This window comes from Siphateles boraxobius, unplaced genomic scaffold (genome assembly GCF_051911475.1).
Source record: "Siphateles boraxobius isolate OS27281-9 unplaced genomic scaffold, OSU_SipBor_1 77, whole genome shotgun sequence".
Classification (NCBI taxonomy): Eukaryota; Metazoa; Chordata; class Actinopteri; order Cypriniformes; family Leuciscidae; genus Siphateles; species Siphateles boraxobius.
In genome coordinates this window covers 21,187,364-21,295,282 of record NW_027509205.1, presented here as the reverse complement: position 1 = coordinate 21,295,282, position 107,919 = coordinate 21,187,364, and the positions used below count along the sequence as shown (strand labels likewise).

General features: G+C 35.8%; 5 protein-coding genes across 7 annotated transcripts; 3 read left to right on the top strand and 2 right to left on the bottom strand.

Moving 5' to 3' along the window:
* Nucleotides 1-6,207: 6,207 nt before the first annotated feature.
* Nucleotides 6,208-13,599, bottom strand: LOC143725558 (uncharacterized). Its single transcript, XM_077218045.1, has 5 exons — nucleotides 13,421-13,599; nucleotides 10,160-10,474; nucleotides 9,108-9,256; nucleotides 7,012-7,057; nucleotides 6,208-6,881 (listed from the first exon to the last, which is right to left on the bottom strand). The coding sequence occupies exons 2-5, from the start codon at nucleotides 10,377-10,379 to the stop codon at nucleotides 6,790-6,792; spliced, it is 507 nt and encodes a 168-aa protein (XP_077074160.1). The 5' UTR covers nucleotides 10,380-10,474; nucleotides 13,421-13,599; the 3' UTR covers nucleotides 6,208-6,789.
* A 7,005-nt stretch (nucleotides 13,600-20,604) lies between these two features.
* On the top strand, nucleotides 20,605-28,126 carry LOC143725546 (CD48 antigen-like). The gene is made up of 5 exons (XM_077218026.1): nucleotides 20,605-20,708; nucleotides 22,992-23,312; nucleotides 27,138-27,197; nucleotides 27,379-27,630; nucleotides 27,757-28,126. The coding sequence occupies exons 1-5, from the start codon at nucleotides 20,663-20,665 to the stop codon at nucleotides 27,894-27,896; spliced, it is 819 nt and encodes a 272-aa protein (XP_077074141.1). The 5' UTR covers nucleotides 20,605-20,662; the 3' UTR covers nucleotides 27,897-28,126.
* A 162-nt stretch (nucleotides 28,127-28,288) lies between these two features.
* itchb (itchy E3 ubiquitin protein ligase b) lies at nucleotides 28,289-61,434 on the top strand. 2 transcript variants are annotated; one of them, XR_013198240.1, is made up of 25 exons: nucleotides 28,289-28,883; nucleotides 33,632-33,722; nucleotides 35,016-35,157; nucleotides 35,459-35,583; nucleotides 36,643-36,777; nucleotides 36,866-36,911; nucleotides 37,663-37,838; nucleotides 38,632-38,827; nucleotides 39,352-39,447; nucleotides 40,166-40,340; nucleotides 43,437-43,506; nucleotides 43,898-43,982; nucleotides 44,413-44,541; nucleotides 48,778-48,850; nucleotides 49,028-49,099; nucleotides 49,252-49,340; nucleotides 51,819-51,978; nucleotides 52,122-52,255; nucleotides 53,394-53,534; nucleotides 55,541-55,661; nucleotides 56,960-57,064; nucleotides 57,154-57,250; nucleotides 58,259-58,331; nucleotides 59,271-60,312; nucleotides 60,459-61,434. XR_013198240.1 is itself a non-coding variant. In XM_077217973.1 (24 exons), exons 2-24 carry the CDS (start codon nucleotides 33,653-33,655, stop codon nucleotides 59,368-59,370), a joined length of 2,610 nt encoding a protein of 869 aa, XP_077074088.1. In that variant the 5' UTR covers nucleotides 28,289-28,883; nucleotides 33,632-33,652; the 3' UTR covers nucleotides 59,371-61,434. The 2 variants fall into 2 exon arrangements, 1 of the variants encoding a protein (XP_077074088.1); XM_077217973.1 differs by having other exon boundaries at nucleotides 59,271-61,434.
* Nucleotides 61,435-63,189: 1,755 nt separating this feature from the next.
* Nucleotides 63,190-93,643, bottom strand: znf341 (zinc finger protein 341). Of its 2 annotated transcripts, none has more exons than XM_077217975.1 (16): nucleotides 93,583-93,643; nucleotides 91,875-91,982; nucleotides 90,721-90,902; nucleotides 87,670-87,819; nucleotides 85,624-85,830; nucleotides 84,222-84,396; nucleotides 83,579-83,672; nucleotides 83,253-83,458; nucleotides 78,866-79,041; nucleotides 76,155-76,363; nucleotides 72,446-72,542; nucleotides 70,244-70,376; nucleotides 69,075-69,186; nucleotides 68,920-68,990; nucleotides 65,071-65,271; nucleotides 63,190-64,112 (listed from the first exon to the last, which is right to left on the bottom strand). In XM_077217975.1, the coding sequence occupies exons 1-16, from the start codon at nucleotides 93,611-93,613 to the stop codon at nucleotides 63,874-63,876; spliced, it is 2,391 nt and encodes a 796-aa protein (XP_077074090.1). In that variant the 5' UTR covers nucleotides 93,614-93,643; the 3' UTR covers nucleotides 63,190-63,873. The 2 variants fall into 2 exon arrangements, with proteins under 2 accessions (XP_077074090.1, XP_077074091.1); XM_077217976.1 differs by having other exon boundaries at nucleotides 83,579-83,669; nucleotides 93,583-93,641.
* An 895-nt stretch (nucleotides 93,644-94,538) lies between these two features.
* Nucleotides 94,539-103,190, top strand: e2f1 (E2F transcription factor 1). The gene is made up of 7 exons (XM_077218016.1): nucleotides 94,539-95,748; nucleotides 96,232-96,334; nucleotides 97,426-97,645; nucleotides 98,360-98,512; nucleotides 99,418-99,532; nucleotides 101,460-101,676; nucleotides 102,376-103,190. Exons 1-7 carry the CDS (start codon nucleotides 95,503-95,505, stop codon nucleotides 102,618-102,620), a joined length of 1,299 nt encoding a protein of 432 aa, XP_077074131.1. The 5' UTR covers nucleotides 94,539-95,502; the 3' UTR covers nucleotides 102,621-103,190.
* The last annotated feature ends 4,729 nt before the right edge of the window (nucleotides 103,191-107,919 follow it).

Below are 107,919 nucleotides of genomic sequence, written 5' to 3'. Positions count from 1 at the left end.
AATAAACGAGAGAGAATGTAATGTAGGCTATTGTTAAATTAATTAATCTAAAATGTAGGATGAGGGCGATAAGTGCATTGTCAAAAAAGCTGCTTGGACAGCAGAGTTAAAAAGAATATCTAGTGTAAATACAATAATGTAGACATTTATTAATGTTAGTGATTAGTTAAATCAACACAAATTAGGATACATTGGTAAAAAAAAATGTATAACCGATGAAACCACATGGTACGTACCCTATATAGCTAATTAACATTTATATCCCTGTCTCTCGACTCTTTAACATTAACTTTTTGATACAATATTCTGGGACCAATGCGAACCGAACCAACCGAAACCATTACGAATCTTTTGTTTCGAATCAGTTGTCCGGAGCGCGTATCAAACTGCCAAAGTCACGTGGTTTCAGTGAAAGAGTATCATTACGTCATTGTTTCGAAATTTCAATGGTTCACCGCTGGGGGGCGATGATCTCTGTGAACCTGCTGTGAACCCATGAATCATGATGAGTCACTGAGATCGCCCCCCAGCGGACGATGTCGGCAACCTCCCCGTCTCTCTCTTGAAACCATATGGACGTAGTGTCCGTGACGTCACCCGTAGGTTTCTGAAGAGTGCTTTTGAAGCCTAAAGTAAAGGGAGCATTTATTCGATCTAGACTTAAATGGTTAGAAAAAGGGGAAAAAAATACAAAATATTTTTTTGGCCTTGAAAAAAGAAACAGTGATTTTGCCTCAGTCTCAAAACTAATGATTAACAACAAAATAGTAGATAATTCTTTAGATATTTCAGAATATGTTTCTCAGTTTTTTAGTAATTTGTATTCTTCCACAATGGCTACTTCCAATATTGATGTTTTTTTAAATAACTTTATGAGTGATACCAAAAAAATAGATCAGAACTTCCAAAATGTGTGTGATAAAGAAATAGTTATTGAGGAGTTGAGAGAGTGCATTAACTTGCTAAAAAATAACAAATCTCCAGGCAATGACGGGCTAACAGGAGAGTTTTATAAGACATTTTCTAAAGAACTTTCACCCTTTTTATTATTAGTATTTATAGAAGCTATAGAAAAAGGTGAATTGCCTGCTTCATTAAAACAAGGGGTTATGATTCCCAAACCTAGCAAGGCAAGTTACTTATTGAAAATTGGAGGCCTATTAGTTTGCTTAATAATGACAGTAAGTTGTTTGCAATGATTTTTGCTAGAAGAATGAAACCAGGTTTAGATCAAATAATTGATATGGAACAGTCTGGTTTTATGCAAGGCCGTCATATTAGGAATAATATTAGACTAATCTTAGATATGGTAGACTATAATAATTTTATTGAAGATGATAGTTTTATTTTATTTATTGATTTTTATAAAGCATTTGATACTGTAAATCATGATTTTATTTTCAAAGTTATTAAATTGTTAGGTTTTGGAGATGTATTTTCGAAAGCAGTCAAAACATTGTACAATGGCTGTAATAGTTCTGTCAAACTTGCATTTGGTACTTCACAAAGGTTTGATATTCATCGTGGCATCAGGCAAGGATGCCCCCTCTCTCCTTCTTTATTTTTGTTGGTCAACCAGGTTTTGGCAATGCATGTAAAAAGAAATAAGTATAATGGTATCACAGCTTTAGGATTAGAATTTAAACTTAGCCAGTTTGCTGATGACACTGCAATTTTTTTGAAAAACAAATTCGAGGTACCAAAAATAATTCGATGTATTGAGGCATTCACTGCTGTATCTGGCCTTAAAATGAATTGTGATAAATCTGTATTGTTTCCCCTTAAAGATTGCTCCTCTACAGAAATAGAGAACATCCCAGTTAAACACCAATTAACATATCTAGGTATAGTAATTTGTAAAAATGAAAAACAAAGGAGTCAGTTAAATTTTGAACCAATTATTGAGAGAACAAAAAATAAATTTAATTGGGGGTTAATGAGGGATATATCAATAATTGGGAGGGTATTATTGTCAAAGGCGGAAGGTATATCTAGATCAGTATATACATCTTTATCATTAGATGTGCCTCCTAAGGTGATTAAGGAATTAGATAAGATACTTTATGACTTCATATGGAGAAAAAAAACACATTATTTAAAAAAGGAGGTAATATGTAACACCAAAGAACAAGGGGGACTTGAGGTTTTAGATTATAATACACTTAATGACACTTTTAAAATTAAATGGTTGATAGAGTTTTTGAAGAATAGAGAAAGTCTTTGGAACGTATTTCCAAATTATATATTTAATACTCTTGGAGGCATAGATTTTTTGTTGAAATGTAATTTTTCTGCTGACAAAATTCCTGTAAAATTGGCCAGTTTTCACAGACAAGCCCTGCTAGCATGGAAATTGGTATTTAAACACAATTTTTCACCACACAACTATTTCATATGGAATAATAAAGACATACTTTTTAAAAACAAATCACTAGTCTATCACACTTGGTTCAATGAAGGGATTATATTAGTAAGACAATTGGTTAATTCCAACGGATATTTGTTATCATATACTGAATTTCTACAAAAATTTAAATTACCAGTTAAACCAAGAGAGTTTGCTATTGTTCTTGACGCGATTCCAAAGAGTGTGATTTTACTCTTAAAAAACGCTGATTCAGTGGAAATCAACATGGACAATATTTGTGGTAAAATTTTCATTGATAATGTTGATGTTTTACAACAAAAATGTAGCAATATGATTATAAGGAAGGCTCTTGGTTCTGTGTCTTTTCCTGCAGCAAGATTCTTTTGGTCTTCTTTATTTGGTGATATCTCTTGGGTTAAAGCATGGAAATTACCAAATAAGTTTTGTGTCAATAACAAAATTAAGGAAGTGTCTTACAAAATACTTCACAGAATTTATCCTGCTAAACATGTTTTGGAAAGATTTAATCTTAATATTTCGTATACTTGTGAATTTTGTGCACTAGAGAAAGAAACAATTTTGCATCTGTTTTTTCACTGTATTTATTCAAGATTATTTTGGAAAGATTTAGAAACCTTTATTAATAGAAAACTGAAGTGTATGATGGAAATTTGTGTTTTTGATGTGTTTTTTTATACTCAGAAAGACAATTTGGAATGTAAAGAACAGCATATTATACAGTTATTTATTTTATTAGGAAAATACCATATACATAAAAAGAAGTGGGCTCAAGGTAAACCAAATTTTCCACATTTTATAAATGACTTTAAATTATATGTACATCTTTTGGAACAAACTAAAAACAAAAAAGCAATGAAAACATGCAATGCTTTGAAAACACTGGATTTTATGTAAAAAAATAATAATATTATTTTTTATTATTTATTATTATTATTATTTATTTTTTTCTTCTTTTTTTTTTGGCAGTTAATGTAATGTTGTGAATATGTGATACCTCTGTTCTTGTGGCATTGAATAATAATAAAAAAAATAAAAAACTTGGGGATTTACGATTACTCCAGAGCACTCGTAGATCTACGATGATTTTCAAGTGCTACTTAAGTTATGATGCTTTTGGGAAACATACCGTAATATTTTTACGATCTTCTTAGGCGTACGATGCTTTAGGGAAACGCAGCCCATGAGTAATCGTAAATCCCCAAGTGCATCGTAAGAAGTTATGAGGTCCTTTATTCAAGTGCAATGTAATTATAGGGTTTTGATTGTACACTTTATTATACGTTTTTTGTTTAATGAATGTATAAATATAATTAAAAAGGGAAGTTTTTTTTAATCTAATAATTTTAATCAAAAATAAATGAATGAATAAAAATAAGAAATAAAATATGTAATCTTTGTGGATGTAATGTGGGAAATATGCTTCATAGACTGGGGAAAATAAAATAAATATCTGTGACTTGCTGACGCGCATTTATTTCAGACATTATGTCAGGGCCTTCCCTGTAGGTGCGTTATATAAACGTGTCTTGATTGCTAATCCACATCTGATGACGATTATTAGGTTAAATGTTCAGGATACGATTCCATAAAAAGTTTTATTTTAGCACTTCGCAAACGAACAGCGACTCTTAAAGTGACAATTCACCCAACAATGAAAATTAGCCCATGATTTACTCACCCTGAAGTCATCCTAGGTGTATATGACATTCTTCTCTCAGACGAATACAATCAGAGTATTCGATTGTAAATGACGATAGTAAATTCGATTGTAAATGACGATAGTAAATTCGATTGTAAATGACGAATGACGAAACGCGATCATTGTGCGTCAATTGTTATATAATTAATTCTGCAGTCTTATTATTCTTTCTTTAATGTTCATTATAGTTACTCCAAGTAACACCCTTAATTTACAAGTGTAATATGGGGTTTAGAGTGTTATTTCGCGATTAAAGAGTACCAGTTTATTCTATATTGAATGTGTTAGTTTCCATCAATGCGCTAATGGCGTCATCTTGTGGCAAACCGAGAATGGCTATTCTATTTATTTGCCTTTACCTGTATTAAAGGCTCCAAATTGTTGTTAAATTCATATCTATAAAGATGATTATCATACAACTACTACACAAACAAACATGTTCATGTGAAATGTTGTCTCATGCAATTTGATTTTATGAGACAACATTTCACATTAACATGTTCGTGTAGTAAAAGTAAATTTGAAGTTCTACTTAATCTTGGAGTTTGGCGACTTTAAAACGTATAGGGTTTAGTGAATAAAGGTAAAACAGGCTGGTTCCTTCACATTTGAAAAAAAAAATCCACTTTCAGTTGTTGTTTAGAAGTAATATTTTGAAGATGATATTAAAATAAGACTATAAAATTGCTTTTTGTTTAGAAATTATGTTTTTTTTAAAGTTGTTATTAATTTCATGAAATTTAATTTCAAATGTGTACTCAAGCTAAAAACTTTGATAATACAAATTGAAGAACTAAGTTGGTAGTACATTTCTACAGTACACACACACACACACACACACACACACACACACACACACACACACACACACACACACACACACACACACACACACACACACACACGGTGTAATGATGTAACATACAGATTTAATTTAACAGATTTCAATGATTTGTTTACCTTTATAAACAAGTCAACAAACTCCAAGATTAAGTAGAACTTAAAAGTTCTGTGTACTACCTCAAAAAACAAACTTGTTCATGTGAAATGTTGTCTCATGCAATTTGATTTCATGAACATCATATTAACTGAAATATTTATTCGTCTTTTCATTTCTCGTTATTCCATTCGAAATAAGAAATGTAATGATCAAAAAGCACACACACCGTGTACCTCATCTTTCAGCCTAATTCATGAAGTATTTTAATCACCATGAGCACATTTTCTTTCATGTTTAAACAAACAAAATATTAACAATTTATTTCTTTCTTCATTCTCACAAAGAATTGGGAAGAGGAAGAGAGTGGAGATTGCTCAACTGAGGTAAAAAACAAAACAATATAATGGTTTATTTTAGTATGATATAAGATTGCCATATTGTTGAATAAAATGCATCACTTTCAGGATGAGTGGAGGACGTGGAAACAGCATTTGAGTAGGAAATATGAGTGAAATGTGCAAAACAATGCTTGAAAATAACAGAATTGAAACAGATCTGGCTCTTTTTTAATCACCTATTCTATCTGGCCTTTACAATGTTGTCAATGAATTGCACCTGAAAGCTGGAAGAAAAAACATGTTCTTTGCATGGCATTATGGTTTGGAAGGTCATTACCAAATGTTCACTCCAGTCATAACAGTGTACTCCATTATACACATCGGGTAGTGTGGCTGTTTTGGCCAAATTACTAAATTCAGACCAATTATTTTCCCCTCTTTTATAAAGACTGCATGTAAGCATATCCTAACATAAATCATAATGTATTGATCTGATTGAAGATCTGCTGTAGAAGCTTTTGTTCATCTCTGATACATCAAACCTGCAATCTCAGTATGGTAAAATCTGTATAACTGTACTTCTTAAAACGATTAAAAATACTGATTATTAGCATCAATACCAGCATACAAGTTCAAATACGAATTCAATCTGTATTACTTCGTCATATATACTTTTAAATATAAACAAATTCGTACAGCATCAATAAATGTGGTCATATTAAACTGTACATACAATAAATGAATGTGTATTATTAGACTATTATTATAATGTGTATTATTTATGATATATTTCAGTGATGTGAAGTTTAACCAGTCAGAAAACACCAGTCAACGCTGTGGAAAAGTGTTAAAAAAGATATATTTATTCTGGAAATATAGTGATGGACATTGAGTCTCTCATCATACAGCATCATCTGATCAACAGACAACATATATGACCACAGCATATTGACTGATCAATTCATATTGCACACAAAACCGGAAAGCACTTGTGACAATATCTAGCTACAGTGCGTCTGACGCTACGAGGCACTTGGGTTTAAAAAGACACAGTTGTTCAAAAAAAAGAAAGAAAGAAAGAAAAAATAGTATCTGACAGCAGCTTCATTGGCTACATTCATTTAAGCTTGAGGACTGTATGCGATTGAAATATGATCTAAATAAAGGAGATCATGGCATACAAATTTTTAGTAGTCTACCAATATCAGGCAAATTTCTGAACCAATTTTGGTACCATTGCAAAACCCCCTTTTTTTACATTTAAAAATTAAATAGGTTATTTTTAATGCTATGGATGACAATAAATATTTAATTTATAGATTAAAGCTTTAGTATGTAGCCTTCAAATACTGTTCAGTTAAGTTGAACAACATGAGGGTGAGTTAATACTGACAGAATTTTCATTTTTGGGTGAACTATCCCTTTAAGACACAAGAGCTTCTGCATTTTCTCCACAGCCGTTCATGGCGACGGCTACACAACCACCACAATTGTTTTTTTGTTGAGACTCTGGATCTGTATAGAAAACAATAAAACTGTCATTAGTGAGGAACAACATGGCAAAAGTGAAATATCCTCTATGGAAAAAGTCATGTGATGCAACAAAAGCCCTGAAAAGACAACAGAGAAGTGAAGAGCTTCATACCTGGAGACAGCAGGAGTTTCTTCTTCTTCTTCTTCTTCTTACTCTTCTGAAAGTCAACACAAAAACACAATGTAAATAAAACAAAAGGTGCCGTTTACAGTTGCAACTGTATAAAAACCATGCAGGAACATCTGCTATTTGCACTGTAGATCTAAAGTGGAATAATTCCATCCACTGTCTAAACATGTTAAATCATCTAAATCAAAACCATGTATGTTAGTCAAATCACCTTTATTTTTTATTATGTTGTAAGTATAGACATTTTTTCAAAGCAGCTTTACAATATAAAACAGGAGTTAGGGCTGGTTCACAGGACGCATTGTCTAGAGATGCGTTTTTTTAAAAGTTGAATTTAACTTCAGCGCTGTGTTTTTAGTTTGTTTTAGTTTCAGAATTATTTACGCAAATAATAACTAAGCTAATGAAAGCGTAGGAGCCATAAGTCTGTAATTTTGTCTGTACTATTGTCTGTACCCCCCGTGTGGTAAGGGGAAAGAATTGCACCCCTTTTGGGGACTTCCTGAAGGTAGCCATCTTAAACAGGAAGTGATGTGGCAAGGGAGACAGTTTTTTGACCTACATTACACCACACTGCTTGTTGTGGAGGCTAGAGTTTTGTCTAAGTTTTCACCTTTTTGTTACAATAAAGTTCAAGTCATGGAAAAACAGATGTAGCGTCAAACATACTTTCCCTCACGGAAGTGGCTCGAGGAGGAAAGGAAGCCACTACAGAAAGAATCATAGATCCTCTTTTTAATTATTAATTCATCATTGTCATTAGGATATGCATCAAAAACTTTCAATCTGGCCATATTAAGCCTCTTATAAAAAAATAAAAAAAGATGCTTAAAAAGCTCTAAGAAAGTCAGCACCAGTGCTAGTCAAATTCCACGGTTCTCTATAACAATATTAGTACCATAGCAAAAACTATTGTACCTGCTTTAAAATTATTTTTCATTTAACTATAGTAGTCAACATTTGAAGTGGATCAAAACCTTTCAAAGTTATACATGAATTTGGAAGTGCCATTCTTGTCTTGGATCAAAAAAATTAATCAAAGTTGTCCTACTTCAAATGTTGAATACTGTATTTGAAAATGAATTTTTAATGCTATTAATAGTTACAAATAAATACATTAAAACTATAGCCTTCAAATACTGTTCTGGGGTGTGTTTCCCGTACAATGACGTAACCACTGGTGGACGAAGTACACATACCACGTACTTGAGTTAAAGTAAAGATACTCAAGGTAAAATATTACTCAAGTAAAAGTCGAATTGCTGCCTTTAAACATTCACTTGCGTAAAAGTACAAAAGTATTTGCCTTCAAATGTACTTAAGTATCCATACTATGATTTATTTATGGCTATAATGTCCTATTATAATTTGTCACAAGACTCTTGCTTAACTCCGTCTACGTGAAGACTAATGTCACTCTTGGCACACCAATCTATTAACAAAATTGCATTAGTTAGTCAGATATAGATATTTATTTAGATGTGTATATTTTTACTGTATACATTTTTCTCAAGCGTCTATGATCATAATTATTAACATCCTAAAGTTATGATATATTCACATAAACCTGGACAACGCCATTAAATAATACACACACGCTGCTCTCTGCCCCGCTTAAAATCATTGGCAAAGCGATTTGTTTAGAACTATTGAGAGCTATACGAATCACATGACCGCGCGGCGGCGAGATCACTATGATTTTTATTGTTGTTAATATTTCATAAAGTATGTAACGTAAGATTTAAGGAGTTTTATCAGTAAGTGTGACGAAGCATTTTCTGTGACAGCTCCAACTCTCTGTGCAAATATCTGTGCAAGCGCTCGATAAAGAGCGTCAAAGATGTTATTCAACAACTGTACTGCGCATGTGTTGAACTCGACCAACTGCGGATTAACATACTCTGAAAGCTGTGCGGACACGAATGTGCGTGAGACGCGTCCAGATGTGGAAATTGAAGTATACCCGGGCCTTTAGTGATACAGAAGTGCTCAGGAGGACAACTAAACTGTCCTGGGTTTAGCAGCAACTTTACTAGAACATATCCATTGATAAAAGAATAAATGTAAGTAATACTTGCCCTCCTGAGTTTCCAGAAGCAAACGCCCCCCGAGACGACAATAATCAGAGAAATGACTATAACTATAACTATCCATCGTAGTTCAGAGGAGCGGAGAGGTTTTGGGCTGGAGGAGGAGTGTGGAGGAGCTGTGGAGGAAACTGATGCTTCTGGAAGATACAGCAGGAACAGAGACAATTAGAGGATTATAAACTGCAAGTGAAACGGCTTCTATCAACTTTAAACATTACTGACCAATCCTACTTTAGCAAATGTTACAATCTGCCAAACTATCAGACAAGCTTTTCTTTTCTAATCAAAGCCAAATGAGGATTTGGGGCAATCCAAGGGCAAATTGGATTCAAGGGCAAATTATCGAAGAAATAGTGCAATACAAACAATATTTTTTCTCCTTTTTCCAAATCTGTAAATTAGGGATGCACCGATATTTTTTCCAAAACCAATCCGATACCCATAATACTGAATATCGTCCAACACAGATCAGATACCGATTTTTTTTTTTTTGATCATCATGTAGAATATCTATACTTGTGTGTGTGGAACTGATGATTAATCTTTTATGTGTTAAACACAATACACTAAATATCCACTATTATTATATTTCTCAGTAAAAGCACATACTCCATTTGTGCTGTAACAACGATTCGAGACACATATAATGGATAATAATGTGAGGTATAAGTTTAGCAAACCGTGACTAAATTAGATACTTTTTTTATTGTACACATTTTTAAAATCGTGTGAAATTACACACAGTATTAGACTTGAATCAGTTGTGTCTGACCGGCAAAAATCCCTACTTCATGCTGTGGATCAAACAATGTGACACACCTGAGTCTTTACATCAGTAACAACGCCTAAATTGTTATAACTTACAATCTTTTTCAGGATTTCGTGAGAAGCATTTGCCCGTTTCAAGTAAATGTAAAGTAAGAATTTTAGTGAGTTAATAAGACTTAATAAGCACAGTTATGACCATTAATATGGTCTCTCTCATAATCTTGATTTTGGTACATTACAGGCAAACAGATTTATAAAAGTAATATACTCACGGTTTACAACAAGTGTAGCATTCACATAAAACACTTTATTATCAGTGATGACTTGTGCTGTATAGAGGCCTGAGCTGGAGCTGTTCACTTTCACAAGAGTCAAGGACAGATTTCCTCCTTTAACTTGCACATGTTCAGATGATTCACAGATGGGAACAGTGTCAGGGGAACAGTACTGTGCAAGCAGAAGTTTTCCCTGGTGTTCTCCAAACATTATCATCACTTCATCGACTCTCTCCAGTCCAGTTTTGAAGGGTATGGAAACATTTTGTCCCTCCGTTGCCTCCAACTTGGACCCAGCAACGTGCACAGCGCCTGTTTGGAAAGAAAGATACAAAGGAATAAATAACTTTACTTTGTTTTCCAGGCTTTTGTCTTATGTATCCCAACAGCTTCTAAGGTAGAAGTACCATCATTGGTTTCCATTGGTATTCTTTTTTTTTTTAAATAACATGATTCACATGTGATATTTTGACATATAATTTTTCTATAGTAATACTGCATGTTTGAGACTACAAAATTCATAGATACTAAAGTGAATTGTTTTGTTCTTGCCGATAAAATGATTGCAAATCAGGATCACTGTTAAGTCCTTCCGCCTAGGATAGAGATGTAACAAAATAACTAAAAATTATTTAGCTTGTTTGAGCTCCCGTATCTTGTCCCACTACTCTTCAGTCCACAATTTTTACAAAGCAACTACAAAGGCTTCTTTGGAAAAAGTAAAATAGATTCATACAAAAAGTAATTTTAAGCGAAGCAATATAGCTCAAAAGACGGCTAAAGCCAAAATAACAAGTTCATACAGTGGTTTATCAAATCAAAGTTAATCAAAAAGAAAATGGCAACCAAACCACGGTCCTTAAACCCAAATCAGGAAATCGCAGGCAAATGATGCAATACAGAATAAGCCCCTTACAAACTGATAACACAACATCACATAATGCTCACCACAACACAAACAAAATGTCAACGAGTGTGTACATCTCCAGTTGTTTTTAAATGTAGACCAACATGCAAGAAGGTTACAGTGGTAACAGTACAGTACACTTTATAAACTTATCTGTGGGAGAAGGTGTGTCTGGAGAACTAATATATTGTAAAAATAAAAATATTTTATTTACATCATGTCTTTGACTTGTATTCATTATGTAGACTATTTAAACCAAGAAATAATCAGAAACTGCTGCAGTTGTATACCATTTTATTTTTATTTAAACTTTATTAGACTGTAGATAAAAATAAAAAATTATGAAGATATTTTTTAAATGAAGATATTTTTTAAATGAAAAGTTATTTTTTAAGGGAAGAAAGAAAAGGAAAGAAAACAACTCAAAGAACTATGAAGTAAGAATGTATCATAATGCCTTTGAACTATGTGCAAATAATATTTTGTTTTACTGAAAGGCTTCAAGAAAAGCCGGTTGCCCCTTTCATTAAATTAATTTACAATATGCACACATTCGTTCTCAATATGACAGCGTGCCATCTGTGTTACTGTTCTTATGCAAATGTAGGGTCACTTTAGTACTGTATAACGTTAACGTTACAGTATCACCTTAGTAAAAAAAATGCATCGATGCTCACTCACTAACGTTACGTTCCCTTAACAGAGATTCTGAAGCATGAAACAAAATCACACGAGCCTATTCAATGATAGTTTAACTCTGACGGGACGAGAGTGGCACACAACACCGGTAATGTCGGATTTTATCGGTAACGTTACTACGGTCTTAGTTAGCACTTATTTAGCACCGTTTAATAACGGGTTTCGTTTCCATTCCCTATTATGTCCACAGAATTGCCCACCTACCTGTAGTAGCGATAAAGATCCAGACTATGGGGAACATCTTTTGTAAAGGAAAATTTTCAAATCATAAGGCCCAAAGAATACTTAAGTGTGGAAGCAAACGCTAGCGATAGAGTGCCTTCACTGTAACGTTACAGCTTTAATGGCGCATGTCTCACAGCCACTCCCTCTACAAGATGGAGCTAAAAGGTCCTGAACCTAGCCATGATTCCGATTGGTCCGCGCAGCCGCTTTTTCGTCATTGCACGACGACATGACCAATCAGGGTTTGTTTTGTTCAACAACGTCAGCCAATATCTGATTCGGTTGACAAACGGAGGACGGCCAAAAAAACAAAACACACCCACGCCAACAATAGGTTTCAGTTATTTTTAAAGCAACAACCAAATATTCATTACGAATTCTGCAAGACAAACTAATTTTATAGGTAAGTCTAAATTTAGTGATGGCAATTTCATAACACTTCAAACCTTTACGAATCTTTTGTCCCGAATCAATAGGCTTGTTCGACTTGAACCGGCGCTGCACAGACCGATCGGTTGATGACATCAAAGTACCGCGAGAGCGATTAGAGAGCAGACGGCTCCTTATGCTTTTGAATCGCTCTCGCGGTACTTTGATGTCATCAACCGATCGGTCTGCGCAGCGCCGGTTCAAGTCGAACAAGCCTATTGGTTCGGAGCGTGTATCAAACTGCCAGAGTCACGTGATTTCCGTGAACGAAGCTTCATGATGTCATAACTGTTTCGAAACATTTCAATGGTTCGCCGCTGGGGCGATGATCTCCGTCAACCCATGAATCACGAGTCAATGAACAAGTGTGGGTTTTACCTGATCTCTGATCAGTTTTATACATTTGCAGACTTTTAATTAGACATTAGTATATTTAAAAAGAATAATGGTAGTTAATGGTCTCTTATTGGACTTTTTAACCGAACCATTCAAAACAAACCCTGACAATTGATAAAAGAACATAGACACGTGATAATATTTTTAGATGATTAAATACTTGCATTTGATATGTTTTACTTTAAATTTTTAAAAAATTGCAATAGGTTTGTACGAGGGGTTTTATGCATGTTTTGTTTGGTGTTTTGTTGCATTTACACTGTTCTGACCGCTAGGGGTAGCTACCAGTGGAGACCATAGGTGGAGACTGGTCGGATTGAAGCCTGAAGCTACGACACAATAGACGACAGCACATTTGCTTCAACTGTTTCAGTTTCACGAAGCCTCGATCTGCCCGCCACTATCTAAATTCCGAGTTATAAAATAAATGCTATTTTATATCACATTAAAACGTCATTATATGTTGTATAGGCTAAATGTATTAAACAACGCAATGTGTTAACAGTTAAATATACAGTATGTTAGTCTAACATATACAGTCATATCTAGGTTAGATCTAATTAACAGATTCATACTCTAAGATGTGAATATATTTTACTTACTTGTGACAGCGAGGAAGGTTGGAAAAACCAGCTCATCGTTTCTGTTCTTGCGAAATGGCGCACTGGTCGTGTTGCTTTATAAAGGCTTAGTCCAAACCCCCACATAACGAAACAGCCTGAGCACCTCCCCCTCCTACTGGCGAATTGGCTGCTACTCGGGGAACTTAGTTTCATTTCTTTTTTTTCTGCTTGGTTAACTGCTTTGTGAGGGGAGGAGGTGTGAGTGTGTTATTTTTTCACAGTCTGTGGTTTGGTACTGGCTGCAGAACTTGCAGAAGGTCGCTTTGTGGGTGACGTGACTAACAAGATATGTGCACCAGTGTTACACATATTAGCAATGCAACCAAATGAAAGAACGGAACTGAACTTTCACACGCAATTACACTCAAATTCCAGTGTTTTTTGTAAGTTGTAGATACTTCGCATCGTATATTCAGTTGAACAGCATTAAAGAGGGCAAATGTTGTCATTCAACTGAACTGTGTAGGCTATATAGCCTGTGTAACATGGTCAGAATTACGATTTAAAATGAGTCAGAGCTAGGAATGTACAGTCATATATGGTAAAGATTCATTATTTATGGGGAGTAGACCAAATAACGACAGACAGAAAGGTCAGATTGTTAAAGAACTGATGGAAAGGACAAACTTTGCTTAAATGACGGAAACTACACGAAGGGTGTAAATGTCTATACACCATACTGAAGAAAACACAAATGATAATATATAAGAAAACCCAAGCAGAAATGATGAAAATAAAAAGGGAAGGAGAGAGTATTGGAGATCATGCATGTTGTGAAGAAATTGGTACTTAAGTTAAGGAAATGTGGAGCATGAAAATGCAATAAGTGACAAAGAGAAAGCAGAAATGTTCTAAAAATAGTTTAAAAAAATAAAGTCTTCAGATAACTTGACAAAGTACAATAAGGAAATGAGGGAGTGTCAGTGATAGCCTGAACAGGCAACATAAAGTATGGAGCCAGAACAGTCTCATTAATAATTAACGCAAAAACATGATTCACACAAGTGTAGACAATTTCACATGCACAATTAAAGAAATGAGAAGCACCCAAGGATAGAAGATCGCTGAAGAACGCATATTGTGAAACCGCCTTTGTTATGTCACTGTTTCGAGATTACAATGGTTGGCTGTTGGGGGGCGATTATCTCTGTGAACACATGAATCATGCATAGGATATTCACTGTGAAACATTGAACAACTGTCTATGGGTTTTAACATTTGTGGACGTTTTATTTAGACATTTGTATAGTTAAATTAATAATAGTAGTTAGTCTCTTATTGGTCTGTTAAGCTGAGCCATCCATGAAACAAGCCCTGACAATTTATAAAATAACCTATCATACAGACACTCGATATTTAATCTTATTAGATTATTAGTTAGTTGCATTTGACAGATTTTACTTTCAATAAAGCATTTGCTATATGTTTGTGAAAGGTGTTTTTATGCATGTTCGACCCGAGTTTTTGTTGCATTACACTATTCTGGCCAGCAGGGGTCGACAGCGTGTGGCGTTTCGAACAGTTCGATACAGTGAATCATTTTGCAAAGCAATTGGTTCAATTGATTCGAAGCTTTGAAAAGCTTTCTTTCTCTCCTCACTAATTTGAAACCAAAATGCGTTTATAAAGAACCCTAAACTGTAACACAAAGAACTAGTGATGGCCAAATGAAGCACTTCGAAGCATTAATGCTTTCTGATACAATTGTGTCGAAAATGGTTCATTACTCGAAGCTTCATTCAGATAGAAATTGCAGCACCATCTCCTGGTGAAGTAAATGTAATGCAACAAAGCTGACAACCATAAAATGCAAGTAGGCTTAGCCTACATGTTAACGCCCCGTTTATTACAAAGCTGAAACAGTGTTAGTGCTGTGAAACTCATTTATGTAGGTGAATTTTACAGATACTGATGAATTTCATGTGTTCACCTTGATAATAAAACATTAAGCATGATGTGTGTGTGTGTGTGTGTGTGTGTGTGTGTGTGTAATTATTTCTTTAGACAAGGACAGAAGATCACACCAGCTTAAAAAAAGTTGGAAACCATCACAGAAATTCTAATGGTTTCTATTAAAATACCAATAGGAACCATTGGCGTTTACCATTTAAACCACTACAGAATTCTTTTTTGTAGTGTGTTTGGGACATATTCAATTAGGATTTAATGCCCCCACCAATACAACCCAACACATATCAGTAGAGACCCACAGAGACCACTATAATTCCCATTACAACCAATAAAATTCCCATGAAAACCATTAAATCCAATAGAATTTCTGTCATGGTTTCTATAGTTTTTTTAGCAGGGGAGTATCATGTGTGAAAGCTTTATCTTGTTTAGCTGTGGGAAGCCGAACTCTGTAACTTGTTAACTGGTGGGACTGATATTTTTGTATCTTGAAAAGGATGTGCTTGTGTAACTAGTTGTACTTGTATAATGTAGCAGAGGGTTTTTGAAGTTTCTGTCTTTGATGCACGTTTTTATGTAACAATGTTCATATGTTCTCTAATTAATAATAAATAAATTAAAAAAAAACTTTTGGCAGAGGTTGTGCTTTGGGTAATGATACAAGCTCCGAAGCAGTGGTTCATTGCAAGGACCATTCGAGTTTGAAGCAAGCTTCGGAGCGTCGGTGTCAGACGTAACATCACTACAAAGAATCATTTCAGCATATAAATGGTTCTTCAGGACATTGTTTTCAAATAGAACTGTTACTACCTGTAAAGAAACTTTAAAGAAACATCTTGCACACTGGCACCTTGAAATGAATTCAGGTGAGGTTTACACTCGAGGTAGAGATTACGCCAGCTCTAGTTTGGATCTGATTGACCCCTACGGATGGGTCTTCTTGGCCTTGGGAGAGAGAAGTGTTTATAATTAATTCATGTATTTATGGACTGTTTGATTGTATGACGGGCAACGGGTGAGGCAGGGAAGTCTGGGAGGAAAGTGAATGGAGAAACATGCCTAATATGTGTTCACTGTGTGATGTTTAGGCTGGTGTGCTGCTTTTAGTGTAAAACACACAGTAGCACCTTACTTTGTGAATTTACAACAACATATCTGAGTTACTTTTTGAAAATAGTAACTCAAGTTTGACTACTTTGTTTTCCCATTATTGACAGACATGGGCATGCATTTTCTCATCTCACTTGCAAAAAAACAGATTCAGTATTCCTCAAAATGAATAAAATCAGTTAAATGCAAAATCAGAAATGCAAACCTCCAATAATTAAATAGACCTATGTTTAAATAAAACAAGTATTTTTATGCATTTAATCTTACTTGATTGACCACTTTATTGTACTTCCTGCTGACCTTCAATGATTCTGTTAAACCATATGCAAAAGACTTTAGATTTTTTGTTTTTATTGGTGAAGTGTTAAACTTTCTTCACCTGCATCCTATTCTTCTGTTACCCAGAACAGCAGCAGCTGAAAGGTTGCGCTCTCTATTGTACAGGAGTGAATTTGCATTTCCTTCAGCCTTATTATTTCAATTTTGGTGTGAAAGGGCCTTTACATGCTTAAAACGAGAACTTTTATGTTATTTAAGAAGAAAAAAAACAGGCCCAGTCTAGGTGAGAAAAAGTAACGCAAAAGTAACACATAACGCATTACTTTTCTTAAAAAGTAACTGTAACGCAACTAGTTACTTTTTAAGGGAGTAATCCAATATTGTAATGCATTGCTTTTAAAAGTAACCCATGAAACCCTCTGTGTGCATATGTATTGATGTGGTAAATTGCAGGTTGTCCCGTGTTTCTTTTCCCCTTCTCCATATCTACACCTGTGCCCATGTTATCTTTTTTATTTGAAATAGTGTAATTCCCTTTGATTAAAAGGCTGATTAAAAGAGATTTAACACAACAGCATAGGCCTAGAACAGTCATGGAAATTGATAAAAGCTTTAAGGGGACATCGGATGACCCTTTTAAAGAGATGTAAAATAATGTCCCCAGAGTGTGTATGTGAAGTTTTAGCTCAAAATACCCCACAGATCAATTTTTATAGCATGTTAAAATGGTCACTTTTAGGGTGTGAGCAAAGGACGTTTTTGTGTGTGTCCCTTTAAATGCAAATGAGTTGCTGCTCCCCACCTCTTGCAACAACAAAACAGAACAATCTCACGCAATAAAGTGTCAGAAACTAAGCTATCTGTGTTCAGTTCAAACTAGAGTCAGACAATAATGCCACAGAGCAAGATAATATATGCTGCATAGAGATAGAACAGGTATAGTTTAATTATGGTTATGTTGTCATCTTACTTTTATCCACTATCAGTGGATAGGTGTTGTGGACATTAGTCCACTACTGCCCCTGTCTCACACGGTGTTCCCCAGGGTTCGGTTCTTGGGCCTCTTCTCTTCACATTTACATGCTTCATCTATGGTAAAATTATCCATCATCATGGCTTTAACTTCCATTGCAATGCATATGACAACCAACTTTACATCAGTTCTCAATGCAATGCTCCTTTCCCCTCTTAACTCCATATTAGCTTAAATTGAGGATATTAATTCTTGGATGACCAGTAACCTAGAGATTGGCATGGTTAATTTCATGTATAGCTGGTATGATTTGCATTGAGAGATGATCTAATGGAAAGTGCCCCATGCCAATAGATATGATGAAGGGAATTTGATGATGTGGGATTTTTTAATTCCAAAGGCCAAGGGAACATTATCAGGATGCAAAGTATCCTGGATCCATGAAATAACTGAACTTTAAAAATAAAAATCTGCCTGTCTCGGGTAATTTTTTTATTACTCTTTTTAGTAAACTTTAGCATGGGTGCGTTCACTTATGCTGTGAAAGCCGTATCCCTCTCCATACGGAGCCGATAAAGTCCCTTCAGTCCCTTTATTAGACAAAAATATCATATACATATATTATACTTTACCATCGCTCGAGAACAGGATTTCTCTTCTTTTCCCAAATCTTATTCTTATGTCTACACAGCCTGATTTTACAGTTATATATTTTGAAATTGCTTATGCCACCTGCATTAGACAATAGATACATGCTTATTTAAATTATGTATGGTACATGATAATACATAATGTTCCATTTGAACTAAGATTAAAATTTTAACCCATAATGAAAATGTGCATGAGTTTCAGATGTATTTACAGGTTTCAATATTCATACTACGTTTACATATGACTCAGTAAAGCCCTGACATTCGGTTCTATTTATTTAATGAATCATAATGCGATCGTGATTAATGAATCAATTCAGCGCGCTATTATTTAGATTAGATTATGTTTATTTATCCTCTTGGAAAATTGTTCTGCCCCTACAGCACGTCAGATACATTTATACAAAGACAATTTTACATGACACAATACAAAGTACACAGAATTTCCCACACCCCAACCACCCCCCTCTCTCATCCCACCACTCCACTACACGTACACAGCATCAGGACAGAAGACTCAAAGAAACCTATTTAAAGTGCTGTCCTGCAGGTAACTTCTTGTTCATCAGAGTGATGCTAGTTGGAATAAATGACTTACTGGCTCGATTTGTCTGGAAATAAGGTAGCCTAAACCTTCTCTGTGATGGCAACATCTCATATGCCCGGTGTAAGGGATGTGACGTATCTTTAGTAATAGCTAAACCTTTCTTCAACACCCTTCTTTCACCGGTGGTAGCCATACTGTCTAGTTTGTGCCCCGCGACCCTGCTGGCCAGGTTGACTATCTTGCTCAATCTGTTTTTGTTGGTCACTGACAAAGAGAAATACCATGCAACGCAACAGAAAAGTAGCATGCTCTCCACAGATGAGTGATAAAAAAGTAACATCATGTCTCTGTCCACTCTAAACTGTCTCAGTCTCCGCATAAAGTAAAGTCTCTGCAGCCCCTTCTTATATATGGTGTCGGTATTACTATTCCATTGCAACTTATTGTCTATTATTGTGCCTAAGTACTTGTGCTCTGCCACAATTGCCACCTCCTCTCCGTCTATAAACAAGCACTGGTGTGGCTGGCTCCCAGTTCTATAATCTATTATTATTTCCTTTGTTTTCTTTATGAGCCTATGTTTCAGACATAAACCACTGGTCGATGACCATAATGTTTGTATAAACTGTAGATAATAACTGGTAAAATTAACCGTAATGATACTTACACTTAAATATTTTCTTCTCAGCCATGTTAAAGGGACAGTTCACACAAAAATAAAAATTCTGTCAGTATTTACCAAATTAATAAAAAACACAATATATTGACCCGCGTCGTGTTTTCTATCATGTGCCGAGCACGTTTGCAATGAGGTAAGATGCACGCCAACGCAGCAGAGTTCGATAGAATCAAGTTGAGTGTGAATCCAGACCAACGTTGCGGGGGGCGCCGGGAACAATCACGCTCGGCCGCGGACCGCAGCAAACGAGCCCCGCGTAAAATCCCCCTAAGCGGACTCGAGTACAGTTATCGTTTGCGCACCCGAGTTCGGAAGACAGCTTCCACATCATCCAAACGAACCGAACTCTGACGTCATTCGAAAACTGGTGCGCACCAAAAGTGCGAGCACGCGCAATTAAAGTCCACATGAAGTGCGCTATTTGGGTCCGGTGTTGTGCCGAATTTCGACCCCCTACCAAATTATTACCCCGCTTGTTGAAGTCAGTACCTGATTGCCTAATCCTAACCCCACCCCTAATCCTAACCCCTCCCCCACAACTAATCCTAAACCTACCAATGCTAGGGGGGGTAATAATTTGGCGGGGGTCAAAATTCGGCACAAACGCCGGCAAATTGAGCTCGCTGGCGGATGACACACTTTCAGACACTGGCAGCCTATAACAAACTGGCTGCGTGTTTTCTTTTCAGCTTTTCTTAGCTGACAGACGCACCAGAAACCTAACTAAATGCATAAAAGCTTTAAAAAAGTGAAATTTTCATCTGATGTCCCCTTTAAGTTCTATAGAGAAAATGCAGTTTTCTAGTTCTAAAATATGAGTTATAAACGACAAAGAGGGAAAACTAATTTGTCTAAAATGAGGGAACCCTGTGTAGACTCTGTGTTTTACTTTTAGGTGACTTTTGTAAAGATGTCAGGATTTCAAATAAATATTATTTTGGTACAAATTGGTGAAACTGATTTCATGGTCACTTCCTGATGAAACTGAGAAGATGTCACATGTTCATACAGCATGAGTGAGCTCCATATACAACATCAAGAGATGCCACAAACTTACGATCGTTTCTGGTAAATGTTCATCATGTGGATTTTCATTGTGTTTGTCATCAGTGTTAAAGGTAAAACCTCGTTGTTTTTTTCTTTCATTAAATTAGTTCATTATGCTCTCTGGTTGCTCTCTTGCTGAAACACATTCAGTAGTTGGTTGTCTTTACACTTATTTTGTACCTTTTTGAAGCTTTCTATTCTTGAAATTTGATGTTGCTGCTAATATTTTTGGCTCCTTTATGACCTTTATGTTTTTCTTTCACTTTTGGGCATATGAAATATCAAAAACAAACAAGTTTCACAGTAAATGTGTTTAATAAAACTAGCTGTTCACATCAAAATGACTGTCCCACAGTTTCATAGCGTAAATCTAAAAAAGCTCCCTTAATCATGAAGGTTAGTGTGTAACTGTAAAGTAAATATTATAAGGGTATGTTGTGCTTCTCTTTTTCAAATAATTTTATATTCAATTGTAGTTTGAATGAATGGCTGAAGTTTGAAATCTTTGTGGAAAAATTAGTAGGTCGACCTCTAGGTGTTCCATGTAAATGAAAGTGGAAAAAAAAAATAGTTTGCGTCACATTTAACGGAAGGATGATTCTCTAAGTACTGGCAGCAGTAATGAATATTTCCTTTGTGGTTCAGAGGAAATCTCACCTACAATGAAAACAATCAAGGAAGTGAAATCATCTGCAAGACAGAAGTAGAACAAACAATCACTAAAACACTGCAATCTTTTAATCCTTATATGGGACACACACTTAAGTTTGCCTGTACATATATTGTGTGTGTGTGTGTGTGTGTGTGTGTGTGTGTGTGTGTGTGTGTGTGTGTGTGTGTGTGTGTGTGTGTGTGTGTGTGTGTGTGTGTGTGTGTGTGTGTGTGTGTGTGTGTGTGTGTGTGTGTGTGTGTGGAAATTGCATCTGGAGTGTTTGGTCATACTTTAAAGTTGCTTTTAAGTGTATTTTATCCTGCTTTTACAGTTTTTCCCCTAGCAAGTCATGAGGCGATAATATAGTTTTTCTTGGCAGAGACTGTCTTAGAAATTTGACTGGTATTGGTAAGGATACATCTCAAAATCTATTATAGTTTATGACAGCTAGCGATGTTCCATATTTGTAAGTAACTTTGGATAAAAGTATAATTGATTAAATGTAATGTTTTAATATATTAAAGCTGAGAATGCAATCTTGAGAGAGGGGAACTTGTTAAATAAGATTATGATGTATTAACAACTACTTGAGAAAAGGTGAGAATTTGTGGTTTTCACACACTTTTCTGCACACTGATACAAATAACATAAAAGCATTTAAGTACAAATAAACAGATGTATCCTCCAGTTTCAAATACTCACTGTAAAAAAAAAATCACGATGTTTTTATTCTGTAAATAATACAGTAAAAATGTTAACATACCAGACAACTCATACACTTTACAGTATAAAACTGCAATTTACAAACAAGAAATCTGTAATTTAAACCGGCAAAACCAACAACCCACACTACTACTAAAATCTATTTTATACCTTTAACATTCTGACAACCACCATAAGTATGGCAAAAAAGGAAGCCACATGAAGAATCATGTAGAAGTTCATCACAAGTAGCATTTCCACAAGCTGATTTACACTATAGAAGGTGCACAGAGTTTTCACGTATACACAAAACACCATCATGGCAACACAAACACTAAAATAATGCAATAAACATTCATTAAACAACAGAAGATGTAACATAAACTTCTAAAAGCATATCTTCCAAAACATTTAACAGTATTTTACTATAAAAATAACATGAAATGTCTGGTTAGATCTGTTTTCCCCTGTAGGCTATATAGAATGGGAACTTACTGTTAACAACAGTTTTTTTATGGTGTTTTTAGAATATTTTACAGTTAAAATTACACATATTTTTTCAAATGACTTGCTATTTCAACTAGTAATGTCTGCACCTGCAGCATAAAGTTGTCAGAAGTGATGTAGGGCTGTAGCCCCATTGTAATTGTGAGTTTTATTATTATTATTCCCCCTAAATGGGAGTCTAAGGCAGCCCTATCAAGGGAACAATTTGGTACACTTGTAGTGATGTTCATGAACAGTAATCTGGCCAATTTTGGAGTCTCTAGGACCAACTCTATAGCGCCACCACCAGTTCAAAAATTTACTTTTCTAAAGATTAGAACGTTTTAACCCGTTGTTCCAGAATTTTTTTTATTTAGTTCACCCGATTTCTCTCTTCATGCTAATCATTTAGTATTTGTCTTGCTTTCTGAAGAATAATAAACAAATGATTACAAACCCAATCCAACAGCATATGTTGTAATGTTGTATGTAATGCAATTTCATATTGTTTCAGGTCTGGTGAATGGTGAGGGGGGCGAGGTAAAGATAGTGATGGAGGGAGACTTTCTGACTCTACATACAGAAGCTCCACCAAAGAAAGACACTGAGACAGTGTGGTTTTTTGAAAGAGGTCATCTTACCAGCCGTATAGCACAGATGAATAAGGGAACAATTACATATTTTGAACAGAGACTTTCTGGCAGATTGCATCTAGATCAAGAGAGTGGATCACTGACCATTTGGAATATCAGTACCAGTGATTCTGGACTTTATAAAGTATCTCTCACCATGAAGTTACTTATCTATGAGATGAAGTTCAAAGTTAATGTGTATGGTAAGTTGCAGCTGCTGCACATTATTATACATTACATTATTATCTTTTGTTGTAGATAAAGGAAGTCACTTAGGTTAGTTCACCCAAAAATGAAAATTCTGTCATTAATTACTCCCCATCATGTCGTTCCAAACCCGTGAGACTTTCGTTCATCTACGCAACACAAATGAAGATCTTTTTGATGAAATCTGAGAACTTTCTGTCCCTCCATTGACAGCTATGCAACTACCACTTTGATGCTCAAAGTTTATAAAGACATCGTAAAACTAATCATGAATTAAGCGGTTTAATCCAAATGTTTTTGAAGAGACTTGATCAATTTATATGATGAACAGATTTAATTTAGGCTTTTATTCACATATAAACTTTCTTCAACTCACATATCAGTTATGCTAAACAGAATCTCAAGCATGTTCGCTTGACGTGCAAGAACCAGTGAGGTTCATTCTCATGTTACGCATCACGTTTGAGTTTCAGCAAGAACCAATGAGGTTCATTCTCGTGTTACGCATCACGTTTAAGCTTCAAAAAGAGCCAATGAGGTTCATTCTCGTGTTACGCAGCACGTTTGAGCTTCTGCAAGAACCAATGAGGTTCATTCTCGTGTTACGCAGCACGTTTGAGCTTCAGCAAGAACCAATGAGGTTCATTCTCGTGTTACGCAGCACGTTTGAGCTTCTGCAAGAACCAATGAGGTTCATTCTCGTGTTACGTAGCATGATTGAGCTTCTGCAAGAACCAATGAGGTTCATTCTCGTGTTACGCAGCACGTTTGAGCTTCTGCAAGAACCAATGAGGTTCATTCTCGTGTTACGTAGCATGATTGAGCTTCTGCAAGAAACAATGAGGTTCATTCTCGTGTTACGCAGCACGTTTGAGCTTCAGCAAGAACCAATGAGGTTCATTCTCGTGTTACGCAGCACGTTTGAGCTTCTGCAAGAACCAATGAGGTTCATTCTCGTGTTACGTAGCATGATTGAGCTTCTGCAAGAACCAATGAGGTTCATTCTCGTGTTACGCAGCACGTTTGAGCTTCTGCAAGAACCAATGAGGTTCATTCTCGTGTTACGCAGCACGTTTGAGCTTCAGCAAGAACCAATGAGGTTCATTCTCGTGTTACGCAGCACGATTGAGCTTCTGCAAGAACCAATGAGGTTCATTCTCGTGTTACGCAGCACGTTTGAGCTTCTGCAAGAACCAATGAGATTCATTCTCGTGTTACGCGTCACGTTTGAGCTTCTGCAAGAACCAATGAGGTTCATTCTCGTGTTACGCAGCACGTTTGAGCTTCTGCAAGAACCAATGAGGTTCATTCTCGTGTTACGCAGCACGATTGAGCTTCTGCAAGAACCAATGAGGTTCATTCTCATGTTACGCAGCACGTTTGAGCTTCAGCAAGAACCAATGAGGTTCATTCTCGTGTTACGCGTCACGTTTGAGCTTCTGCAAGAACCAATGAGGTTCATTCTCGTGTTACGCAGCCCGTTTGAACTTCAGCAAGAACCAATGAGGTTCATTCTCATGTTACGCAGCACGTTTGAGCTTCAGCAAGAACCAATGAGGTTCATTCTCGTGTTACGCGTCACGTTTGAGCTTCTGCAAGAACCAATGAGGTTCATTCTCGTGTTACGCAGCACGATTGAGCTTCTGCAAGAACCAATGAGGTTCATTCTCGTGTTACGCGTCACGTTTGAGCTTCTGCAAGAACCAATGAGGTTCATTCTCGTGTTACGCAGCACGTTTGAGCTTCTGCAAGAACCAATGAGGTTCATTCTCATGTTACGCAGCACGTTTGAGCTTCAGCAAGAACCAATGAGGTTCATTCTCGTGTTACGCGTCACGTTTGAGCTTCTGCAAGAACCAATGAGGTTCATTCTCGTGTTACGCAGCACGATTGAGCTTCTGCAAGAACCAATGAGGTTCATTCTCGTGTTACGCGTCACGTTTGAGCTTCTGCAAGAACCAATGAGGTTCATTCTCGTTTTACGCAGCACGTTTGAGCTTCTGCAAGAACCAATGAGGTTCGCAGCACGTTTGAGCTTCAGCAAGAACTAAGGAGGTTCATTCTCGTGTTACGCAGCACGTTTAAACTTCAGCAAGAACCAATGAGGTTCGCAGCACGATTGAGCTTCAGCAAGAACCAATGAGGTTTATTCTCGTGTTACGCAGCACGTTTGAGCTTCAGCAAGAACCAATGAGGTTCATTCTCGTGTTACGCATCACGTTTAAGCTTCAAAAAGAGCCAATGAGGTTCATTCTCGTGTTACGGAGCACGATTGAGCTTCTGCAAGAACCAATGAGGTTCATTCTCGTGTTATGCAGCACGTTTGAGCTTCTGCAAGAACCAATGAGGTTCATTCTCATGTTACGCAGCACGTTTGAGCTTCTGCAAGAACCAATGAGGTTCATTCTCGTGTTATGCAGCACGATTGAGCTTCTGCAAGAACCAATGAGGTTCATTCTCGTGTTATGCAGCCCGTTTGAGCTTCTGCAAGAACCACTGAGGTTCATTCTCGTGTTATGCAGCACGTTTGAGCTTCTGCAAGAACCACTGAGGTTCATTCTCGTGTTATGCAGCACGATTGAGCTTCTGCAAGAACCAATGAGGTTCATTCTCGTGTTATGCAGCCCGTTTGAGCTTCTGCAAGAACCAATGAGGTTCATTCTCGTGTTACGCAGCACGTTTGAGCTTCTGCAAGAACCAATGAGGTTCATTCTCGTGTTATGCAGCACGTTTGAGCTTCTGCAAGAACCAATGAGGTTCATTCTCATGTTACGCAGCACGATTGAGCTTCTGCAAGAACCAATGAGGTTCATTCTCGTGTTATGCAGCCCGTTTGAGCTTCTGCAAGAACCACTGAGGTTCATTCTCGTGTTATGCAGCACGTTTGAGCTTCTGCAAGAACCAATGAGGTTCATTCTCGTGTTACGCAGCACGTTTGAGCTTCTGCAAGAACCAATGAGGTTCATTCTCGTGTTATGCAGCACGTTTGAGCTTCTGCAAGAACCAATGAGGTTCATTCTCATGTTACGCAGCACGTTTGAGCTTCAGCAAGAACCAATGAGGTTCATTCTCGTGTTACGCAGCACGTTTGAGCTTCTGCAAGAACCAATGAGGTTCATTCTCGTGTTATGCAGCACGTTTGAGCTTCTGCAAGAACCAATGAGGTTCATTCTCGTGTTACGCAGCACGTTTGAGCTTCTGCAAGAACCAATGAGGTTCATTCTCGTGTTATGCAGCACGATTGAGCTTCTGCAAGAACCAATGAGGTTCATTCTCGTGTTATGCAGCACGTTTGAGCTTCTGCAAGAACCACTGAGGTTCATTCTCATGTTACGCAGCACGTTTGAGCTTCAGCAAGAACCAATAAGGTTCATTCTCGTGTTATGCAGCACGTTTTTTGCTGTCAAGTAGGTTTGGTTGAGCTTCTGTTTATGTTCACTGATCAATGTTAATAAGTGAATAAAAGTCTAAATAAAATCTGTTCATCATATAAAGTGATTGTGTCTCTTCAGGAATTTTGGACTAAACCGCTCAATTGATATGGATTAGTTTTACGATCTCTTTATGAACTTTTTGAAGCATCAAAGTGGTAGTTGCATAGCTGTCAACGGAGGGACAGAAAGCTCTCATATTTCATAAAAAATATCTTAATTTATGTTCCTAAGATAAATAATATTCTTACGGGTTTGGAACAACATGAGGGCGAGTAAATAATGACAGAATTTTCATTTTTGGCTGAACTACCCCTTTAATGAACGAATCTCATATGGTTTCTGCAAAATGGGCTTATTAAAAGATGCACGTTTCCTCTTGTCCTAAAGCACCGGTCTCAGTACCTGCTATTAAGTGCAACTCACTGGTTATTGTCGCCCAATCTTCAGGTGAGTCTTTTAAATCAGTTCATTCAGTTGCCATCTTAGTTGTCTTTTAGGTCCCTCTCCTGACCTCTAAATCATAGGCGAAAGGGGCAGGTATTTGTTTGGTTGTCATTAAAGCCATAAGTACTAACAGAATAAAGACCTCCTGAAAATTGAAATGTAACCTATACAAATAATCTACCAGGTACTCGAGCATCAGAGGAAATATGCTCTGTGCTCTGCTCTGTGAGAAATGATCGAGACGTGTCCATCTCATGGTATAAAGGGAGTGAAATGATGAACCAGACCAGCAATCCTGATCTCAACATCATCCTCAGTTTACCATTAGAGCTTCATTATAATGATTCAGAGATCTACAGCTGCATGACTGCAAATCCAGTGAGCAACAAGAGCGTCCGTCTTCACACGAAAGAGATCTGCCAACAACAACATGAAGGTACGAAAACTCATTTACCACAAAACACTCTTCCTGTCTGTGACCTCTGTGCAGCTTCTGTTTTTCCACAAACAAAGACATATGATGAGACAGAAGGTGTTTATGAATAAGTCTCTTCTGTTTCAGATTCTCTGGATCATTGTGGCGTCACTGAGGCTTCGATTCGACTGGTTCTGTATGGTCTGGTGGGAATAGGCACTGTTTTCTTTCTGTTTGATTATGTGAGGATCTGTTCAGCTCAGAGAAGATCTCCTGCTTCTGTGTGATGATGATACTTTCATGAGAATTTGGTGGGTGTGAACTAGATATAGATTGTAAACAGGTGAAGAGTTGAGGTGTAAAAAGCACCTAATTTATTCCTCAGTTTTTACTTTGGATGGTATCTGCTAAAATGATATGCAAGCGTAGGCCTATGCTAAGTGTGACCTTGCTTTGCAAGTATAGGTTACATAGAATGCACACAAACTTTTATGTACATACTAACCTAAATATATTTGTGTATGAATAAATTGATTTATATGTTTGACTGTTAAAATAATTAATAATGTATTAAAATTTTGGATAAAACTTTAACAGCCTACTTTTTGTCTAGTCTTTGAGAATAAAAACGCCATTTAAAATATAATAGCAGACAGCACGAAGATCATGGATTTTTTAATCATGAACGATTGATTTACATGAAAAAAAATACTGTGTTTCACTAATTCAAAGTGTATTAAAGTTTCCCCAATTGATTTATTCAGGTAGGCTAAAGATTGTCCATAACGCAGCTTAAACAATGTTACTTTTCTAATCAGTGACCAATGAACCAATCGCTGTGGTTTATGATTACTAGATGAGGCACTTATTAAAACAGTATTACAAATAGAAATCCTAAGCGAATTTTCATATTTTTGACATATTTAAATCTGTACAATGAGTAGATTTGAAAGATTATACTCGTTCCCATACAAACATCTGCAGTGAACACAAAAGCTAACCTGAGATTTGAATGAGGCTCAATAGAGAATCGGTTCTCCGGTCCATCGAGCGCCGCCTGGTGAAATAACGATGTAACGGAATAAACGGACTTTTGATCGATTGGAAGGGCGGGTTTCAGTAAAGCGTCTTTGATGACGTTTTGCCGTGAAGATGGCGGAAGTTCATTCCTGATCTGAGCCGCCGGAGTCGCTTGGTACGGATTCTGTAATAAACTATTTCAGGACGGATCGGTTCGGCTTCACGTCTCACATCTGACCCAGAGACAGATTCGGGTAAGAAACGGTCATCTGATCGAGGCCGTGTCGTAGTTTACCGCCTGTGTTTGTGCTTATCGGTGTACATTGCGTTACAGTGACACTGAGTCGTGTTGACAGGTTAACTAATCACTTTGACTGTTTCAATCCCAAATAAATAGCTCGTGTTAGACAATGAGAGTCAGAGGGAATCAACAGCGTGCCTGGATATGTATCTGTGGGTTTGTTGTTTACGGTCATGATCGGGTCATGTATGATGAACACATGTGGCATGTTTAATACCCTCATGTCAGATGTTCGGCTTCGAGTTTGTTGTTGGTTTTGGTTTCAGCTGATTTGATGATTTAAATATTTCCTAGCTAAACAGGTTTGACCTGAAGCTGCTCACCTGTCCTCCATTATTATTAGCAAAATACCGCGGTATCTACCTAGTTACTACCGTTTTTTAATTGTCATTAGCCACTGTCATCCAAAACAAAATGGTAATACTATGTACTTTAATATATGCCATGGCATGGTATTAATATGACCATGGTAATTATGTCAAAGTGCTTCCTAGATCAGGAGTTTTCAATCTTTTATATGTCACTGACCCCCAAAATAGGATCATCCTAAAATCCAAAAGGCAGCTACATTTTTTTGTGTATGAAAACAATAACACAGTGAAAAATGCACAGTATCAATGTATAATATATATATATATATATATATATATATATATATATATATATATATATATATATATATATATATATTTATATTTGATTACATTATTTCATTTTTTTACTTGTAGATGTAAGTTAGATGTATTTTTTTATTCTAATAAAATGTTTTATTGAATTTCTTAGCCTATTTAAATCAAAATGTATTTATTTTAATCAATTTCTTTAGTTTGTTACATTTTTTTCTTAATTAATTTTATTAATTACTTATTTATTTGTACACCACTTTTCCTATTTTTATTTATTTTAATCAAGTTTAATTTATTTAAATGTTTCTTTATTAATTTAAAGTTAGATGTATTTTATTAATTTATATTTCATCAATTTTTTTTATAAAATGTTTTAATTTAATTTGATTTATTTTTACATTTAAATTTACACTGCATTTGTTATTTTTATTTATTTATTCAAATCTAATGTATTCAATTATGTTATTTAAATAAATAAATAATAATTAGTTAATGCATTATAACTAACATGAATTAACAATAAGTAATAGTCTTACAGCATTTATTAACCTTTGTTAGTGTTTTTGTATGTTAATGCATTTTAATGTTCACAGTGCATTTATGTTCACAGATACAACTGTTAATCTTACAAACGTCACGTGTTATAGTAAAATGTTGAGATTAACATTTAACTAAGATTAATAAATGCTGTAGAAGTATTTTTCATTGTTAACTAATACAGTTTTTTTTCTTTATTTATTTCTATAGCACAAAAAAACACAACAAGAGTTGACCAATTTGCTTTACAGAGTAAAAGTCTAGTTAACTGATGTCAAAAAATGGAACCTTATTGTAAAGTATTACCGGAAAATTAGGCTTTATTACCTGATTAATACAGCGAACAATCGACAGATTAATGTTTGCCAAAATAATCATTAGTTGCAAACCTAGATTTGATTATAAAATGCAGTCACAGCCATGTAAATTAAAGTACCGTGATATCACCATCTGACAGTGTCTTTTTGGCTTAAAAACTGCATTGCTATGCGGTTGCTAGGGTGTTGTGCATGGTTGCTAGGTGGCAAATCTCTGATATATGATATCTCTCGGGATCTTCTGTGTGGTTTTTTTGTTGTCACAAACAAACCCTCCTCCTGACAGGTAGCCCCGCCCCCAAACCCACGCTATTGGTCGAGTCAGAAGTTGACATGTCGAGTCACTCAAAGCGTCAGAGTGTTTGACTCTTCAGGAACAAATGATTAACATCTAGTGACTGAACATTACAGACAGTGTTGGTGTTGAGAAGACGACACACTTCACCTTTAACAGGAAATATCAGTGTGGGTTTTCCAGTGCAGATTCTCAATATAAAGGACTATAAAGGATCATGTCTGTCTTAATCTCTAACCTGGAGATTTAAAAACGTGCGTGTGTGTTTCCTCTGGGTTCGGCGCGTCTGCTGTTATTGAGGCTCGACACACGATCAGTGATGAATAATTAACCCAGAGATCAGCTGAAGTGAAAGTTTATTCAGATCTTGTGTGAGACACACGTGAGCGTCTCGGTTTGATCTCGGATGAAGCTCTGTGATGTAACCCGAGGAGAAGCAGCGCCGGTAATCTGGGATCTCTTTACAACACAGAAAGAAAACTTTCATTGCTAGTGTATGAAAGCACAATCTCATTTTTTTTTAACTTCTCCAAAGATATTGCAGTGATTGTGGATTTTATTTCATCATTGTGAAATATGGTGAGCTTGATTCGTTTCAGTTCCTTTGTCATGTTTGGATATGCCATATATTCCTTGGTAAAAATTACATAATTATTTTTTACCGTCATCCAATGACCTAGTTTACTTACTCTTACTGTTTTATTAAATATTTTAATCTATCTGGTGATAATAATGATGGTTCCTCTAAATAATTAAGCCTTTTTAAATAATTTCTGAATAAGTCTATTGAAAATTGTCAAAAATCTGACATATCTTTAATATTTTTTTATATATATACTCAATGTTAGTCTGTTTAAAAAAAAAGAAAATAAATAAATACTTTTATCCATCAATGATGCATTAAATTGACCGTGACGATATTTATAACTTAAATGCTGTTCTTTTTAACTTTGATCAAACAATCATAAAAACAAATGTTTCAGCTAAAAAATATTATCAACACAACTATATTTTATCAATGATAATAATCATAAATGTTTCTTGAGCAGCAAATCTGCATATTATACTGATTTCTGAAGGATCATGTGACACTGAAGACTGGAGTAATGATGCTGAAAATTCAGCTTTGATCACAGAAATAAATTACATTTTTCAATATATTCACATAGGAATATTTCACAATTTTCACTGTGTTTGTGATCAAAGATATGCAGCCTTGGTGAGCAGAAGAGACTTTATCTTCACCTCATCTACCCGAAAATGAAGAGATGTTAAAGTGTCTTTGAAGTTTTATTTTATTTTGCATGACGATACAGTTTTTTCTTTCTCATGTCACAAGCTTTATATGCAACTTTGCTGCATAACGGATGCATAAAAGCGACAAACTAATGCAATTAAATGGTAACAATCATAAAAAAACATTTGGGTCGGACTTGCATAACATTTTTTCATTGTTTTAAGGAACGCTTGAGGAACTAATGTTAGCATCCTCTCAGTCTCGACTGCAAATATACTGCTGTTCTCCACTAATGCGGCATCTAGTCAACCGTTTAATTACTGTATAATGATAAGTAAACACGTACTGTATAACAAATTGTCTGTTTTAAATCCGCTTCTGAAGTGCAGCACAGCCTTTTGTGTCAAAACAAACTCCATTAGGCGTCAGTGATGTTTTATTTGGCCTCTAGAGGGCGCTCTCGTACTGTATAATGATATGAAAACATGTACGGTAATGTACTGTATAACATACCGTCTGTTTTAAATCCGCTTCTGAAGTGCAGCACAGACTTGTGTGTCAAAACAAACTCCACGAGGCGTCAGTGATGGTTTATTTGGCCTCTAGAGGGCGCTCTCGTACTGTATAATGATATGAAAACATGTACGGTAATGAACTGTATAACATACCGTCTGTTTTAAATCCGCATCTGAAGTGCAGTGCAGCCTCGTGTGTCAAAACAAACTGAACGAGGCGTCAGTGATGTTTTATTTGGCCTCTAGAGGGCGCTCTCGTACTGTATAATGATATGAAAACATGTACGGTAATGTACTGTATAACATACCGTCTGTTTTAAATCCGCTTCTGAAGTGCAGCACAGACTTGTGTGTCAAAACAAACTCCACGAGGCGTCAGTGATGGTTTATTTGGCCTCTAGAGGGCGCTCTCGTACTGTATAATGATATGAAAACATGTACGGTAATGTACTGTATAACATACCGTCTGTTTTAAATCCGCTTCTGAAGTGCAGCACAGACTTGTGTGTCAAAACAAACTCCACGAGGCGTCAGTGATGGTTTATTTGGCCTCTAGTGGGCGCTCTCGTACTGTATAATAATAATTATCGGTTATCGTTATCGATTAATCGGCAAAACCAATCAATCGGTTGACCTGTAGTTTTTTGTGAGATTCATGGCATCAGATCTATGAAAGACACTTAAGGCCCATTCACAACAAGGACGATAACTATAAAGATAGCGATAAAGGTATAGTTCTAAAAATCATTATCAATATTAAAAAAAATAGCTATATAATAGCACAGCTATAACCACAACGGCACAGAGAAACGATATCCTCGGAATCACTTTCAGAATGATTTTATCCAGCTGATGAACGATAAAAATATTGACAGCCAATCAGAATCAATCCTGCTGTAACGAGCTCGAGCATTTAAAGCGACAGACAAGCACACGCGTAGAAGAAACAGAACGATATCTTCTGCTGGTGTGGACGCTGATATAGTTATCTTTAAAGTTATCGTTCTTGGTGTGAACGGGCTTTACACAGTAAATTGCAGAACTTGCTTTGTCTGATGCTTTATATATAGTAGGTTTATCACATTTGAAAGATGCACAAGTGTGTGCGTTCCTCGTCCAGAATAAGCTGCGGTGCATTATTATTAATATCTGTGTGTTGTGTTGTTACTCACAGGTCTCAGCGTAGCTCTATGTCATGGCCTGCAGTGTCACTAAAGCAGGTCCTACTAATGGCTTCCCGATGAAAGCACAGCTGCAGATCATGGGTACGTTTGCATGTGTTTCCACCTGTCATTATCTGATACGGCCTCATCAGCTGACTTCAGTCCCAACACTTTAATATATGCTAATATTGCACTTCTAACAGTGGTGAACAGGTCCCAGTCTCTACTATCTCTAATAAAAGCCCAAAAAATATCTTTTGTTGTTGCTTGAATTCATTGGTGATCTCCAAACTAAGGAAACTATCTTCAGGAAATGTGCTTGTTTTTTCTGCATGACTGTTATAATAAGTTAATATAAGCAATACCAAAAATGTTAATACTTATTTTCTGTATAATATAGAAAGTTATTAAACTTCTTGATAGTTTCTTTCTGTGGTTTTGCTGAATTGCATAAAACAATAAACTACTGAACAATATTAATGGGAGGATTTTTGGCAGACTGTGACCGAACAAGAAAACATCTAAAGTAACTGCCAAGTAAAAACATTTTATTTTGGAGATGTTGTTTCTTTTTAATGCCAAATATGTTTGTTTCAGTTAGCACACAAATGTGTTGACCTCTTGCTCATATAGTGATCATAATATCTCATGCTTCTGAATATTACCCGTAATTTTACAATTTGTCTTTTAAATTATATTACTAGTATTACTATTATTAGTTTTTTTTTAAATTATCAATTTATTAGATATATTTATTATTTAAAAAAGATTAAAAAATGTTTCATTCTAAAAAATAAAAAAAGGATTTTAAAAAAGTTTTATTACAATTAAAAGTTCTATAAGCAGTTTTATTTACATGCATGTTTTATTAAACATTATGTGCTTAAAAACATTTTTGATCAAATGGTCTGATAATAAGTAATTTATCACATTTTCTCTGAAGTCTACGTCACTTTATAATATGCAAATTTGTGGATGTTTTTTGCACATTATTTTTAATATGGACACCGAACCTGTAATTTTACATTAAGCCTTTAAAATATATTACTGGAAATTATCAGGAGTTTTTTTTATTTCAATTTTAATTTTTTTTTATTTGACTTAAAAAAACATTATGTAAATAATTAAAACAAGATTTATTATAAAATAAAAAGTAAAAAAAAAAGGGCTATAAACATGTCTATTTACATATTTGTGCATATTTAATGTACATTATTTTTAAACCAATAGTTCCGATACAATGTATTTTCAAGATTTGAGCCGGTTCCCCTTGAGTGCCTCCTCAATAACAGCAGCTTTTCTAATGTTTAGGGTCACCTGTATTTGCAGACATTTGCAGAATTCCGTCATAAATCATGCCGTGTTATTTTGACCATGTGTTCTTCCTGTTTGCAGTGATCTCTGCCAAACTCAAGGACAACAAGAAGAACTGGTTCGGGCCGAATCCGTACGTGGAGGTGTCTGTGGACGGCCAGTCCAAAAAGACGGAGAAATGCACCAACACAAACTCGCCCAAGTGGAAGCAGTCGCTCACTGTGTGAGTGTGCTTTAATTTCAGTACCAGCACTAACAAGTGTGTGTGTGTGTGTGTGTGTGTGTGTGTGCAAACACAGGCTTCACCAGCACTTTGTCATGTGCCTCAATTCTCTATTAAATGCTTTTATCCTCCTGACGTTAAGTGATTGTTGTCAGTACTGACTGCATTATAAGTGCTGTTTGTCAAGTCAAGCGGTTGTGTGATCAGAACTGTAGCACTAAGTATTAAAGTTGAGTTTCTGTAAACTTGTGTTTCTGTAGTTTTCCAGGTTTATAATTTCTGTGTTGTGTTTATCCATCAGGATTGTCACTCCGTTCAGCAAGCTGATCTTCCGTGTTTGGAGTCACCAGACGCTGAAGTCTGACGTTCTGCTGGGAGCGGCCACACTAGACGTCAGCGAGACGCTCAAGTCACATGACATGAAGAGTGAGTTTCTATTTTTATAATTATATATATACACACACACACACACAGCTTTGTTTTTGTGATTTGTGAGGACATTCCATAGGCGTAATGGTTTTTATACTGGACAAACTGTATATTCTATCCCCTTACACTGCCCCTATCCCTAAAGCTACCCACACACACACACACACACACACCCACACACTGCATTTTTACATTTTTAATAAAACACTGCTTAGTATGCTTTTAAAGCCATTTGAAATATGAGGACTCATGAAATGTCCTCATAAATCACGTTCAAGTTGTAATACCAGTGTAATACCCATGTCATTATACACATTTGTGTCCTCACAAATCACAAAAACAAACACACACACACACACACACACACACACATAAACATTTGAAGTGGATCAAAAAAGTTGATCAAAGTTTCAAAGTTGTCCTAAGACAAGAACGGGTATTGTTCAAAATTCATGTATAATTTTGATGAAAGGTTTCGATCCACCTCAAATGTTGACTTCTATATATATATATATATATATATATATATATATATATAAAGTTTTATATATGTTATATTTATGTTAAGTTAATGTGTAGTCTGTTCATGTGTAATGTTAAAAAAAATAGATTATAAAAAAATTGATTTTATTTATCGTATAGAATTGAAAAAATTGCATAAATTATAATATTATATATAATTTAATAGAAATGTTTTATGTATATATGTATTATTATTTTTATAATTAAAATAATACAAATATAAATAATCTTTAAAGTCATTCAATCATTTAAATTTAAAATGTAGATGTATTTTTTTAATGTAAGCAATATATAAAAATCCTATTTAAATTAAATAATATAATATAAACATTAAAAACTAAACATTCTAATAAAAATATTGATACAAATCTAAATCTAAATTTGTACAACTTTGTATAATCTAAATTATTATAAATTGCATGATATATAATATATATTCTATAAATATTTAGAATAGATCATTCAATAATGTTGTTAGATATAAATATATTTTAATGTAAGTAATGTTTAAGTGATTTTTGTTGTTTTGTCCAGTCTGCGAGGTTGTGCAGACGCTGCAGTTGTGCGCAGACCAAGATCAGACGGATAACATTGGGGATCTGTCCGTGTGTTTGGACGGTCTGCAAGTGGATCCCGATCTTTTCCAATCAGCCGAGGCCAACAACCAGAGTCAGTCACACTATTCCTTTCAATAACAATGCTTTTTTTATATTTTACACAGAAAAGATCACAAATAGCTAATGTTATTTTTTTCCAGATACTTTAAATGGCGAGTTAGAGCTTAACGAAGACTCAAGCAGAAGGTACAGTATCTTCACATCATTCAATAATTAACAGTAGTGTAAATGAAGAAATTATTGTCTACACAGTGTTTCCTTTGTTGTTATTGTGCTGATGGCAGATTGATTGTACCATTAATGATCAAAGGAACCTGTGATTAGTTGAGGAATGTCCCATCTGTAATCATATTGCGTACATTAATTCAATATTCAACAATATTATTGATCTTTCTGTATTGACACATTATATGAGAACTGAACTGAGCTGGACGATGACATCACAGTTGTCTCCAGAGCGGCTAGATATGTAAATTAACTAAATTAATAGCTTTTTTACAACAAAAATTAACCATCACTGAACTTGACTTTGACGCTATTTTCTTCTAGACACAAATTTTGTTGCACTATTTTCCTGTTATCACTGTAAAAAGCGCTATATAGACCTTATGCGCCAGAGAAACAAGCGCGCAGCATCTTTACAATATTGTCATTGAACTTCGCTGTCGAGGAGTAATTAGCTGGTGAAGTGGATTTACTTATTGTAAAGTTGGGGAGGATTGTAATGTTTAAGCAGATGTCTCAACAAATGTCAGTAGGCCGGGAAGATTTTAAAGCGAGCCATTCATTCATAAATATGTAAGAACGCTGTGAAAATACAGACCGGAAGACAAAAGATAAGGAGTGCAGTGCTGAAAAGGGGCGGGGCTACATAAGGTCTATAAATAAGGCTGACTTGGTTTTGGATTCTCAAACGTGTGTGTTTCTCTGTGTGCAGTAGCAGAGATGTGTCCCCAACGGTCTCGGATGGTCAGGATCGGCCGTCTGCTCCTAACGGTCGTGTGAATGGATTGGACTCTCCGTCAGGGTCAGCAAGAGGGTCACGAGCCCCGAGACCCCCACGACCCTCGCGACCTCCCCCGCCGACCCCACGCAGACCCACGTCTTCCCCAGGTGAGACCGTCTGCACATCCCAAATCGCCCCCTATACCCACAAATAGGGCGTTATTTGAGGGGACAGCCATTTGTAGTGGAGTCCGAAACTATAGATCATATATAGATCAGTTATGTGATCATATATGGTCAGATATAAAATCAGATGAAAAACAAATATTTTCTTCATATTTTGACTGATTTACACTGAAAACAAGAGTGATCTTTTTATAATCACTGATGATGTTGGTCAGTTCAGTATGACTATAGAAGAACAGTGGTACATTCAGTAAGAGTAGAATATTTAAATTTTCCCTATAAAAATTAGGTTTTTGCGCGTTACTGTTTTTAATAAACATTACATTTACCTACATCTCATTCAAGCTCAGTGCTTTACTGTCAAATTTCCAATAAACAAACAGGTAATATTATTAGTACTTCACTTAACAATATTAATTTTATGATTAAATTAAATTTATGATTAAAAATACTCCCAGCGCTACCAAATCAGGCGCCTCCATCTGTACAACTTATTGGCACTGGTGTTTCTTGAGCTCTGATTGAAAAATAAAAAGTCAGAAAGGTCCAAAATATTATCCAGACTGATTTATTGGTGTGTTTTTGTTTTGTTTTGTTTTTTGGCCAGTATTAACTGATTAATTAATCTTTTTAATCAATCATATTTTTAGTGTGTGTTATTGAAAAATCAACCCTAACTCTAACTATTGTAAAATGTTTATTTTTTTTTATTGACTTATTATTTTTGGAAGATTGCATTAATTAAAATAGTGGTGAAATCCCCTCCTCTTTGCAGCTTCCTCTACTGGTTCAATTCCTGACGGCAGCGATTCGTCTCGTTCAGACACTCCAGTTCGTAATCCCTCTGGGGGAGGAGCCTCAGAGTCTAGCCCCGCCCCCACAGTGGATCAGCCTGGTAGGACGGCTCTCGGTGTAGTTCCCGCTCCCAGCAGGATTCCCAGCATCGTCAACACCGGACCTCTGCCGCCAGGGTATGAACTTCATATAACCCAGAAACTAATTGATAGTATCAGCATGAGTCGTAACTGCACATACTTGGTTAATAAACAGACGTGTTTGTTGTTGGTTCCGTCTTACGTCAAGTTACCTTTATTTCTAAAGCGATTTTTACAATACAGATTGTTTCAAATCAGCTTTACAGTGATAACTGGAAAATAATACAACAAAGTTTATTTCTAGAAGAAAATAGCGTGACAGTCCAGCTTAAGTAAGTTCTGTGATGGTTCATTTTTTTTGTAAAAAAGTTAATTAATTTCTAATTAATTTAGTTCATTTATATATATATATATATATATATATATATATATATATATATATATATATATATATATATATATACAGCCGCTCTGGAGAAAACTGTCACTTCCTAAATAACTTAATTTTGATCAATATTTCAAGAAACATGACATAATATCTTAAGAAAGGAAGAACATCTTTTTTTGCTGTGTTTTTCCATTTTATTCGACCACTAACTGAAGAGTGTGTGTGTTTGCAGTTGGGAGCAGCGTGTCGATCAGAACGGGCGTCTGTATTTTGTCGACCATGTGGAAAAGAGAACGACTTGGGAAAGACCGGAGCCTCTGCCCACAGGGTAGGCAAACTGAATTATGAGACACGCCCTTAAAAGAATGCAGTATGCATACTTGACGCATACTTTTGACATATCTAAACTGAAACGTACAGTCAGAGTTTGGCTATTTCAGGTGGAGATGCTTAATAGTTCAGGGTCTGGACAGTTAATAAAAGTGTTATGTTTGGACACAAGATCTCATATATTTTGCATATTTTCTGATAATTTTATTTGAATAGATACATGAAAAACAACTGCCAAATGCTACCTAGGTGAATCTTATAAAGCCAAGGTCAAATTTCACAACAAAAGAAATTATATTTTGTTTAAGAAAATGCAGCGTATATTTTAGGATCACCTTTTTCCACGGTGATTTAGGGATGTGTAAAACTACATATTTGCCTAAAAAACAAGTCGATTAAACAAACGTATCCGCCTGTAATTAGGCTGCTTTCACCTGACCCGCATTTCCTTGGGTGTGTTCACATAAAACACGTTCTTGGCTAGACGAGCAATTAATATATTATATTTAAAGTCGTTTAAAAGATCAATGCATAAACATTTTTGGATGTCATTCAATAATTTGGATTTTAGGATTTAAAGATAATAGCAACACAAAGGAGTCGCAAAAGAAAAGCCACGATCTCCACTATCGCTCAAGTGGAGACGGTGGGACGGTTAGGAGCATGTTCTGAGAGGAGTGTAGATGACGGGATTAACATGTCCTTCTCTCTTGTAGCTGGGAGCGGCGCGTGGATCAGATGGGCCGGGTGTATTTTGTGGACCACATTACCAGAACCACCACGTGGCAGCGGCCCACGATGGAGACGGTGCGAAACTACGAGCAGTGGCAGCACCAGCGCAGTCAACTACAGGGAGCCATGCAGCAGTTCAACCAAAGGTTCATCGTCGGGGTGAGGAACTCAAACACACAAATACATCTGATATATGAAGAAGATTAAAACACTTAGGCCCTGTTTACACCTGGTGTTAAGATGCGTTTTGGTCGATCGGACCACAAGTAGACGAGAGAGACACATTTCTGTTTACACCTGGTGTTTTAATCCGTCTCTTTTGTCCACTTTTAACCACTTCTGTCCTGATTTCTTCGAGGGGAGGGTCTATGGACGGGTAAATATATGGGCTTTCCCAGATCTTTTGATCTAATCGACCAAATAAGCTCACGCAATTTACATATGAAAGTGAAAGGACATGACAGAAAAATACAAAGAGCAGCAGCTTTAGTTTCTGCTCTGATAAACGCAAGACCAGCCGAACACTGTGAGTGTGTGTTAGAAATCAGGAATGGTGAGAGAACATTGTGTTTGATACGTTTTTCATCTTCAAACCAAACTTGGGTCTCCAGCCGACAAAGTTTAAATCCCGTCTGGCTAGCGCTCTTCCCATAATGTTCAGGCAATAGGTTAGCAGACGTCTTTTAATGCTGTTCAAATGCATTTGACCACATTATTTTCTACACTATGAAAGCAATCCGGTCAAATTTGTTTTGAAGTGGTCAAAAGTGGACAAGCTCAAAACGTTTTAGACCTTGTTTACACCTGTATTTAGTGTTGTCCACTTGTGATTTGATCGACTAAAATGCATCTTAATACCAGGAGTAAACAGAGGCTTACTTATATTATTGGGAAGTTATCTTATAAAGTTATGACATTGAAAGTTATTAATATGGCGACTTTTGATATACACTATGTGGACAAAAGTATTGGGACAAGTGTTTCAAGCAGACCCATTGCTACTGGTGTATTAAATCAAGCCCCTATTTTCAAACTGTTTTCAAACATTTGTGAAAAAAATGGGTCGTCCTGAAAGGTTCAGGGAATTCAAGCATGTTACTGTGATAGTATCCCACCCTTACAATAAGTCAGTTCATGGAATTTCACCTCTACTAAATATTCTGCGTTCCACTGTTAAAAGGGGAACTTGGCAACTATTTCAACTTAATAAAACTGTTTAGAAATCATTTGGATGGTGTAATAACCTGTTCTGGTGAGAATGGTGACTTTCCCCGTTCCCCCCAGCGTTCCCAGGCGGAAAACCAACCTTGCAACATGAGGATTAACGTCCCGGTAAGATGGAAATAGGAAGTCTCGTGAGAAGCGAGAACGAGCGAGAAACAGAAAATGCTTTACGGCGATTCGACATAAACACACACGCCGCCCTCAATGTGTATGATTTATTACCCACCTCGGTAGACATACTCCACACGGTAAAGTTGGCCGGCTCTGATAATAACAAATGCACATGAGCAGCGGTGGAAAGGGGGAGGAGGGGCCGCAAGTGAGTTTTTTTACGACAGTGTTGTGAAATATACGCCCCGCAGCTGTAGGGGGAGCTCGCTGAGAAAACATGCGACAAAAAAAGTGAAAATCAGCGAAGAAATGGCTAGAGTTTCCGTGTTCCCCTTTAAGAACAGCAGTAACTCCGCCACGAAGCGGTAGACGTCATAAAGTCACAGCGAACTGGTCACCGAGTGCTGAAGCTCTTGGTGCGTAAAAGTCACAGACGATCTGCTGATTCCAGAGCTGAAGAGTTGAAAAAATTCCACTCTCATTAATATCGGCACAAAAACGGCACGCTTCACGGAGTGGGATTCCAAGGCTGAGCAGCTGGATGCTAAGTGCAATGGCAAGCGTCTGATGTGGTGTAAAGCTGGAGCAGAGGACACATGTTCTCTGGAGTGACGAATCACGCTTCTCTGTCTGGTAATCTGATGGACGAGTCTGGGTTTGGCGGTTGCCAGGAGAACGGTACTTGCCTGACTGCATTGTGCCAAGTGTAAAGTTTGGTGGAGGGGGGATTATGGTGTGGGGTTGTTTTTCAGGGGTTGGGCTTGGCCCCTTACTTCCAGTGAAGGGAAATCTTAATGCTTCAGTACACTTTGACATTTTGGATAATGCTATGGCACCAACTTTTTTGGAACTTTTTGGGAAAGTCCCTTTTTTTTATTCCAGCATGGCCATGCTCCAGTGCATAAGTCAAAGTCCATAAAGACACGGTTGAATGAGTTTGGTGTGGAGAAACTTGAGTTGCCCGCACTGAGCCCTGATTTCAACCACATCGAACACCTTTGGGATGAACTGGAATGGGGATTGCTAGACACGGCCTTCACGTCCAACATCAGTGCCTGACCTCACACATAATTCAATAATTCTATAATTCAATGTTAGGATGCATAGTTTAGATCAGCCGGAACCCGGGAACACTTCCCATAAACCCTGATGTACTTTGTACATCATAAGAAGGATGGCATCTACGCTAATATTAGTCTCTCTGTTTATCCCGAGGTTTACCGCAGTCCGCCGGATCCAGGCCGTATCCGGATATGATGAAGGACTTGCGCCTGGACACGACGACAACGCAGTCCTGAAGTGTCACTAGTCTCTCCCTTGTGAAGGCCTCCTTCTCTTTACCTCAGTTCTGATAAAACGTTGTCGGGATAATTCCGGTTCGGAAGCGATTAAACAATTTACAGAGCCACCAGGCACTGTTTTATGCAAATGAGCGGCCGGATCGCATTAAAGGTTTTCTGTTAGAACGGTGTCGCGTTAACAGCCCCTAAGTTAATTACTAATGATCGTTGTGACGGAAGTGAATCAATCAAAACTAACTTTAGCTGGACAATAACTTTATTCTAGAGCTGCTGTAAAGCCAAAACAATCTCTATTACTTTTATTTCCTATTATCACTGTAAAGCTGCTTTGCAACAGTCCATATTGTTAAAAGCGCTATATAAATGAAGGTGACTTGACTCGACACATGCTCTACTGGATGAATGACCAAAAAGTCCCACAGAAACACACCAAAATCTTGTGCAAGGCCTTCCCAGAAGCTGTTAAAGGGGACCAACTCTATATCAATGTTTATATATTCAGAATGTGATATCATTACAGTCTCTGTTGATGTAAAGATCTGGTGTCTCAATGCTTTTGTCCATATAGTGTATGTATTATACAGTTAGCCATAATGTTTTCCTTTGTGTTATTCTGTAGCTGCAGGATCAGGCGACAGCCACCCAGAATAAGGAGTTTGACCCGCTGGGACCTCTGCCACACGGATGGGGTAAGAAAGACAAACCTTTATTTCATCACCAGGAGAAACTGCTGTGAAAACTGTTTCTCCTCTGTAATATGCTGGAGTAGCAGCCACTTTTTATTGTTCTGGTAACCTTATTATCTGCACCTGCAAAGTGGCACTAAAATTAGCACTAAATCCTTCAGTGTCCCAATTTAACAAATGAGAACCGATTGCTCCGTGCAAAAACCAGCTGGAGAAAATAGCTCAGATGCTGAAAATAGCTTTGAGTGATTTGTTTGAGGGAAAAGTTTGCAGAGGTTTAATCACATCTTTGCTCCATTATTTCTTACTGTCCTCCTGGTATCTTCTTTTCTCTCTCTCTCTCTCTCTCTCTCTCTCTCTCTCTCTCTCTCTCTCTCTCTCTTTTTTTTCTCAGAGAAGAGAACAGACTCTACTGGCAGAGTTTATTTCGTTCATCACCCGACCAGAGCGACGCAGTGGGAGGATCCGCGCACTCAAGGGTCAGATCCTCTTTCTCTCTGTCCTCCGAACGGTTAATACTCACTAATGAATAGTTGAAGCCTCATATAAAGCAATAAGCCACAAGTTGCATGCATGGTGTTTAAAATCCTCTAAAAGGCCAAACTACAGAGAGACACAATAAAGCACCCTGGACATTAATGACCTTCAATGTAACATAACTCATTTGACAAATCGTACATCACCTGCTTTGGTGCAGAGCTCAAAAACATGACTCTTGTTGATATGTGAGTTAATGTTCCACAAAATGTGGACGTTGTCCTGTAGTTTCCGTCTGCTGTGTGAATATGTTCCAAATCATACGTTGTCTCAGTTTATGATCTTAATTTTATTCTTATTTGTTAGTGAAGTATTGATGTATACAAGTAATTATTGACCAGCTCGTCATGTCTGTGTTTCTGTGTTGTGCAGTTTGCTTAATGAGAAGGCATTGCCTGAAGGTTGGGAGATGAGGTTTACGGTCGATGGCATCCCTTACTACGTAGATCACAACCGGAGAACCACCACTTACATCGACCCGCGGACTGGAAAGTCCTCCCTGTAAGTGCAAATGTCCATCAAACACTCAGTGATTGACAAACCTGCATAGATGCTCATGAAATCATTATGTTGAAATCAGGACTGTCAAAGTTAACGCATGCGATTTAATTCAAAATCCTTAAAGGTTGTATCGGTGATTTCAGGCCCAAAAATAAATATCTAATCTTTCCTAACGATCCGCTAGCTGCCCGCCCCATAAGCATGCCGTCAAAAAACCTTGTCTCTGTAGGCAGCCTAGGCTCTGAGATCTGCACACAAAAACAAATGGGACAACCACCACTCAAAAACAAAATAAAGTGTTCCAACCAATCACTGACAGGGTGTTGTGAGGTTTTGCGCTCGTGCACGGCTGGACGCGAAATCGGAGCAACACCCGCCCCTGTCAGCGATTGGTTGGAACACTGTTTATTTTGGTTTTGAGTGGTGGTTGTACCCATTTGTTTATGTGTGCAGATCTCAGAGCCAAATTTCCAGAAATGAATTTCCAGTTAGCAAATTCATTCAAACATTCAGTCCAAAACAGAGAGAACAGTGACTCGTGACCAGAAACACGAGCTCTGTCATATCCTGTGATTGTTTCTGAAGCGCGAGCCCTCACGCATCGCACCCATACAGACTGAACTGAACGTCAAAACCGCTGTATGGCCAAATGATACGCTAGCTACTTTTTTTCGGCTGTATAAAGCAATTTTTATCTTATTTATTTAATTATATTAAAAAAGATATATCTTTTTTTTATTAACTGAGTGTTTACTTGTCTTAAATAATGCTTGAAATGTATATTAGATAGGCTAGTTGCATTGTTAAACCATTGCCAGAAGTTCCTTGTGTAATAGTTCTTTAGCCTGTTGATTTTTGTTCATGATATTCAGCTACAATTAAATGTTCTGCAATAAGACTAATAATAAATGTGGATATCTACGTTTTTTTTTTTTTAACCTTACTGGAATTGATAAGAATCGTTAAAATTAAAATGATACCCAGCCCTAATCATGTTTAACAATTTGAATCTATTGACAGCCCTAGTATCAGTCATAAATGTAATGTATGACCTTGAGGCTGGCCTGAGTGATTCATATTGCATGTTCATTTGATTTAGCTTGGAGATGCACAATGATCTCTTTCAGGCAGGACCGTGTGTTCATCAGACCTCAGATGCGTAACAGGAAAAACGGGTTTGTGTGTGTGAAACTGAATTCGATTGTAATCTTCCGTGATGAGTCAGCTCAGAGAGTGCTAACACGCCTCTCGCTGTCGAGCTGGAGAATGTGTGTATTGATTTACATAAGTGTTTTTAAGGTACAAAGCGATCCTCTATGTCATAGGAATGTGACACATGCTTTTGATGACAAAATATTCTCAAAAAAACAAACAGCGTTACCCGTCGCGAGCGTCAGAATAAAGGCTCAGCATTTAGATAAGACTGTTATTAGGACTTTATCAGCATGTGAATGAGTGTTTCAGCTGTTCTGGGTTCAGTTCGAGAACTATGGAAGTAAAATAATGTCAAATGTTTTTGAAATAAAAAGCCTGTTGAATTGCACTACTTGAAAAAAAATAGGCATTGCATTAACCATGATTGCATTTTAATGCATTGTATTTTTAGGGCTTGCATTTTTATGGGCTGAAATTCAACATGGTTGAATATTTAAGCTGTGAATATTTCAATTAAAAACATTTCAAACACATTTTCATTATAAAAATTCAATAATCCATATTCACCATTCATATTCCATTTCCAAAATATTCAAACTGTTTAAAAATACAACCAATAATATTCAACAGGCAATTTTCGGTCCATTTCATTTCGCTTTGCAAATTCGCTTCCACAAATTCAGTGGTTCAAATTCGACAGTAAATTCAACATTGACGTCCAGGAACTGCAGGAAAAGCAGTAGATTGCCAAGCACACTCTCCATCTGCTGTTAGTCGACCTCACCAGCAGGGGGTGCAAAAGCGTGTGTTTATGTTTCATTCAAGAACTTCATTGTTACTTTCCCTGTGTATTCTACATGTCATCAGCTTTCTCTACCATGAACAGGATTATAATCGGTTTCCCTCAAGTCAATACCTCATACTCAAGGATTCCCTTTCCGTTGGGACAAAACGCTTAACACATACAGTGATATGAAAGACCAATCTTGCACCTTATTGAGGATGTAGGCTGTAGACTACTATATAGGCTACAGGCAAGAAGATGGACTCAGATTATAAACTTTACGCGCAAAGTTTCATGGTGAGCGTTTCGTGATATACTGGCATAAAATCAACACTTGATCAATTAATACTAACACTTTCTATTCTATTCTATTCTATTCTATTCTATTCTATTCTCTCTCTCTCTCTCTCTCTCTCTCTCTCTCTCTATATATATATATATATATATATATATATATATATATAGAAAGTCCAAGTCCTAAAATGCCTACGTGTATTGCATTAGCTTAAACTGGGGTCATAGCACTTGCATATTGTTGTCCTCCTATTGTTAGTTTAACTGTACATCACTTTGGATAAAAGCGTCTGCTAAATGACTAAATGTAAAATTTGCTTGACATTGGACATTCGCACATTTAGGGACCGTCTCTAAAGTTGCATACAACACTGGCATGTACGTTTCTAACTTCAATAGCAAACTTAAATTTATTTGAATAAATATCAAAAATCCAAAGGGTGCACATTATGCCTGACACTACATGAACACTTTACAGTTGGTTTTATGACTGTAAGTCATTCTATTCAAATGCTATTGAAGTTATAAACGTGTATACCAAAGTCGTATACACTTTAGAGACGGTCCCTAAATGTGTGAATGTCCAACATCAAGCCATCTTTATGCCAGTCTATCACTGGGAAACGCTCAGCTGTGCGCGTTATTCTGAGTCCTTCTGCTTGCCTGTGAGTTTGGACTTTTACATCACTAGTCCATTAAGCTACGTTAAGCGTTGTACAGGTCCAGAAGGGGAAACCTGAAGTATTGAGGGAAACCCTAATAGCCTGCATGCAGCACATCGCCACAATGTAAAGTTAAGGCAACTAAACAACCAAGAGAAATATATGTCAAACTCAAAAATGTAACATTGGATCTGTATATCCGCATCGGGGAATAACATTATGATCTCGTTCACGGTAGAGAAATATGCATGTAGGCTACACAGGAAAAGTAACCGTGAAGGCACCAAATTTAACAAAAACAGCCGTCACATTGCTGTAAATGAGTTTTATGAATGAATGAATTGCTCTAATTTTTCTGGTCTTCGTCAACAACACGCACTTGCACCCCCTGCTGGTGAGATCGATTAACAGCAGATGGAGATTATGATCGGCAATCTACTGCTTTTCCTGCAGTTCCTGGACGTCAATGTTGAATTTACTGTCGAATTTGAACCACTGAATTTGTGGAAGCGAATTTGCAAAGCGAAATTAAATGGACCGAAAATTGCCTGTTGAATATTATTGTTTGTATTTTTAAACAGTTTGAATATTTTGGAAATGAAATATGAATGGTGAATATGGAGTATTGAATTTTTAATAATGAAAATGTGTTTGAAATGTTTTTAATTGAAATATTCACAGCTTAAATATTCAACCATGTTGAATTTCAGCCCATAAAAATGCAAGCCCTAAAAATACAATGCATTAAAATGCAATCATGGTTAATGCAATGCCTATTTTTTTTTCAAGTAGTGCAATTCAACAGGCTTTTTATTTCAAAAACATTTGACATTATTTTACTTCCATAGAGAACGTTTATGAAGAAACCAGGCAGGTTTAGCAGGCAAAGCAATTTTACTCATTTTAGTCATATTTTGACATTGAATTGGTGATAGAGACTGCAAAACACTTCTGTGAATGTGTATCTTTTCACTTTTTAATAAATAAAGATCTTGACAATTTTAAAGTGACAATACATTTAAGACGATTCATTTTTTTCTGAATGCTTGTTTACTATTATTTGTGATTAGTTTAACTTGACTTCATTGCATGTTTATTTTTTTGTGCATACCAGTGGGGACTACAGAATAAAAACATGAAAGTTTTTTTGTGTCTAAAGAATCACAACCGTTCTAATAAAAATGTCTTTTTTTGCATTACTGCTATAGATTTAGTATTATGTTGACTTTACAGAGCAATACTTGTATGCGGATTAAAACCAGGACCAAAATATAAAGCAGTTTTAACAGACTTTTATCCTTGAATCTCTTTGTATAATGAGCTATTTCACTCTTTCCACAGTGAGAACGGTCCTCAAATCACATACGTACGAGACTTCAAAGCCAAAGTTCAGTACTTCAAATTCTGGTGTCAGGTGAGGGTTTCCTTTAATCCTGCATATTTCATCCAAATGTGTTGTTATGGATGGATAAATACTACATTTTTAATTCGCTAACATCTGAAGATGTTCAGAATAATATTTATGATAATGCTAAATTTATATTTTAACTTGTTTAGTTCTATTTTAATCACCTTTTTTTTTTTTTCATAGCAATTAGCGATGCCACAGCACATAAAGATCAACGTCAGCCGCAAAACGCTGTTTGAAGACTCGTTCCAGCAGGTACTGCAGTATATACCATGGCTAGGGTGTTTTTTTAAACCGGATCCCAGTTTTAAACGGATCTCTGATCCAGGAACAGGTTTAAGTTTCTTTAAACGCTTAGCATGAGCGTCTCTGATGTGAAGTGACGTTGTTCTGGTGTCTCCCGTTAGATCATGAGTTTCAGCGCTCAAGACCTGCGCCGCAGACTGTGGATCATCTTCCCCGGGGAGGAGGGGCTCGATTATGGAGGCGTGGCAAGGCAGGTTTCATATTTCACTCTCTCTAGAGAAAAAATACCTAATCAAACCATTCTGTGCCGCCCTGCAGAACTTATTTTTGACACATATTTGGGATATTTTAGTTTAAGACTATGTCTACAATGAAAGTATACACAAAATGTTTATATTTTGTGTATGTGTGTGTGTTTATTTATATATATATATATATATATATATATATATATACACTTCCGTTCAAAAGTTTGGAGTCGGTAAGATTTTTAATGTTTTTAAAAGAAGTCTCTTCAGCTCAAGGCTGCATTTATTTGATTAAAAATACAAAACAAACCCAGTAATATTGTGAAATATTATTTCAATTTAAATCAGCTGTTTTCTATGTGAATATATATATAGTAAAGTGTAATTTATTCCTGTGATCAAAGCTGACTTTTCAGCATCATTACTCCAGTCTTCAGTGTCACATGATCCTTCAGAAATCATTCTAATATGATTTGATGCTCAAGAAACATTTATGATTATTATCACAGTTGAAAACCGTTGTGCTGCTTCATATTTTTGTGCAAACCGTGATTTTTTTTTTTTTCAGGATTCTTTGAAAGTTTAACAGAAAAGCATTTAAAGAAATATTTTGCATTATTTTAAATTTCTTAACTGTCACTTTTGATCAATTTAATGTAACCTTTCTGAAGAAAAGTATTAATTTCTTTCAAAAAAGATCTTATTGACCCCAACCTTTTGAACGGTATAGTATATATATATACATATATATATATAATGTATATGTATGTATGTGTCAAGTCACCTTTATTTATACAACGCTTTTTACAATACAGATTGTTTCAAAGCAGCTTTATAGTGATAACAGGAATATAATGCAACAAAAATAGCGTCATAGTCCAGCTTAAGCAAGTTCGGTGATGGTTAATTTTTGTTTAAAAAAGTTATTAATTTAGTTAATTTGTATATATCCAGCCGCTCTGGAGAAAACTGTGATGTCATCGTTCAGGTCAGTTCAGTTCTCATATAATGGTGTCAATGCAGGAGATCAATAATATTGTTAAATATTAAATGTCCCCAACTAAGCAAGCCAAAAGCTAAAGGCGACATATATATATATATATATATAAAATGATTAGTTCCAGTCCTTCTTACCTGCTTCTTTCAGGTCAGTCTATGCTCATAATAAAAAATCCGTTTGAAATGTCCTATTAACAGTTAAGGGGTTTTCCTGTGCCTGACACTGAGCGCTAGTCAAAGCATTTCTCTGTTGGGTCTTGCTTCAGTGTTCACAATCACAAGTTTCAGTCCTTTAAAAAGTCTTTAAAATAATAAAAGTCTTCTCTGCTGACTGACTCTCATAAAGACAGTCTTTGCCGCCATCTAATGGTGTAATAATGAAACTTCTGTTGCTGTTCATGGTAAGGGATATTTTTTTGCAGAGGAAAGAAACCTTTTAGTGATTTTACTTCATGAAATTCTTTGATGAACAGAAAGTTGAAAAGAACAGCATTTATTTGAAATAGAATCATAGAATCTCTTTTGATCAATTTAATGCATCCTTGCTGAATAAACATATTAATTTCTTTCAAACAATCTTACTTACCCCAAAACTTTCGAATTGTGGTGTATAATGTTACAAAATATTGCAGAAATAAACCTTTCTATTCATCTAAGAATCCTGAAATAAATTATACACAACTGTTTTCTACATTGATAATAATCATAAATATCTTGAGCAGCAAATCATCATATTAGACTGATTTCTGAAGGATCATGTGACACTGAAGACTGGAGTATGATGCTGAAAATTCAGCTTTGATCACAGGAATAAAATACATTTTAAAATGCATTCAAATTGAAAACAGCTGTTTTACATTGAAATAATATTTCACAATATTACTGGGTTTGTTTTGTATTTTTAATCAAATAAATACAGCCCTGGTGAGCAAAAGAGACTTCTTTTAAAAACATTAAAAGTTTTACGATCCCATTTTTTTTAACGTTAGAGTGTATGTGTGTGTGTGTGTGTATTTATATATATATATATATATATATATATATATATGTATATATATATGTATATATCCTATATATATATATATATATAGGTGAAACTCGAAAAATTTGAATATTGTGCAAAAGTTGGCTTACAGCTTATGAAAATTCAAAATCTCAGAAAATTAGATGAAATTTTATTTATTTCAGTTTTTTTTATTTATTTAGTTTATTTACAGAAATGTCGGCCCTCTGAAAAGTGTAATCATGCATATGTATATAGTTATATATACTAAATATATTAGTTTCACCTTTTAATTTGAATTACTGAAATACATGAACTGTTGCACGATATTCAAATTTTTCGAGTTTCACCTGTGTGTTTATATATATATATACATATATATATTTTATATATATATAGTGATTTAGTTTGAAAGCATCACTCGTGTGTAGACCTCTTGTAATACCTTAAAGTAAAGCTTGTTGTGTGTTTGGTGCAGGGAATGGTTCTTCCTGTTGTCTCACGAGGTGTTGAACCCCATGTACTGCCTGTTCGAGTACGCTGGCAAAGACAATTACTGCCTCCAGATAAACCCTGCGTCCTACATCAACCCTGACCACCTCAAATACTTCAAGTTCATTGGACGCTTCATCGCCATGGTAATCTTGTTTTGCCATATTTGGTCATTGTCAGATTCTATTCCAAGAAGTGGTGAAATTATTCTTTGTTAATAATTTTAACTGTGTTTGGAAAAATCTCTATGGTGCCAGTTTAACATGTTATTTTTTTCTGATTCCTGTAGGCCTTGTTTCATGGGAAATTCATCGACACGGGCTTCTCGTTGCCGTTCTACAAGCGCATCTTGAACAAGCCCTGGGCTCTGAAAGACTTGGAGTCCATTGACCCGGAGTTTTACAACTCCCTCATCTGGATCAAGTCAGTTTACTTTCTTTACTGTACTCATGAATACTCATTAAGAATAAGCATAATGCATTAAAGTATGTGTGTGCTATCATGGTACTTCAATATATATCATAGTTCTGACTGATTACCATATTAAAGTTCGATTGATATTTACATAGTACTCTAAGGTACTTTAAAGAAGACTATAATGCTTTTAGGTATTCTGTTTTTTAAATGTATACACATTCATATAAATATAAGTTCTTAGATTATTTACTTTATTCAATTCAATTCACATTTATTTGTATAGCGCTTTTCACATCATTTCAAAGCAGCTTTATAGAAAAGTCCACGTTACAATTTCGAGTGATCTGTTATTAGAGGAAACTATGTATTTCAGAAATGTACTGTGACCCTGGATCACAAAACCAGTCTTAAGTCGCACGGGTATATTTGTGGGAATAGCCAACAATACATTGTATGGGTCAAAATTATCAATTTTTCTTTTATGCCAAAAGTCATTAGGATATTAAGTAAAGATCATGATCCATGAAGATATTTTGTAAATTTCCTTCTGTAAATGTATAAAACATTTATTTTTGTGAGTGAATGTAGCACAATCGCGAACATAAAAGCACAACTTTAAAGGCGATTTTCGCAATGTTTCGATTTTTTGCACCCACAGATTCCAGATTTTCAAATAGTTGTATCTCTTACCAAATATTGTCCTATCCTAACAAACCATACATCAATGGAAAGCTTATTTATTCAGATTTCATGTGATGTATAAATCTCAATTTCAAAAAAATGACCCATATGACTGGTTTTGTCATCCAGGGTCACATTTATACAAAATCACAGTTAGCTAAAAATTTATTAATTTAAACAAATTAATAATTTAAGCCAGAAACAATGAACTCGTTTTTTTTAAAAGTCACTTTAGACTATATACTCACAATAAATACCATCCATTCAAATGATCACCAGAAATGATTGTATATGGATACATTTTGTTAGTGCCATGAGCTATTATGACTTTCTGAGTCTTTTCTGTGTATGTATGGTGTGTTTATAAACCCCACAGACGTTTCTCATGTCTGAAACGCAGCTTAGCGTAACGTGATTTCAGTCGCGAACGCCTCTCAAAGTGTGTGTGTGTGTGTTGTGTCAGGGATAATAACATCGAGGAGTGTGGTCTGGAGATGTTTTTCTCGGTGGATAAGGAGATCCTGGGTGAGGTTTCCACTCACGAGCTGAAGCCGGACGGCGGGAACGTCCAGGTCACAGAGGAGAACAAGGAGGAGTACATCAGGTGCCAGTCTCTCAATCTCTCAACTACACACTCTTGCTGCTTATCAGAGCCAAACCCCACACACACACACACACACACACACACACACACACAAAGCCCTCTAGATGCTTTCAGCGCCTTTCACCCGGAGCGTGATTAAGTGACGCGAATTTTCAGGCAAACCAAAAATTATAATTTTGGATATTTTTTTACTAGTAAGTGCAGGACACTATAATTAATTTATGTAAGTGAGGAGAGCAAAATAAAGTTAACTGTGACATATTATACATAAACATTCTTCATACAGTGACTACCAGTAACATTTATACAAATTTGGGATCAAAAGTTATTCAGACACTTTGACCGGCTCATGTTTTGCTGGAGTGATTTTTCTTTAATTGCTAATGCACCTTTTTACACCACAGACTGAACAACATGAAGAATTGCTTGCTAATTGGTTGACCTAAACTGGTATTATCTGATTGTGTAGTTAAATTTAACAGATATTCAACATAATTCATGTGTGAGAAAGTCTAACAGAAGGATGGACAAAACCAGTGAAACATCAACTGATTTAATAACTCATATTTTATCACCATTTTCTAAACTATAGCGAATAAACTGTGATAATGTGAGAAATGTTGAAGGTGTCTGAATAAATGTTGGTTTGACTGTATGTCTCGACGACGATAAATCTGAGAAGAGATTTATTCTTACGTGTTCTTTATACAGATTATCATTTCTATTCGTTTTTCACTAAATTATCCAATCTGATCTATTTCTTCACTGTTATTTACAACAGGATCTGCATTTTCATGGGTTTAAATAATACATTTTTCTTGAGACAGTTAAAATAAACAACTTTGTGCATCAAAACCACTCCTTTCCTGAAAAAAAAAGAACTTGATTTTCAAAAGTCAACAAATTTATGACATTTGCGTCAAGTTTCCGAGCAACATGTCATGTATTTAAGCCATTAAATAAACTTTATGAACTACTCAAAAAGCATTTTGAACATCTCCGCATGTTTTATAATTTCCCAGAAATAAAACCTAGTTCACCCCTTATGCATGTTATAACATCCGTCAAAAACATAGGCTGAATGTAGGTTGAAATATTAGAGCTAAAAACATGGACATAACTCAGTCATGAGCATCACTCACTTCACTGAATACTTGCTGGCTAAGTAATAAATAATTATTACCTTATGATCCACTGTATTCAAATCCACATCTGTTAAAAAATAATTTGCACAGTAGTATTTACGAGAAGCAGCGGTTCAGGGAGTCACGCATTTCCTGTTAAACCAACACGACTGGATGTTTTCACTATGTCATCGCTTTCTGATAAGAGGGAGAAAATGGCGTACAGAATACATAATTGATGCTCATAAGCATAGATACGAGAACCTCACAGGTGATTTTCATAAAATGTAGTTATGTAGTTATCTAAGATAATCTCTGCGGTTTAAAAAGGTCCATCAGGCTCATATTTTGGCTCGTCAGAGTCCAGATTTGAGCCATATTGAGAATATTTGGTCTCACATTAAACTCAGACGAACTGGGCGACATTTTTCAACTACTCAAGAACTGTTTGAAGCCATGAACATTGAGTGGAACAACACTGACTCTTCTGTAAAATACTGTCTGCAAGTTAGGGAAGGCTATTCAATGCTTTATCTTTATCTGCAGTATTTATGCAATTCTTGCTAATTTCCTGACCAATGATTTGTGATTAAAATGGTTAGGATCATCAAAAAACTACTAAATATTTTGCTATTTTTGGTTTTTCCCATTTATTTTGCCCAGTAAAGTGTGTCTGTATAAATGTATTATATATTATTTGCCCGTAAAGTTTCAAAACCAGGTTCTGTATTTGTAAGATGGTGTCTTTGGAGGTAGATACCTATGTAGACCGGGATTGGAGACCAGGATTGGGATTGGGCCGACGCTGCTGGGTCTTAACACCTCTGCAGGTGTTGTTCAGTGTTTGCTGGTAGTAAATGTCCTGTTGTTTGCTCTGTTCAGGCTGGTGGCGGAGTGGCGGCTGTCTCGCGGTGTCGAGGAACAAACTCAAGCTTTCTTTGAAGGATTTAATGAGGTTCTCCCGCAGCAGTACCTGCAGTATTTCGATGCCAAAGAGTTGGAGGTGAGAGACGCTGATTTAAAATCCCATAAATCACACATGGCTAAAAAAATAAAGCTTAAAGAGTACCCATAGAGAGCCTAAGTCCCGCCCCTCCGCTTCCGGCTCATGGGACCTTATTTCGGGAAAAATATGTATGGCAGTCAATGGCGAGAGACAACTTATCTTTTTATTCCGTCTGAACTGTGCCCTGAATTACACATATGATGTTTGTCAATTTATAAGATAATTATGAAAGTCACAGTTTGTCATAAAACAGAAGAGTAACATTTAGTTTGATGTGAAAATCGCTCAATGAACTACATCTCTCGTCTCGCACTGCGCATGTCACCAAGCTCGTGTGTGTGCAGTCTGGTACAAAACACACAGGCATGACGGCGTAACGTTACGATTATAACGTTAGACTGTAGAAGAAATGAAAGATGTTAGCTTCATTCATTGAGAGAAAAGGTATGTAGTCTTTGTAATTATGTATTTTCACAGTCTTATACCTCAACAGTTTTACATCAAACTGCGACTTTCTTCGCTTTAAAATGTATCTTTTAAATTGACAAACATCATATGTGTAATTCAGGGCACAATTCAAACGGGATCCAAATATTTGTTGTCTCTCGCCATTGACTACCATACAATATTTTTCCGAAATAAGGTCCCATGGTCTACCGGAAGGGGAGGGATTAGGCTCTCTATTGTGGCCTTTTTCAAAGTCTTGATTTTGTTTTTCTCTACTAGAATAAGCTTTCATGCTTCAATGTTCATAAAAAAATTTTTTCTCATATTCCCCATTGTTGCAGCTCCTCTCTTCCCAGTCTGTCAGTAACGCTCTGTTTAGTTCCTGTCTCCATGAAGCCCCTCCTTCTGAAAATAGCACTGTGCTCTGATTGGTCGGCTGGATCACTGTGTTGTGATTGGTCGAGCACTTCGAGTGTGTTTGGGAAATGTCCCGCCCCTTTCCATAACCGCCAGTTTCAACACACTACTAACTAACTCAACCAGGCCCCGCCCCTTTATTCTGCGTATCAATTATTATAATGAGGAATATTGTGTCGTGTTCGTTCCCGGAAGAAAACTTGTTTGAGGGAGTTCAGAAACACTGACACTGATATAGAGAATAACTGGACTTTTTCATGCTCAAACAGAAACATTACACACTAAAGAAAGATGAACATGTGACTTTAAGCATATCTGAACGTCATGGAATTAGATAACAAAATGCATTACATACATTAGAATATATTTAAGTGTTCAAATAGTTTTCTGCTGCATGCATTCAGTATTTAACAGTGTTTTTTGTGTCGTAGGTGATGTTGTGTGGAATGCAAGAAATCGACTTGAATGACTGGCAGAGAAACAGCATTTACAGACACTACACCACCTCCAGTAAACAGATCCTGTGGTTCTGGCAGGTACTGACACTACGATCTCCTTCAAGTATTTTAAATTAGTCATCTTTTAGATTGCAAAAAGTTTTAAGACACTCTGTCTTTCTCTGCAGTTAATGAAAGAGATGGATAATGAGAAGCGCATGAGACTGTTGCAGTTCGTGACCGGTACCTGTCGTCTGCCCGTCGGAGGATTCGCAGACCTGATGGGTGAGTTATTATTCACATAAAAACATGAAGATAGCATGCACTATGCATTTAACTTCCATAATGTCATTTAAGTCAAGACACTACAGGTGATAAAGGTAATAAAAAAAAAAGTTTTAACAGACATAACTCTATTTTCCCCAGTAATTAATTATAGTACATAAAGAGAGTTGTTATTTATGTTTAAATATGCAAATAATACAAATATGCACTAACTTGCATACATTTTCAGAACATAAATATGAAAACTGGATAAAGACATGTTCAAAATTTTTGTTTCATTTTGTTGACAGATATTTACTGAGGGGATTTTGGATATCTCTCTCTCTTTTTTTAATCACTCCATAAATCTTAAAATACTGTCATGTTTTTAGGAATAACATATTATATAAAACCAGTGTGAATGGTATATGAACAAGCCTTCAGAATATATACAGGAATAAAACTGTAAATGTTGGTGTTTATAAGTTTTGCTGAAGTGGAGAAAAAAACTTTAAAGATATGTATTGTATTTGAAATCTACTGACACAAATAGATAAAGTGCAATAAAATAAAAACTTAAATGTGTATTTTGGATGTTTTTGTCTTCCCACTCGTCTGAAATAAAACACAAGCAAATTAGCCAAAAAAAATCTCAAAACTGACCAATGCATAATAAAAAAACAGTGGTTTTGCCTGTATTGTCTTTCCTTAAACAGAATAATCACTGGGAAATAATGTAGGATGGGACTTTATCCAACCAAGATTTGATTGGATCATACATGTTAGGCTGTTATGATATCATTGGTTTAATATTAGCCTTGCTTATGTCAGCAGAGAAGAAACTTTTGATGAATGATTATGGTGAAAAACATTTATTAGGAATGTGATTAGCATCAGTTCTATGTATTTTGCAATAGATCACAGAAAGCGGCTCTTGGTCCTGTTCCTTTACTCTAAAAAAGATATGTTTTAGCATAGAGATGAGTTTGAGTTTCGAGAGAGTGATGTTTGTGATGTGTTTGGTCACAGGGAGTAACGGAGCGCAGAAGTTCTGCATCGAGAAGGTCGGGAAAGAGAACTGGCTTCCCCGAAGCCACACATGGTACAGAAACTCACTTCATACACACATTATATTCATCTGAAAAGAGCTGTTCATATTTCTCTTGATGTGATCCGGTATTGAATAGGTTTAGTGTTTATTTCTGTGTATTTAAGCTTAAGCTGTGTAAGTACAGCGTGCCAGTGTGTGTCAGAGGAGGCTTTTTTTAAAGTAGTAGTTTAATAGTTGCATCTGTGTCAAGTGTCTATATACATCATTTTTTAATGTTTTGGAACATTGATAAAATAGCATTATTTATATTAACAATAATTAATAATATGATAAAATAATAATTATTATTGTGGTTGTTATTGTTATTATTGGAATAATATTTTTGTAATTATTTATAATTTTATATATATATCCAATCCATATATATCATAGTGCTTTATTATGATGTATATGGTAACACTTTACAATAAGTTTCCATTAGTTAACTTTAATTAATATATTAATTATTTTTAACGTTATTTAATGAAAAATCAAGTGTTTACTGTTAGTTCATGTTAGCTTAGGTCCATTAAATAATATAAATTATATTAATATATTAAAATAATAACGGATACAACTTTTGATTTTAATAATGTATAAAAATTCAAAAATGCCTCAGTGTTTTTCATTGTTAGATCATGTTAACTAATGCATTTACTTTTTTATTAATTCAATTATTAAATGTAATTAGTTGTAAATCTTAAAGCATTTTTTATTTACTATATTTTTTTAATTAATAAATTGATAACTTATTCCTTATTGTTTTTTAGTGACACTCCTAACACCCTTCATATACTTGTGGGATTCTTCACACATTTGCAATATGTATTAATACTTGTATACTGCATATAATAATAATAATTATATAGCAATAATTATTCAGATTGTGATGCAGCATATTCAGTAGGCATTGAAGTGTTGATGTCAGACCTGTAATAAATGTTCCTTCAGTTTCAATCGTCTGGATCTCCCACCGTACCGAAGCTACGAGCAGCTGAAGGAGAAGCTGATGTTCGCCATCGAGGAGACGGAAGGTTTCGGACAGGAGTGAGACACACACACACATACACACACACACTAGTTTAACTGAGAAGACAGACCATGACTCGATGGTCCGGCACACCGGTGCATTATGGGAAATTGGGGGTTTCTGCACTCACCTGTCACTTGGTATTCATTTTTATATTCCCCATGAGACGAAGAGGGCTTTATGCAAGCGTGTAATAACGTGACTTTAATGTTTCTACATGTGATTAATCCAGCAAGACTTTTCTCTACGACTCCAGGAGAAAGACCAGAACGATCGTAATGATTCACGAGAGCTCTGTGAATGTGTGTTTTATGTTTGCAACCCTACGACGGGTCTCCTCCTCGTGCCTTTTTTCCTCACTGTCATCCAAAAAACAGCTGGGTTGTTAAAGTGTAGCTCTGTGAAACCGCTCGAGCGCCAGTCCAGATCTTGACCGCTTTGTTGCACGACTGACCAAAATATTCATTCATTTCAAACTGTCAAGAAATGTCCGTTTTCATCCCAAAATCAAAATAAAATTTTTTGATATTTTGCATTGGGTCTTTGAAAAAAAAAAAAAATTCATGACAAATTTTCACAAATTCTCATTGTAATATGGAATAAAATATGTTCCATGCGTTCTTGTTACGGCAAAGTGAAAAGTGTATACTTTCAATTGTAAGTATACATTGTGCTCTAATGAATTTAACTTGTGCTGATCTAAATAAAAAAGAAAGTAAATATTTTACCAAATTAATACATCATTTAAATAATTCAATAACAACAGAATGTTTTTTACAGAAATGTTGTGAGTCAAATGTTTGATTCCCATGAAAAATTTAAATAATGGTGCAATGCCAAAAATATGAATGATCCTATTCATTCATTCTCTCTCTCTCTCTCTCTCTCTCTCTCTCTCTCTCTCTCTCTCTCTCTCTCTCTCTCTCTCTCTCTCTCTCTCTCTCTATATATATATATATGCATGTTTGTGTGTACATTAAAACATCTATTAATACAGAAACAACGAAAGATATAAATAACTGGCTTAACCAGCTTTTGGGGGTGAAAATACTAACGTGCCTAAGACTTTTGCACCGTGTGTATATGTGTATGTGTGTTTGTATTAATAGATGTTTTATTATTCACACACACACACACACACACACATATATATAGACATTTTTTAAATCTGTATCTTGATTTTGTGGTGAAATATGGCCTTGACATTTCTAAAAATGATACAATTTACTGAAAGTTCCTGTTTTAGAATTAGAGCCTGAAGTTCTTGTACTTGGTCTCTGGTGCGTTTAATTTCACGCTCTGGTTCTTTGGCACAGATTCACATTACTGAATTATTTCTCTGAAATTGTGTCGTTCTTGATGCGAAACAGACGTGGCTCTGGCCTCGAATCCCTGAAGCGATAATGTGAGTTAATTTTGGGACTAAAATTGTGAGAGGGCAGTATTTATTAGAGGTACACGTGTCTGATTGACAGCGAGTATCGAGCGCTCTAGTTCTATAGGGCGACTGCTTTTTAACGCGTCTTTTTAAGTATTCTGGAAGCTCTTTGGCTGTTCAGATTGTCGTTTATTTCATGTTTCATGAATTATTTGAAGTGATACTAGTCTAAAACCACTGGAGCACAAAAGCCCCACTTATAGCGTGCAGCTGTGGTTCAGTGCATTGCATTATGGGTAATAATATCAAGGCTCGTATCGATGACTGTCTTTTTGAATTTAAGAAAATGAATCAACATGAAATATTTATTTCAATAGCTATTTTTATCCAAATTACCCTGTTTGAATGAGTATTTAACTAGTGAAATCCCCAGGACAATGGTTTGTTATTAAGTGACAAGGCTTTCATTTTGACTTTTATTTCCAACTGATCCATTTAAACCAAACCACTTTGACTCTGTATATGAACTAAATCCTGTACATGTGTGAATACTCTCCTCTCTGTTCTGATAATTCAAATGATTTTAGTATTAAAGTAGAAGCAACTGCTTTCACGGTTGTTTCAGAGTTTATTTACTAGAGTTGATTTGTATGTATAGTCATATGTGAAAAGATGTTCAGCAGCTGAATAAATAAATCTATGGGAAATGTCTTGTTGTTGGTGTTTTTTTGTTTGTTTGTTTTAGACCTGAACTCTGTTCATAATGCAAGGAAATGAGTTTCAGCAACAAATCCACATGGGATGAGATGTTACTTTCAAGGGGTCATGACATGAGAAATCAAATTTGCCTTGATCTTTTGAAATATAAAAGGTCTTTGTATCATTAAAACATCTGCAAGTTTTAGAGCTTAAAACATAATCCTCATTATAAACCAAGCTCCAAAAACAAGCTTCTTCTTTTTTTTTTATAAAAGAGCATCTGTGCACATCACACATTTGCAGATGACTGTCTCCAACACAATATTGACCAATAGTAATACAGCATTGCACCATAGGCCCCGCCCACTGATCTTCACTATGGCCCCGTCCCAAATGGCGCACTTCATGCGGACTTTCGGTCTCGTGAACTTAAATTGCGCGTGCTCGCTGAGTCTACGAGTCCGTAGGCCGTCCCATTTAGCATTTTAACGCTCTGAAGTGTGCTCAGCAGCGCCCCCTTTGTACCCTTGAAGCGGTGCAGGCTCCACACTCTTTAACTACCCAGGAATCCTTGCGAAATGCCAAACAGAAAACGGATGGGAGGAGACTTCCCTCACGGACTGTTAACATGGCTTTATGATATAGGCGTACATTTTACCAGTTGTTACTTACAGTTTATACGAACATTATCGACCAGTGGTTGATATCTCAAACATAATAATAGCGTGTTAAATAGTACGATCGCATTATGATTCATTACATAAATAGAACCGAATGTAATGGCTTTACTGAGTCATATAAACGTAGTATGAATATTGAAACCTATAAATTTGTCTTAAACTCATTTACATTTTAATTTTGTGTTAAAATTGAACATTATGTATTATTATGTACAACTGTATTGATCATTTGCATAACCATGACATCTATTCTAATGCCCAGGTGGCATATACACTTATAGAACTGTAAAAGCAGGCTGTGTAGTTCACATGGACATAAGATTTGGGAAAATAAAATAAATCCTGTTCCCGATGCTACAGACTGTAATTTTTTTTAATGATAGTTGTGATATTTTTCTAATAAAGGGACTGATGAGATGACCTTTAAGTTTATTCAGCTTCGACGTCTGAGCTGAGACCTCCTTCCTGTTTCCGGCGTGACGATCGAGTCTGTCCCAAAAATACCTCTCAATGCGCCCTCGCGGACTCGCGCTAAGGGCCCTATAGGTCTGCACTACATTACGTCACCGAAGCGTGGACTCTGAGGAAGTCCACAAGTCTGGAGTGTGCCATTTGGGACAGGGCCTATCGTAACGGTTGACGACAAAAAAAAACGGTCGCTTTGACGCATTCATATAAACAGCTCATTAACGTCTCTGTGTAGAGATACTTCAGATACTTCCTAACGTCAGAAACGAGTGAATGCTTTATTTTTAATCGTCAGAGGATTAAATTGTAGTTTTGGTTGTCTTTGTCTCGGTTTAGTATTATTTATATACTATTATAGTAGTTATTAATTTGTAATTATTAATTAGAATTGATATTGAAATTGAATTAATTTTAGTTATGTGCTGTTTGTTTATTTTATTAAAAAAAACGGACTGTAATAAAATAAAATTGAATTACCAAAAAATATTTGTAATAGTTATAGTTAACAATAACAACAGCATTTTGTCAAGTTTTAGGTCAATATCTCATAAATTGCCTGATTTATGGACAAGCAATAAAACAAGACATGATAACCATACTGCAAACATGCAGAAATTCAGCTCAATATTTTATTTCTGTATCAGGTTACAGTCTGAGTTCATCTCAACAAATGCGAGAAAAAATAAATTAGCTAACAAGAATGTTTTAATATAAAACATATCAAATTTTAAAGATCAGCAACAGGGGTTTTGTAACATTGACAATGATAGAAAACATAATTTATACTTTTAAAGACGCTTGTGAAGTCGTGTTGCACTCGTTTCATTGAGAATACTATCTCAGCAGCCGTTTATGAACACTATTTATCCATATTACACATTTAACATAAGAATTAAATAACTTACGGTGTACACTACAGTCTGCGTGCCCACAGCATCCCAGACATTAATATTTTAACGATTTAAAAAAAAATGAATTCATAAAAAATTCATGAAAGTTTTCATTTGTGAAGATTATCTTGTAAGTATAATTCACTTTTGTTGATCGCAGAGCTTTTTAAATATTTTTTTAAATATAATAATCCTAAAAATAAAACGATAATCCAAAAGCCAATTAAAAAAATTCGATTGGGTTTTTTGTCGAGGAAACCAGGGTGATGCGAATTTCCAGGTTGGCCTGCAAATTAACATCATCCCTGCACCACTCTATTCGTAAACAACATGACGCAAGTTTGCGAATACTCGTAAATACAGGTGCAAAATACATCTCAGCTTCGACTCTTCTTCATCTCGATGTTCATCAGTCCACCGTCTGGAAGCACATGGGTTCAGAGAGCAGTCTGACGGCTCGGTCGTCTTCCTGCATGTGATCCAGTCTCGTCTCATTATTCCTCTCTTCCTCCTCTTCTTCTCTCGTCTGTTTCTCCTCTCCATCCATTCCCATAATTCCCTCCTGCTGCGTCTCGTTATCATCATCATCATCTCCGTCCTCCTCGCTTTCTCCGTGTTCATCAGGCTCCATGGCAGAAGATCCGTCACCTGAATGTTTCATAAAAAGTTGTACAGTCAAACAAAAAATTATTCAGACACCAGATATCATTTTTGTTATTTTTTTACTAGTGGGTGCAAAACATTATAGTTCATATTATGTGAGGATAGCAAATAAAGTAAACTCTGACATATTATACCCAAAAATTCTTCATGCAGCGACTACCAGTAAAATTGATAAGAATTTGGGACAAAAAATTCAGACACTTTTTTTTCCTGATCATGTTTTGCAGAAGTGTTTTTTCTTTAATTGCTAATGCACCTTTTTTACAGCACAGACTGAACAACATGAAGCATCGCTTGCTAATTGTTTGAGCTAAACTGGTATTATCTAATTGTGTAGTTAAATTTAACAGCTGACAGATATTCAACATAATTCATCAGTGAGACTAACAGAAGGATGGACAAAACCAGTGAAATAACCGATTTGATAACTCTGCGTTATTGTCATATTTTATCACCATTTTCTAAACTATAGCGAATAAACTGTGATAATGTGAGAAATGTTGAAGGTGTCTGAATAAATTTTGGTTTGACTGTATAATATATATATATATATATAAAATGTAGTATATTTCTATTGGATCATTTAACAACATCTCTGATATACTGCTGTATGTGTGAGCGGGAGAGTATAAATGATTTGTGCAGTCTGTCAGTGAACCAAAAGTATGAAATATACGTTATAGATCTCATTATTTTAGGTTCTACTTTGAGCAGATATACTGTAAGGCCAGGATGATAAATGCGTTTTTCTGAATGATACGAGGGTCGTTTAGGATAGTCGTGAAATGGAAATTGTGGTGTTTAATGTAGAGTGAAGGTGTGTGAATTTTATAGCAAAGAAAATGTGAGAAATGGTGTCCGAATACATTTTGGTTTGACTGTATATATTTAAAAACTCATATAGATAAAAAATATTAATGTGTGTGTGTGTGTGTGTGTGTACCCTCGCTGCTGTTGTCCCGTCCCTGCGCGGCCGCCGCCAGCGGACACTTGTGATCTCTGTAGTATTTCTGGCGTGTGAAGCCCTTGTTACAGGCGGAGCAGCGGAAACGGTAGTTGTCTGTGTGTGAGCGCTGATGCTCCAGCATATGAGCTCGACGACTGAACGACTTCTGACAGAACTGACACTTATACGGCTTAATACCTGCAGGAGAGAGAAACACACATTTGCTTTGCACATTACTATGCAGTTCCACATTACACCATGAAAAAAAACCACACATATATATATATATATATTATGGCTGTCAAATGATTACAATTTTTAATCTAATTAGTTACACGATGTGGTGATTAATATAATTAATCGCAAATGAATTGCACATCAAATTTGGCTGATAAATTCATCATTATTGAGTTAAATGAGAAAAGCATCAAATAGACAAGACATTTTTTATTTGATTCAACAGAATTTATTACACATAAACCTTTAGGCTGCAACGGCCTTGAGGGTGAGTAGATGATGACATAATTTAAATTTTTGGGCGAACAAACCTTTTAATGGGTTTTTATGAATATGGAAATATGAAAAAAATATCATACTCTAAATAATAATCTAAAGTAGGGGTGTGACGATAACCGCATCACCGCAGTATCGCGTGAATGAGATGCCTACCGCGGTGTGAGGTCATCACCGCACTTTTTTTTTTCTGCTGAAAGTTTTCTGTACCTCTTCGTTGCGTTGGGCGACGTTCCTCTCGTTACTTTATTTTAATGCAATACATGTTTATTCCAAGCGCGCTGTATCTTTTTTTTATGGGCAGGAGCGATGCTCAATTCACAAATGAATCACTCTTTTGAGTCGATTCTGTTTAAAGACTTCAAACAAGTTGGCTGATCTGTCTAAATCGGTTCGCGAATCAGTTTGAATGATCTGTTCAGTTTCCTGCACGCATTGAATCACTGAAGCGCTTTCAATTCACACTCGACTCGGAGTCGTAACAGGAAGATTTAAAAACATCAAGAGCGTTGGATGAAGTGGCCGTGGACTTACAGTCTAGTGAAAGCAAATCTGCAAATGCATCATATTTCTGCCAACGATGAAGATCTTTATTAGTTGAACATCTTCGTAAGCTGTCTGTGAATGAATGATTCCACAGGACGAGACAATAGATTTCATTTCATTGATTCAGGTAATACATTTTACAACCAAACAGATTATTACGCGACGATAGCGCTACTACAAAGTATAACATTATCCGTTTTTTTGACATATGCATTAATTTATAGGCTACATTAGATAAGCTTGTCCACAGTTTATGAAATGAACCCCACCCGCGGTAATGTGTGTGTATATTGCGCAGTGGCGTGCGAACTCGACTTGAAAAATGCCTTTGCTTGCCTTAGACACTGTCAGTTAACCAGTTTAAACATGCTTGCAGAAATATACATTTGATTACATTTTGAAGAACAGACGGAAGAAGATCTATCGATGTGCATTTGATCTAGGGCTGCAACAACTAATCGATAAAATGTATTATAATCGATTATGAAAATCGTTGTCAACGAATGTCATTATCGATTAGTTGGTCTGCTTACGTCACGGGGAGCGTTTACTGGTACGCACACACACGCAAGGTCTCTCTCCCTCAGGCGCTCTGCCGAGCGCGCGCGCTACACGGTTTGGAGCAGTCTCTTCTGTCTCGCATGCGCGCTCTTGCTTGCGCGCTCTAGATTTCGGGAGTTTGAACTAATTCGCGGGCATCAGGGAGCCGCAATCAATATGCGGGAGACTCCCGGGACTTCCGGGATGTCTGTATTTTGTCTCGAGCATCAGGTTGTGCAATCAGTTCGCTCGCAACATAAGTGATGGATTAAAATAGCGCTACCGCAGAAATAGGTTAAATTAAAACGGTCTTTACAAAGCGAAGCACTAAATATAAAGGCAGTTAATAACAGCAGCGGTAAAATATTGTTTTTTAGTCACTGTACTCAGTGGTTTTCAGCGAATGCTTGTGCACTAATGCATAATTTCTCCTGTCCTTTACTCAAGCCTGTTAGCTTGCTGGGTAACGTTACCTCCATTCCGTTCTCTTTTTATAGCATTTGTCTACTAAGTTTTAATTGTTTTTCAAACGCGATCTACTGCGGCTCTACATTCACACAATTGTTTTCAGTCTTTCTATATTTATTTAATCAATTTATCCTTATATTATATTCTTTTATATATTATATATATAATATATATTATATTCTTTATCCTTATATTCCTTATATATAATTAATTTTAAATAAAAATTAAATGAATTATATATTTTAGATGTTTTTAGTTTGTTTTTAGTTCAGATATTCACATCTGAACAACATGTCTGTGTAAATTTGTTTTAACAAAAATTTTGTTAAAACATAATATGTTGGATATCATTTTTTTAACAATAATCATGTTTGTCAACTTGCCATCAGCAATTATCATAAAAAAAATGCAAATATTGATATTAGTAAAACTCAATGTGTGGCTTTTGCACTTTTTAAAGTACACTTTTACACATAAATACCCTGATTTACGGTTTTATTTAGTTATAATAAACAAAAAAAATCTAATTTAATTTCTATCCGATTAATCGAAAAATAATCGTCCGATTAATCGATTATCAAAATAATCGTTAGTTGCAGCCCTAATTTGATCGTTGTTTGTGTTCAGATGTTCAGTAGCGGTCATGAGCGAGAGCACACGTGAAGAGTTAACTCTTTCTTCTCTGTGTCAATGGTTCCCTTTACATGCCTTTGAATGCAAAACTCTGCAGAGTCACTTTATTTCGACATTGTCTAATAATCCAAATGTAGTTGTAGTTTTCCTTGTGGTTTGTTGTGGTTTTCCTGTCACGAAACCTGAAGACCGAAAAATAAAGCAGCAGGACTTGACGATTCACTTTAGCGTCCCAACAGCCGAATACTTGTTCAGACTATTGCCCTTTTATTTTGCACTTTTTAAAAGAGGTTGTTTATGTTTAGCCTAATTAATAGTTAATTATTTTATTTACAATTTAATATAAATGTTAATTTGCTGTTAATAATAAAGAAAACTGCTTTATAATGATTAAAAGGTTGTTTAAGTTTACCATAATTCATAGTTCATTATTAATATTTACAATTTAATACAAATGTTAATTTGTTTATTTGTTAATAAAGAATACTGCTTTATAATTATTCATTTCCATTGTAATTTACAAGCTACATGCGTTCTTGATCGCGTCTGCAGTGTGTGACACGGCGCTGGTGAAATGTTTTTTCGGGGGGGGGGGGGGGGGGGGTCGGTTAACCGCCAAACCGCGAGATTTGTTGCTTCTTCACCGCGGTAAGAAAAAATCCCATACCGTCACATCCCTAATCTAAAGCTGCTAGTAGGTGGCGGTAAATATCTAAACGATGGAGTGTTAAATATATTTTTTTTGTTTAAACGGCTGATTCTTTCAGGAATTAAGCAAATGGCTCTTGTTATGAATGAGTCATTGAATCATTGATTCACCCCATTGATTCGCTCAAACTGCGCCGCTGTGTGTTGTTCAGGGAAAAACTTGCTTTGGCTTTATAGTCAATATTTTCATTGGCATAAGTGAGTAAAAACATACAATATTGTGTCTAAAATATAACAATATTCATTTTTTTGTTTATTGACCTCTTGAATAAAATCAATTGCACTCGTGTGATACTGCGGTCGTTACTCATGTGATATTACTTAACTATATAAGAAAAATATGAGAACTCATACAGGGGCATATATATATATATATATATACGAACGGCAGTGTATACTGTATATGTATATTGAGATTTGAGACTTGCTCATCCTCACCTGAATGAGAGAGAATATGAGCTTTGAGTTTGTCCGGTCTGTTAAACTCTTTGGTGCAGCCCACATGAGTCCTGCAGAGGAAAGACAATAGAGATAATGAAACATGTTCACATGCGACTGATGTTCTCTGTGCCGATCTGACACCTGTCAATCACCTGAAGGGACACTTGTACTTCTTGAAGGGTTCGTGAATCAGCATGTGCCTCTTTACTTTGTCCTTCCTGTTGAACGTGGCCTCGCAGACGGAGCATTTATACGGTTTCTCCCCTGCGGGACAAGAAAACCTCACTTAACATCACTGGAATTCATCAGACACTCCATCAAAGCAGATTCATTCATTTACTTGTTTATTTTTTATTTGGAAAAATAAATCTTTCAATATGCTTAATTTAAAGTGCCCCTGTTATGATAGTTTAAAGGTTCCTAATTTGTTTTGAGTCTCTTACACGGGTTTACATGCATCCAAGGTCAAAAACACGATTCTGTCTCTCTAAACCCCGCCTTTCAGCAAGCTTCCTCTGCTCTGATTGGTCAGATGACTCAGTCTGTTGTGATTGGTCTACTCCACTCTGATTGGTCAGATGACTCAGTCTGTTGTGATTGGTCTACTCTGTTCTGATTGGTCAGATGACTCAGTCTGTTGTGATTGGTCTACTCCGCTCTGATTGGTCAGATGAACCAGTCTGTTGTGATTGGTCTACTCCACTCTGATTGGTCAGATGACTCAGTCTGTTGTGATTGTTCTACTCCGCTCTGATTGGTCAGATGACTCAGTCTGTTGTGATTGGTCTACTCTGCTCTGATTGGTCAGATGACTCAGTCTGTTGTGATTGTTCTACTCTGCTCTGATTGGTCAGATGACTCAGTCTGTTGTGATTGGTCTACTCTGCTCTGATTGGTCGGATGAACCAGTCTGTTGTGATTGGTCTACTCTGCTCTGATTGGTCAGATGACTCAGTCTGTTGTGATTGGTCTACTCTGCTCTGATTGGTCAGATGACTCAGTCTGTTGTGATTGTTCTACTATGCTCTGATTGGCGGATGAACCAGTCTGTTGTGATTGGTCTACTCTGCTCTGATTGGTCAGATAGCCCAGTCTGATTGGTAGACCGCTTACAGCTTATTGATCTTTGAAACTTGTAGACTTTTTACATTCACAAACAGCATTGTTATTACACACTGCATGAAAGGTCATATCTGAAAAAGCATACTAGGGGCAATTAATAATTTCTGATGCAATTCATATACAAATGATATAACTAGCTACATAACAATAAAACTGCATTAAAGAGTAAAGGATATTTCCACCAAATAAAGCGTCACACCTGAGTGGATCTGTGTGTGTAGTTTGAGGTAGTGCTCGGTTTTGAATAACTTTTTACAGATCTGACACTTGAATTTGCCGCCGACACCGTGAGTGGAGAGATGCCTCCGGAAATACCTCTCGCACGGAAACACCTGCGACACACAAACACACTGACCGTGATTCTTCATTCTTCAGTCTTTTCACAGACTCCTTCCGCTATTGTTGACTAAATCTTAAACTATAAAAATTAAAAGTCGTTAACTGAATTAAAGCTAAAATGAAATAAAACTGGTATATTAGATAAAAAACTTAAACTTAAGGCGAGACACTACAGGTGAATAGGGTAATTTTTTTAACTAGCAGATATCACCATGAAACGTTGCCAGTTGATTACTGTTGATTATCTTTGATACATTAAGATGAGAAAAAAATGTATTACAAGTTTTCTGAAATTTAATATTTAAATATGCAAATGAGGCATTATCTAATTAAATATGCACTAATTTGCATATATTTAAAAAAACGAAATCTCAGTATTGGATAAAGCCAGGTTCAAAGTTATTTTTTCATTGTGTTCACATATTAGATGGGGAAAATTTACAGAGGGATTTATGGATATCTTCTTTTGTTATCCTGTAAATCAGAATATACTGCCAATACCCTTAAAAAAATGATTTTCGCCATGTTTCCTGGAATAAAATGTTATATAAATCAGGCTAAAAATAATATATTTACAAATCCCTCTGCAAATGTCTTCATAATATAACTAGGTACAAGACTGGAAGGTTTGGTGTATATAGGTGCTACTGAAGTGGAGATTTCGGACTTGGAGTATGAGAGAAAAGTCATTTTGAGAAAACGGGCTTTAAAGATTTAGCATCAGCCAATGAGATTGCACATTTAGAGTAAAACCCCCCCTTTTACTTTCGCGATTGGTTGCTGATAAAAAGGAAATGACCATATTTGGATCCAGCAGTATTGTACAGGAGAGAGAGAGCTTTCTAACGGTGTGTGTGATGACAGGGTGCAGATCGCGATCGCGGAGCAGAGGAATGATTTATAACGACAACTTTTGATGAATTTATGAGAAATCTACAGACGCAAACAGACAAAGTGTAGTAAAATAAAGACCTAAATGTGTGTTTCTGACTTTTTTTCACTACAAGTCTGAAAGAAGACATATTATTGAAGACAAATATCCCAAAATCTCAAAATTGACCAGTGAAAAAATTTTTTTTGCCTGCTGTGTCTCGCCTTAAAAAACTAAATGAAAATTAGAAATGTTGCCTTTGCAACTAACTAAAATCGTTTAAGCTGAAGGACTAAAATTACTAAAACTGACATAAAAATAAACTAAAAAAAATAATGAAAAAATGACAAAAGCACATAACAAAACTACAAAAACTTAAACTAAAACTGAAAATATAAAAATAAAAGCTAATTCAAAATAGTAATAAATACTATAGTTTAATACTAGTTAGTTTAAATAAAACTGAAATATAATATTTATATTGAAAAACTTAAAATTAAAAAGTAAAATATTACTAAAAGTAAAATCAAATGTTAAAAAAGCTAATTCAAAGTATTAATAAATACTATAACAGTGATTATAATCTGAATAATACTGAATAAAAATAATTTTCATTACCTGAAATAAAGCTGAAATAAAATATGAATATTAGATAAAAAACTTTAAAAAAAACTTAAACTGAAGTATTAAAATTACTAAAACAAACCGAAATAAAATAAATTAAAAATAAATAGAAATATAAAAAAATAATAATATAAAACTTAAACTGAAGTATTAATATTACTAAAACAAATTGAAATTAAATTAATTAAAAATAAATAGAAATATTCAAAAAATAATAATATAAAACTTAGACTGAAGTATTAAAATTACTTAAGTTAATTAAAATAATAAAGTTAATTAAAAATAAATAGAAATATTCAAAAAATATATATATAAACCCTCAAACTGAAGTATTAAAATTACTAAAACAAACTGAAATAAAAAAAATAGAAATATTCAAAAAATATATATATAAACCTTAAACTGAAGTATTAAAATTACTAAAACAAACTGAAATAAAATTAAAATAAATAGAAATATTCAAAAAATATCTATATAAAAAAGCAACATAACGTAATTACAAAAGGCTTTAGATAAAATGAAGATAAAAACTGAGAATATAAGCGGTAACTTTAGTATATAGAGTACCTTCATGCAGTGTGGACAGGGGTAGTTGTGTGTGGCGTTCAGCAGATGCTGTTCCAGAGCTTCTTGTGTGGAGTATTTACTCTGACACTTCATACATCTGAACACAAAAACAACCCGTTCAAACAGGAGCAAGAGATTAAAACACTTCAACCTAAACTATCATCACTGTGACTGTAGCAGTCGCCATATCTGCTGAATAAAATGTCATACTCATTTTTATTAACTAACATTAATGCTATAAGAACATGTTAGTTAATATAACTAATGTTAACAAATGAGACTAAGTATTGTAAAGTGTTACCAGTTATTTTATTAAGTGCATTAAAGCTGATACATTCATTTATTCTTATTTTATAAAAAAGAAATCTACATGATGACAAGTTTTTATTGATATTCAGATTGGGTAATGCACTGGATAAAAATATTTCCTCCCACGGTATTTTCATCTTTCATTTTCTCAAGAGTCACTTGAGAAGCAAAATTAGATATTAGTCTCGTTTTCTGAAAAATCTAAATGAAGGGAGTTTGTGCTTGAAACAAGAACAAATATCTGTCGATGGGCTCAGAAATATAAAGTTGTTTTCTCTTTGAGTTAAGTAGATTTTTCTGACACCATTGACAGTTGCTTTCTTTAAGCAGAAACTCTCTTAATGCCGGGTAACTTCAGAATAAACGATATTAATGTCTGTTACGATTCTCACTTTGTCAGATTATGTGATTTTGACTCCTAAATTCTTGGTGTGTCATGGACAGATAGCAAATGACATCTGGCCCAGTTGTGGCCCACATCTCCCACATTCTTCTATGATGAATGACGGCAATGACTCAACCTAAGTGTGGCTGGCAATAGCATATAGAACCGGACCACATCTGGGCCACACACAGCAAGCCACAACTCACCCTAAAACTGGCTTGATGTGTGTGGCACAGATTTGTCCCATGTGACCTTTGCCGCTGCCAGAATCATAGGCATAATTTGCGGGTGGGACATGTCCAGTGTTCTGTTGTGACTCACGCACAGTCTTCACAAGGACACGCGCTTCAATCCGTTGTGGAGACTCTCTTTTTGTTACGGTGAAATCACAAAACATAAAGCACAAAAAAACGTGTCCCTGCTTGATATACAACCACTAATAAACAATCGGTTTTGATGAGGAAAAAAAAAACTATACTAACGTTACTTAGTGCGGATTAGAACCCAGAACCTCTGACACGCTTGGCAAAAGTTCTGCCACTGGACCATTAAAGTACATGGGGATAACAGTCGGATCTATGTATTTATTCACATGAAAATTCTCGCCACTAACAACATATATTAGATCTCATTAAGCAACAATTTAAACACTATGTATCACCCCCCTACACACACACACACACACACACCTACCTTTCCCACCCACTTTTTAAAACAAAGTTACCCCACTGGCCAGAATTGAGCCGAATGTGCCCAGATGAGGCCCTAATATTAATATCGGGGTGTTGTGAAAACAAAAAACTACTTTCCTCAAGCTCCATTTGCAAGATTGGCGTGCCAAGTTGGCCTTTTTTCTCTAGCCATGACAGCGTCCATATTCTCCTCTTTCACTTCCACTTTTTTTTCATCGCACATAAAACCCATAATTGCCAAAGTGCAATTCATCTGGCTTTATTTGTTTACCAGTAGCGCATGCTAATGACGTTTTATTCTTTTAGGTGTCATCATCTTACAGTCTACATACATGTTGTACCCAAGTTTATTAGATCCATCATATTTTACTTCTCAAGTAAATGTATCTTGATTTAAAGTCCCCCTGTGGTGAAAATCAAGTTTTTTAATGTTGTTTAAGTGTCAAGACAAACCATGTGTAAATTCATAAGTCGACAGCATTGCTGAGTATTTTCTGCTTAAAACTGCAGTGAACCAAAGACAGTCTCAAAAACACGGTTTGAAATCGCTGGTGTTTCTGACGTCACAAACTACCTTGTAACCAATCAGATCAACGTGTGATCGTCAACGAGTGGATCTCTGAGTGAGTGAGTGAGTTGAGGCGGGGCTCATTTGCATATTCATAGAACCGCGCATACTAAATGAGGCACGGGTGTAGAGTTACATTCAAGCTATTTTAAGGAATGAAGAATTTTTTTCTCAAGGAAAAAACTTTAAATATGTCATTTTGGTGATGAGTTTCGACTAGACTACAGGGGGACTTCAAGAATGTTTAGATGTTTGTACTGGAAAATGAGACGATAATACTGAGGAAGAACAGTGGCTACATTTACATGCACAACTTTTGTTTTAATCGGACCGAATTCATTCTGATGGATGAATCTGAATGTAGTGTTTACATGTACGCTAAAAATGTGATCGGGTTGATGGACGCTAGAGCCCGACCGATATGGATTTTTGGGGGCCGATGCAGATACCGATAAAAAAAGCCTGATGCCGATATATCGGCCGATATTATTTATGTGTACAGTAGCAATATTATTTCTGTGTATTATAGTACAGTACCAGTCAAAAGTTTGGACACACTTTCCTATTGGTGTGTACAAACTTTTGATGGGTACTGTATATAGAATACAAAGTATTTAAACAGAATAAATATATAAAAGTTTTGCAATGATCACTCAAATGTGGTGATCAAACACTTGTGTGACAAAGATATGTAATGGAGGAAGGGGGAATGATAGAATGAGAATGATACATTTGAGCTGTAACCAAACTAGTTTGCATTGCATGTTATATTATATTATATTCTAAATACTGTTGCATAAACTTCACTAACGACTTTGTCTTTTAATTTAGTCACGTTATATAAAACAACTTGTATCAATAAATATATCAAAAGTGTCACTGACATTATCTTCTATTTTTAGTCTTAATTCCTCTAATCTCTACTAGTGGAGGAAGAACTCAGATCTTTTTACTATATTATAGTATATTATAGTAGTGTCCTTTATTATCTTTTTATCTTTTTATTGTGACAGCTTTTAGGTGCTTTATTGGCAGCGCCACCCTTACATGAATCACCGCACGCCGCATTTTTTTTTATATTCATTTATCGGCCATTATAAATGCCGATATCGATAGTTATGAAAATGCCTAATATCGGCCGATAATATCGGCTCGCCGATATATCGGTCGGCCTCTAATGGACGCATTTATATGTCACAAGCTTCAAATTGCAATAGTTTTTTTGACATGCGCACACTGCATGAATATACAGTTTCTTGCTGTCTGCGCATAACTATTCTCCTACATTGGTTCTTTATTTGTTTTAAACAGCAGACTGAATATTTATCCATTTCTGCTCATAATTTGGAGTAAATGAGTAAATGAACCGTTTTGCCGCTGCTTATATTTATCACGCAGTAATAATGCCCAAAACCAGTCATCTGTGGATGAGAATCCGAAATAAAGGACTGGTGGGCCGTTGTCCTGCTCCACTTTTTAGAGTAGAATGGAGAATTTTTGAACAACTATTTATACGACACTTTATTCAACAGGAACAACAGATCGCGTCATATGTCATCCTTTCAGTTTCGGTTTTCGGCCAAGTGCATCCTAAATTTTCCGTTTCGGCCCAGAATTTTCATTACGGTGCATCACTAATGAAGGCTTCTGAGTCTGATTACTAACGGATTATTTGGTTGCCTGTTAACGTAGCCAGTGTGTTTTTCCTGTGTTTCTGATTCCTGCTGGTGTTGTGTTGCTGTGAGTGTGTCTGACCTGTAGTAGTTGGTCTCTTTGCGCTGGTTCTGTTGCGGACAGAAGCTGTGTGAGTACTGGTGAAGGCCGAGCTCGAAGAGCGACGGGAAGACTTTACTGCACTGGTGACAGCGGTACGTCAGATGCTCTTGGTGTGTGTGGATGTGCTCCAGAAACTGATCCAGCTTCTGAAAGGTCTGAGAGCAGCTCTTCACCACACAGCGGTACACCTGCACAACAACAACATGCGCTTAGAAGAACTTTATCCGTCCATAGGGTTGGGAAACGAAAATCCATTGCAATTCTGGAATCGAATACTTGAGGTCAGGAATCAGACACTTGTTATAAGGTTATCGATTCCTTTGTGAGCATTTCAATATGACTTGAAACAATTCAAACGTGAGACGACTCGTCCGCTGTTTTTGTGCTGAACACATGACTAACAGTCTATTGTGCAGCTCTTAAAGTGACAGGAGCCTAATATTCCTGCTGCCGTCTCTATAACAACACTAATCAAACAACAAAAGACAGAGAGAATTCACTCGTTTTTCACTGAATAACTATGTAACTATGTTTTTAATGTATATTTTATTTAAAAAGTGCAGTTTTAATTTACATTTGATTACAGTTTCTGTATCTGAATGATCATCTTAAAACATTTTATTTTAATTCTTTGTTCATTTGTATCTATTTGTTGCGACTGCTAATTATTTATTCATTCTCTTTTAATTACTGAGTGCTTACTTGTCTTTAATAATGTTTGAAATGTTTATTAGTTAAGCTAGTTGTTTTTCTATGGTATTTTTTAACCACAGGCAGAAGTTCCTTGTGTAAGTGTTCTTAAAGGGACATTGTGTAGGAATTTCTCCAATCTAGCGGTGAAATTCTATTTTGCATTCAAACGAATTGTGCTCTCCAGTGCCTCGCTTTTTCAAATGCGTGTTGCATCTACGGTAGCTGTTATGTACCAAAAAGCTATGACAGGATGTCTTCTAATAGCACTTCGTCGAGTTTTCCTTCGGGTGAACAGGTTTGTTATTTCAAACAAACTGCAACTTGACACAACGAACAAACGAATGTTACAGTATGAATAATAACAGTGCAATACAGCCCGTTAAACTTGCCGGGGCCGTGACAAGCGCCTCTCACTGCTCTGCCCCTCCGTTTCTGCTGCTTTCAGTCACGTGACGCTGGCTCTGAACGAAAACGCGTTGGCCTAGTACTTTTTGACCCTCTCTGCTATTATAGTTTTTCAAGATGGCGGAACGACATGGAGGCCTCCGTGGACCTACCCGTCACATGTATATAAAGATAATAAATTCTTCGTTTACGAGGATAAGTCAGATAATTGGCAGAGGTATTTGTACACCATTGAGGACATATTTATGAATAACAATATTGATTTTACATAATAAAATACCTAAAAAACTACACATAGTCCCTTTAAGCCTGTTGATTTTTGTTCATGATATTCAGCTACAACTAAATGTTTAGCAATAAGACTAAATGTGCATGATATCTCTTTTTTTATTACCATTTTAGAATTGAAATTAGGAATCGATAGGAATTGGAATCGATAAGCAGAATCGAAATCGTTAAAATTAAAACGATACCCGACGCTCTTCGTCCATTACTTAGACAGGATGTGAAACAGCAAACCACACTTGATGTTTACATGACATTTGGTGTTGGGTAAATCTGCAATGAAAGATGCTATTTCATATTTTTAGAGAGCTTTTTGGTCTTGTTTTTCTGTAAAAAAAAAATCGGTTACACCTTGCAATAAGGTTTCATTAGTTAAATATTTTAGTTACCATGAACTAACAATGAACAGAACTTGTAAAGCATTTATTAATATTAGTGAATGCTAATTTCAATATTTAATAATAAGCCCTATTCAATCTGTTGGACTTCAGATGACATGACTGTATTTTGATAAACCAAAATTAACTGAAAATTAATAAATACTGTAACAAATGTATTTCTCATTGTTAGTTAATGCCTTCATTGAGATTAACTAATGGGATTTTATTGTAAAATGTGTAATGTAAAATGTTTTCTGAGAACATATCTTTAGTTGTTTGTTTTTTCCTAAATAAAAATGATAAATTTTAAGTATTAACTAGTAAAAAAACATTTCATAATTGCTTAAAGAAATAAACTATATATTTTTTATGTTTCTGCTCACTAAGGCTGCATTTATTTGACCAAAAATACAGTAGAAATTGTGAAATATTATAACAATTTAAAATAACTGTTTTCTATGTGAATATATAGTAAAAGCATTTATTTAAAATAGAATCTTTTGTAACACTATAAATGTCTTTTTGATCAATGTAATGCATCCTTGCTGAATAAAAGTATTAATTTCTTCCGAAAAAAATCTTACTCACCCCAAAGTTTTGAATGCTACAGTATATTTTTAAAAGCATCATTAAAACAAGATACATTTATCTGAAAGAAAAACTGTTAGATGATTACATGTTTTCAGAGAATAAATCTTTAGTAGTTTTTTTATTCCTCAGTAGATTTCTGCTGAAAGCATAGAAAATGCTATAATAAGGTTAGAAAAAAAAAATATCTTATGCATTTTTGCTTCTCAAGTTAATTTATCTCATTTGCAATGGATTCTCATAATGCAACGAGTAAGAAAATGATTTTTGCGGTGTAAATTTTGTTGATGTTTAATATTTTGACCTGTCTGTAATTGTAACTGTTGACAGATGTGTTACCTGCTCGTTTTTGTGCTGGGTCATGTGAGACTTGAGCTGGAAGTAGGTGCTGAATTTGTCCGAGCAGAACTGGCACTGATATGAGCTGTCGATGAGGATGATCTGCTTGTTCGTGTTCGTCCCGTCGCTTTGCTTCTCCTCCGTCTCCTGGACCTCAGCGTCCGGCTCTTCAAGGCCTAAAGACCAGGTCAGACTTTAGATCATTTCAGAGCACTGGGCATCGACACAAATGTAACGATTCGATTCACAAAGTTACGATTCAATCCGATCGCGGTTTAATTTGACTCTGTATCGATTCATTTGGATATACAGTCAAACCAACATTTATTCAGACTCCTTCAACATTTATCACATTATCACAGTTCATTCGCTTATAGTTTAGAAAATGGTAATAAAATATGACAAGAGTTATGAAATCAGTTGATATTTCACTGGTTTTGTCCTTCCCTCTGTTATACTTTCCCACACATGAATTATGTTGAATATCTGTTAAATTTAACTACACAATTAGATAATACCTGTTTAGCTCAACTAATATCAAGCAATGCTTCATGTTGTTCAGTCTGTGGTGTAAAAAGGTGCATTAGCAATTAAAGAAAAAACACTCCAGCATAACATGATCAGGTCAAAGTGTTTGAATAACTTTTGATCTCAAATTTTTATACATTATACTGGTAGTCGCTGTATGAAGAATTTTTGGGTATAATGTCACAGTTTAATTTATTTTGCTGTCCTCACTTACATAAATGGTCTATACTGACCTGCACCAACTAGATAAAAATTATCAAAAATGATATCTGGTGTCTGAATAATATTTGGTTTGACTATATATCAGGTACAGTAAAGTAAATTTGGAAGCTACGCCTTTGTTTCATATAAAAAAAGCACAATGTTTATTGCAATTTATTGGATAGTAGGTGCACTACAGATGAGGTTTAGTGTAGTTTTGCTCACACATCAAATGAAAAGAAGCAAGGTTCTCTCAAAGTTATAAACAAACTGTCTATGTGGTGTTTTTAATTTGCTTTGAGACAAACCATGTGTAAATTCATAAGTCGACAGCATTGCTGAGTATTTTCTGCTTAAAACTGCAGTGAACCAAAGACAGTCTCAAAAACACGGTTTGAAATCGCTGGTGTTTCTGACGTCACAAACTACCTTGTAACCAATCAGATCAACGTGTGATCGTCAACGAGTGGATCTCTGAGTGAGTGAGTGAGTGAGTGGAGGCGGGGCTCATTTGCATATTCACAGAACCGTGTATACTAAATGAGGCAAGGATGTCGAGTTACATGAATAAAAATGTAATTTTTGAATGAATAAAAAATAATTTCAAGAAAAAAACATTTAAATATGTCATTTTGGTGATCAAAGATGAGTTTTAAGGGATACAATTATTGACTACAGGGGGACTTTAAGCAAAAAATCTCAAAAGGAGATTGATAAACTGCAGCTTACTTGTTTTTTTCCCCTCCTTTTTATTCGACAAAAAGTTTTTATTTTTTAACTACATTTTACTCTCGTCGTGTTTCTTCAACGATATTGCATGTTGATATAGTCACAGTTATCGTTTAATGACGTGTCGTCTCGTTAACGACTCGTCTTAGTCATGGAAAAAAGGTCGTCAACGAACATTTTTCGTCATAGATTTCGTTGATGAAATTGACACTAGTCCTGCCCATACGTTGACCGACCACAAATAACGAAAACTTGTTGGAAATAGATCAAACGATCAGTTTTAAGAGATAAAATGATTGACTACAGGGGGACTTTAACCGGGAAAACTTCCCATAAATCCTGATGTACTCGTTACATCATTAGAAGAATGGCGTCTACGCTAATATTAGTCTCTCTGTTTATCCAGAGGTTTTACCGAAGTCCACTGTATCCAGATATGATGAAAGACCTACGCCTGGACACACTCACACACACACACACACACACACACACACACTCCAGATCTGATAAAGGACCTGCGCCTGGACACACTCACACACACACACACACACACACACACACACACACACACACACACACACACACACACACACACACACACACACACACACACACACACACACGTAGTGTTTCCATGTTTTATGGGGACTTTCCATAGACATAATGATTTTTATACTGTACAAACTGTATATTCTATTCCCTTACACTAACCTTACCCCTAAACCTACCCATCACAGAAAACTTTCTCCATTTTTACATTTTCAAAAAACATCACTTAGTATGATTTATAAACTGTTTTCCTCATGGGGACCAAAAAATGTCCCCACACGAACAAGGATTTCAGATATTGCCATCCTTATGGGGACATTTTGTCCCCATAAGGTAGGGTTTACCAGGCCACACACACACACACACACACACACACACATACACTCCAGATCTGATGAAGGACCTGCGCCTGGACACACTCTCTCACACACACACACACACACACACACACACACACACACACACACACACACACACACACACACACACACACACACACACACACACACACACATACACTCCAGATCTGATGAAGGACCTGCGCATGGACACACTCTCACACACACACATACACACACACACACACATACACACACTCCAGATCTGATGAAGGACCAGCGCCTGGACACACTCACACACACACACACACACACACACACACACACACACACTCCAGATCTGATGAAGGACCTGCGCCTGGACACACACACACACACACACACACACACACACACACACACACACACACACACACACACACACACACACACACACACTCCATATCTGATGAAGGACCTGTGAGAACGCGGATGGACAACAGAACCGGAAGAGAATACAATGCTGAATAAAGTCGTCGTTTTTGATATTTTTGGAACAAAATGTATTTTCGATGCTTCAAAAAATTCTACGGGTCCTATACTTACGGGCTTGGAACGACATGAGGGTGAGTCATTAATGACATAATTTTCATTTTGGGGTGAACTAACCCTTTAAGCCTGGATGGTGCAACTGTCGTAACTATTAGGTCGGACTTAGATTGCTGAGTTAAGACCTACTTACCTTAAGACCAGGCGTAAGCGCTGTTGGTGCAACTGGCTCCTGAAGTGTAAACTAAAATAAAAAGTTGTCCAAATGATTCCAGTTCACGTGGATACGCGGAAGCGACCACAAATTCTGTATTATGAATTTTTAAGGCCAGAAAAGTAATTTGTTGAGGTCAATATGTAAAGAAAGACTACAAGCCTACGCACATATATATTCAAATGCGCATACCTATAGACCCCTTTTCAGTTGGTAAACATGGTGACGTTTTTCTGTGGGCGGAGCTTAGGTGGTTGCAGAACGATCCCTCTGGCCGCTTCCCTAACGTTAGTTTGCAAGTTTTGTTAGCTTGTTTTTTAACAATGACTGGAGAAAATCCGATTTTATCTTAATGTGCAAGGTCACTCACTGTCCAGGACCACGACTGTTATTTGCAAAAGTTAATTTTAACAGACGGAACCAGATAGGCTGACCCGTACACGCTCAGGCAATGGATGGACGATCTGACAGGATTAACGTTAACGCTAGGCTCAGTCCTACACCTATCCGATAGAGAAACTGAGCGTAAAGACATACTGGGGTCATATAAATCTTTAGATGCCTATAACTATGTGATAAATGGTCATGTACAAGACTTGTGTGGTACGATCCGCAGTTCAGCCTAGCCAGCGCCAAGAAGACGTCAATGTAAAGAGTGACATTACGGTGCAATTTTAATGATGTGAATATTTTCTAGAAATAAAAATTCCAGATACAGCATATTCATTTTTCATTGATTCTTGCATCCAACAACACAACAAGTGCTTTAAGCTCCTTATTATGTAGCCGAATCTGTGCTGGTTTGTATTGGCCGCCTGCAGTTTTCCCTTTGTTTTGCCTCCAGCTAGCGCCGTGACGTAATTGTGACGTCGGCTCGAAATTGGTCTATAGACTAAACACTAATACGCATGTGCACGCCGTCAGCGTTTTCACAGATTCGCGTTTTTGAAGTTTACGTGGAAATGTTCAATGCTAGCACCTTGGGACCTGTTTCAAAATGTGCGTTCTCGAGCCGCCAAACACTGTTGTTAGCGGCCCCTAAGTTAATAGCTAATGATCTTTACAACAGAAGTGAATCAATCAAAACTAACTTTAGCTGGACAATAACTTTATTCTAGAGCTGCTGTAAAGCCAAAACAATCTCTGTTACTTTAATTTCCTATAATCACTGTAAACCTGCTTTGAAACAGTCCATATTGTTAAAAGCGCTGTATAAATGAAGGTGACTTGACTTTATATTGGAACATAAAGTCCACACTAGAGGCTTAGTTACTACTAGGTAGTTTGTAAATGATCTCACCGTGCTCGTGCTCCTCTTCCTCCGCTTGCTGTGAGTGTTCGTGGTTGTTGAGAGGAAGCACGCGGACGGTGATGGGCATCCTCGAGGCGGTGCTGTGAACGCCGGCGGGCCACACCTTGTGCGTCTGCATGTGTTTCTTCACGTTCGACTTCTGAGCAAAGGCTCGACCACACACGATACACTGAAACGGCTTCTCACCCGTGTGACTGCAGAGAGGACGAGGAGAGCGTCACGAAGGGTCTGGTTATGCTCTGTTTTTTTTTTTCATCAAAACATTTGAATTTCATGCCGTTTTTTAAACCCTTGAAATAAATCGTATAATTTACCTTCTTATATGCTGCTGGAGGTCAAAGTTCTTGGTGAACACTTTGTCACAGTAATTGCACTTGAGCTTCTGGGCTTTTCCTTTGGTTTGTCCTGCTGGAACAAGATAAGGTTGTTTTTACTTTAAATAAACCAGTCATGTCACAAATTTCCTTCAATGGGTGCTCTTGCCATTGTAAGTTTTGGTATGTTGGTAAGTTTTTTTTTCATGTCTTTTAAATTCTGCTCACCAAGGATGCATTTAATTGAACAAAGTAAAATAAAGTAAAAATTGTGAAATATTATTGCAATGTAAAATAACTGTGTTCTATGTGAATATATAGTAAAATGTAATGTATTCCTGTGATCAAAGCTGAATTTTCAGCATCATTACTCCAGTCTTCAGTGTCACATGATCCTTCAGAAATCAGTATAATATGACTAATTCTGATTAATATTGGCATTTATTTTAAATAGAAATCTTTACTAACATAATAAATAATGTAGTTAATAGCACAGTAAATAAATGTCTTTACTTTCACTTTTGATCAATTTAACACATCCTTGCTGAATAAAAATAAAAACCTTTGAACAGTAGTACTTGCTTATTGAAATACATATTGTATATTTCAGCAGGTTTGCTGGTGTAGATCATGTATAAACTACCATCCTGTGTTTTCTTGGAGGTTCGGGCTCTCTTGGGGATGATAACCTTGTCGTATTCGCCCAGCTCGGAGAGGTTTGTGCTGATGGTGCAGCTCTTGTTTTTGGCGGTGTGTTTTCCTGGACTGTAAACCGGAGCGGCGCTGAACACCTGGCCGTCCACACACTGACTGGGGATCTGTCACATCAGGTCATTAGACGCTCAACAATCAGATAAACCTGCATCAGTATATATATATATATATATGCATATGCATATTTGTTTTCATTTATTAACCAAACAAGGCCTTGATTTATTAATAATAATTCATCTTTATTTATATGCAACACCTATTTAAAGCTGTTCACAAATACTTTTAGAGAGAATATAAATTAGTGCTGTCAAATCAATTAATCACATCTAAAAAAATGCGTAAATGTATGTATATATATAATATATATGTGTGTGTGTACACACACACATATATTTACAAACTTTTGTCAGATGTGAATGTGATTAATGGTGATTAATCGATTTGACAGCACTAATTACAACAAATTTACTAACAAAGACATACTTTTATTTTCGACCAGCTTTTTTAAAATAAATTATAATTGTAATTGAAATTGAAATAAAGCTAATAATAATAACAAAATAAAAATATACATGAAAAACTCATATTAAAAATGTTGCAAGTAATGTTACTGTGCTACAATTACATCTAAACTAAAATTAAATAAATTAAAGCTAAATGGAATTAAAAAACAAACACTATTAGCAGTGCTGTTATTGTTAACAAACACTTAAACTTTTAAAAAGTTTTCATTAATTAAATAGAAGAGAAAAAAGTCAATATTAGATGAAAAACCTCAAATAAAAAAACCTGAGAAAATTATGTTAACTTTTTTCTATGCAAATAACTGAAATAAAAAAGTGTAAGTTGAAGTACTAAAATTACTAAAACAAATTAAAGCTAAAATAATATTAAAAAACAAACTGATACAAATAAAAAACACATATAATTACTAAACCTTAATCTAAAATTAAAATGGAAATGGGAAATATAAAAATAAAATTAGATTCAAAATAATTAAGTAATACTATTATATAAATAATACTGAAATAACACTTCCTACATAACAAAATGACTAAACCTTATGTTAAATTAAAAAAACTGAAAATAAAGAAGCTAAATTCAAAATATTAATAAAAACTCTAATAGTGTATATCTGTATAAATAATACTAAAAATACCACTGTTTACATTAATAATCCAGGTAATAATAATATTCAGAACATGAAATTATATTAGTTCAGATTTTAAAATCTCTGATCAAACTGTCAGAAAAGCTGTATTTCGCTATTTTAATACTGATGAAATTAGCATTACATTTGTGAGCGTGCGCATTGATTAACAGCGCTGTACCTGAATGGACTGAAAGGACTGAAGCCCCAGTGAGGGTCCCTCTGCAGTCCCGGCTCCAGCCATAGAGGGCAGTGTGCTGTACACCTGCACCACTGAGTTACTGTGGCTGGAGGACACCTGTGAGGAGAGGGGCGTGGCCTGTGTGGGGGGGAGGGGCAGATGATGGTGCTGGAGGTACGAGGAGCCCGCGTGCATGCTGAGATTGCTCTGAAAAACACCATGTCAAAGGTCACCATTTCATTTATCAAATCGAGTCTGCAACAGAAAACTTAATGTAATCAATCAAACTTTAATTCATGTAATAATCTTTTATTTTTATCCTGATTATTTATATAGTTAAATGACAGAAATTGCATTTTTAGGTATGTTTTGCGACATTGTTAGCACTATTCTTAGTCATTATGAAATCTTTTTTTAATTTTTTTATTCATGTTCCTTGTAATCTTAACTCTTCGGGGTCGCCGATCACGCCGGCGTGATCAAGATACATGACCAGTTTAAGACGTCGAAGCATAAAAACAAAGTCACGTTCTGTCGAAAGTGCTGGCTTGAAATTCTATTTTACTTTTTGTTTCGTGTTGATAGACCAAGTAAAAACGGAGATATGATCAGCTAAACTTTATATAAAAAAATATTGACGCGTTCGTAAAAGAACGCTAGATGGGATGCGACAGCCGTTGCATTTATTCTGATAACTTCGTCGATTTTTGTCATAAAACAAAACGGAGAAAAATGTGTGAATCTGCTGACTCTGCTCTTCAGGCTGCACATTTTAGGGAATGGAGGAGGAGCCAACTGAGCTAAGACGCAAAATTGAAAGGCAGAGGATTTACGGAGTAGACAAAGAGAGACATATATACGTTATATATAGAGAGAGGGATATTATTGCTAGTTTTTGGAAGAGTTTGAGTAGATTTTGAGAGTATTTTAGGAGTACTGTAGATAGTTTAGGAGTAGTTTAGGAGTAGTTTAGGAGTAGATTTAGATAAACTGTTTGAGGAGTGGCACAGATAAAAAATAAAATAAAAAAACACCTGATATTAGTTGTAAATAGTTGTATGTATAGTTTGATTTTGTGTTAATTTTACCTTTTGTATGGTATATTTGCACTATTGAGGAACCCCTCTTACTCAAGGAATGAAAGCCCTGTAATGTAGCTATCTGTGTAATTGTACATGAAGTGTTTTGTAGAGTTTCTAAGCAAAAAAGAAAAGAAAAAACGCCTATTGCCACACCTGCTTTTTGCTGTATATAGTTTGATTTTATCTCAATTTTAAATTTTTTATGTTGTATTTGCACTATTTGGGAACTCTCATACTCTGGGAATGCAAGGCCTTAAATATAGCTCTCTGTATAATTGTGTGCTCAACATTTTTTAAAAAGTGGCTGAGCTAAAAAGAAAGAAGAAAGCCTATGGCTACACCAGCTTTTTTTGTAAATCTTTTTTTTATTTTTTATATATAGCTTGATTATATCTGAATTGTACCTGTATATGTTGACATTTACAACTTGTGTTTACATTTTAAACCTTTTAAAATCCTTCATTGAGCATGTTTGTGTTTTTTGTAGTAGAAAAGCTATAATTTTTCTATTCCAATTTTGTGTTTTTTGTGTGATTTTGGGTCCAGTATGTTGATACAGTACATCAAAGTGAAAAACTAATTGTCTGGTCATATAGGTGATGTTGTGCTGAAAAAAATTATACCAAATATTGGTATGGTAAACATTTGTTTATGTCGCAAAATAAAAAAAATAAAAAGTACTCAAAAACGGCCAAAATAGCCCAAGACTCCGAAGGGTTAAATCAGGATAACTTCCCCTTCCTCCTTCACAGCATCTCTTCTCTGATGACAAGGGCGGGACAACCTGTCACTCACATCAGATCCACCAATAGCAAACCACAACCATCCAATCAAATCCAGAAGCCCCGCCCTACATTTGTTCTTGTTTGAGAAGCCGTTTCACTCGGATATACGTCACAGTAGAGAAGAAAAGAATATCACAACTTTTGTTTCATGCCGACTTGAACCCTCACCCAGTGTTTACCTGTACGGATCCCTGCATGGCTGCCATTGGCTGATCCAGAGAGCTGAACGCTGATATGGCCGACATCAGAACCTCGTCACTGACCAGCACGTTTCCCTGGACCAGCGTGTGTGTGAGCGGAGACTGCGGCACAGTGATGTACGTCGACACCTTGAGGAATATACAAAGTGGATCAATATTAGTACTCAATATCAGTCAGTCTCATGGTGGTTCATGGGGGCTCATAGTGCCGCGAGTAGGCACCGGCTCCGAACCGGCTCTCAAAATGCTTTGGTGGAAAAGGGGTAAAAGTGGTTCATAGTGTCTCATAGTTCATAGTGTCTAATAGTGGTTCATACTGTCTCATAGTGGTTCATAGCATCTCGTAGTGGTTCATAGTGTCTCATAGTGGTTCATAGCATCTCGTAGTGGTTCATAGTGTCTCATAGTGGTTCATAGCATCTCAACTCAACTCAACTTTATTTATAGAGCACTTTCAAAACCACAAGTGGAACCAAAGTGCTGTACAGAAGGTATAAAAGAAAAAAGTAAAAAGAAAGACATAAAAACAATGCAAACATATGACATAAAAACTTACAAAGTATTGTCAAATGCTAAAGAGAACAAGTAAGTTTTAAGCGCACTCTGAAAAGTACCCAATGAAGGGCAAGTTTTTACTGACAGAGGAAGGTCATTCCAGAGCCTAGGAGCTGCAACAGAGAATGCCCGATCACCTTTACATTTTAAACGGGATCGCGGAACCATGAGAAGCAATTGATCATTAGAGCGCAGAGATCTACTTGATTGACAGCGGCTGATTAAATCAGTAACATACTCAGGTGCTAGGCCATGCAAAGACTTAAAAACACACAACAAAGCTTTGTATTGAATTCTGTATCGTATGGGTAACCAATGTAATTTAATAAAAACCGGAGTAATGTGCTCGTAGTGGTTCATAGTGTCTCATAGTCTCATAGTGGTTCATAGTGTCTAATAGTGGTTCATAGTGTCTCATAGTGTCTAATAGTGGTTCATAGCATCTCATAGTGGTTCATAGCGTCTCATAGTGTCTAATAGTGGTTCATAGCATCTCATAGTGTCTAATAGTGGTTCATAGCGTCTCGTAGTGGTTCATAGCATCTCATAGTGTCTAATAGTGGTTCATGGCGTCTCGTAGTGGTTCATAGCGTCTCATAGTGTCTAATAGTGGTTAATAGCGTCTCGTAGTGGTTCATAGCGTCTCATAGTGTCTAATAGTGGTTAATAGCATCTCGTAGTGGTTCATAGCGTCTCATAGTCTCTAATAGTGGTTAATAGCATCTCGTAGTGGTTCATAGCATCTCATAGTGTCTAATAGTGGTTCATGGCGTCTCGTAGTGGTTCATAGCGTCTCATAGTGTCTAATAGTGGTTAATAGCGTCTCGTAGTGGTTCATAGCGTCTCATAGTTTCTAATAGTGGTTAATAGCGTCTCGTAGTGGTTCATAGCGTCTCATAGTCTCTAATAGTGGTTAATAGCGTCTCGTAGTGGTTCATAGCGTCTCATAGTGGTTAATAGCGTCTCGTAGTGGTTCATAGCGTCTCATAGTGTCTAATAGTGGTTAATAGCGTCTCGTACTGGTTCATAGCGTCTCATAGTGTATAATAGTGGTTAAAAGCGTCTCATAGTGGTTCATAGCATCTCATAGTGTCTAATAGTGGTTCATGGCGTCTCGTAGTGGTTCATAGCGTCTCATAGTGTCTAATAGTGGTTCATGGCGTTTCGTAGTGGTTCATAGCGTCTCATAGTGTATAATAGTGGTTAATAGCGTCTCGTAGTGGTTCATAGCGTCTCATAGTGTCTAATAGTGGTTCATAGCGTCTCGTAGTGGTTCATAGCATCTCATAGTGTCTAATAGTGGTTCATGGCGTCTTGTAGTGGTTCATAGCGTCTCATAGTGTCTAATAGTGGTTAATAGCTTCTCGTAGTGGTTCATAGCATCTCATAGTGTCTAATAGTGGTTAATAGCGTCTCGTAGTGGTTCATAGCGTCTCATAGTCTCTAATAGTGGTTAATAGCGTCTCGTAGTGGTTCATAGCGTCTCATAGTGGTTAATAGCGTCTCGTAGTGGTTCATAGCGTCTCATACTGGTTCATAGCGTCTCATAGTGTATAATAGTGGTTAAAAGCGTCTCATAGTGGTTCATAGCATCTCATAGTGTCTAATAGTGGTTCATGGCGTCTCGTAGTGGTTCATAGCGTCTCATAGTCTCTAATAGTGGTTAATAGCGTCTCGTAGTGGTTCATAGCGTCTCATAGTGGTTAATAGCGTCTCGTAGTGGTTCATAGCGTCTCATACTGGTTCATAGCGTCTCATAGTGTATAATAGTGGTTAAAAGCGTCTCATAGTGGTTCATAGCATCTCATAGTGTCTAATAGTGGTTCATGGCGTCTCGTAGTGGTTCATAGCGTCTCATAGTGTCTAATAGTGGTTAATAGCGTCTCGTAGTGGTTCATAGCGTCTCATAGTGTCTAATAGTGGTTAATAGCGTCTCGTAGTGGTTCATAGCGTCTCATAGTGGTTAATAGCGTCTCGTAGTGGTTCATAGCGTCTTATAGTGTCTAATAGTGGTTAATAGCGTCTCGTAGTGGTTCATAGCGTCTCATAGTGGTTAATAGCGTCTCGTAGTGGTTCATAGCGTCTCATACTGGTTCATAGCGTCTCATAGTGTATAATAGTGGTTAAAAGCGTCTCATAGTGGTTCATAGCATCTCATAGTGTCTAATAGTGGTTCATGGCGTCTCGTAGTGGTTCATAGCGTCTCATAGTGTCTAATAGTGGTTAATAGCGTCTCGTAGTGGTTCATAGCGTCTCATAGTGTCTAATAGTGGTTAATAGCGTCTCGTAGTGGTTCATAGCGTCTCATAGTGGTTCATAGCGTCTTATAGTGTCTAATAGTGGTTAATAGCGTCTCGTAGTGGTTCATAGCATCTCATAGTGTCTAATAGTGGTTCATAGCGTCTCGTAGTAGTTCATAGCGTCTCGTAGTGGTTTATAGTGTCTCATAGTGGTTCCTCTGCAGGTGAGCTGTACCTGTCTGTTAGCGGGTCCAGTGCTGATGGACGGGACGGAGGTGTAGGCGTTGTTGGAGGCCAGAGAGACAGTGGCCAGAGACGGCGTGTTGGACTGACACTGTTCACGCTTGTGTGTCATGAAGGCCGGTAAAGAGTTAAACTGCTTCTTACATTTCCCACACAGAAAGACGTCATCATCGTCTGCAGGTATCATGTGACATACAAGAATAATCACAGAAATTTGAGAAAAAAGAACGGACTGAAAAAGCATTCAGAGATGCATAATTACTATGTACAGTGCTTAGCATAAGTGAATACACCCATGCTAAATTGACTAAAAAGAGGAATAAAAAATCATCTTTTGGAAATTGATTTTAATGTCTTGATTAAAAAAATTAAGAAAAAGTTTTTATCAGGATGTATAGTATCCTTTTAGGTAATTAAAATAAAGCTGATATATTAAATATATTACAAATATTAGATGAAAAACAATTGTTAACGTAAATTAATCAGTTTAAGTACTAAAATTACTAAGACTAAAACTGAAATAAAAATAAATTACATATAAATAGAAATGTAAAAAAAAAACTTAAAAAGCAAAAACTCATGACAAAATGACTAAAACTTAAATTAAAATTACAATTAAAACCTGAAAATATAAAAACTATTTTAAACAATACTATGAAATATTTAAATACTACTAAATATTGAAATCAATACTATGTATATAAAAATAATTGTTATCATTAACTAAAACCATTACTAATTGTTTTAGGTAAATGAAATATGAAGCTGCAATAAAATATAAATATTAGATCACTTAAAAAACACTGAAACCTAACTGAAATAAAATAAGTAAAAATTGAAATAATAAAATGACTAAAATTGAAACAAAAATATATTTAAACCTTAAAAGAACTAAGAAAAATGAAGAAAAAATTACTAAGACTTAAACTAAAATTAAAATATATCAAAATAAAAGCTAATTCAAAATATTAGTAAATACTATAATAGTTTAATTATATAGTTATATAGTTTTAGTTAATTGAATTGAATTGAACATATAAATAACACTGATACAAATGCACACTTTGCCTTTAACAGATAGGTTACATATACTACATTATGATAAACTAGAATTTTTAATTATATAAATGCATTAATAAGTCTCACCCATTGGCTGGATGGTCGTTCCTGAGACATTTTGTGAGCCCGGATCCAAAACACCACCTTGACTGTCCAACAATGACTGGACATTGAGCACCGTCTGATTGTCCATGCCTGAAACAGGACAAATATGACTTAACCAATAAATCAATCCATCAATTATTCAACAAACCACACACTTACTACCTGACTATTTGGCCAGTTCAAAATCCATTACAGGACTGTTACTTGAGTTATAGTATTAATAATCATTATTGCATGATTCTCTGCAATACTTGATTCTAATTGGTCAAATGCAGCATTATGCAAATATATTTATAAAATGATAATAAACTGTTTCTCAAGTACTTGTTTCCTACATACCTGTGCTAGTTAGCTGTTTTTAAGTCCCTTTCTTTGCATATATTATTATTATTGAAACTAAAACCAATTTCACTCATTTTTTAAAATTATATATTCATTATTTATTTGTTTAATTCATTTTATATACAGCATATAGTGCTGTCAAATCAATTAATCGCATCTAACATGAGTTGGTATATATAGTATATGTGTGTGTGTATAATATATATATATAGTATATGTATGTGTGTGTGTGTATGTATGTATGTGTGTATATATATATACTATACACAGTATATACAGTACAGTAAATACACACATACAGTATATATTGTATACACATTATATATTTACAAACTTTTATGTAAAGTGATATTATGTAAGGTGTGATCAATTTGACAGAACTTATATATATATATATATATATATATATATATATATATATATATATATATATATATATATAGTATATAGACAGTGTTGGTGTAATGCATGACTTAATGATGTATTACTGTAATTTAATTACTTTCCCGTTGAAAAAGTAAAGTAAGGGGTTACTCTTAATTTTCTGTTATTTAATCACAGTTACTTCTGATGTAATTGCATTATATACTGTATAGATTAGAATAATTCTATATAAAACAATAGTGGATTTAACATCAAAATTTAACATCTAATGTTAAACGTTTTTAATGTAGCCTAACATTCTTCCTTTAAACACTTTGGTCAGTTTAAGAGTTATTTATGCAATTTTATATTATTTATTTGAAAGAATTAAAAGAGCAGTTTCATGTCCATTCTCGATAGATATATTATACACACACACACACACACACACACCAATCATTTAAAAGATTATCATAGAATCAAATGACCATTTCCTTCTATTATACTACCAAGTGTACAATCAGTTTAGGAAAAGAGAACATCTGTAACATACAAGCAATCAATTGTGGGCACAAACATAACTACTTTTACCAAATATGAATAGCTATTCTCCCTTAAACATGAGAGTTCATGTGTTTTGTGGCTTTTCCAGTGACGTGTCTGTCTCCCTCCGCCATGATCGCACGAGGCTGTTATTCTGATCGCTCTTCCTCCCTCCTCTACATCAATCTCTCCTCAGATACATCAAACTCAATACATAACACCCACCGCAACCCTGTGCTATTATTATTATTTATATACATTTTTAAAAAATACTATTTTACTATTCAAACACAATGACATATCCACGAACCGAAACAACTGTGTAAAATGTGTTTCTTTGGCTTGTTCATCTCGCGCGCGCATGCATTCACACTGCAAACATAAAATAATAAATTATAGTTTGTGCATATGCTGGAAAATTTTAAATAAAGTGCATTAATACCTTCCAGAACCTCAAATATTGCCTGCGCCATCTTGTAGCTCCTCTGTGTATTACGCCAGCAGTGGGCGGAGTTTATTATTATTAAAATATTACAATTCACACTAAACAAAAAAGTTTACATGTTTTAGATAGATATTTATTTTTACAGTGTCCCTGTTACACATGTTACATGTCGTTATCATAGTAATAACAGTCAATTATGCATTATTACATGCTAACCCTAAACCAAACCTTAACCATAACCCTAATTATATAGGAAGTACATGTAGTTAATACTATAACTTAGTAGGCTACTTAATTGTATTACACTGTGACAAGAACACCTTAAAATAAAGTGTAGCCACTAAGATTTCGATATTTTGATACATAAATGAATTTAGCATTTGCCGTGAAATTAAAGTTTTAATAATATTTAAATAAACAATTAAAAAATACAATTAAATGCGGAATACATTAATTTATATTTAATTAGTCTAAAGCAACTTTCTAATTTGTGTCAAAGCCACAGGATTTAGATCTATGTTTTTTGTATTTGGTACATACTAGTCCAGATCACAATGACTAATAAAATACACAACAATTTAATCAGGAACAACAAGCTGTATTAGACGATTAGATAAAAAGCTTATAATAGAGCACAAGCAAGATGGTTCTTTATTTCTATATATACAAATAATGACGTTTCCAACTGATCGGAGTGATTTTCATAACGACGTTGAGTAGGCTATCCATCGCAATTACTCATAAAAAGAGCTTAAATAATATATATCCAGAGGCGTGCGTGAAAATGTAGTTTTTCATTCAAACAACTCTTCTTTTTAAAACAAAATAACGCAAAGAGAACAAAACAGACGAAGTTGAGTGACAGCTGCTCCAGCCAACCAACGGCCTGGGAACTCTGACGCGAGGCGCGAAGGAAGCAACTTCTCGGCCAATCAGTGCGCGGCACACTGGCACGTGCCAGTTTCGCGGCAAAAAGGATTTGGCGCGTAAAGCTTAGAACAGGTTCCGATCAGCTGGAAAACAAAAAACAACAACAACAAAAGTGATTCCGGTCGCATCGCGCGCAGGGACAGTCGGACCGCACCTTCCCTCTGTTTCAATGGATTTAAGCATTTAATGAGCGAAGATCTGGCTATTAATTTGAACTTATTGACAATACTTCCTGGATGGAGTCATTAAAAAGGACAAAACCGACGGATATTTTGGATTAAAGTGTCAGATGAGTAAAGAATCCGGACTTTGGCTTTGTCCAGCATCTGGATCGGGTTATACTGGTATTTTTACTTCATCTACAGCCTGTTTACCAGTTTAATTACATCTTTCTAGCACGTTTAACAATGCTCGCGTGAGAACAAACTTAGTTTCTCTTTAAAATATCGCAACAACATCAATAATTTGAGGATTATACTGAATGATTTCATGTTTTACGCACTTTAAAAGTTGAATTTTCTTTGCAGTTTGTTTGTGATGTTGTTTATTTATAGTGGACTCTATTTGTTATGCTTTACTGCCATTTTCAAAAGCACTTCCTTAAACAAAAGAATTCACAACTCTAAACTCATCATGCATGTGAAATACATCTGAAATGTTTATAAATAACATGCATGCTTTTATCCTTGAGTTTTACTAAAGTAAAGTTGATATTTTTGTTTTGCACACTGAAGTTGACCTATATTTCTGGCCTTGTGGTTTGGGAGTCTCACCCATATGTTCAGTCAAGGCCTGTTTTTAACATGCTTTTCAGTGTGCACTTGTGTGAAACCTGTCAGAACATGGTTTTTACAACTCCACTGAGTCCAGTGCTCTCTCTTGTGCATGCATTTTAAAAAAAAGCAACCCGTTCCCATGCACTAAAGGCCATCCTCAGGATTGAAAATAAACCCAGAGCCCAAGTAACCCCTGCTGTTTTAGCACGATATGTCTGAGAGTTTTATATCGGGTCAGACCTCGGAGGATCTGCTGGCTGATTTTGAGTCTCTCTTGAACAATGGCAGCATTGATCTTAGTGAAGATCATCAAATCGTCATCATCTCCACCCCTGGAACGGCCTCGACCAGCACTGCCACGGGTGACTTCTTTCTGTTCGCCACCCCACATCACAGCGCCAGCACCAGCACCAGCACAGCCCTGGACAACAGGAGACCCGCTCTGGGAAGACCACCGGTACAGTCCATTACACGTGTGTGTGTGTGTGTGTGTGTGAACTACAGCCTTTGGGTTCCACCTCAGATTCTGAGCATTCTGAGCATTCCAATCAATCAAGCACGTTTAAAGCACAACCAAAGTTCTTTACAAAGAATAAAAGAAACACAAGAAATAAAAATGATATACCAAACAAGCCAAAATAAGTAATACGCAATCAAATAAGAATAAAAGAGAAATCCGGGATGACAAAATCTGGCGTGTTAAAAGCCAGGGTGAATAAGTTAGTCTTAAATTCCATTTTGGAATGTTCACCTTTGGAAGTTCCGTTCCATAATGCGGCTCAATGGTTCCAGATCTGACCTGCTGACCCAAATGCTGTAGGTTCAAACTCCAGATGGAGTGGGTCATGATGAGCCTCCGCATACGTTCAACTCCGATTAGTAATGGTTTTAAAGTAACATTACAGTTTTATAATTCTCTCTTTGTGCTGTTTGACTTTAGGTGAAGAGGAAGTTGGATTTGGACAGTGATCACCAGTACATCTGCACGTCTCGATCTGTTTCTCATGGACCAGCTCCTCCAGCTACACCCGCTCCACCCAGAGGTACTGACGCTTGCAGAATGACGACCGCTGAATATTCATAGATACACTAGCGTTCCGGGTCGTTCACCAAGCCTGCATTTATTTACACCGGGAAATATGAAATATCATTGCACTTTAAAATAGCTGTTTTCTTTGTGAATATATGTTAAAATGTCATTTATTCCTGATAATTTCAGCATCATTACTCCAGTCTTCAGTGTCACATGATCCTTCAGAAATCATTCTAATATGATGATTTGATGCTCAAGAAACATGTATGATTATTATCTGTGTTGAAAACAGTTGTGCTGCTATTTTTCAGGATTCTTTGATGAATAGAAAGTTCTAAAAGAACAGCATTAGTTTGAAATATAATCTTTTTTGACATTATAAATGTATTTAGTGTCACTTTTGGTTCTTTTTTTTTTATTATTAGAAATTTTCTTGAACACTTACACAACAATGTACATCACATGTCTGTAACAGCACATATAATGTACAAAAACAAAACAAACACGGGATCATATTACATGAAAAGTGCAATAGCTCAAACCAACTTTGGATAATACAGTATGAACTTGGGAAGTCAGAGTTAACAAAACATTGCAATCAATAATAGCCACAGATATAAGCAATAAAATAGGGTTAATATAGTGCAAATTAAAATATATATTCATATGAATATAATACCTAAACAAGCATTTTGTTCCTCCTCTATTATATTGTTAATATCCCACTGTTCAATATATAATAAAAAGGGACTCCAGACCCTCTTCAATTGTTCTTCTTTACCCTTAAGAATATATGTTTATTCCTGTGATAATTTCAGCATCATTACTCCAGTCTTCAGTGTCACATGATCCTTCAGAAATCAGTATAATATGATGATTTGCTGCTCAAGAAACATTTCTGATTATTATCAATGTTGTTGTTTTTTAATGAATGGAAAGACCACTTATTTAAAAAACTCATCTATTAGAAATAGAAATCTTTTGTGACGTTATAAATCTCTTTAGAGTCACTTTTGATTCATTTAATGAATCCTTGCTGAATAGAAGTATTAATTTCCCTCCTCTACTGTAGTGTAAATCTGTTTTCAACATTTGTTTTAGTCCCTAAACTGGCTACGGAGAAATCCCGCTACGACACGTCTCTGAACCTGACCACGAAGCGCTTCCTGGACCTCCTGTCTCAGTCTCCAGACGGGGTGGTGGACCTGAACTGGGCGTCTCAGGTGCTGGACGTCCAGAAGAGGCGCATCTACGACATCACCAACGTCCTGGAGGGAATTCACCTGATCTCCAAGAAGTCCAAGAACAACATTCAGTGGCTGTAGGTTCTCCAGAGCGTTACTGATTTATTCACCAGCGATCGTGTAGTTGTTTATTTGCATGCAGGATTTGAAATGAACACCCGCAAACACACCAAATGCTGGTAAACTCAACTGTGGCGGCAACGCTCTTAAATCACCAGCCAATGTGGCGTGTTAAATATAAGTATATTTACTTATATTTACTCACTTTGCTGGGGAAGTTTGTGTAAGCAAATTTGTGCAGATTTAGAGTAAATACTCAACTCGAGTCATCATGATGTATTAAATACGGAGTATTGCACAGAATCTGCTAATATCTTACTTACTCGAACATGATCGTCACTACACAGCAAATAACGGCACGCTTGTTCATTTGCATTGAAGCAATAATGAAGATTAAAGCATTTGGTTAACAGAAAAGACAAATGGACTTATTTTCCAACATCCTACATTGTTATTGATCTCTCCACCTAAAACACATTTTTGGTGATGATTGCATGGATGACAGGATTTTGTTTGAATAAGAAATGAATGTATGAAATCCAAATTTTATAATATATATATATATATATATATATTTTATTTTTTTATTTTTTTTATGACGTAGTTAATCTGGTTCATTTCTTTTCTTTCTTTTCTTTTTTTGGCTAGTAGAAGTTCTGAACTTAAAAATTTAGTAGCCAGTGTGAAAGTAAAATTCAAGCCCTGTGCGTGTGTGTTTGCTGTGTTCTCAGGGGGAATCGTATCGACGGGGCGTCCGTGGCCAGGTTTCAGGAGCTCCAGCGGGAAGTGTCCGAGCTCACGGAGGCCGAGGAGAAACTCGACGAGCTCATTAACAAATGCAGCTTACAGCTACGGCTCCTCACAGAGGACACACACAACAAGAAATATCCTTCATCTCAAGAGGCCCTATCATACACCCGGTGCAATGCAGCAAAAAAAAAAGAAGTTTTTTGCTAGTTTCTGCCCTACGCAGTTTTCATTTTCACGTCCTGTGCCACGTTGTTTAAACAGTGAATGCATTTGTGCCCATCTGTGCGCCCATGAGTCTGCTGGTCTGAAAACTAGTGTGTTCAGGCATCGCGTTCCTATTTTGAGGAACTGAAATAGACTGAGATATTGACCAACTGAAACCTGGTCTGAAGTCAATGGCGCAGTATTTTTATTTTTGTTATTTAAAGGGTGCGTTAGTAATATGAGCCTATATTGTAAAATGTAAAAGATTACTATTGTGTATAAAGATATGGTGGAATCCGGCTTGTCCCGTGGATGGTCTGCTTGAGCTTTAACCTCTCACACACACACACAGCTTTAACCTCGTGCACAAGCAGATCCGTTTGCTCTCTGGAGACACGTCCAGTTTTTCCGCTTGCAAATTCCTCCATGTAAATAGCGAATCCGCCATAGCACGAGTGCAACTGGCTGTTAAAGGGAATGGGAGATGAGACTCTGATTGGTTTATTGCACTTTACGCCCAAAACACACCCATTACTCATTAAAAGAATAGAGACAATCCTTTTAGAGCATTTTTTCCCATCGTTAAAATAGGAAAAGTGGATTTGGACACGATCTAAGTGCCCTTTATACCATGCGTTTAGATCATTAAAATAGGGCCCAGTGTGTCGAGGAGAGTGTGATCTTCTCAAAGTGTCTTTATTGTAGTCTTTCTTCATGGGTTGGGTGTAGATTTGAGCAGTTTTGCAGGTCTGGGATCGGGAAATGAGGATCGGAGCAGCTCAAGTAGACTAACATGTTTAGTATGTGGATACTGTGATCTTTAACGCGAAGTCAAGCTTGGGTACGTTAGATGCCAGGACCTGCGTGATACGGTCGACACTCCGGAGCAGATCATCATGGTGATTCGAGCTCCACCAGAGACTCAGATGCAGGTGTCCGAACCCAGTGAGGTCAGCAAACACACACACACACTTGATTTATTTGTGTAAATAAGGACATATTATAGACTTCTATTGCTTTTAAATAAAACTTTATACATATAGAGTATATGATAGGGCTGTGTATATGTGTGTGTGTGTGTATGTGTGTGTGTATATATATATATATATATATATAAATGTATCTATATTCACTATAGATGTATATAGTTTATATAGATACAAGAGATATGTAAACATTTTATATACATACAGATTTAAGTTTATATATACACACACACACATTTGTTTATATATGCATTTAAAAGGTATGTATGTATGTATACATGTATATATATAGATGCATTTACTTTTTAAATATACATAATTTTTTATATATATATAGAATGTATGTATAATCACTATAAATGTATATAGTAAATATAGATACAAGAGATATATATACATATTTTATATACATACAGATTTAAATATGTGTGTGTGTATTAATCATGCGATTTACATTTTCACACGACAGGGCAGCTCACTTCTAACCATGCAAAATGTAAATTTATGTTCACTGAAACCACCTTTAACATAGAGCATAAAGAACATAGACATGTTTCAAAGATGGTAGACATGTTTTTCAAAGAACTTGTTCTAAACGCATGAAAAAAGAGCATAGAAAAACCACAGTACTTCTACTTGCAGAAAGTGCTCAGCGCAAAGGTCAGCATAGTGCCTCTCGTATGTCTTCATAAGCGTAATGTACACTTTTTAAATACATAGTATGTACATATATTTATTTATTTAAAGTGTTTGTGTATATAATATAATATAATATTAAATTTATATTTATACATTTATATATATATATATATATTTATACATTTATTATGAATATACATATTTTATATACATACAGATTTAAATGTGTGTATATACAGGTGCTGGTCATATAATTGGAATATCATCAAAGTTGATTTATTTCAGTAATTCCATTCAAAAAGTGAAATTTGGATATTATATGTCACCCAGGCGAGATGCTTCTGACGCTGTGTATTGTTCAATAGTGGCTTGACACAAGGAATGCGAAAGCTGAAACCCATGTCTTGCATACGTCTGTGTGTGGTGGTTCTTGAAGCACTGAATCTCCCCCACATTTTTTAATGGGTTTTGTTTCACAATCCTCTCCAGGGTGCGGTTATCCCTATTGCTTGTACACTTTTTTTTCTACCACATCTTTTCCTTCCCTTCGCCTCTCTATTAATGTGCTTGGACACAGAGCTCTGTGAACAGCCAGCCTCTTTAGCAATGACCTTTTGTGTCTTGCCCTCCTTTTGCAAGATGTCAATGGTCGTCTTTTGGACAGCTGTCAAGTCAGCAGTCTTCCCCATTATTGTGTAGCCTACAGAACTAGACTGAGAGACCATTTAAAGGCCTTTGCAGGTGTTTTGAGTTAATTAGCTGATTAATTGAGTGTGGCACCAGGTGTCTTCAATATTGAACCTTTCCACAATATTCTAATTTTCTGAGATACTGGGGTTTTCATTAGTTGTCAGTTTAAAATTAAAAGGAATGAACACTTGAAATATATCAGGCTGTGTGTAATGAATGAATATAATATCCAAATTTCACTTTTTGAATGGAATTACTGAAATCAACTTTTTGATGATATTCTAATTATATGAGCAGCACCTGTATGTGTGTATATATATATATATATATATATATATATATATATATATATATAAATAATCTGTATGCTGTATACATAAGTTAACCAATATAGACATTAATGTCCATTATAAAATAGTTAAAACTGTTAAAGTCGCTAAAGAGAGTGCCTACTCTCTTTAACAGTCGCTAAAACAGTCGCTAAAGAGAGTGCCTATATATATCTATAGTAAAATGTCTTGGTCTCTTTAAATGTTTAATTCCTCCTCTGCCTGTATTTCAGGGTTACCAGATCTCTCTCAAGAGCTCCAAAGGTCCCATCGACGTGTTTCTGTGTCCTGAGGACAGTACTGGGGTCTGTAGTCCCGTCACTGATTGTAGTCCAGCGAAATCGTCCAATCAGAGCCCCCCGCAGTCTGATCTCGCATCACAGGAAGTGACATCATCAACGCCGACTACTCTCCCTAGCTCCTCCCCCCTGCCTCTCGGCACAGACTCGGGTATGTGAGATCGTTTAAACATCTTTGCATCTTAATTTACTAAAAAAATATATATATAGACATTTTAATGTTGTCCAAATATAAATATTTAAGGTTTTTTGAAATTAAAAATAAATGTTTTAAGTATTGAAAGTTAAATCTTAATCATAAATGTTAAATCCAAATATAAAATGTGTGACTCAAATTTAACACGTACATTTATGTGAAATTATTTTCCAAATGTACATGTTAAAGGTATTTTTAAATATTGAATATAAATGTGATGTTAAATGTAAATCTTTAGGCATAAATGTTAAATCCAAATAATGATTTACATACACACACACACACATATATATTCATTTATTTATTAAAATAATTATACACAGTACACACATATATTATGTAAACACAAACTTTTATTTTGGATGTGATTAATTGTTGCCCAGGACTAACATATATATATATATATATATATATATATATATATATATATATATATATATATATATATATATATATATATATATATATATATATATATATATATATATATATTATATTTGAAATATATAAAAAATATGATGTGTGCTATTATCCAACAATGAATAATTAACGCTCTGATTGTTTACATTTCACTCTGTAATAAATGATCCAAAAAGCATTTTCTTCCCAAAATGATTTTAATTTCCCATTTTCTTGAATAATTGATGATTTCAGAGTCTTTTCTGGACTCGTTTCCTGGCATTTGCGGGATGCCAGATTTGGACTTGTCTCCTTTGGGCTCGTCTGAGTTCCTGCTGGAGCGGGCCGGCTCTTCGGACACCATCGGCCTCGCTCTCGACGGCTTCATCTGTCTCTCTCCTCCTCACAGTCAGGACTATCACTTCGGCCTGGAGGATCACGAGGGCGTCAGCGAGCTGTTCGACTGCGACTTCAGCGACCTCGGCCCTCTCGAGTTCTGACACACCGATCGAAGTGTGAAACCGCTCTCACACCGCTTCACTTTTCAATCCGGCTTTGCTCGAACGCTGCCATTTAATTTATTAATAGAAACAAGTCACCTTTAATCTCTTTTGGTTTCATGTTTATTTGAATTGATTGTACATCTATTGTCGTCAGGAAGGTTTTAGGATGTCGAACTGGATAGTTTGAATATAAACTGACAGGTTTTATGGACTATTTCTCAGGTGAGTGATTACGTGCTAGTTACCGTATGTGTTTAGGGTCGGGTTATGTTGCATATGTTGGTTATGCAATGCATGCTGCACGATAATCAATCTGTCATCGCTCGCACGGTGACCGAGAGGATTAACAGAAAATGAACTTTTCACAGTCAGAGTGATGAGATCGATATTTCTTTTCTAATCACAATTCTATTCACGTGTTTTGAACAAATGTTCATCATGTCACAGATTATCTCGCGTTCATGAGTTTTGCATTGTGTGTGCAGGCTTGTGTGATTTTTATCGCAGTTACAGGAGACATTCTGTATTTATTTGCATTTAAATCTGATCCTGGTACAGTAAATGTCAGTTTTTATATATATATATATATATATATATATATATATATATATATAATTATTGCTGGGCAATGATTAATCGCATCCAAAATAAAAGTTGTTTACATAATATTTGTGTGTGTACTGTATAATTATGTTGTATATATAAATACACACATATGCATGCATATATTTAAGAAATATTTGCATGTATATACTAATTTATACATAATTTATACTATATATAAATATTTTAAATATAAATAACACATTTCTCTTAAATATATACATGCATGTGTGTGTGTCTTTATATATACAACATAATTATACACAGTTTACACATATATTATGTGTAAACAAACTTTTATTTTGGATGGGATTAATCGCGATTAATTGTTGCACAGCCCTAATATATATGTATAATATACCCCTAAGAATTCACTTGTCTTATTTTTTTTTTTTTTTTCCTGCGCATGTGTAAAAATCCGTATCCTTTCCAGCCTTGTCTTAAATATTAATCTTTATATTTAAAAAAAGCACTATGTTTTTGTTTTTATTTCTACTAAGATTCCCTGTTGTCCAAGTGTAGAAATATCTATTTTATTACTGGAGTTGTTCTTTTCTCCAGCGTTTGGGTGTTTTAGAGTCGTTATTCCACTAAAACTGTGCTATTAGCTACAGAACGTCAGACGAAGTATATATATATATATATATATCATTTGAAAGGATTATAATGATATAATGTCATTTTAGCGGAATATATAAATACATTTCGGTTGAGTAGGTTTGATTATAAAGGGCTCTGAAGTTCATGAGGACAATGTTTGATAAGCTCTTCATCTTCATCTAAAATATATAATTTAATGCAAATTGAGCTTTTGCATGTATATTTTTCTGGGATGTGCTTTATTCTGTTTTCTGAAGGCAGCTTTTGTCTTTTGGTTGAATGTGGTTTTTGTGTATTTGGAAAGAGGCTGTGTAAATCATAAATGTGCATGTGTACGAGTCCTAGTTTTGTGTGATTTTATGTTTGTTTTATGATTTTGTTGTTTTGTGAGGTCGAGTTGTCTGGGACAATTCTAATGACGGATCAAGCGCTTCGGTGAGTGTGATTCGTGTTTATGTGGTTGTACAATAGCATTATTTTTGTAATAGGGCTTTTTGCATAATTGGTTTTCCTGTTTACTTTATATAAACCACTTAAAAAGTGGCCAACAGCGCAATGAACGTGTGTAGACTTTTAAAATTAAGTACAAATAAAATCCGATTTTGAACTAAAGTCCATTTAAATTGACTTGGGAATTATGTTTTTAAATTCCAGTATAAAGGTTTGAAGTTTAAGAATGTGTATTTGTTGAGCACTGATTTCATAGTTTCAGCAGCAGAAGGGATGATGATGTTTGTGATGTCAATATTATATAGATTCAAAGATCACATATTGATGGATTGTCTTTGTTCTGACAACGTGAATAAACCTTTTGACCTAAAATCACTCATGATCTTGCAGAATATTTTATATATGCTGCAGAATATTTATATGAGATGCTGTTACTGCTCTGAATGGTCTTCTATAAGATCATTTTAATGGTTTAAATCAAATTTAACTTGTGTTTGTGTGAGGATAAACCTACTTGACATTTAATTTAGGTTTAAAAGCCACCATGAAGATGTTTATTCTGAACATTTCCTTAAAAATCGATGATGCAACTGCTGATTTTGTTATCCATGTCGTTCTAAACATTCATGTTTGTTGCAAGTATTTTTAACTTAACATTGATTGGTATAATGTTTTATCATCTTTGGCTATTTCTGGAATAACACATCATACTGCTCATACTATTCTAGAATACAGTGTAAGTCCAAATGCTTAGTATAAACTAAGCTATCAGGCTAATAAGGTAACTGCTATGCTAGCTAAATAAGTTAACAAATACAGACATTAATTGGTCATTGTAACATAGTTAAACAGCATTTATCATAACATTTTGTAGGTATTAATCCGTTAAAAATAATCTGTAATATAGTAAAAGTAATTTTGGGGTCCTAATGGAGACCCGATTTCGAGGAGGGCCTGATTTGTTGTTTTTCAATATATAACGCGCTAGACGAACGGGTTTTTCCGTTGCGCTCTCAGCTTTTAAAAAAGTCTCGAGAACTTGACTTGCAATTTTTTTTTCGCTTCACTGACCTCTCGTGTTTTAAACAGAAAAAAATGCGTTCTGTGTGAACTAGAGTTGTGACGTTCGTGAACGAACCGATTCTTTTGAACGGCTCATAAACATGAACGATGGGAGCCGAGTCGCGGCTGGAGGGGAGCCGTTCTTTCTGTCGTTCTTTTTTTCCTATGCGTGTTTCACACAGATGCACACAAATTAGCTCCTCAGTTATAGGGGAAGGGGCGCAGCCAGCGCAGGGGTACTACTGCCTAACAGCATGATGATAGTAGTTGTGCATGCGCGCCCATCCTTTACGTGAGTACTCCAATGGAAAAAAAAACCTACGTGCCTTTGTCATTGGGTAGGAGCGGAGTTGTGCGCGCTGCCGTCAAGCTGGCTTCTTAAAACTGACTAAATATTTAAAAAGAGCCGGTTTTTTTTTAATCAAAATGTTCTTGTGTGATAACAATGTTCTTGTGTGGAAGTGTTACTGTTTGTAGTAAAAGCTGATTTGCACAGAAATTCATTGCAGCCGGCTTTGTTTTTTATGTTTATTTGTGAGTAGGTATTGTATGAATAACATAAGTCAACATAGCTTTACACATACACACACTTTGTACTAAAGGTGAATCCAAAATAGTGATGTCACTTTCTAAACAGAGGGATGTTGTGCAACCCTATGGTATATAGTCCACACATGACAAATGAGGTAATAATCTATATTTCAGAAAAATTCAAACTCAGATATTGGTGTGTGATATCTGAGTTTAAATTATTTGACTACAAATCTCACCTCATCATTCCTCCCAGTGATTATTTCCAGGATAAACTGAGATGCCCTCAAGCTGGCTTCTTAAAACTGATTAAATATTTAAAAAGAGCCAAAAGAGCCGTTCTTTTGAACGGCTCTTTGAAAGGAACGGATCGCCAAGATCCGGATCCCCTCAAAGAGCCATAAATCCCATCACTAGTGTGAACCTACCATATGCAAGTTACTATACTGCCAAAGTGTGAGACTTTTAACACAGAAAAATGCGAAATAACTATTTATAGTAACAATGTTGCATACGTTTATTGTTAAATACAGTTACACACTACTTTTTATAAAATAGTAAGCATTATACAGTGTACTGTTTGTAAACAGCCTTTGAAATTGGTTTTATGTAGCTGAAACTGTAAACATATTAATGACCAGCAGATGGCGCTCTTATCCCACACTCATCTGGCCGGAGTTTAAACTTACCCTTACTAATAATAATCAGATGGAAATATAAAGTTGTGTATATGTGACCTCAAAGTCCAATACAACCAGAGTCAGGTTGATTAAATCAGTGAATGATTAACCTGAAGGTGTAAATAATTACCCTCATTAAAACTGATCTGGACCATTAATAAACCTCACAATGTTAATTTCTCTGTGCCGAGTAATGGCTAATTAGCATTTTCCTCTGGGTTTTAATTTGTGGTTATGAGGACTCAGGGAATCCCATGAAGGGCCAGTGCAGTTTTCACCTCTACAGAACCTGCTGATGGAGGATACAGACAGAGAAAAAATAACATGAACATCAGTGAACACAAACTCAGTCTGATATCACGCTTGCTGATAAATCATGTTTGTCCTATGAAACATCTGACCTCTGACCTCGAGTCACTAGACACCTTCATCCTGCAGAGGTGAGACTTCACTATCATCGCCGACATCAACTTCATGACCAGCATCATCACCACAGCATTACTGTTATCATCATATTATAATCACCATCAACATAACCTCTGACATAACATAACCATCACTATCCTCATGACCACCATCATCACTACAGCATCACTGTTATCATCATCACATTATCACCACCACATAACATTAGCATTATCATCATCCTCTTCCTCATAATATCACCATCATCACCATTACCATCATTCTCTTCCTCATAATATCAACATCATCACCATTACCAGCATCCTCTTCCTCATAATATCACCATCATCACCATTATCATTAGCCTCTTCCTCATAATATCACCATTATCATCATCCTCTTCCTCATAATATCACAATTATCATCATCCTCTTCCTCATATCACCATCATCACCATTACCATCGTCCTCTTCCTCATAATATCACCAGTTTCATCATCCTATCACCATTATCATCATCCTCTTCCTCATATCACATCATCACCATTACCAGCGTCCTCTTCCTCATAATATCACCATTATCACCATTACCATCATCCTCTTCCTCATATCACCATCATCACCATTACCATCATCCTCTTCCTCATAATATCACCATCATCACCATTACCACCGTCCTCTTCCTCATAATATCACCATCATCACCATTAGCATCATCCTCTTCCTCATAATATCAACATCATCACCATTACCATCATCCTCTTCCTCATAATATCACCATCATCACCATTATCATCATCCTCTTCCTCATAATATCACCATTATCATCATCCTATCACTATTATAATCATCCTCTTCCTCATAATATCACCATTATCACGATTACCGTCATCCTCTTCCTCATAATATCACCATCATCACCATTACCATCATCCTCTTCCTCATAATATCACCATCATCACCATT

What these genes read in the sequence shown, in the direction of transcription:
- LOC143725546 (XM_077218026.1), top strand. Translation starts at nt 20,663, where the DNA reads ATGTTCATCATGTGGATTTTCATTGTGTTTGTCATCAGTGTTAAAG. An exon ending in GTTTGTCATCAGTGTTAAAG is followed by an intron (nt 20,709 to 22,991) that starts GTAAAACCTCGT and finishes ATATTGTTTCAG; the next exon opens with GTCTGGTGAATGGTGAGGGG. An exon ending in GTTCAAAGTTAATGTGTATG is followed by an intron (nt 23,313 to 27,137) that starts GTAAGTTGCAGC and finishes CTTGTCCTAAAG; the next exon opens with CACCGGTCTCAGTACCTGCT.
- LOC143725558 (XM_077218045.1), bottom strand. Translation starts at nt 10,379, where the DNA reads ATGATAATGTTTGGAGAACACCAGGGAAAACTTCTGCTTGCACAGTAC. An exon ending in GCTTCTGGAAACTCAGGAGG is followed by an intron (nt 7,058 to 9,107) that starts GCAAGTATTACT and finishes GTTGACTTTCAG; the next exon opens with AAGAGTAAGAAGAAGAAGAA. An exon ending in GAAACTCCTGCTGTCTCCAG is followed by an intron (nt 6,882 to 7,011) that starts GTATGAAGCTCT and finishes TTTTCTATACAG; the next exon opens with ATCCAGAGTCTCAACAAAAA.
- znf341 (XM_077217975.1), bottom strand. Translation starts at nt 93,613, where the DNA reads ATGGCGCAGGCAATATTTGAGGTTCTGGAAG. An exon ending in AACGACCATCCAGCCAATGG is followed by an intron (nt 90,903 to 91,874) that starts GTGAGACTTATT and finishes TGATACCTGCAG; the next exon opens with ACGATGATGACGTCTTTCTG. An exon ending in GGAAGAGGAGCACGAGCACG is followed by an intron (nt 79,042 to 83,252) that starts GTGAGATCATTT and finishes CCTGGTCTTTAG; the next exon opens with GCCTTGAAGAGCCGGACGCT.
- e2f1 (XM_077218016.1), top strand. Translation starts at nt 95,503, where the DNA reads ATGTCTGAGAGTTTTATATCGGGTCAGACCTCGGAGGATCTGCTGGCT. An exon ending in CCGCTCTGGGAAGACCACCG is followed by an intron (nt 95,749 to 96,231) that starts GTACAGTCCATT and finishes GTTTGACTTTAG; the next exon opens with GTGAAGAGGAAGTTGGATTT. An exon ending in AGGTGTCCGAACCCAGTGAG is followed by an intron (nt 99,533 to 101,459) that starts GTCAGCAAACAC and finishes CCTGTATTTCAG; the next exon opens with GGTTACCAGATCTCTCTCAA.
- itchb (XM_077217973.1), top strand. Translation starts at nt 33,653, where the DNA reads ATGGCCTGCAGTGTCACTAAAGCAGGTCCTACTAATGGCTTCCCGATG. An exon ending in CAGACCCACGTCTTCCCCAG is followed by an intron (nt 37,839 to 38,631) that starts GTGAGACCGTCT and finishes TCCTCTTTGCAG; the next exon opens with CTTCCTCTACTGGTTCAATT. An exon ending in AGGATTCGCAGACCTGATGG is followed by an intron (nt 57,251 to 58,258) that starts GTGAGTTATTAT and finishes GTTTGGTCACAG; the next exon opens with GGAGTAACGGAGCGCAGAAG.